We start from the raw sequence: 144,179 nt of genomic DNA on the forward strand, positions 1-144,179 counted from the left end.
TTGAGTACTATCTTGCATCTGGTCCCTTCTCTCTTCTCCTGTTTCTCTAGAGTGTTTCTGCTGATCCCTGACTTTCCCCGAAGTTCCCCAGGGTGTGTGTCTCTGTGTGTCTGTGTGTGCATGTAAAGCCAGGTGTCTGCTCTTTGGGCTGTGTCTGTCATTGGTGTCGGGGTTTGGGGGGGGGGTCTGAGTGTGGGTGTATCTGCGTGTGTGAGTAGGAGCTGCCGGGGCACTGTGACCAGGAGCATCTGGGAGAAATTCCCGAAATTCTCAAGGATCTGCCTGGGATAAAAGCTCTACTGCACTGCCATGCACCTGGCTGAGAGAGGGAGACAGAGATATACAGGCATAGCCCAAACCCTGACACAAACACATGCATATAAGCACACATACACACACACACACACACACACACACACACACACACACACACACACACACACACAAAGGCATCATCTCTGCACCAATTAACCTGAAATGTAAAACTACACCATCAAGTTCAAAGGTCAAATAGAAAAACTGAACCTGAGGACTACCCCTTCTCTCTTTTCCTGACAGAGTAAAACAGATATTTTACTCTTTCATTCTGTTTCTTACCTAATAAATGCCATTTTAAAAAGCTATCTTGTGTACTGAAACAAAAATACAAACAGATTCTGAGACAGAGGGGGTTCTTACTAAATAAAACATGTCCAATCCTCAAGATCCAAGCCTCCCTCTTGATACATTTTTGTATAACCTTCATCTTCTTTCCTTCTGTGGGAGTGCGAGTCAAGCTGAGTGTATAAAAGCGGGTGTAACAGTCAGTGAAAGTGTGCTGGTGAAGCTGTTTGTGTGATCAGAGGCCCTTGACAGTCTGTCGTCTGTCAACACTAGCCATCAAGAGCACTGAGAAAACAACCGCAGACATAGACAGGCTCAGTGTGAGGAGGAAGGACCTGTTATAGCAGACAAAACTCTGGTTAAACATTGTGTTTATATGGTGATATAATTTATGGCTATATACAGTACATGGACACAGCAGATCTGTACTTAAAAAGAAAAAACTGACTTCCACATACTGCATGTCAAGTGAATATTTCAGTTTTTTACTTAAATTATTTGGTCCAAACTTAACATTAGATGTGGAAAGTATCTAGGTACATTTACTCAAAAACTATACTCATGTACAATTTTGAGGTATTTGTTTTGAGCGTTTCCATTTGTTGCTACTTTATTTTTCTATTTTACAAAGTTTCAACAAATAATTGTTGACATGTTGTGCTTTTTACTCCACTCCATTTATTTGACTTTCCTAGTTACTTTGCAAATTATGATTAGCTCATCCTGGACCAGCTACAACGTTAAAATGCTGCTCAGTAATTAATATATCAGAAATAATAACCATGGAATATAATAATGTACTCTCCTCTGCATAATAAGTACTTTTACATTTATTACATTATGCTGATATTACTGATCTCCTTTAATTAAAGTATTCATAACTTTTACGAGTAATTGAGTATTTTTACAGTAGTATTACAACTTTTACTTCAAGAGATAGCTCAACATTTTGTAAAATACATTTGCTTTCTTACCAAGAGTTAGATGAGAAGATCAGTACCTGTCTGTAAAAATATGAATTTAAAGCCGGGAGTAGCATTGGGAAACAGCTTGCTTGGTTATTACATCACAACTTTTTAGGTTTACAATTTGTTTTTGGTATGGGTTAAACAAACAAGATATAACATGTTAATAAGTGAGCTTTAGAGGTGTTGGTATGAAGATTTTTATTATTTTTAAACACAGCTAGTCTAGCTGTTTCCCGCTGCTTCCTGCTGCTTTGTGTTAAGCTAACTAAGCTAAGCGACTGCTGGCTCTAGCTTCATACTTAACAGACAAATACGAGAAATTTACTCGTCTAACTCTTGGAAGGAAATTAAATAACTGTATTTACCATAATGTTAAATGATTTATTTGTGTAAAAGATGTTAATACTTCTTCCACCACCTGTCAGTGTTTCTAATCAAGTTGAGGTTTTTTTCTATAACCTGTGAATAATTGCTCAAGATTATTCAAGTTTATGTCACTAATGTTTTTTTTATTTATTTCATATCGCTAGTTGACGTGGCGCTGTTAGTTCCATAATTCATATACAGTTGGACAAAAGCAAAAACAGATACCGTCATTTCTCCAGATTATTACAAAATAATGTGTGCAACATTCCTGCAAACTGTAGTGATTAAAAGGAATAATACAGGATGTGACCATTCCACTGACGTTACTATTGACCAACTGATGGCTTGCTCTCCACAGCAGACTTGGTTTTAGCTCAGTTTTAAGGCTGTTTCTTTGATAAGATCAATTGTTTACTTGTATTTCACTCCCCTGCTCTTCTTTTGTTATTTCTCCCTTCCCCTCTCCCTTTGCTCTCTTCATCCCCTCCCTCTGTTCTATGTGTATGTATGTTGCAGCACAGGCTTCTTTATGTATGTGTGTGTACATGCAGGTGTGTTTTTGTATGTGTGTGTGTGTGAGTGTGTGTGTGTGTGTGTGTGTTGTGTGGCTGCTGGAATGTTGACCCACACAGAAAGAGGGTGAAAGACTTCCCAGACATCAAAGGGCAGGTAGCTGACAGGGAGAAGAGGGGGCGATAAGTCCAGTTGGATGACAATAGACCCCAATGCACACCTGGACTGTATGGAAAGGCAGTGACGTGGAGAGAACTACATACACACACACACTCATATGTGGCACACTTGCCGCTCAACACATTCTCATTCATTTCCCTCTCTAGTTATGCTTCAAACACACACACATCCTCTTAAACGCCTTCGAGCACTTAGCTCGGTTACCATGCATGTCTCCGTAACATTTATACGCTGCTCTTGGCCTGCTTGCAATCCACCCATTCAGGCCCCCACCCCATCCTCATCCCTGACCTCTGCACCCACAGGTGTTGGGGTCTTTGTCCTTGGACATGTGTGAGCAGCTTGGTGTTGTGACGAGCCCTCAGACCCTCAACCACCCTGATGTCTCTCTTCTCTCAGGTGCAGCAGGGTCTCATTTGAGCTTGTGGGGGGTTGGGGAGGAGGGTGAAGATTAAGTATGAACTTAACACGTTGCAAGTCAAAGCATTTCACTTGGACTCACAGGGTTTTTTTTTTTTTCTAATGTCAGAATCAGAATTATATATATATTTTCTGATCATTTCATTGAGATGGGGATTTGTTAAAATAGAAACGTTTGTTTATGTCTCTACAGCTACACAGTGGTATTGTACAGTCTATGTGAAATTCAATATACAAGGCCCTGTTTCTGCTGCAAACAGATGTTCAAATTGTGAGAATACACACCACACACACACCATTGCAATTATCACCCAGAGTTCCCAGCTGATTTAAAAAAAATCCGCCTTATGTCTCTATTTATATATTAACAATGGATCACATGACTGTTTATATGTGAAAGGAATCACTCGTAATGATGAACCCTCAGAGAGTTATCACCTGACTGTGCAGTTCCCCTTCAACTTTACTGAGCTTTATAATGACTTTCAGCTCCTTGTTTTGGTTGTACGGCCCATAATGTTGTTTTTTCGGTTCACGCTCACTGCACTTAGTATCAAAAGCTGTGATAAACTGACTGTACGCTACCTGCCCAGCACCAATCGACAGTCAGACAAATTTAGGAACAAGCTAGTGAACATAGTAGAGTATTTAGCAGCTAAAGAGCCAGATATTTCCCCAAGAATTTAGTTGAGACCAAAAGAGAGCTAAAAGGAAGAGTTAATATTGGACTTACATTCATGATGTTGTCTGAAAAACAACTGCAAATAAATGCTAATTTTGGTGAGAATATGTCAGTGTTGCTTGTTCCTGTCCTGTTATTGCATATTTAAGGTAACTAAAAAGGAAATGTGTTGATTTTGTTAATTGAGTAATTTTTTTGCCCGGCAGGATAATTGGAAAAAAAAATTGTCACTTCACACTTCCAGCATATGCATCAACCTTAGCATTCATTTGAAGTTGTGTGTCTGGCCACCTAATGACTGTAAGTCCAATATTCACCCTCTTTTTATTTTATAGTTTTCTTGTTTGTTTGTTTTATTTTGTCTCCAGAAATATCTGACTTTTTAGCTGCTAATTGCTACAAAATGTTCAATAGCTATCCACTAATTTTGTCTGTCTGCAGGTAGCATAAGTTTTTAGAGCTTTTTTTTTCTTTGCTGGGAACAATGATGATGAGAACAACACCAGGATACGACACCGATGAGACTTGTGAGACTGAATCAAAAATGCAGCCTAAAGTTGTGAGCTGCAAAACCAAAACAGTGAGCTGAGAGACATTAAAACTCTCTGTAAAGCTTAGGGCAGGTGTAGAATTGGATGAAAGAGTTGGATGATAATTCTTTATGGGTTCGTCGTAACGAGCAACACCTTTCATAATACACATAGTCATTTGAGCCATAGTTCATATAAAATATGAATCAATGCAGCTCGAACTAAACAATGCAAAGATTGGTTAAAAGGTAAAATGCATCTAACTATGTCAGTACCAATGCATGGACAAATATGTTTATATACCTAAAGTATAATGTGTGTTTATTGTATATTGTATATTGTATATTGTACTCAAAGTTTAAATGTCACACCACTGTGTTCACAGGCTGATTCTGGAGGGATCCTGTCTGACTTCCTCAAGGAAAAAAATACCAAACATATTATATATGTCAAAACACAGTGTCCTTTATACACCCATCAGGCTACAACTTCAGAGGAGGTGGAGACCAATGGCTAAGCTTCTAAGAAAAAGGATTTGACATTTATCTTCATAAAAACTTTGTTTCTCTTTCAGAGGGTCAAGCTGGGTTACAATGATCTCAAAGAGGCTGCGAGGTCTACAAGTCTAAATGGATCAGACTGATTTTGTTTGACCAAAAGTAAATTAAGCCATTACCAAATAGGTAAATATGAATACTTTGTATAATATAAAGGATAAATGTTCATCTTGGGCACTATTTTGCATATACAGCCCTCTCATTGTTTGGATTCTGTAAACTTGAACCTGAAAACTTGCCTTCTGGGTAGACAAGCAGGTGTTTTGTCTGCTAGCTGGCCCAAGGACTTGGTAGGGAGGAAGAGAGGGAGATAACACAGAGAATAGATTGGATTAACAATGACCTTTTGCAGGTTTATACCCTATCACTGAGTGGCAATACGGCGGTTTGGATGGAGGCAAGAGGTGGCAAGGAGACACTGAGAAAGAAAAACATAAATTTTATTGATGATTGTGAAATATGTGTTTGTGTTTATGTGAATATATAGGTTTCATATGTGCCATGAGATACTAAGTCATTCATATGGCCAAATCATGTCCATATAGTTGCCATGTTTATTTCAAGTGACACAATCCCATTAATGTTCATACCACAAATAAAAGAGGGGAAAGGGGTGTGGCTGCCTCTAGCCACTCAGTGCCTTTCTTATCTGACTACACACGAACGAGGAGGGGTCCAATCAGAGTAACTCCTTACCCTCACTTCCTGTTTTTCCTGCTGGGATGTCACGTCACCTTGGCAACCAAATAGCACATGCAGCCTCTCAGTACCACCCACACACCCCTACCCCCCACCTCCCCCTTCTTCAAAGGAGTCAGTTGGCCTCAGGAAATTAGTTTAAGGTCTCTGAGAGGGAATCAGTCCATTTCCCAATGGGCACTCATTAGAACAATGGGCAACTGCCAAGTCACACTGGCTTCAATATGACATTTTCTTTCTTCATGTTGACTGTGTTTGAATCTCCACCTATTGCATGTTATTTCTTTTTTTTTTCCAACAGCATCCTTCTTGATACACTCTAATTTTCTAGTTAACCTCTTGTGGGATTAGTAATGCTCTTATTTAGAGTGTAAAGTTTCAGTCTGTTTTTACAATCTGGAATCAAGAACCTACTAATCATGCCTGCATTGCCCCAACACTACTTTGAGAAAAGAAAGTCAATATTGGGCAATTCTTCCAAACCCAGGATTAGCCAATTTTTATAAATTTTTGCTTTCTCCAATATCTGCCAATGGCATCTACAGTATGGTTAGGGAAAGATCGTGGTTATGTCAAATACACTGTGGTTAAAATTAGGTAACTAAAACACTTGGTTAAGATTAGGGAAAGATTGGGGTTAAAGTTAATAAAAAGGCAGTAAATTGCAGGTCCGTGACTGGACACAATCTTTGGTGTACTGCATGAAAATCAGATGCACTACACGTTCACCACCCAGACTCCTAAACCCTAACTTTCCAACTTTTTACATATAGGGCATACCACTTTTTTCCATCTCCACTGGATGTAAATCATGAGGTGTGACATTGTCTAATAATTCTTAAGGATGCTGGACAGGAAGAGTGTTGATGCCCTTGGGCCCTAGAAAAAGCATCAGTTTCACATCTAGATAATGTTGTTATATCTTCAGAATGTGACAGTTTTTATGTGGAATTAAAATTAAGGAACCCATACATTACATAAAAACAGGATCGGGAAACCACCTTACATTACTAATGGAGCTTTGAGCAGTGTGTTGTTCACATGAAAGGCACATCATGCACTGTACTCACTGAGGGCTTGGGCAGGTTGGATGTGGTTGCATAATGTACAGTGTGCATACTGATTGCTGCCAACAATTAAGTTGGCATATGTCTGGTTTGAGTCTATTGCAAACAAAGTAAAGCTGTCGATTAATCCTACCATGCCAGGTTAGCCATGCTATGCTTGCTCTAGGAATGGCATAGTCAGTCAGTTTCACACATTCATGCACCCCTCAGGATTAATTGTAATAACTTTGGTGATTCCCTGACTTTTCATCTAACAGCACATTAAGTCAAAATTTTGATCGTCTTATACTTTGGTTTATGATCAAATATCTGCAAATGTAAAGATGTTGAACATGACAAGCATTATACTTGTTGAACACCAGCATTTTAGCATTGTCAGAGTGAGCATGTTAGTGTGCCCATATTCTCATTTAGCTCTAAGCACTGCTCTGCATAAGTGCAGCCAATCTTTATAGACAGTCTATGGTCCAGCCTCACAGAGCCATTGGCATGACTTTAGACACTTTGTCTTGTTTTATGATGACCTACAATAATATGAATCGTGTGTATGGTTTAATGTGATAATAATTATTCAGAGTCAGCTTCAGTTTTGTCTGCCAGGACTTGTGAAGTGCAACAGTCTGTAAACATATTAGCATTGGAAACATGAGCACAGATTGTCAGAACAGTGGCCTGTCTGATCTGTCATTACATATTGTGGCCATATGCTCTGTTTCTCTTTGTTGGAACCAGGTATGATTGGCCTGACATATAATATCTGTCAGTGACTTGGTCTGGCTGAGCTTACTGTTGATGTAGCTGGTAAAGTATTAGGCTAAACTGACATGTGCCGGCCACAAGGTGTTGGTCCCAAGACTTCTTCCATGGTACTTTGAGTTTCTTTAAGCTCTTTAAATACATTAGTGCACACTATGGAAATTAAGGCAAACCCAAGAGAGATTAAGATTATTTTGTTTATACTGATTTGGAGTTGTGATGAGAGATTTCTCTACTGGGACAGTATAAAAGATTGCACATGCATACTTGCTGGTGCACGAACATGCATATCTGCATGTGTGTTCTCCATCAGGTTGTGTTAAAGGTCAAGCCCAAACCTCAGGGAGACGTCCAGGCACACGTTCACCTCACACCCTTCTGCACCCCTGTACCGCTTTCCCCCTTTCATTCATAATAGGGTTAATGAGATCTGTCACCACCTCGCCTTGCGTTTATTATGAGTGGGCTCTTTCCTGTGTCAGGTAAAAATAATCAAGCAGTTCCACTGATACATTTGGCCACTGGGGTCCTCGGGCGTCCTAGATGGCTGATTTGGTTTTATTGCACTTTCTCCGGGGGGAATATGTTGGATCAAGGAGAGAACAGAGAGGAAGTGACTTTAGCTTTTAGGTTTGTAGTCAGGAATGTTGCCATCACCTCCTCAGGATTCTCATCTTACCTGCTAAAATTCACACTGAGAAATATATGGGTATTTTTGGCTCATGTGTTTTTAAAAACACAAAACCTTGCCACTCTAAATGGCAGTGAGAGGTAACTGTTTAAAACATTTGAATAACAGCATCAAAGATATGATTTTAGTAACTTGCACATAGCATTCTCAAGAATAGCAATCTAGCTGATGGGTGGTGGTTAATACCAAATTTTTGTCTCCACCCCAATACAATGGAACTTTTGTTTGGTGTTCTCAGTTCAAAGCTTTTAAAAATGACATCAGAAAAACTCAAAAGGAGTGTGTCTTTCCAAGAACAATGTCTCCATTACTCTGGAGGATCCACAGAACTCAAAGGTTTTTCTGGACCTACTTTTAAATGGAAGAATCACTTTCTATGAAAATGATTTCCTTCAAGGTCTGTCGACTATTAAGAGTAAGAAAGACACTCTTTCTTAAAATGACAAATTGCTGTTATGTTTTTAAAAGCGATCTGTCAGTGTTCACAAAAAAATCCATTCACCCATGCATTGTTTTGGGGTTGTGCTAGAAGTTTTCAGAGACATATGTATCAAAATCTCAGCACATAAAACTAAAACTATGTGTGGGAAAGACAGTATATCCATACCTGACATCATCATTTAATGTGGGTAAATTAGGTGAATCTTCAGTATCATCAGGGGGGTCAGATGCTAGTTTGGTGTCTATCATTGAAACTGTCTTTTCTTGTTCTGCTTTGACTTTTACGGCAGCTACTTTTGACCAACCACTTTAGTTTGTTTGGATTTGATTTGATTTCCCCTTCTATTATTTCACTCTTTGCCAGTCCTTCTGACTTCAGGACAAATATTCATCGTGCTGAGATAGCAACCTATACCTTTCAACTCTCTTCACTCTTCTCTTCTCTTCACTGCGCCCTCTGCCCCCATTTCACATCCTAAACCGACTGTAAGCCTCCTTGACCAAACATGCACACACACATATTACCATACACACACACCACTGTGAAATCAAGAATGCCTAAGCTGATTATTTAATGCACCTGTCAGCAAATGTGCACACCCACAAACATTCACACCCGCCCACACACACACTACACAGGAGCTGTTTATCCCAACGGGGGTAGAGATGTAGGTTCATGTAGGCCAATGTCAGTGTTAGGAGAAGCAAAATATTTTCATTGCAAGGGTATCTGTTCGTGTCAACAATCTGATAGGGTGCTCGGTTGAGATAGGCGGTTCCCATGAGGCCTGTGGCCTCGGCTGCAGCGGTGAAGGGGGGTGGGGGGTTGGGGTGTGGGAAGTAACCAGGGTGAGGAGGGGGTTGTGGGATTGGTTGTTCCCAGATATCAGGAACATGGTGAGTGTCAACACTTCCAGAGGGACAGATATTGTGAGGTCAGGATGTGACAAGTGATAGCCACTATGATATAAGTGATTCTACAAGACATACTTTAAACTCTTTTCTACTGTAACTGCCGTGCAACAACACTAATTTTGATAGAATCCTTTTCCTTAGAACTATTCATTTTCCTGAAACAAACTTGAGGGCTTTTAAAGGGCCAATTTAAAGAAAAAAACAGACAAACAACATATTTTTGCACTTAACCTCTACTGGTACATATCCATACAGTTCTGCTTGAGATATACCCCTGCGAAATCTTTTGCCACCCCAGCACAAGGTAAATAGAATTTTGTTTACGGTGCTAAAAGCATTGAAAAAAAGCATTTAAAAAATCAGCGGTAATATCGCTTGCCATAAATAACGACTATGTTAGTCCGGATAAAACATGCTGTCAACAGCTTTCATAGGGATTACTTCTTTGGAAAGGAGACGTACGAATGAAACTGCTAAGGCAAGGCTCATATCACAAAGCCAGGGAGAATACTGTAAATCCAAATTTATCTGCTCGGTTAGGTCTAAAACTACCACCCCAGTGCCCAGACACAGCCAAGTTTCATGAAACCTCCTAAATCTGAACTACGAATAAAGGGCCTCCCTTTGCTCTCAAAACAGTCACAGTTCTTCATGGCCTGGATTCCACAAGATGATGGAAAATTTCCTTTGAGGCTCTGGTTCATGTTGACATGATCACATCATATCATTTCTGCAGACTTGTCAGCTGCACATTCATGCCGCCAATCTCCTGTTCTACTACATCCTAAAGAGGTACTGGATTCATATCTGGTGACTGGGGAGGCTACTGAAGTTCACTAGACTCACTGTCATGTTCAAAAAACATCTTTTGCTTTGTGACATGGTGCATTATCATGCTGGAAGTGGCCATTAGAAGATGGTAAACTGTGGCCATAAATGGATGCATATGATCAGCAACAACACTCAGATGGGCTTTGGCATTCAAATGATGATTGATTGTTATTAAGGGGCCCAAAGTCTGCCAAGAAAACATTCCCCAGACCATTACACCACCACCACCAGCCTGGATTGTTGATACAAGGCAGGTTGGGTTCATGGATTCATGCTGTTGATGCCAAAGTCTGACCCTACCATCTGTGTGCCTCAGCAGAAATCCAGATTCATCAGAGCAGGGTACGTTTTTCCAGTCTTCACTTGTCCAGTTTTGGAGAGCCTGTGCCCACTGCAGCCTCAGATTCTGTTCTTGGCTGACAGGAGTGGAACCTGACGTCTTCTGCTGTTGCAGTCCATTTGCCTCAAGGCTGGACATGTTGTTCATTCCGAGATGCTTTTCTACTCACCACAGCTGTAGAGAGTTGCTATCTGAGTTGCCGTATCCTTTCTGTCAGCTCCAACGACTCTGGCCATTCTCGCCTGACCTCTCCTGTCAACAAGGTGTTTCCATCCAAAGAACTGCCGCTCACTGGATGTGTTGGTGCCCATTCAGCACCAACAATCATGTCACGGTCAAAGTCACCAAAATCCCATTTTTTTTCCCCATTCTGATGTTTGATGTGAACATTAACTGAGGCTCCTGACCTTTCTGGAGGCTTTAGGAACTGTGGTGGCATGGGGGAGTAAGTAGGGGGGGCTGGGGTTGTTTGGTCGGGGTAGGTTGGGAAAATTTGATGTTATATCACTAAAAACTATGCATTTTCATTTCACTTTGGACCATTACCATGACAATGTTAGTAAAAAAAAAAAAAAGAAGAAAAACATCACAGATTTTTTTTTTTTCACAGCACACTGAGACACATTCAGCTTCAGAGTGAATACAGTTGAAATTTATTGTTTAAACAAAACATAAGTACGTCATTCGAGTTCTCTGCACAAGATGTAATTGCGAGAAGCCCCAGATCCTCAGGTTGTTTGTAGGGCAGTTACTTTGTAGTAATTTGTTTGGTAATATACACCACTACATCACACTTAAAAAGGGCCCTAAAGTGGTTCCTTCTTTTATGTATATATATATATATATATATATATATATATATATATATATATATATATATATAATGGGGACCATTGTCAAAGTTTAGTATTTGATCATTCCTGTGTTTGTATTTGATTATAATCATCAATCAAATAATATCCCATAACTTAATATCTCTGTAAAGCACTTTGGTCAACATTTGTTGCTTTTAAATGTGTATAAATAAAATAACATAATAACATTTCTCTCATCCTGAAGTGTTGCTTTCTGCACATCTGGTTTGCTTCCTATGTTTTTCCGCCTTGTCTCTATTTGTGTTTTGCTGCATATTGCTATTTATTTACTGTTATTCAGCATCACTATCTATTTGTGTCCTTCACTGCTGAATGTTTTTTTTCTTCTGCCCAGATTCTTCTACAGTTCCACTCTCGTTAAAGAGGCGATCTCCGTTTTTCCGTGCTTGTGCATAAAAACGCGTTCCTAAGTGACCTGGCTGCCGAAGTGAAGGACAACTGAAATTGCACAATCGTAAGTCTGAGTGTGTGTGATTGTGTGAATGAACTAAGAGCAGTGGTGTTTTCATAACACTCTCTACAACACCGCCCAGCAGTGTGTCAGAGGGAATACACTCTCCAACCATACAACAAACTCATCTCTACTCATCTGCACATGAAGGCCGACACAATGAAAATTGATTGGAATTTCAAATTTATCTTCTTTATCTTTTGACGTCTGAAATGTCTTTGAAACACTCCACAGTGCTGTCATAATATTGGTGTTACATCTGTCATAACATGCAGCGGCGTATTATGCCTATGGTGGATTTGAAAAAAAAGCACAGATTACCCTGGCAATCATTCCTTCATTTATGTGCCTGAAAAAAATATAAGCTTTATTACTCACTAAGTAAAGCTTCAAGCAATACATTAAAAGTATGTACTTAATAAAATAAAGAACAATAAGTACTGTCAGATGTAGATATTGTAAATTATGAAATGAAACATAAGTTTTGAGTTACAGAAACAATTATAGAAAATTACTGGTTATATAATAAGAAGAGTTGGTATTTGTTTTATATACTTTTTTTTACAAGTTATAACTTATATAAATAAAGTAAGATTTTAACTTATTAATGAGATAACATTTAAGTTATTGCAAAAAAGTCTAACTATTATTTAGCTGGAAATTAAATTTAGCTTCTTGCTTTACACTTCTGACACATCTGTGAATTATCTATATTTCTAGCAACTAAAATATACTAAAATAACTAAAATAATAATTAATTGCTGCATCTTATAATAATATATAATTATCTAATATGTTCAATTTACAGAACAGACAGTAGCAGCAGACCAAGGCTTTACGCATAAGGAACATTTGGAGAACAGTCAGTTCCTTTTTGACCTGATGTCTGTGACAGTCTCCGTTACACTACGGCTACTCTCCCTGTCGTAGGACACGCCGACAGGGCCAGCGATGGCCTTCGCTGCGGAATGTGTAGCCGTAACTCGGGAGCAACAACATCTAAAGAAAATATTTGTGACTTTAAAAATAGTTTTCGAAAAACATAACACAAATGGGAGCAAGGGCTAAAATCTAGAATTTGACGTACAAGTAGGGAGATATAAGCCAGACGATTAGGGACAGCCATTAGAATGTAATGGTAGAAAAGGGGCTCAGCTGAGAAGGTTTTGCTCAACAGTGACAGCTACAAGACTAGCCTAATAGTCGCATAAGTGAAAAGGAGTCATTAAAGCTCTTCTAATCAATATTTTTATTTTAACAATGGTTAAAATGACTACATGTAATTCGAAAGGGACTACCCACAGTGACAATTTAATGAGAATTGTATTGGTTTTACAGCCCACAACAGTTAAAAGGCCTTGATAAACCAATATTAGCTACCTGTGTAGCACGAAACAGCAGACAGGCAAAATTAGCAACCGTATGGTGAACATAACAGAGTATTTAGCAGGTAAAGATCCAGATACCTTCCCCCCGAGCTGGAGAAAAAAAGAAAAAGAAGAGTGAGTATTGTACTTAAATTCAGGAGATGGCCAGAAACACGATTCCAAATGAATGAAGGTTTAAATCCGCAACCAGTTAACGCATTTGCTATATCAACTTTATAAGCTAATAGAATATAAGTGTTGTGTTTACCGCTTGCACTGTAGACCCATGTGGCCAAAAAAATGCAACTAATGCATTAATTATCAGTTATATAGCAGTATTTGTATCTGTATCAGTATATAAAGTTTGCTAACATCAGCTAGCAGTAGCCACCATAAGCTAATAGTCATACCAAGTAGGAACAAAACCCCTGAGAGTATTGTATTTAGCAAGGCTGCATTTTATTGCTTGAATCCAGCTTTTCATTTGTAAGAGGGAGAATAATTTTGCTTCTTTCAAAAGGTACATCGTCTCAATTTCAATCAGGTTGCATTAGCAACTAATTCCTGCAATTGGATAGTGCGGCAGCACTCGAACTTCAGGTGCTACCCCCAAAATGCTAATTATAAATGCCTGTGACATTGTACGTCTTTAATGACCCTAAATGCCCTAAGCAGCTGCAGAGGCAGACTGATGTATAAGTTTCACAAAAAGGTTTACAGTCGGATGCATTTTTCCTCTACAGGTTTTCTAAATTAGATGAATAGGACTTGAGACAGACGTTCCGTGTCACTGAGACTTTTGTACACTCAAACAGCAAGTCCTACTACTCAAACGCCCAAGCTTCTTTCTACTGAAATTCTTTGATAAAGTGTCAGTGCCGATGTGCATGTGTGCCTGCTTGTCCATAATTGTCAGCGGACAGCCTTTCATGAGTATGTGTGTTTGGACAAAAATGCATGTTAAGAATTTTAAGTCATATATGTTTATCTATTGCATTTTGCATGGGTTTCATTTCTTCCAACATAATACATTTCCAAAGGGAGAGGTGAAGAAAAAAGAAATAGTGTGAGAAAACATTTGTGTATTTGAAGCATGTCGGCTACTATCCGTGCATGAATAGCTTCACGTGGCCGTAACTTTTTTCTTTGCCTTCCTTTTTTATTTTCATGATATCTTGAACTGGACTATAGAAACGGGGGTGTATCAAGGGGAGGAAAAAAATAGACTGACAAAGAGGAAAAGAAAGGAAAGGGTAAAGGAGAGGTTAGCTGGGAGGCAGACATAGGAAGGAGGAAGTTCATCCACCTGTGTCTGATTTACAGCAGTCGGATATAATCTCCCTGACCAGAGAGAGATACAACTCTTTTTTCAGATCGATATGCTCAAACAGGACTACATGAGGCCTGTTCTTGATATCCGACTACAGATATGAGACAAAGGAGGTAATAGCGTTGCAGTATAGGAAACGTATGGCTGTACCGTTTAGAGATCAAAGACAAGGGAATTCACGTGTTTTTGAGATTTGTTTTGTTTTTAAAAGATAAAATGTATAGCTGGATAATGTAGGTGAAGAAAAAATTGCACAATAATCTAAACCGTCAACATGCCTTAGGCCTATAATTTCATAACATCAAAAATATAATTTAGTATAAATCCAGTATAAACTAGACAATGAAAATATTGATAAATGCAGGTTGAAGACTTGTGTTATTTATCAAAAAAGCCCTCACACCTGGAACTGCAGAGTTCCTTCCATCTGAGGCTTCACCTAGAATGTATGAAATACAGTACAAAGAGTACCTGCACACGATATTCACAGCCCCCTTTTGTTACCATTGTTTTGACCAACATCTACAACACTATTATACAACATGTCTTACTCAGGCAAATAATATTTGCCTCAGGATTATTATATATTTGCTAAATAATATTTGCCTGGGGTAGACCTGTTGGTCGAAACGTTAAATCTGCGTGCGGGTACGCTCTCGATTGTACAGATTTATCTTTATCCGGCACCCATCCCACTGAGGTTTGGTGGATGCGCACATGACCAGCTATAATTGTTTCATCTAGAATGTATTCAGTATGCTCCTATCTCATGTTTAAAAAAGGAGACATTGCAAATGACAGGAGATATTCGCTTTAATACAATTCGCAGGGGTCGGTTTTACAAAGAAAACTGTCGACCTCTACTTATACAAATTTGCACAGTTACGTTAAAGGGAGATTCTCATAGTGACAGAATCCGTAGAAAACTCCTTGACAGCAGACATATGGGCACCATGCAAATGTACAGAGGAACTGCACCAATCTCATTTTTAAAAATCAAAACAGTGCATAAATCAGTAATAGATGATCGTAACATACAGTACTGTAGTCTGCATTTGGCTGCAGTTACCTCTGGATACTAAGTAGACATCAGCGCTCTTCGACCTGCTGCGGTATGAGCAGCTGCTGAGATGGTTGCCGTCCTGGCTGCATTGGCTCCTGCAGTAATCTGCCGCCAGTTGTTTTTGTGTTCAGCTTTCTCTTTTGTACAAAATTCCACTTATTTTCCTTTCTTTCAGAGGTTTTCTGTAGTTCAGCGTATTAATTTGCTGTTTATTATATCTCGTTTTATATCCTTACCTTGATAATCATGCTTTTCATTTTTTCTTCTTTTGGTGGTGACGCCGTTATTTCTGAAAAAAATTCCACCAGTGAACTACGTCCTTTCAGCATTCATCAAATCAGAAGATGATCATTTCAAACCAAGATTGTAATCCTAGATTGCATGCAACTGACAGTGCAATTTGCATCTACATAGATCTGGCTGTGTTTAGATCATCAAACGTACAGTATAATCGGTAATGAGCTCCATGTATCTCCAAGATGAATCAGTGAAAGAGTAGTAAACAGACATTCTCATATAAATGTCACATACTAATACTTTTTACGCTTGGAGTTATGTTATTGCAAAGGAAATGGAAAACCATTTTCCAGCTGTATTTTTAAAGGCCTCCTGACTCCAGCAGCCACACTCCATCTCCAGCAGCTATCTCTATGCACGGAAGGGCTAATCAGCAATTACTGATTAGCTATGTCGTGCCATCATCGTAACCCCACCACAGTGACATTTCCTGGCGGCCGGGGCTCCGCTGACTGACACCCTCCGGTTCCTTCACTGTTACAGATCCCACTCAAAGAATCTGATGAAGCAAATATGGCCACTCATTACGTCATCTGCACACTCGCGGCCTCCTCTTCCCTCGCTCTGTTCTCTAATCATGGGTGAAAGAGACCTCGGCTCTCAGAACAAAGGGCAGTGTTTGTTTTTTTGCAGGCCTTTTATTTCAGGCGTGTTCCTCCATGTGCGTGTGCTGGCCTTTGATGTATAAAACACCAACGTTCGCCTTCGACGCCCCACTTACTGAATGAACCGGGCCCTTGGCCGGACAGAAGGGAAGAAGGGAGGAATACAAAGGAGAGGAGGAGTGTTTTCTTCCTTCTCAATCACTAATAAACTTTTTTACAGTTGAAGGTTTTACCCAGGAGCCTTCCATTCAGCACCGCTCTGATCTGAGCTCCATGTAATCAGCTGATGTGACAATGAACTTTTCAACTTTAGCACTCAGAGCAGGCCTGATCTGGGCCGCTGCTAAGTTTAGCTCAGACTTGTCAGACTTGTAATGACAATCATATTTTTTTCCCCGCCCCAGCTGTTGATCACAAGGAAACTGTACTCTGTGAAGCTTTTTTGGACTTGTTTAACTCAGATGTTGTGACATCTCTACAGATTCCTTCTCGTATCAATCATTGACAATGATAGGGGAAGTAACTAATAAAAACGGATCCAAGTTGAATTGTAGTGAAATAGAGGTTAGCACAATAGCATCAGCAAAGTGTTGTTTGTTTATTTTCCCTACATAAATCATATTCATTGAAATTAGTCCCCCCTCCCCAAAAGCAGTGGCTCTGTGCCACCCAGTTTGAGAACTGCTGGTCTAGACAGACTCTGAATCACACAACAGTAAAAACCTAGCTTTGGCAAATTTTGCTAGGACTTGATTGAAAGATAGGAGGGAGTCTCCTCTCTACGAGCTTGAGACAAACAGACAGATGATGAACAGACAGAAGCCGATAAGGTGGTGTGACATGATGAGTCCTTCCAAAAACGCACATACACACAAACACACACACAGACACATACACATACACACACTTCTCCATCGTCTGCTGGATATTACGCTTGAGCTGACACGGAGAATGCCTGCATTTCATGTGTGTGTGTCTGCGCAAAGCGGACAAGGTGTGAAGAGTCTGACTTCTAATTCACCTCCCTCTGCATAGGGGTTAATTCTTCCCTTCCATCCGGCTTACTTGTGATTTAAGAAAAGGGGGTCTGAAGCGGCAGCAGATGCATAAATGTGCCTGTGTGTGTGTGTGTGTGTGTGTGTGTGTGTGTGTGTGTGTGTGTGTGTGTGTGCCTGTGTGTGTGTGTGTGTGTGTGTGTGTGTGTGTGTGTGTGTGTGTGTGTGTGTGTGTGTGTGTGTGTGTGTGTGTGTGTGTGTGTGTGTGTTATTGGGGGCAGGACCTTTCTCAGAACCAAATGTCTTACTTCTGGTGGATCTGGTCATCCACCCGCAACCTAAAGTCTGGTAATTATTTAATAATTTTTACTCAAACCCTATATCCTCACGTGCAATAAAAATGAACACACAGAGAGGACAATAATTTCTGCCTGTAGCTTGTTAAACTCCCAGTGTTTCTAAAGTCTCTCTGAACAGTTCTTGTTTGGAATAACATATAAGACTAACAAAGAGCCTGTTATCAGACTGGGATCAGTCAGTCAGACAGACCATCAGTAGTAGCTCTTTGTAAAGATGTTTATTCTCTGTACTGGTCCACAAGGGGGCAACGTTTGTAGGCCAAATGTGTGACATAATCATGAGCTGTGCCCCAAATCAATAGTACATACTAATTCTAAGCAGTTCAAGTTTTCACATTTGAAAACTTAAATAGACATGAAAAACATCAGTATTCATACTAAAAAACATTCTGGATTTTTGAGAGCAATGTTGGTGTACACTACTGTCCCATAATGCACAGAAGTATTGGAGGAGCTGCTCACAGCTCCCCAAAAATTCGAATAAAGCAAAGATGGCGGTGAGATCTAGGAAAACAAAAAATAACAATTAAAACTTTAATAAAACATTTTGCTCTGTAATAGGCAGTGGCAATTTGATTGACATCCATGGGTGTACAAGCACATGTTGTAAAGTACATTGTTTGTGTGTATACTAACCGGAAAACCAAGTATACTGTGACATACTATGAAAATCATGTATCCCCAAAACATCAACTTTTCATGAACTATGATTGTGATAATGCATTTTTCAGATAATCCAAGTGTTTAGTTTTTTTTTTAATTATTATTATTTAGCCTAAGAAGTGTGGAGAATTGTCTTATCCCATAACATTTCATCCTTCACTTTTTCTGAAATTTGGAGACACATGGTTTTCGCTCTATATACAGTGTAGAATGACTATTTATGAAATTGGGACATCATCATCATAAAGCAAGCAGAGTTAGTCTTCATAGAGACATGTTTGAGTGTAACTAATTGTATCACTTTTCCAGGGTGAAAGCAGAACATACTCAGTTAAAATTAGTGTGTATTGTAATTCTGGGTACTATTTAAACAGCTCTATTACAACTATTTTAAGGGGACACACTAACGGCTTCTTCACTCCAACATGTTCAGCTTTAGTGACAGCCACAAAACTCACAGCAACAGGCTGTAACAGTTACAGGCATGTGCTCAGTGTTACGTAATTCCCAACAAAACACAAAAATTTGTACATTTTAAACTCTGCCACGTGGGTTCTCTCTATATTAGGTCCATCTTCACATTAAACATCAGTAAAAGAGGTTAATCCAAAAAAAAAAAAATGTCAACATAAATGTCTTGTCTTAGAGTAGTATGGAATTGTAACACAGCTTTGATGATAGTTTGGTTTGTACCGTACCTGACGCCGTAAAGAGTCTCCCAGTGACTAAACAGGCCAGAAGAAGAAAAAGACGAGGAGGAAAAAGAAGAAGACAAATTCTGGTTCTATCAACCTTCTTGGGTATTTACAGTATAACGTCTCCATGTGCTCATTTGAGGTGCTTTATTGTTCTCTCTGTTCCACGAAAAAGTCTCTACCTGCAGTCTGACTTTATAGCGAGCTCCCTCCGTCCCTCCTCACTGGTAGCCAGCTCTGGTAATACCATACATGCCCTGAAAAGGCTCATAATTGCCAAGTGCTATTAGATGGCCAAACGGGATTATTTCTTCAAAAGAAACATTAGCTGCCTTTAGGAAGGAGTATGAGGGATTGGGCCTTGCTGCTCCCCCCTAATCTGGCAGGAGACCCCCACAGTCACACTCCTCCACATGGCTCCCATTACCCGTCCACAAATCCCTAATCCCTCCGTTTGTTTTCCCGGATAGAGACCAAGAAGAATGGAAGAGAGAGCAGGCGGAGGAGGAAAGGGAAGGCAGGATTTGGGGTCATTGGTGATCGTGATAATAGCGATTCGACAGCTCTTTGCCAGTGCTGATTTATCGCTGCTTAGTCTTTGTCTTAATAAAACATAAATTTTGCTCCCATTTATATTAAGAGAAAAGAAATGTGTGCTTCTCTCTCCCAGTGTGTGTGTGTGTGTGTGTGTGTGTGTGTGTGTGTGTGTGTGTGTGTGTGTGTGTGTGTGTGGGTGTGTGTGGGTGTGTTTGTGTCTGTGTGTGTGTGTGCGGATGGCCTCAGCGGTCTCCTCTCTTTAATAAAAGTATTGTTTGTGTTTCTCCTGATTGGGAACACATTGGGCCTGGGTCGGACCCTGCCGGGGCTGGGGTCCGGGGTCTGGGGCAGACCGGGGGTCCTGTTCTCCGGGGGTCTCTCCTCTGGTCCTTCCTCTTCTCTCCTCAGAAGTCCCGTCTGCTCGGGGGGCCGCTAAGGGTGATGGGGTCGCCCCTGAGAAGTGTCCCGCCGCGGGATGACCCCGCGCTGCCTCGATCAGGGGGTAACCTTAGTCCCTTGCTAACGGACCCCCCCACCCTCCCCACCAGCCATCCCCAACCCCCACCACCACCACCAAGGGGACGCAATACACACACACACACACAAGCCAATCACCAAACAGGCGCAGGGTGATGAAATACACGTGTGCATACAAAAATCACATACCCAGCTATTGTTCTCTCTGTACCAGACTGTGAAACACATACACATTTGCACCCTTTTGCTCACCCAGTCCCTTACTATACAACTTACACACACACACACACACACGAGCATTACCAAAGAGACCATCATGCAGGTCGGGCGCAACTCTGCCTGTGTGGCTTCAGCTTTGTTGTCTTGACAACGCCCTGTGTTTGAGATCTCCACGTCTGATAGTGTTAACATGATCAAATTCAAGCTGTTCGAGAGACATACGGAAAGAGAGCAAGAAAAAAAGAGATAAAAAAGACGGGGGAACATAGCCAAAATCATCAAAATTAAGTGGTGGGATGGCAAATAATAAAGGATAGGAAGAGAAATGATAGGAAACTGAAGTCGGAGTTGAAGAAAGAAACCACGACCCACCACAACTCCACACAGCATAACCAACAAACACATGGACTCTATATTAGCTCATGGAGTTAACAGGCAGCAGCAGCCCTCTGACATGAGCTCATGTGTTTGGACAGATCTGCTGAAGGTTTAAGACCAGTACCACAGCCTTATCTGATGCAGAGATAAAGTCTCACACTAAGAATGAGAGGAAAACACACACACAGAGGCAGCCAGTGTGAATGAATAGTCAGAGGAGAGCGGAGGAGAGCAATGTGGCTCATGGACGAAGGAGAGAGAGAAAGGAGGAAGAGAGGGCCTGGCTCGGGATGGAGACTCAAAGAGCATAAGTGGGTCCTTGGAGACTCTGCAGAGCCTACACTGGGTGTGTATTGGTGATTATGTCAGTGTGAATCACAGAAGTGTGGATGGATATGGGAACAAAAGTCACCACAGCCCTCAGTGTATATATGTCTGTGTGCATATTTGTATGTAATTTGAAGTCGCCAAGTTTTATGAATGAATGTGACATCTTTACGAGTGTGTTTGGCACATGTATCATATGGATGAATACGTGCAAACTGTGTTTTATTCCACTATAAAACTGACATTTCTGGATATGAACTTGAACGTGTTTTAATTGGTAAATTAATTTAATTTATTTCTCTCATGACAAGTGTTGGATTCTCTTATTAGGGTGAAATAATCTCATTTGTTTCCAATGCATTTAGCCGTTTAGTGGTTACTCTTCAACTGGCAGTTCCATTGCTTTCATCTGCTCACAGCACTTAGAGTTTAATGGGAGTTCTTACTTTCAGAGATTACACTTCAGCCAACACTTTCTGCTCAATTTATCACAATTTGGCAACTGCAATTTTTCTCAGCGTTTACACTCAAATTAACATTTCCGCTTCATTCAGTGCTTACACCAAAACTTCAGCTTCTTTTAGCATTTCCGTTTTAATTACCATTGCAACTTCTTTCACTTATTGTGTTTCATTCCTGCTTCAACTTCTTTCAGCATTTCAACTATTTTAACATTTTTAACAGCAGATTTTCAGCCTTGAGCACGCTTAATTCACACTTCAACTCCATTCAGTGCTTACACTAGTACTGAAACTTCAGCTTCTCTCAGCACTTCCACGGCAACGGCCAGTTCATCTTCTTTCACTAATCACTAAAATTCGGCTTCTTTCAGTGTTTCATCTACGTCACACTTAAATTTTCTTGAGACATTTTTGCTTTTTTTTTTACATGTCTCATATGTTTACAATGCATTTTTCCCTGTCTTTGGACATTTCTAGGATGTTTTGAAGTCAATATTTAGAGCAAAGAATTTTCTCTCACTTGTTTTGCCGAAATGGTTTGCAACAATGATGTCATCTTGTCATTTTGAAAAACACGTGCAGTATAACATGAAATTCCGTGTCTACCGCACTGTATGTTTCAGCGGCATATGCAGATTCTCCTGGCACTTCATCTTGAAGAAGAGTTTCTTCAAAGTGACATGTTATAAAATTAAACTATTCATAAATACAGTGGCTCGACCACATGCAATACTTCTTCTGCATCTCACATCAATTACATTTGACTTTTTGCACATCTGCATTTCTATCCATTATTGTTCCATTGTACATCTGTAGAAGCACACATCAGAACCAGATATGAATGGCCAGAGCTTGCCAAGGCTTTGGTGCCCAGCGTGATGTTACTTCCTGCAGGAAGAGGGAGAGCAGAGGAAAAGCAAAACAGGACATCTTCAGATCTGTCAGGGGAGCAGCCCCTCTCCTACTCTCTGCCCTCGGGGGAAAATGCACCAAAGGAAGCTCTCTCTCCCTCCTTTTATCCCCCCTTTTCTGGCCTTGCCCTGCTCTGCCCTCTCTTCTCCCTTCTAGTACTCCTCTTTTCCTCCGCAACTCTGAATCAAACAGTGATGGATGCCACCTTGCATGATCTGCAATTCTGACAGCCACCTGTTTCCCACAAACTAACCGTAATTCATCACCGTAGTAATACTTGGTTTGGAAGCAGTAGTTAATTATAACAAGAATCATGTTCCACACCAAAATGATTAGCACTTTTGCTCATTTAAAGATGCAATATGTAGCACTTTTAACACCAACACATTACCGTCACAGTGATAGTTATGACAAGACCTACTTATATGAATATTCTGTTTTTAAAACATTTAAAAATTAAATGACTGTTTTTTCTAAAATCTTTAATAAATATTAGAAGTAAAGATTAATTAAAAGTAATTGATCCCTTAGAAACCCCTTTCTCACTTTTTTTTTTTTTTTTACTTTTTCCATTATAGATTCTGAAAATCAGAATATTTCTATAGAACTTTTATGAATTAGGAAAAGTTAAATTGACACTCAGACCCAAGTACAACAAACAGCAGAGTATACAACAAGAAAAATATGGTGTCTCCAGGGGGTTAAATATGTTGGAATAACTAACTGTGATCGATCAATATTCCTTTTACTCACATTTCACCTTTCTTTTTGGACTTGTAGCTTTTTTCCACATTTTCCAGCAGTAAATAGGTGATTATGATTTGCCCAAGTGGAGCCAGAGGGGATTCTGCTGTGTTCCAGTTGGAAACAGTAACTCCAATCCCCCCTCTCCTCCTCTGCTCCCTGCTAGCCCACTCTTTAACATTAGTCAAGGTTACCACAGCCACTTTATGTGCAGTTTTCTGTCCAAGTATGTGTGTGTGTGTTCATGTTTTTTTTTTTTTAATGTGAGTGATTTTGTCTCGTGCGTGTGTTCCATTGCCTGGTTTTCCTGTTTGTTATTGAGGTCATGACGGAAGCAGGAGAGCTGGAATTGGGGAGGTTTGTGTGGTGTGCTGTGTGCAAGCGGATCCTACAGAGAATGACACACTGTTGGCCGAGCACAGTGTGTTTTAGTGGTGCGTGTGGTTTCAAGATCTCATCTTCAAACTATAGTCACTGGATTTGTTTGAAGTCAGCAGCTGTGGCCCAAAACGTCATCTCTCAGTGTCTGCAAAATCTTATGTTCAAAGAAAATGATGGCCAAATCCAAAAAGAAGAATCTCTGATTTATTCAAATTCCCTTTTTTGCTATTCAGTTGCCAAATTGTTTGGTTTTGCTTGTGGTCATTTCTTATAGTCAACGACTTATTTCTTGCCTGATTTTCACTTTTCTACTAGGAAATCATTGGGTCAAAACTATATACTTTGTCAACATACTCAAATCTTAGATCATAAAATATATTTTCCATTGTTTCATTATGTCTTTAATACTGCATTCTGTCTCGTCTCAGTCCACGTTTTACCTCTTCTGTTCCCTTTTCTGTTTTAGGACTATAGTGTACATGTTGCAGCACATTAAGCTGTAATGCACGAAAGCCATCCCTTACAGCAGCTTCTGTTCCACCAATCAATGAGACTGTCATTAGCAAAGTAGCATAGCATGGACCCCAAGCTATAAATATGCTTAATTAATAAGTAATAGAGAGATAAAGGAGCAACCAAAGAACAATATAGAGCCCTGAGGAGAGAGAAAGAGAAAACAGGTAGAAATACCATAATGGACAGCTGGTGTTCAGAGTGCCTGGTTTCCCATTGCTCTTTTTCCATGTGGCGATCAGATAACATCTCTTACTTTATTCACTGCAACCCACATGCACGGTGCTCGATTGTACACGGGTAGGCTGGCATGTTAGAGAAGGGAGGAATAACCTTGCCTGGTTTCCCTAACAACACTTGGGTTTAAAGGGAGCTGCACAGTGTGCTAGAAAGAGAACACACACGTATGGAATATTCCTTGCAATTTTGCAACAGTTATATTCAAGAATGGGCCTGAATTGGGATTTTAAAAGCCTTATTTATCTGTGTTTTAGTATTTATGACATAAAAAGTTGCATTTTTGATCAAGTGCAGGTGCAAAAAAAAGATTGTGGTACCTTAAAGAATTCCAAAGGTTGAAAAAGCTAAGATGACAAGAAATTAGGAGTAAGTGGAACAAGGCTTAAACATGGCTATCATAATGCACCTGTCATAGAAAAGAGCCACATTGACAGGTAACATATCCACCATGTCCGATATCATTCCTCACAGGGCTAACACACAGACCACCAAAGCAGAGTACCACCCTTAGCACAGTATGTGCAGTACATCTCTGCTGTTCTGCACCATTAACACACACTGTTCTCACATGCAGCTCAACTGTAAAGGTCACCCTTTTCACCTCTGATTCCTCTCCATCTTTCAACTGCAGAATTCCCTGCCTATAAAAAAGGAAGTGTGTGAAGAAGACAGTGCGAGATGTGTACACACACTCCCGTAAACACGTTCCTGCAGCTAGTCATGCACATGTAAGTGAAGATGAGAGTATGTGAGCGGTTAACAAGCCAATGTTTGAATGTTCTCCTCCCCATTCCCTGTCAGGCCACACTTTGATCTGTCTTCAGGGTGTCAGCTGGCAGCCATGTTTGTTTGCCCTGTGAGGTAGGCTACCTGTGTAATTACCTCTAACGAAGTGACTTGTTTTGATTTGGCTTGAAATCTAATCCCTGGCAGGGATGAAGATGTGGAAATAAGTTTGAAGTTGTTTGGGGATTTTGAAGTGTGAGTCTGGCCGTGGCTGTGAGTTGTTGAGCTGTTTCTGGGGGTGAAAAGGTTCAGCCGGCGAATGTTGAGGAAGTTTATATTGTGAGGAGGAAAATTTTGGCTTAGTGGGAGTTTGGATTGTTACTGTTCTTCTAGTCACATCCACCTAGACCTTTGAAAATCACCAGCTTACCTTCTTTTTCTCTTTCCCTCCCCTTATCTCACTCTACCTCTCGCGTAAATATACAGTATATGCACAAACACACAAAAAAAGTCTACGTGTTGGCTCAAAAGTTCTCCCTCGGCTTGAACACACATACAGTACACACGTACGTCTGCTCCTGTGAATCATTTAAGCTCTGGCAGCAGTTCAAGAAAACCTCAAAGAGAATCTTGTTGGCAGGAGGCTGCAGCACTTCACTTCTCAGTAAAGGTTAGCAAGAACACAATGTGGCTCTCCTCTGCTCTGCCCTCTATTTTCACCTCTCGCCTCACCCTCTTTACTTTGACTTATCCTTTTCAGTCAGTCTGCACTCTTTTCTTCTACTTTTATCTTATCTGTTACTTTCTGCAGTCCTTTCAGATTTTCTGTTATTGCACTTGCAGAAAAATGACTGTCCATCATTGATTTCTGCTTTTGACATCTATTCTGGCATTTACCCACATACCCACATATATCCACGTGGAACTTCATTTCCATTTTTCACTCATTAAAAAAAAAAGTGTTCAGGCATTTTTGTCTAATAGCAAGCCTTTAACATATTTTTTACTAAACTGAGCGATAAACCTGCCAACAAAGTGAAATTAGCAAATTAAAGTGTTATATTTTGTTTGTTTTTTGCTTGTTTGTTTTGATGTGTGAAAATAATGATATAATGAATAATAGTTACGAAACCAAATTCAGGGCCTCTTTGCTTTTCAGTGGATTATGTCTATATCACCAGGCTTACTGTAGAAGGCCATAGAGCTTCCCATTGGGTTTCTGCAGGCGATAAGAAAAGGAAACAAACTGGGCCACCAGAAAAACACATCACCCTCCGCAGTGGAGCTGATGAAGGGGGATGATTTGGGAGATGTGGGGTAGACCTGGGGATGGTGTGTGTTCTCACACAAAGATCTGAGTGTTTGAAAGAGAGGGGATGGACTGTAAAAGGTAAGGAATAGTCCCTCACACGGCACCCGCTGAGCATACCACTTAATACATCTTTTAATATAGGCATTTGTTCCTATGGCAGCACATGCATATTACCACAATACCTCAAAAGTGAGACCATGTGTGCATATGTGTTTACGTCTGTGTGTATCCCCCCATCCTCATCCCTCCCCGAACCTTAATCCATGCGGCTGGGGATGTAAAGAGAGATCGGGGGAGTCTGGTGGTCAGTGTTTATTTGCTCTATCTCTCTCTCTTCTTTCTAAGAGGAACAAGAGCAATGTTGGAGACGCTGCATGAGGGCTGAGGGTACATCCTTCTTCTTCCTCTTCACCTATTCCCTCCATCCCCCATCGCCCATCTCTTTCCTAATAAGGATTCCATTGAGAAGAGGCAACGTCTTGTTGATGTTTAATCATGCAAGGCAAGCCAGATGCAAATGAACCAGAGGCCGACCCAGCAAGATCAAGCTGGGACAAACAGTGAGAGATGTCTCTTCCTGCCGCCTGTCCGGGACAGATGGATCAATGCTTGTGGACCACAGGGCCCTATTCTCTTGTCACTCAAGATGAAACAAGAAAATATATTCTATATGATATATACTTAATACAATTATTTGAATGTTGGAATTCACAAACATTAACTCAGACACTATACCCCACAGGTATTTTTATGGGTACCATATATACATATAAGGACAGAAATCTGTGAAAGAGCAAAGGGATTACAAAGTCTCCGGCAGGCTGGCTAACTCTACTGTTAAATTAAACCATTTATGTACTAATTTTGTCTTTCAAATTCATTCCAATTTACTCTTAAATTAATTTCACATCGATAATTTTATTATCCACAATAATAAAATTGTCAAGACTTCATGTCAATGTAACTTTCTCCCACTTATAAGAGATATATTCAGATGATAAATTGTCGGATCTTATTGAGAACTGGAAAAAATAAAAAAAATAAAGTGTATCCCTTTATTGTCTTTACACAGCAGTGGTTCTTTGCAAAAAATAAACCAGTGTAGGCTCATCAGGTTAAGAAAACACGGGAGAAAAAAGATAAGTCTGGCATTAAAAAACCACGATGATCTTCAATAATAATTGTAGTTGGAATGAAGTATTATAGTTGAATAAAACAGCAGTTAAAATACTGCTGCTATACTATTAGCACTACCAACAATAGGCCTGTTATTATTGTAATTATTATCATAATAATTATTATTAATTTGTTTATTTATTAATTTATTAATTTATTCATGTATTTATTTAGTCATTCATTCATTTATTCATTTACATATCTTGTTGCTTGCTAATATAATATATATTACGAACATAATTATCACCATACAACAATTATATTCTACATATACACACTTTGTTACGTAATAATAAGAATAAATTACAACTAGAAATTGCAACGCTCTCATCAGTTTTCCCTCTGCCTGCTCCTACCTTGTCGCCAGAGGCTGGCTGACGCCTCCCCAGCCCGGGTGGTTGCTCTCCGGTCCCGAACTGACCCCGGTGGATCCGTCCGCCGCATTCCACCCGCACGCGCTATCATAAACATCCTAGTCCCAGACCTGCGAGGGCAGGAAGCGCGCGAGGACAGGAATTCCACTCTTTCAAATTACATTACGGCCCGTTACAATGACGGCTCTTCAGTTTACTGTAGACCTACCACACGCATATAAAAAAAAAAAAAAGGACTAGTGGATCTATGTCAAGTCAAAGCTACAGTAGAGGCCTTGCAGGAGGCAAATAACACAGCAAATAGGCTGTTTAATACAGAACATTTAGGACTAGAAGACTGACATATACAGTAAGTCGCCTATACCGTAAGATGCTACAATAAGCTCGTTTAAAACGAACTGCTGAGAAGCTATATAGAACATACTCATACCCGACTGGGTCTTACTGAGTTCTTGGGATTTTTTTTTTTACAAGTCATTTGTTGCTCATTGCCGCTCTTTGGGGAGGTTCGGAGGAACTGCTATGCTGTAGCCTATCACCGAAATAGATATTATTGCACCTAGGCCTGTCACACATGCAATATGAATGCGCATGCATTTCCAGATACGTTTCCAGAGTTGTGTGTCCGAGTGTGCGGTGAGACGTGTCGGAATCTTTTTATAGGATTTGTTTTTATTTATTCGAGGGGGATCGAGCGATAACTTGAGAAAGACTTTTGGAGGATGTATATTTATCTAAGAGGCAAACACGGACTCTTCTCCGTCTGCGATAGCCTTCTCAGTAACTGGAGTGCATGCCGCAGTCTCACACATCTCGTGCAGCCCAGGAAAATCCACTTTATACATGACTAACAGTTCCTTTTGACAGGATAGACTACACCGTGGCATGTATTCCCGGTTATAATTAAATCAAGTCAGATTCATTTTTTTTTTTTTTAAAGAAACAAAAAAAAAACAAAACGGAATTTCACTTTTTCTCAGTGTGTGCTTTTCTCAGAGATCCCTTGTATGTGGCTCAGAACAACATTTTCACAGCAACATAGTACAATAAAATAATAAAACAAATAATAATACGATAAATAAATCAGAAATGAGAAACCTTGTCTCAAAACGAACTTTAGGTCCAGAGCAAATATCCGTCTATGGGCCCATATCACGCTGCATGAATTAGCATGTGTTAGCTAATGTCATTTTTTTTGCACTGTGGCCATAGGTCCCTTCTTTACCGTTAATTATTTCTGTTGCATGTATTAATTTATTTGTTTATTTATCGCCCATCAAAATCCTTGCAAACGAAAACAGGCTCTCCAATCAACATTCCTCGGCGCCTCGCCGAAGCCTGCAAACCAGTTCGGGTTTCAGGCTCCGTGTTTGGTTTACGGATTGTCGACATGCTAGTTTACGGCTTTGTTGTGACGTGACGCGCGTGACTGCGGCAGCTCCGACCCGCGAAGGCTACAGGTGATGGAGGAGGGGGGGACAATAAAACATCCCGAGACCGTTAGCTGTACCTGGAGAGACAAGTGGCCCAAGGGTCCGTTTGCAATACAGGCAAAGAAACAAATGAACTTTTGGCCAAATTATGTCAAATTTACGGTGTTGCTCGAGTGGCGATATAAATGTTGGGCTAATTAGTCAGGTTTGAGAGGACCACTGTCATGAAACGTTATCACCGGTGGTAACAGGAGTATTTTCCAGCCACTGTAAAACTACTTTGACGGCCTAGACTTTGAGAGAAACCTCACCCACAAGGCAGTGTCTCCCCTGGCGTTAGCGTTCTCAAGGACATTTCTGTCTGCGTCTTAGCTTTTAACATTTTAGCCAAAAAAAAAAAAATTAAAATTTTTTTTTTAAAAGTTGGCTAGCCTAACAGTGTTATTTAGGGAGATGTACGGGGACCACCAGGGGGTCTTTGAAGGGGTTGGGGGGGGGCCCTCCGCAAAATGAGACATAGCATTATTACATTGTCTTATGGCGCTCAAATCAACCTCTGCATTTCATTTTTCATACTCACGCTTTTTTTTTTAATTTCTCTGCAAGACTTCATGAGTCCAATGCGAATGCTAAAACAATCGTGTAAACAGACCAGTTTTAAACAAAAATGTTACTTTGACAGGTCTTTCCTCAAAAGTTTGCTGGGTGATTGTTTGAGTGCCGAACCAGAGCAGACGAGAAGACCAGAGACTTTCTCTGGAACAATAAAAGAAGACTAAACAACTCCCAAAATCATGAGGTACAGTAAACCTAGACACATAGCGGGCTAGGACAAAGGGGTCTATTTTGTGGTTTTTTATTTTATTTTGACAAACAAACCACTGCAAAATACTTCTGTTGATTCGTGTGTTTCATGTAAATGGACAGTAAATGCCTTTATCTGTAACCGAGATTAATGACAACAAAAATAAAACTGTTTAATCAAGTTAAACTATTCTTTACAGGATACTAGTCATTTTTTCACACCGATGTCCTCTTTCACAAACAAGCAGAATCAATGCAATTAATTTACATTTTATATTTATAAAAATGTTATCTATATATATATATATATATATTAATGTTTTTTATTTTTCTTGACCCCCAAAATAATAACTGGAACTATCTCGTCTTGCGAATCAATTAATACACCGAATGGTGTAATGTTTTAACCAAGCCAAATACTTACAGAGCAATGGCATAATGGTGTTGTTGAGATTATCTGGAAATGCTCTCCGCCTTAAACATGTGAAAAAGCGACTGAAACAAGAAACATCGCGTTGTAACGCTTGAAACTGTGAGTCTGTGGTAATTGCACGTTGAGAGATGGTTGGCTCTCAGCGCTGTTCAGCTGCTGCGGCCAGGCTGCAGACTGGGTGCAGGGTGATGACACACATGCCAATGCTGTTCCACCTGCACGGGCTCCCAGAGCACGGAAATACACTCCCAGAGAAAGCCGAGGGGACCCTCATGGGTGGCCGAGGAAATGTATACCCCTCCGTGCACTTCCCTCTCATTGTGAGCTAATTAAGCCGCACTATCTATCCCGAATTTCTTAGAGCTGTGGACATGCAGCCCTTTGCAAATGTGCATGTCTTTGGACTAAGGTTAGGATGTGAGAGCCTCCATCTGGCAGAGCTTAGTCAAATATAATTTTTGGCTATAGTTTGACTGAAGGTGTTTGGCGCTAATTTTGTTGAAACAACTGTTCGTCCAGACTAGAAAATGCATGTATAAAGATCCACATCTCACATAAATGTGTAGAGCGACTATTCAGATATCATTAGAATTATTAGATTATTAAGTATTTCATTTTTGGACTGCATTGTGAATGAAAATATCACACGTTTATTTGATAAATCACGTCTTTCTTTCGGTCTCTCTTTATGTTATGCTTGCTTGCTTTATAATCCAAAAAAGCAGAACAGAAGAAAATGTTTAATAGCCCTTTATGCCATTGCATTTAATGTCTGTGAGTATAATACACAGCATAAAGAAGGGGACGCTAGCTTTGACAAGCTCCGGCAATGTATTTGAATGGTACATTGGTATCCACAGTGTTCTCAGTAATTGTCTCCTTTTTGATTGGAAATAGTTGTTTAATGTCTATATTGTGCTCATTTGACCCGTGTCTGATAAACACGAATTTCAACATGTTAAAGGAAGCTGATTATTTTTTTCATACACTGTGACCACCGGAGGCGGAACTCAAATGCGCACAAATCACGGAGCACTACGTCGCTCCACGGAGAGCATTGGAGCAAAAACAGCCTGTCAGCGGACCTGAAAAAAGAGGAAAGGGCTGGGCTTACTGACTCGCAAACCACAACTTCGGTTGCGCCTGCATCAGAAACCAGTTTAGAAAAATCCCCGTTGAAGAGAGAAGGAGGTCTGGTGCATGTCGCCCACTGAGCTGCAAAATAAAGATTTCCCTGTGCGCAGTCCGAGAGACAGCTTTCAGTTCGCGGTGCATCCTGAGGTTCTGCAGTACATCATTTCGCGGATCGAGGTTGCAAGCGCCGTTAAAGGTTCTGCTTGTCGGCACCTGGACTGGACTTGTTTTGTTTTGGTGTGAGCAATGATGGCCACTTACCAAAACTCAGAGGATGACGCAATGGCCTTAATGATCCACGACACCAACGCGAGCAAGGAGAAAGAGCGGCCCAAAGAGGAACCGGTCCAGGACAAAGTCTCGGAGAAGCCCGATCCGTCCCAGAAGCCGCCCTACTCCTATGTCGCTCTCATTGCCATGGCCATTCGGGAGAGCTCAGAGAAGCGGCTCACTCTGTCTGGTATTTACCAGTATATCATCAGCAAATTCCCCTTCTACGAGAAAAATAAAAAAGGTTGGCAGAACAGCATCAGACACAACCTGAGTCTCAACGAATGCTTCATCAAGGTTCCGCGGGAGGGCGGCGGGGAGAGAAAAGGGAATTACTGGACTCTCGACCCGGCCTGCGAGGACATGTTTGAGAAGGGGAACTACAGGAGACGCCGCAGGATGAAGCGGCCGTTCAGACCTCCGCCGACGCACTTCCAGCCTGGGAAGTCCTTGTTCGGAGGAGACGGCTATGGCTACCTTTCCCCGCCCAAGTACCTGCAGTCTAGCTTCATGAACAACTCTTGGTCACTAGGCCAGCCGCCCACTCCGATGTCCTACACGTCCTGTCAGATGGCCAGTGGCAACGTGAGTCCAGTGAACGTGAAGGGGCTCTCACCCCCCTCATCTTATAACCCCTATTCCAGGGTGCAGAGCATGGCGCTCCCCAGCATGGTGAACTCTTACAACGGCATGAGTCACCATCACCATCCGGCGCATCCCCACCATGCCCAGCAGCTGAGCCCGGCCACCGCGGCACCGCCGCCGGTCTCCTCCAGCAACGGAGCGGGTCTTCAGTTCGCCTGCTCCCGCCAGCCCGCGGAGCTCTCCATGATGCACTGCTCTTACTGGGAACACGAGACCAAACACTCGGCGTTACACACGAGGATTGATATTTAAAGTTTACCCAATGGTCTGTGTAAAATGAGGACTCTGAGAGAGAGAGAGAGAGAGTAAATTCCTGTGATTTCATAACAGAACCAAGAGTACTTTGAAGAGACCATTCTGACGAGCTGTTTGGGTCCAGCTGACATCCGTAAATGCCGATGAGGAGGTATGCGCGAGTTGATGTTGAGAAAGTTTTACAAAATGGAAACGGGGGGTAAAGAAGTCATCAGGACACATCAGGTAGCACAACCTCTGGGAGCCATTTCGTGCGCCTGTGTTACACTTGGACTCACGGTCATAACTTGTCGTCAAAATTCGCCTATGAAAAACTTTCACGGGGATAGACATTGCTGACATTGCCTCGGCTGTGTGTTATTGGTATGCGTAATGATTTCTCTCAACCTTACGCACGGCTTTTCCTAGCTATTGCCAAATGAAACGTGAACAAAAGATGCCCTAATGAAGTCGGTGATTCAGAGCGGTTTGGCCTTCTAAGTAACACGCACCGAGCAAAGGTCTGCATGGTGAAATTCCACCTCCTGTCACGGTTTGTGAATCTTGTTCAGTTAAGAAGGTGAAACTGTGGGTAGAGATCCACCAGACTACCAAAAATACTATTCAGGGTTTTCCATATTTCTTGATCCCATATGTATGTATGATATGATTTCCAATATGACGCCAGCCAGTGCCAGGTTTTGTTAATCTTTCTAATTATTATTTTTTTATAAACGTGATTAGATATATTGTCTCCTTCATGTTGGGGCCATGTTTCATTTTAATTAGCACTTTTCGCTCTTTTTCTAGATTTGTGAATTTCTTAATAAACTTGTATTTCTTAAAGTTATACAGTGGTCATGAACTAATCTGTTTTATGCTTTAGGCTGTAATAACCACTGTTGCCACTAGACAAACAGCAATCAACAGTAAACAGCTCTGTGAAGGTAACGCAGTATAAAAGTACTATATTGTTAACATACAGTCGTTTTTTACAGTTCATAAAAGTCAAGGATATAATAATCTTAAACCCTTGTGCAGGATTGCGTGGGGTTTGGCTCTGCACTTATTCCACTGTTCGTAAAGTATCTGAAATTCAGGCATAGTGCCTCCCTGGAAAATGAATATATATTTAATCAGCTGCTCACTATTTATCTTAATTTATGCTAATCTATTAAAGGCCAATTTATCCTACTAGTGTGAATAGATAAAATAGAGAACTTCTCATCTAGAGGAATAATAATAATAATAATAATAATAATCACAATCATAATTTGCATTTACAGTGTAATTGATCATTTGTGTCCCACGGTGACTGATGTCTGTTTAATATTTTTGTGTAATATGTCAGTAACACCCTAAGTGTTACTGCACAATAGCTCTGCAACAAATATGCATACTGCCTCATCCTTAAGGATTTTGTGTTCCCTTACTGAGGACATCACACGATAAATACGATTTTTTGTAATTTCATATGTAATGTAATTTGTATTTAATATAGTTCACAAATGATCCCATGTTAGTAGAAAATGGCGATGCACGTAGGCTGTGACTGCTCTGCAGTATGACTTTCCATTATATTTTTGATGGCTCATTTCCAAGCACGGCAAAAGAAGAAACAAATCACAAAGATCTGATCAAATGCAAAGTCAGTTTGATATGTCTTTTGCGCCGGATATGTGACCACGAACACGCACTTACAGTTGGAGACTACCACCATTTATTTTACTTTTAGTAAAATAAATGTCTTACTCTAAATAAAACCAGTAAACCAGCAGCAGCAGCACAAACAACAACCTTAACAACAACTATAATATAATACTGGCAACTTCTGCATAAAGTAAGGTTATTTACTTTCTGCAGAAGTTGCCAGTATTATATATCAGCAGTGTTTGTGTTTTTCTCTCTGTCACTTGTAAATGCTGCCTGTCAGGGCTGCCATCAAGAAAGGCAACGATGCTAATGCAGTTAACTGAGTCGACTAGGTAATACGGAATCATTTAGGAAATAAGCCCCCCCCCCCAAAAAAAAAAGACAGAAAAGTGTCATTAAAAATCAGCAACGCAAAGTAGTCCTACAACGTGCTTCTACAGTTACAACATGTGACCTCACACTCGAAGATGAAATCATCCATGCCAGGCTGTCCTATCAGAAACACACTTGTTGAAATACTGATGTATGCTGACAGGGAGTCTTCTCCGGAGGATTAAAGTCTAAAAAACAGGCCGGCAGCTCCTCCTTCTCGGTTGGGTCGCAGGCTGACTGTTGAATTACGTAGGCGCTTTCCTGTCAGCCCCAAAGGCCCTTCCCCCGGCCCCGAGGACCAGCAAGCCTCTTCATAAAAGAGACATGTTGACGCGTGAAGCGCGTAAATACGCCGACCGATCTCAGCCCCGTCCCTCCTGCTATCACTATCGCATTAGCGGATACACAGCGGATCGATCCATTAGTTCCATCTGGTTTCGGACTGTTTTGACAACACATCACAGCTCTCATGCACATTGAATTATAATGTTAAAAGCTGACCAATTACAGAATATTACTTCTCAACATCTAATAGCCCGTTGTCAATTAGATTGTGAAATCACCCTTCAAAGATCACATGTATTTGGTGCCGGAGTTCACGGTAAAGCCCAACGTCTCCCAGTATGACTCCAGGGCGCCTGGAGGTGTATCCACACATCCACCTTGATCCACCCTCTCGGCTCCCAAGCGCCTGTCAAACACAGGCGCTACCCCCACCACCAGACCCCCCCCCCCCTCCCAAAAAAACAACACACACCCTAACACCGTAGCAGTGGTAATGGCGCATTAATGACGTTTGCAGGATGTTTTCATATGGTTGTTTTCCCAATGCCAGTAAGTCTTGTAATAGCAGTTGTTATCATAAGACATCATTGTGGTTTAATTAATTATTGTAAGGCGATGTTCGAATTAGTGACGGGTTGTTTGGACATGAAACAACATTCGGAAGGTTTCTCTATCTGTGACAGTGGCCCATTTATAAAATTGCGGATTTAAAGAAATTCGAAGTCTACTAAATCTTTTAAACACCTCGACGTTAATTCAAGGGAGCAGCATAAATGCAACGAGTGCAAAAAGACTAACGCAAAACAATAAACGTTATTATATAGGACTTTATGCTACGGAGACAGAGAAAAAAAAGCTCATACGGTTATTTAAATTGCAAATTAAAAGTGCATTAATTAACAAAGCGGTTTTTTTTTGTTTTGTTTTTTTACTAAAACAAGGATGTTTGAAGTTGGCTACATTATCTGTGTGCAGCCGAGCCTATAATTTTGTTGACCCGCTTTTATGTAGGCAAACTAAAATTTTAAAAAGCAGTTCAACAACGAAAATGCCTAAAACTTACACAGTCCAAAATTTCTGCAAAAATAAATACTAGCAACTCATTACATACCTTTGAATGGCTCGTTGAGTTTTGTTTTTTTTAACAAAATAAAATAAACCCTGCATTTTTTCCCTTCATAGATTATTTATTGTTGATGAAGTCCACACAATGCACTTTATATTTCTACGCTCAGACGTGTGAGTGAGGCGCATGATCCTTCACTGACTGGTTTTGAAAGGACGTTTATTTTAAACTTTAAACAAGAGATGCATTACAGGAACTCAATGGGAGAACATTTTCAGTGCAAATTCAGCATAAAACCCATCGTCGCCCCGCTAAAGTGGGAAGTCTGGATACCTCTGCTACGGGCTGCGTGGTCGACGCGCTGCTGCAAACCAAGCGGCTTCTTCTTCAGCGCTAAACAAACACAGCAACGAACCGCCGGGATCAGCGAGCACAAGCGAGATCCTTCCGTCGTTTGCTTCAATAAAACCAGCATGAAGGCGCAGAGATAGAAACCAAGAAATGCAGATGCCACCAGCAACGGGACGGATCGACCAGCCGTGGTCCCAGTCCGAGCAACTCTGACACTTGGCCATCCTCCTGTGTGCAGAGGGGACCGTCGAGGCGAGCCTGAAATGTAGCTGTGTACGTTCTCTGCTTCCTCACATTAATGTTTTGTAAACAATAAGGAGATAAGGGCACGTTTGAAAGGCAAGTGTATTCTAAACACCCTTATAAAATAATAAATACAAGTGTTTTATAAAAACTAATGTTTCGAAGAGCGTAACTAACCTCTACAGCAACTATAAGCAGAGATGGATATAATGGGTTTAAAGCTCTTGATTTAAAGTTACAAGTCCTTATACATCACTTAATACATTTTTGGACAACAAGACAGAAAAAAAACGCTACGTCGAATTTATCGATTATTATTTATTGATTATTAGTATAGGCCTAATTTCATATTACAGTGGCTGTCAAGTCTACATAGGCAGTATACATTCATACATAGGTGGTATATTTTGCAGTTTATTTATTTCATCTAGCTTTTAGTCCTATGTTTTTCGGGAAATGGACCGTGGAAGCCTATTTATTACCTAGTCCCCATTACACTCTACTCACTCCTACCCCTACCGCACAGACGCAGGCAGGCGAGTAACACAAATAAACTTATACACACGTACAAATGTGTTGGCAAACCTCGAGCCCCAAATTTCCTCCGTAGAGGCTACAAACTGACTCTGTCTGCGTGGAGCGGCAGGTGTGCATTTGAGCGGAGAGGCTGACAGCTAGCCGGGCAGCCGGGAACAATGGGCCTGCATACAGGATGTCTCAGGGGCTGAGAGAGATAAGGCTCGCCGGGGTTCATGGCTCCAACACAGGCCCGCTTTAATATATAGGCTTCTTTTAGACTGATTATAAAGTCAGTGGCTTCAAGTTTGCGTCAGCCTGGATAGGGATGTTGTTTCGTTTATGGAAAAAAGGCTGCAGACTGTACCTTGGGCAGTGTACTTAGGAAGTACCTAAGTACATTTACTCAGGTGCTGTACTCAAATACAGTTTGGAAGCACTTGTACTTGACTTGAGTATTTCCATTTTCTGCTACTTTATACTTCCGCTCTTCTATATTTCAGAGGCAAATATTGTCTCTCTACTCCACTACATTAATTCAACACTTTTAGTTACTAGTTAGTTTTAAGATGCAAGTCTTACACAGTGAATAATATAACACACTTTTAAAATACAACGCAATGTTAAACATTAAACCAGTGGTTTCCAACCTTTTTGGCCTCCTGCGTCTTATAAAAATCAATGTGGAGTTGGGGTCACATTTCAGTTGTCTATGAGTTGTTAACAGCTTCACCAAATATTGATTTTTCCCTCTAAACTTATCGCATGGTTACATTTCCATTAATTGTCAAATGATCCAATATCTCACCCAAAACCCAAGATTAGAGAAATAGACCAAAAAGCGAAAACGGATTTGTGCATCAGACCTTTGTTTTTTCTTCATTCCTCTCCCATTAATCATCTCACGACCCCTCAGATTTATCTGGTGTCCCTGCATATTAAACTGTATATAAAGGAGTTCCAGCAGCTCCAACAGTAACGTGCTGCTACGCACTGACGCTTCAGTATTAATCATCTAATGATGTCATATATGATAATAGATCTGTCAGAGAGACCGAACCAGTGCTTTTACTTAATGCTCTAACTGCTGATACTTTTGTACTTTTAGCAAAGTAGGATTTTTCGCGCAGGACTTGTACTTGTAATGGAGTATTTCTACATTGCTGTGTTGCTACTTTTACTTAAGTAAACGATCTGGATACGTCTTCCACCACTGACTTGGGTGTTAAGAGTATTTTACTACTGACAAAATTAATCAACTGACTAGTATCATTAAATTAAATTTAAATTCAATTCAATTAGACCACCCTTAGAAATAGGAGTTGATTCGGCTGGCGCGTACATTTAGAGAATTTATCGAGACATTATTGAGAGTTATACTGGAGCCGAAACAGAGATTTAACAATAGAGGCCAATTGTGGGCTATTTTTCATAACAATAACATAATAACAATAACTAATAATTAATAATAACAACTGCAGGCTACACACTTACATAAATGTCTATTCCGTAATGGCGCGAGTCTATTAGCTGGGGATGGTGCTGAATAAGGCGTAGATATGTCCATATCGCTGTAGTTGATGAATAGTTGTTTGTATTAATCCCCAATTATTGTTGCGCGAGGTGAAAAGGTTTAGCTCAATGTGCGGCTTTGTTTTCACGCGTCTTTTCCGCCGAGCGCGTACTGAGTGACCACGATTGTATCCTTTTCTGTGCTCACAGAGATGACAGATTATAATCAACAAGACGAACGGGGTCAACTCACTGTAGAAGCAACACATTTGACCCTCGCTTCTTCATCGTCACAGAGACACACACACACACACACACACACGCGCGCGCGCAGGGGAGCGCACCTGGACTCGTTCCGGGTATGACAGTTCGCATGCTCGACGGGGCACCGGCCATGCGACCCTGCCGGCCAAGTCACACGCAGGTTGCAGGTTTCCCAATGCCTGCACACAATTGAATTCCTGGCATTCTCGCTCATGTTTGAGATTGAGGAGCAACAGTTTCCACTAAGAAGCGGGGCACATCACCCCAAACCCATTGAAAAGGAGAGTGGGGGTCACCACTGTTTGGTATACATCTGGTCCAAACAGGAAAATATGCAAAGATTTGATTCGCAGAAAATCCGGCAATTGTTCGAATCAGCATGAGTTTTTCTTTCTCTCTTGTTGGAGCAGAAGTACTAGAAGTTTCATTCTGTGCGCCGCATATGTGTCATTACTCAATATAGAGCTGTTTATTTTCTGAACGCGTCCTCTGGTGAATCTCCAGTGTAAGCAACTTGTCACGGTGATCTACGTGATGTTTTCGTAGCCTGCCGATTCCTATCTTAATGAAAACCCTGCGAAACAATAGATTACATGCAATAATTCTTTAATAAGTCAAAATAATTACAATAGAGTGTGTTGATACACTGCCTCAGTTTATAAATAGGAATCGTGCGTTTGTTAACTGGACCTCTGGTCAACAGAGGTTCATCAAATGTCTAGAAATACCATGTCTATAAATACACCCTAGTGTCATCTATTCATGGAAAAGATGGACTGCCATCTATTCACAGAGACAAAAATCATCACGCACTGACCTCTTTTTACCCTCCAGCCACCAAGGGGCCACTCAAATGTCACATACGCGCCATCACTAGACAGTCTGTCCACATGACAGGGGTCACGACTCTGGCCATCAGAAGAGAGTGGGACGCTGATAAAGAGGGTTTGTGGATACGTAAAATGGTGGCGATTGCAGATTTTTTTCAAATGAAAACACTGATTCATTTTCTTACAATAACTGCAATAATCACATTTATGCTAAATTGTCCAGATCAGGAGAATAAGGTCATCCAGACACTCGATTCACCAAACAAACAGATTCCCATAATGAGATAATGACCTCCGAGCGATAGCTACCTGGTTATGTGCCAACGGACCTGTCTGAACAGACAAACATACAAGCCAGCATTTACCAGCATTTGTCTGATGTTAATTTCTGCCGTGGATGTGGCGGAACTGGCCAGCTTATACTGCAAAGGGAAATGCGATAAAGTGTTTCCGTTTTCTTGATTATGAGCTGCAAATTGCTTTGTCGGGATTTAAATGGCAGGTCTTTTCCCATCGTGCACTGATGGAGTCTATTTTTAAACTCCTTTCCTTTCTCGCCCCCCTAAAAACTTCCGCTGGGTTGGCAACAAGAAGCTATTAGGATAACTCTTCTCCTGTTAACATTCCAATTAATCAAAGATGAAACCAAATTCCCACCGGGATCATTAAGGGCCAGCACCTGTTCTTCTCATACTGTAGGCTGCATAATAAACCAGTACAACTTCATGGTCAGACTTTGGCTGACCTCCGGGGACATGTGAGACATATAATCACTGCAAACCAGTTAAACATCAGCCAACTATCAGTAAAAGAAATATGACCTCATTCAGATATGAATTCTAACCACTGAGCTTATTTCACAACCAAAACTATTCAAAAAGACCCTCTTATTTATACTACCAGATTTCCTTAAATTTCATAACAGTACAGTGCATGAGAGGTCCTTCACAAATTTAATGGAACATTCTTCAGTTAAATTAAGTGATGAGTCAGTCCGTTATCAGGCTGTGACTGAATAGTTATAAATCACATGTGATACAGTGCTGTATTCTAATGCTGAATTGTCTTTAAATGATAAAGTTTTGTGCAGTAAGTCTCTGTCTATTGGTTATAATATACACATGCAAAATAGAAAGTTGGCCCTAGGCCTGACCATCACCCCGCCTTTATGTACATGCCAAACCTAGTCCCGGGTCAGATTTCAGATACTGCATTCCAATTTCAGCCATATTTCTTTCAAGCAATTACATACCTCTTGGCAAGGCCTCACAATTAAACAAATGATTATATTTTGATATCCATAATTATACGCATTCACATAAGGTACCCTTTCAAGTTAAATATGCTTTTTATTACACGCTTATCCTCTGTGATGAGATTATGCACAGTGTGGGTTTGGACTGAGTTAGAGCACATTTAATCAAATAAGAGGACCAGTAATGGAAGCATGCTGGACCCGGGATTACACTGCATAGGCTGCTCCCTTTGAGCCCAGCTTATGTTTAGCAAATTTCAGACAATGAGAACATTATGAGGGGAACTCTGAGGGACAGCCTTTAACCCCTGCCCGCTTGGAGGCCAAGCACATGACACATTACGTAGCCTCTTTATCATTGATGAGGTGCACCACACATACTTGTGGCCTGAGGAGATTGTCTATGTGTACATATCTTTGATAAAACCCATTATAAATGCCAATATGATTCTGACCATTGTGTGATCTGGTCATCCTGTCGAAGGTCTCAAAGCCAGCGTCATACATCGCACGAGCTGCCAACCAAGCAATGTGCAGCAATAACACTGAATACCATCACACAAGTTTCATTGAAAACAGTCACATTGGGAACTTTTTTTTTTGTTTTTTTAATAGAACTCACCAAATGTGCTTGGTTTGACTGGGGAATAGTTGGTTCTCCCTTGAAAGTGACTCACTGTTAATCAAAACGGTGCTGTGTGGGTCTTTGCTGCCCCCATGTGGCACAAGAAACATTATCACTTTGTAATGGGACAGTTGTAAGTATGTGTATGTTATGCTCACAAGCAAAGACACCATAAAAAGAGTATAGAACACAGTCTACGTCAAATTAGGCTCAAACTACCAAATGCAAAATACACCATGAATAGATATAGATGCCTAACAGTCACCAGAGGCATTCATTTCTATCAAGATAAGGAACTGAACTCACATTGCATCCTGTGTCTAAAGGTGAGTGAGTTAAAAAAAACAACTGCGTTTCCAACAACCATACACCACAAGCTGGGTCATAACTTGCAGATATTACTCTTGGTGTGATAATACCCTACACAGTTACATCCTAATCATGCCAGTGGCCTACAGCGCAATGTAGGTCAGACAGGAAAAAATGTTCCTGAGGGATATACCTCTGAAAATAAATAAAAGGAGTTATACAGCAAAAGGCCAATGTGTAAATCGCTGCCATAAGAAGAAAATAGGCCCATTTCACAGAAGACATTTTGACATGTCACAGCAGGAAAAGCACAGGTGTACATAATAAAATGAATGATGGCTGAATTCTGTTTAGCTGCTTCAGTTTCAGGGCCCTGGTAATGACGGCGTACTGTCACTGTCATGGCCTCTACCGGGACGCTTGAATAGAACCGAGCCACTGTTAATGTTATTACTAAGCACCTGTGCTTTCCCTGCCACTGACAAGTCCAGATGCCTGTTGTGAAACGGCCTATTGGTAATTTTGGTTTTAATATTCTTATTAAAGGAAGATGATCTTAGTATAGTTATAGAAACAAGATATATTTTAAAACAAGTTCCCTAAGTCCGGTCAAATTAAAGATTCAGAGCCAAGGAGTCTCATAGGAAAGAGAAAGTCAAAATTACATAAAATACTGGACCAACGTGTTCAAAATGCTGTTGGTCTTACACATCAGTGTGAATGCAATTTATTTTGAGATGAATTCTAGTAACCCGTTTGATCACTAGAGGGCAGCAAAGCTCGTCATTTACTGCCAAAGCATCGGCTTCGCTCTTACAGTTTTGTTTATATTTCATAAAGATAAAACGTCCCGTCAATCAAAGGGCGCATTACTGGATAAAGGTATTTCAAGGGTCAACCTCGTGGTTAAGGGCTAAATAAAAGATTCATAACGGCTAAAGAGTCGTACATTCATTCATGTCTGAGTCGGCTGCCATTTGAATGTGGTCCTTGCCCAATACATTCACTCCGGTCTTTCTGAGAAGGATGTTGAAATATTCCGTTTTACATTTCCAAGGGAAATCACTGCTCACAAGTTTTACGCTGGTGGTGCGTGGCTTTCGGAGGAAAACTCGCATGCCTCTACTGGAGAGCTGCATCAAGTCAGCTTCAGGTAAGACGGAATGAAACCAGAGGGAAAGGAGATGTGGCCTTCACAATAAAAGTCACTCAGGAAAGGCAGGAAGACTATGGTTTCAGTCAGGTGTTTTCAAGTGTTATGTTGCAAAAGATTATGGATTCATAGAAATGTGTGTATACAGGTAAAGCACTCAAACAGATAAAAGAAAATACAGGCGTTTGCTACTGCTGTTTGATATTGAACTGCTCCGTTTTGATTTTTGATGTGAACAATGTGCACAGCATACTGACGGGCTGAAGGGTAGTGGTGATTTAATCTGGAAATAAATCCTGGAGCTGAATGCAGTATGTTTCTCGAGAATAATCAATGGTAGACCCCCCCCCCCACATTTCTTGCTATAATGTATGAGATGCATTGATAAAGTGGATTGATATGGGTTTTATACTCTATGCTGAAATATTCGTCGTAATGTACAGGAGCTGTGGAACGCAGCTGTCACCTACAAGAAATACGGTCAGGCAAAATAAAATAAATTCTGGTCTCTTTTTGGCAAAGAGAGCACAAAGGCCTTCAACCATGTTTTACTTTTCCACCATGTCTTACTCTATCAATTTGTGCTTAATATTTCTATGTAATCTAGATGATTATTTGGGAGCTCGGGGTTGTGTTTGTTTGTATGCGTAGGCTATTTGTATTGTCTAAGCAGCAAGAAATGCAATTGGACAACCCAGGGAGAAGGTCACTAACCCCTTTACAATCAACCATCTCCAAAACAGTGTAGTCTGACGACATTATCGTTTCATGTCCTCAGGCTCTTATATCCATACAGAATCTTACGACTATTCTAGATACAGGCTTTATCGTCCAACATCTCTGGACGGGACATCAGGTTGGCCTTCCTCTTTAACCTGCAGACTGAGACTCAAACAGACTGCTGTCTGTAGTCAGCGCGGGCTCTTATCTTGAAAACGGTGACCGGAGGTCCCGCTTGCCTGTCGCCCGCTCACGCTTGACGGTGGCGGCGGAGGGAGAGCTGGCGGAGGAAAAAGCAGCAGCGGCGGCGGCGGCGGCGGTGGTTCACCCTCTGAAACAAACAGGAAGCAAGACCGCGCTCCCTTCCACCTGCGAGGTCTGTCCTGTCCGCACAGAGAGCCCTGCCGTGGGTCGACTGCCCCACGGACTTTTCGTGTGCGAGAAATTACTCTGGCCCGAGGACCCACCAGCGGTATTGACTTTCAGCTGTTTGTTCGCCCGGTACATTCTCCAACGATCTAACACCAGAGAGTGACTAAAGGTAGGTCCCCACTTACCCGTTTCATGCGATTGATTTTAGTCCCGTACTTTTCGCCTCCCGAGCGATACCGTTCATCAATATATCCGTTGAATGTCGCGTGGCTTCGGTTTCCCTTCCTCGGGGAACACAACTTTAAAAAAAAAAAAAGCCTTCAGCGAATCCATAGCGTCCGCACGTCGATTCGACATTTAACCGGCAGCCAGTACTTAGATCAAATGAACGTCAGAATTTGATCAGTTACTGCTATAGAGCTCGTGAAAACGTCCCCTCGAGGGACCGTGGTGGTCAGGGGACAGCGACCAGTGTTTCCAAGTTGCAGGTTTGTGAATACCAGGTGTTGTTCCCGGGTATAACTGTGGGCTGAGTACGCCAGGAGGACCCTTCGATTTGTTGAGGACTCGGAATTCGTCTGGGGAGTCGTAGACTTCGGCCGACGACCACGACGACGACAACAACAACAACAACAACCGCATTAGACTTCTCAACTGAGTTTGTTCAGTGCTCCCTCGGTACGGGGACGGAATGTAGTATTCCGGAGTGATCAAGGCTCAAACGAGGTGACTCTGATACTTGCTTGTATTGTTACTGCAGGGTTGCGTTTCTTGGGCGAGGACAGCATGTGTTAAATTTTTCCCATTTCGAGAGTAATGACAAGCAGTTTTAGCTATTTCTACTTGTTTAGTCACAGGTCCGAGCCTGCCAACGTGGACTAGTTTTTGTTATATAACTAATCGAGGAAGTGTGATTTCATAATATATGTCCTCTTAAAAGTTGCCATTTGACAGACTCCTACATACAGCTAGGCAGCCTGCATTCTCTCTGTGGATCATTTAGTTTGGATTGCAGTGAGATCAGCCTTTTCAGCTAGGCCCATTACTTGTCTCATTTAGCTAGAGCGGCTCTTGATCTTTTACACTGACCCCTGGTCCCCGGTTTCCCCCACTTCAGGAAACAGTGGTCTACATCGGGGCGCACTTCTCACTCTAACCCGTGTCACCGGTGACAGTTGTGTCTGTTTTATTGTTGGGAAATGGACAGACAACAGAGCCAAATAAAGAGGATGTGAAACATTGGAGACTAATTCATGTAGTCCAACCTATCTGTCATGATCACGTTAATCCTTTGGTTTTTTATTTCACACAGAGACAGAAGTCAGCTGAGGCTCAGTGTCTTTGGTGAAATTCAGCGGCTTGGTTAGGTTATATTGTCTTCCTGATGTAGTGGAACTCATTCAACTCATTCGAATCATAAACAGCTTTATAAATCAACAGTGTGGACTAATGTTACTTCGTTTGGGCACAGTGCCTGTCCAAACCAGTCATGTTACCATTAAATGCTGTAGTTGAGCTTGAAATCAGCAATAATACATACCTGTAAGACATGTAGTATAAGGAGCCTATTTTTAGGTATTGTATTTTACAAATAATGGCTGACTTGACAGTTGGGCTACATCCTCAGAATTGTCATAATTTGGATTCAGGTTTTGGGATGTCAACGAAGTAAGTCGTCCTCTTTCGCAGTAAACGTACAGGGTCAATGCCAGCTGTACTGTAATTTTCATACCTGTATACGAGAAAATCATGACTGTGACTAATTCTGTGTGCTCTCGCGTGTCTGTGTTTGGCCTGTGTTTTCGTACAAGTGCCCCTCTGCTCTTCATTCACAATCATTCGGAAGACATGGATTTGTGAATTAGAGTTTAGTTTGAGCTCACTCTGTGTCAACAGAAGTAGTCAGTAGGTCTGTGGTGATAATGTCACTGTCTACTAGCGACAGGAGGAGGATGTAACAAATGCAGCTCCACGGATAGGCGTCCGTGTATTCATGGGCACTTACAGTGTGTAATCAGCGCCTAGCCTTAGGGTTGAGCATTATTGCGTTGTGTGAGGTTAGAGATTTATCAGCCAGGAGAAATTTTGCTACACCCTTTTTCCAGGGGCCACTATCCATTTAATATCCCTGGCTGTTTTAGGTCATTGTACGCAAAGCTGCAAATCCACGAGCAGCACTGCTTAAAGGTAGTATTGGATTTATATTAGAATTGTAGGACTTAATTCTCCAGATTAGCCAAAAACAGAAATTTAATATAATTATTCAACTATGAACACATTCTCAGTTTAATTTCTAGAAAATGTATGCACAATATATATCACATTACATATACAGCACCATTGAGGATTTTATCCTATCGCCCACCCCTAACCTAGCCTGAGGCACATGCTCCAAATGGGCAATATGGTAACAGTTATGGCTGCAGTGAGAGTATTTTCTGTCATATGAGACTCAATCTGACATTTCAGATTTTTTTTTGTTTTTTATGAACCTAAAACACACAGGCATGACCTTAAAGATTATTTCACCGTTCAGTTGTCTGGTTTCCAGAGCTCTCGTCTTTGTCACTAATGCGGTCATTTAAAAGCATCTCCATAACAGTCCCCACTCACATTTCCACTCTGATGTCCCTCACTGTCGATGATTACTGAAATCTTTGCAGTGAGAGAATCTTAGCACCATGTGTCATGTTACAAAAGGGTAGAAGAATTTACCGAGAGAATTATTTGCAACCATTTTAGTTGTGTGTTGGAATGGCACTACCACTTTGGGAAATATTGTTGCCCAGTGGATGTGTTTGATGATGTTTTTTCAATCAGGCATTGGCCCGGGAAGCCCTGTGTTGGGTGGGGTCTGCTGTCAGGCCTCCTCTGAGGTAAAGTTAGAGAACACTGATAAGGCTAACTGACGTCACTCTACAGACATCAGCTAACAATGTAGCTATTTATTCCAAGCCAGATTTAGTCCCAAAGCTGGCCGAGAAACTGGGCACAAATGAAAGCAGAATTCTAAATAAGTGTTCCACTAAAAAAGAAAAGTTTTGCGACTGTGGTGATGTCCATGTCCTGCATCAGGGGCTTAAAAACTTGAACAGTACTGTTCAGTGAGGTGATTATCTGTGGGGAGGGGTTTCTTTTATGTATTGTGGTTTAGGATTGAGTTACCTGAATGATGCAGGGTGTTTGGGCCTGATATGGGGGCAGAGAAAGTTGGACTTCAATGGGAGAAAAGTGTTTCTGGTCTCAGTGACCAACAGGATGGTGAAATTCTGAGGTAAAGATGAGAGCAAGGAGCCATGTGGCTAATACAGCCAGACTCACTTTACATACCAGCAGTGTGTCCGGTGTCAGTTATCACAAAAATAATGCAATTTATCGGTGTAGCATTTTTCAGTGTGCTTAATGACTCTTCGAGTCTTAGAGCAAAGCACATCAAAACATCAAGGTGTAATGGCATATTGCTGAATGGTTAAACCAAACATACAGTGCAGTCAGTGAGTATTTGGACAGTGATATTTTTCATTGTTTTGGCTCTACTCCACCATGTTGGATTTCAAATAAAACAATGACTATGAAGTGAAAATGCTGACTTTCAGCTTTGAGGGTGTTCCCATCCATACTGGGTTAACAGTGTGGGAAAGCTCCAAAAGCTCTTAGACGTTGTTTCACTCCAGTGTGCTGAATACATAGTCTTAATACTTATAGACTGTACATGTATATTAAACTAGAGATTTAAAGGGACTCCAGAAAAAATATCAGTAGCAAGACTAGGTATAAATCCAAGTACAGAAAAATTATGGAAAAACAAATTAGAAAAGGTGAATTTTGAAGGCTTAATATGGAGAATAATTATTAGCAGTGTGTTTGTGTGCATTGTGAGACAGGCTCTCTGTGAATTGAGGCAGTGGTCCTTGACCAGCTGATTTCTTTGCCTGACATGTATGTTCCCTACCTTTGAGCTTCTGTCTCACTAATTGCCCGCTGCATTTGAGTGCTGAGACTGATAGCAGATTTGTATATTCTATTTTCTGAGTACTTGTTTGGAGTGAAACACCTGTGTGTGTTTCAGCTGTCACTTAGTATTTCCACTCTTCCCCATTATCTTCCTTCTTTCGCTCCCTGCCCCTGTATGTCTCTCCACTCTCCCTCTCTCTCACTCATTCACATTTCCTGCTGCTATACCTTTAAAGTTATCACCCCTCATTATAGTGAAAGGCTTGCGTAACATCATCTCAAAGAGTGGTATGAAAGGGAGATGATAAATGTCTTTTTGTGTGTGTGTGTGTGTGTGCGTGTGCGTGTGCGTGTGCGCGTGTGTGTGTGTGTGTGTCCAAGCTGTCTTTCACAATGTCTGCTAGCTTGCATGATCACTATTGTCTTTTTTTTAAGCCCCACAGTGTCATTTACTACTTGTATGACCAAGGAAATGGAATTTTCAGTATTCACTTCAACTAAGTGGAAACTATACCTTACTTATTATAAAACTATACATAGAATGGAAATTGCCATAGCAAGAAATTTGACTAACTGTGAAATGAGCAGAGCCTGTAGGAATTCTCCACTTTGCTGCACAGCACGCCGGGACCTGCCAAGGAATGCAGGGAAGACAGCAGGAGAAGGACAGAGGGAGATGTAATGAACAGAGAGGCAAATGCCAGAGAAGCTACAGTGAAATATATTAGAGATAAATCTTAAATAAGATGTCCAGAGTGATATTAAGAGGTCTCCATAGGAAGATCATGAAGTCATAGCTCCTTTAATTCATAATTAGTGATTAAGTTGCACACAAATAGAGCGGAAACACAATAAACTTGAGTAACAAAACAACTCAAATGCGCCCAATACAGATGTGGTCAGAGTCACATTTAGCCACATTTACTCTTAAGTGTAAATGCCGCAAACCAACTCAGGGCTTGACAGCATCCTTCCACTCACCTGTGGCAAGGGAATATTTGTGTTGTACCAGTGAACATACTCTTGGTTTCTTAAGTCAGGTGAATTGTAAATCAAATTCTAAGCAGTGTTAATTTTGTTAATGAAACTGTGATGAAAAATATTTGTTGACGACCTATTTTTCATGATGAAAAAAAAACTAAAACTAAATAAAAAGTAACCTTTGAAAATGAGAACTATGACAAAATCGATTACATTTTTTGTCAATGACTAAAAACTAAATATGTCAAAGATGGACAAATAGACATAATTTAATGCAAAGTCCCATTCAACAACCTGCTTGCATCTGTGGGAGCACACACTGTAGCTCCTGATTAGTAAAATAGTTTCCTCTGCTGTCCAAAATATCTTTTGGTCAGAGGATGATTTAGCCAAATGACCTGGTGCACTACTATTAAAAAGAAACACTTTGCAAAGTTATGTGTCTGTCAGTAATGTTATCTGACGTTACCTATTCTTCGAAGAAACAGATTTATGAACTAAATTCATCCACAATCCACTGAGAATTAGACAATGAGTGGCAACAAAACAGCCGAGACAAACTATGAATACATAAAGGCAGAACACTGACATTTATAAAAAGGTAAGCTAATGGAACTATCAAGTGCTGTGGATGTGGAGATAACATTAACATTAGTTTCAGTCAGCTTTCTTTAGTGTTGCTATCAGGAGGAATAAATTCCAGGATTAATGTCGGCCGTCCTTCTAAATCGTCCTATAGATGTTGGGTAGACAAAGGTCACAGTATTGATGTTATCCGACTATACAGTGTCTCCTCCCAAGTTAAAGCCAGAAAATGAAAAAAGTATTTTAGTGAACAGGTAAGTGAATCCAGCTTCACAATGACTCACTGCTCTGCGGTTAACAGCACAGGTAGCTGCAGTAATGCTAGGTTAGCAGGAACAACTGTACTAGATTAGATTAGGGAGAGCGGTTCTGTTCAAGCAGAAATGCTTTTGGAAATGCTAACTGGATTTACTGAGGTGAGTCAGTCTGTACTACTGCAGAGTGACACGGACCACTTTGGAAAGACACCTGTAACCATGGTAACTGTACACAAAGATTTACAAGCTATAGCCGCAAAATGCTTTGAAGACAAAAATTAAAAATATATGATGAAAATGAGACCGACATGTCACTGACGTAATCTAGACTGAAATGTCTTTAGTTTTTGTTGACTAAAACTAGACTAAAACTAACAAACATCAAATTACTAAAATTTGACTAAAATTAATAAACATTTTTGTCAAAAGACTGAAGACTAAAACTAAATCAATCCAGCTGCCAAAATTAACATTAGTTTGAAGAAAATAGACTTTTTAATTAACACTGAACCACCATCATAGCATCTTCAGTCAGTTATGCATGCATGAAATGAGGATGCCCTCAGCATGAGACCTGCTATAGGCTGCTCTGTGTGACAAAGACTTCTGTTGTTGCATTGTGGGTGGGTATTAGTGTTAAGATGTGATATCTTTCGATTCGAAAATTGGCTTATAAACACCATTGGATTTTGGTAGCTCTTCTCTCCGAAACTGTTGTTAGGAATGTTGAGAAAACAATAGTGTACATTTGGTTGTAAAAAGGTTGCTGTTCAACTGTCATCTCCCAGCAATGAAAAATATCCAGCCAAATATCAACATTACAAATATCAGAGAAGAGTGTTTTACAGCATAAAATATCCAGTTAAAATACTTTCCTAGCTTCCCTGGAAAAACAAGAAACAAGAGATAAATTGTGGAGCACATTTTTGGTGAGACACTGCCCCATATGACAACATTGATTGCTCAACCAAATTTAATTTTAAAAACGAAAGTTTTCTAGCCATCTGTGATAGCAGAAATAAAATATGGGAAATCCATTTCATACACAGAATTCACTTGCTGTTTATTATCATGATCTATATTTGCAGCTCATTTAATGAGAGTATCTGTTACCGCAGTTCATATTGCAATCTATAGTTGGGACATTGATTATAAGATTGATTTTTAGATATAAGACTATATATTGTCTGGGATTTTGGTCATGAAAAAAAAGCTGAAATGTTGTCCGGTCCAAGGTCCTAAATTTTTAACATATCAAATAAAAAACTGTAATAAACAATACATAAAGAACCAAGCATCTGTAGTACTACATCTGTGGTTGCCATGGTTTTTCATTGTCTCCTGGCAGGTAGCTTGATGCAGTAACGACGGGGGCCCTAGATGCATGGATAGCTTTGGGTTATGCCTCTACCCTAGGGGGTTCAGCCTACACTCTCTAACCTGAGAGGGCAAAACCTCAGCTTCACATCTCTATTGCAACACTTCCTCCCAGTACAGGTCCCTGTCTGCAACTGCTGATGACACATGCATAGTCTGTCCCAAACACAGTCTGCTGTGAGCACCCGTTGAGCCTTGTAACATCTTAATATGCGTATAGTTTTTTGTTTGAAAATGAATGTTACATACTGAGGTGTGATAACAGCTTCCGTCTTACCAACGTTCCTCCACCCAGGTATTAGATAGGTAGATATTTAGATAGACATTTGAAAACAGCTTGGATTTTTAAGCATAAAACATGTGAATGTGTCTGTTTATAGACTCTACAAGATGACTGCGATGAGATACAGTATAATGAGTATTTGGAACTACTTCTTAAAATTACCTCCTTAAATCCAAGAAGGGTTGAATCGAGGGCAGCTGGACATGGTTGTAGATCTTGAAGACTTTTCACTTCTCATCCAAGGGGTTTCTTCATTTCCAACTGACTGATGTGGACTCCCAGGTATATAACCTCTGTGGGGTTTTTATCAATGACATTGATGTCACTTGGTTCATTAGTGCTTCTGGCTGTTGTTAACAACAGTCTTTAGAGTCATTGGAGTCACCTGAGGCCAAGTGTGAATGGTTGTTTAATCTCCTGGGAAGGGATGAAAGGAGAGCATTGTAGGTGAGGGATAAATGGTGTCGTAGGCCTCCTCCTATGTTGAGGGATGGTTTCTCTACTTTAACGTAGATAGTCTCCTTTAATCCTCTTTCAAACCACCTGTTCTCCCTAACCAAAATACAGTATGAACATTGTTTTACTCGAAGGATTCCCCTTACCCTTTAGGTGTAGCTAAACTGCTGAGCCTTGACCTGAATAGTCATCCCTACTGTACTGAGCCATGTGTTTGTTTAAGGGTTTTTTGCCTGTAGTTTACCTACACCTGGGGTTTAAGTAAGGACAACTCTAACAACTGTCGGTACAACAGCCAGGAGCACTAATGAACCAAGTAAAAGCAATGGCCTTAATAATGACCTTACAGTGAATACCTGGGACCCCCCACCATTCAGTCAGAACTGAAAAAGTCAATTTGATGTGAGGTGAAATGTCTTCAGGTATCTACAACCACCTCCAGTTGCCCCCAATTCAACCCTTCTTGGATAACCATGATATGGATGACTGAGAATCTTCATAGACATACTTCTTTAAACTTTGTCTCTGCAAATTGAAACTTTGGAGATAATGGGAAACTGAGGACAGGTGTCGATTTGTCCTCACAAGAACCTGGACAATGTACAGTATTTACAAGGTTTAGCACTCTCTTTCACATATTTCTGGTTTGGTGCAGAATAACGTTTGAGAAATAGAGGATCACATTTATCTTAAACTGCATTAAATTGCAAAGCGGTGTCATCTAAATTTCTGCTGTCCTCATTATGTCCATAGGTCTGGACAGTGTTAAGATTTTATCTTTCTGTAACACTGTCTCACTTCTGTTTGACAAAAAACTGATCTCAGCCAGCTACCTCATTGTGTGTGTGTCTGTCTGTATTATAATTATAGTGTGACAGTTTTGTTTTCCGTTGCACCATTTTGTGTGTTTGTGTGTGTGTGTGTTTGTGTGTGTGTGTGTGTGTGTGTGTGTGTGTGTGTGTGTGTGTGTGTATTTGTCTTCTGAGTGATCAGCAGGACTATACCACTGTCCGAGATAGACCTTTGCTCAGTCAGGCAGCCAGAAGGTAACTGATTTACAGAATCTGAGAGGAACTTTTGAGAATACACACACACGCTCACACTCCATCCACCCACCTAAGGGCAGCCTCACAAGAGCAGCTATAAATAGCGATTGAAGCAAGTAGCTAAATGAAGGGAGACGGGGTGAAGAAGTGGGTAAAGGCCCTGGGTAGACACACATAGCTCAAATAGATGCAGTGATTGAAAGACTTCATATACTTTATCCAGCTCTTAACTTTACTTTGATGACAGGGAAGCTAATCTGTGCACGTGTTTCTCATGTTCCTCTGTGATGGAGGGTTATAAACAACACACTGTGCTAATGAGTGGGGTTGTATTGTATTAAGAAATGGACGGACAGTGCTCTTTTGTTTACGGTCAGGCAATGATGACGCATGGTCAAATGTAATGGCCCTTCAAAACCACACTTGGTTTTGGGAGTGCATGACATGTGTGTACTGGTGCATTCATCCTGCATTCCTTTCGCATGGTTTGAGGTCATTAACTGAATCGTCTTTACTAGACATGATTTCTGAACATTCTCCAGACCATAGCATAAGGTTTTAAGTTGATATCTAACTGCTCCAGGCAGCCTTTATTGATGTCAATATGGAATAAAAACCAATCAAAATTTATTTGGGATAAGTTATCCATCACAGTGAAGGTAAGTCTGTTGACATGTTACACTGTGTTTATTTATGTGTAGGCCCTAAGTCCTAAGTCATTGCCAGGTACAGTAAGAAAAAAATGGTTTAGAGTCAGGACAGGGAGTGCCCTCCAGGAAATTGGTTTTATTATGCAACCCTTCGAGGCCTGAAAAACCACCTGTTTACAAAAGGAACTTTCACTGCCCTTTATGGACTGAAGGTGATAATGAAGTTAACAATATTTATGAGAATGGTAAAGAGTAGAAGCACGCTCCCCCAGTGACTGACCCACAGACAGGGTGTGTATGAGAGTGTGTATTGATATATCCCAAGGTGAGCGAGATTGAGAGACCTGGCTGCTGATGAGGCCCGCAGTTATTTTAGGATTGTGCATTCCTCTCATTCTTGTAACAGAGGATGGGTGGAGGAGTGTGTTTGTGTGTGTGTTTGTTTGTGTCTGTGTTTGTGTGTGTGTGTGTGTGTGTGTGTGTGTGTGTGTGTGTGTGTGTGTGTGTGTATTTGTGTGTGTTTGTGTGTTTGTGTGTGGAGAGATAGAAAGTCATATGAAAGTTAGACTGTACAATGATAAGATTTACAACAATTTGGGGGAGGCTCTGAAGATGAGGAAATCTGTTTTTCTGTATTTGTTTGTGTTAGTCCCTCAGAACAGAGCAGAGCAGAGTTTTTTGCAGTAGCCTATTTCCTTTTGTGTAAGAACATTAGATACATATAAGACTTTAAGCTAAAGTCACTAACCACTACTCTGTGCACTGTGCTGGAAAATATTTTCCTAGTGTTGTTATCCCTCAGAAATAACTTCCTGAACTTCAGGCTTTAAAATCAATGTCACTGACTTTACGGCCATGATTTTTACAATCCGTGACTAAACAGATTATTTTCGGCATCAGCCCAGAAACGACCTCAAAAAGTCATTGACGTTGCAGTGAAGTTGTTTCCAGAGAACTGTGGAAAAGCTAGCTTTGGGGTTGGCCCTCCAGCAAAAACGTCATCACTTAACCACTGTATACTGAGCCCTCTGTCTTTCTTCTTCTCTCAATTTCTTCTAAAACCACTGTAACACACACTCACACTGGTGTGGATCATGTGATGCTTTGAGCTGAATTCAGTTGGGGGGGTTAAACATTTACTGTATCTGGCCCGTGATTTTATCGTTGTGTTAAACAGCATACTTCCTGGAACTGGTCATCCCATGTGTGGTTTTACTGTAATTGTGTGTGGAGACTACCACAAAATAATTTTCATTGCCCATTTTTTGTGAAAACCAAGACTGTCACCTCTTCCTACGAATTTGTCCTTGACCCTGCTTTAAATGTATAATCATTGTTTCTGTACATAAAACATCTCAGACTCAAACTCACTTACCACAGTTGTTTTTTTTAACCTCTCTGTGTCACACCCTGGTAAACAAGATAGACCATCTTAAACACTGGGGAAAAACAGGAAGTTTGCTGGCCTCAATCAGAGTGTGTGCATTGCGTGTATGGCCTCACTGTGTGTTCTTTGCCTGTGTTATATTTGTTTACCATAACGCCCATTTCGCATCTTGGTTTCCATAGTTGCAGCTCTTTGAACTGTAGGCAGATGGTACTGATGGAGATGCCCATGGACCGCGTTAGGAACTTTGTCTGCACATACAGAGGTCATGTCCTGGGCTTTCTGTTTCATCTTGATGTTTCAAGCAACCACACTGAGTTTGTGCTCTCTTATGTACAGATACTATATACAACAGAAAAATTACGTTTTCATTGACTTTTCAAACTTTATTCAACAATGAATAATTTCCTAACAGTGGTGCTAGAATTTTGTAGAATAAACAATAATCTATAATATTGCTGGTACTAGGGCTGCAACTAAAGATTATTTTGGTTATCGATTAATCTGCCTATTATTTTTTCAATTAATGGAAAACTCATTTTGTCTATTAAATGTCAGAAAACAGTGAAAAATGCCTCTTATAGCTAGCTTTCTCTGACAATCAGTCCAAAACTCAAAGATGTTCAGTTTGCTGTCACATGACCCACAAAAAGCAGCAAATCCTCACATTTGAGATGCTGAAATCGGAGGATGTTTGGCAATTTTACTTGAAAAATTATGAAAAGATTATCAAAATGTGTGCCTATCAATGTTCGGTTGATCATCTAATCGGTAAATTGACTAATCGCTTTATAACCATAAAGTACCATTTGCTATTAAAGGTGAAAAACAAAGCAGCTGCAAGCAAAAAGTTAAACTTCTTTCATGAGTTTAACCTTGCGTTCATTTCATCTATACATCTAATATCAAGTGAAATATGAAAACAGGCATATACACAGTGACAGGCAATAATAATAATAATAATAATAATAATAATAATAATAATAATAATAATAATAATAATAATAATAATAATAAATTCTTCTCATATACTTTTTTTTTTTTTCCTCTGGTTAAAGTTAATACATAAACATAAGTTATGCTGGCTGCCCAGAGTAGTTTGGGTCCTAGATTTGTTAGGAGAGGTCCTCCACTTGAATGCAACATTAACTGCATAGAAATCATTTTGCCACTCCGGACTGTGAGTCAAGGACTGCTATTTTGGATGCTAAAAGGATTCAACACTGAGACTTTTTTTCTAGGTGTGATGCATGTGGTTTGTTTTTGTTTTTTTTTCCACCACAAATCCCTTTGTTTCCACACTCACTGAAAAATAGCATTTCTTCACTTGGTTTTTCAATCACTTAGGGCTACAGGGAATATACCAATCAGCAGTTGTTACATGCAATCATTTTCCTTGTGAGAACTGTCAAACATGACTAAAAATTGAAAAGATTAATCAAACATTGCTGTTTTTCAATATTTCAAATTATGCTGCTCGGATACATCTGCTTTTTGCTAAAAGACCAATAGTCTTGTGCAGGCAATATGCCTTCTCAGTGATTTTTAATATCATGTCCACCATGACCTTGAGTGAAATGGAAATGGTCAGGTATCATAGAAAAAGGAGGCAGAGGGAAGAGATGGTAAGAAAAGAGGGAGAGTGACGAGGGGTCAAAGGGGGCACTTTCCTTTGAGTTCTCTGTACATTCTGTTGACTTATCTCGAATAACGGGGCAGCTCGGGCCCCTTTGAGTATGTGGGAGATTACATCAGGTGATGTAGACTTTCAAACAAAGGCTCAGTGCATATTGTCTCACTTATGGAGCAAACCACATCTTGTTTACGTTACCATTCACTTTTTGCAAACCTAACATTTATTTACTGTCTCTTAAAACTTGTTCTAAAACTTTCTCATCTTTGTCTTTCATACAGTATGAACACACACACTTGAAGAAACATTTCCGAGACATCTACCACATTTTGTAGTTTCCCCCTCCCCTAACAGTCAGTTTGTGTTGTCCTCTCACCCATCAGATGCAGTGTCCTAGAAGCTATCCAGACACCCCCAGTGAGGAGCGGAGGCACAGGAAATAAGAGACTTTAGGAAACAGTAGGTAAAATGCTTGTGATGCTTTTGTGTGTGTGTGTGTGTGTGTGTGTGTGTGTGTGTGTGTGTGTGTGTGTGTGTGTGTGTGAGAGAGAGACTGTGTGTGTGTGAGACTGTGTGTGTGTGTAAGTGACAGTGTGTGAGTGAGAGCATGCTGGATCTTGTAATTATCTTGACCTAGTTTACCTGTGATGCTGCCGTGTCGGTGTGGGATTCTCTGTGTGATTCTCTGAGAAAGTGGGAGAGGAGGAATGGAGCACTGACTTGGCTGGAATCTGGGAGAGTAGGCCTGGTCCTGACAGGAGGGGAATGTGTGGAAGGCAGCCAGCATGCTTTACTTTCATGTCAGAAATCAGTGTCACACCATCACAGTACACTGTATCATTTTTAATATATTACTATATATCCACCTACTTGGCTGAGTTACTGTGGAACTTGCCCAACAAAATAGGTCCTGATTTTGTTTTTGATTTTTTTGTTTTTTCACTACAGGTAGTCGTTTTATGAAAATCTTTTTTGCTTAATTGCTTCATCAAGTTTGAGCCTTTGCTGCGCTTCGCAGTCATTTTCTTGTCACAAGTATTGTACGGTGCCATCTTTAGCCAGACTTTTGGACTCTTTGTGTGTGTGTGTGTGTGTGTGTGTGTGTGTGTGTGTGTGTGTGTGTGTGTGTGTGTGTGTGTGTGTGTGTGTGTGTGTGTGTGTGTGTGTATACATATGTGTGTGTGTGTGTATGTGTGTTTGTACATACATTTTACAGGTATATGCACTCATTTGCCACTGTACACAGATGCAACTTGATCCAATCCAATAGTACAACAGCCCTGCCACAACATCTGTCTTTGCAAAACTCATAATAAAGTGGCCTCCGACTGTCTATACAGACCCTTTTTTTTTTTTCTCCTTCGCTGTGATTAAGCAGTTGCCCAGTGAGCTGATCAGCAGGCCCTTTTTAGAACAGATGTGGTGATTGGAGGGATGGCAATGTAAAATTAACCATTACAAAACTGAACTGTGGCACTCTCAGTGCTACTGACCCACTTTGTCGATCCAGCTCTGGTTGTCACTGAGTACGGTGTTTTTGGGCTTTGGGAAATTGTGATGGCAATTTTTAATAATATTCTGACACTTTATAAGCAAATTGATTAATCAGAAGGAAATAAATTAATGAATATTGAAAGTAGTCATTAGTCAAACCCCTAAGGCATACAGTACATACCTAGGCATATGCACAAAGAGATCAGGCTTTGGTTTGCAGTTTTATTACTTCCTCTTCTTCAACATGATGACATGTGTGCCAGCATTTGCAGCTGGCACACGTGAAGGCAGAATATACACCGTCTTAACTTCCTCCTCTTGTCAGATGTAATGCCTTATAGATGTGGTAGGGCAGGTGCAGCTTTGACATCTATCAGCATAATAACCACATTTCCTGCTATCAATCGGCGCTGGTGGCCAATAACCACCAATGATGGATACAGATGCCTCCCACCTGTGCCCCCCCCCTCACTCCTACTCAATTGTTGAAAAATAGCTTGATCCAATTACTCATGCCATGTTCTGTCTCCGGTGATCCTCCCACCAACACTGCTATGTTAAGCAAGGAAGTTTTGATGGCACAACAAGATCCTCACATAGCTTCTCATAAGACAAATGAGTAATGTCTGCTTTGTGTTTCTCCCAGAAATGATCTCTTCTTGTTCCTTCTTGCTTTTTTTATTAACATCAAGCACTGTGTGGAAACCCTTTTTACCCTTGGGTGCCTTCTTAGGAGTATGGTTGGGTGGCATCATCCTTATGGCACTGACCTTGCTACCCAAGGTATCACAGAGGTTGTGTAAAATGAGACTAGCCCAGGTTAGCCTACAGTTAGCTAATTATAGATGGAAAGTAAAGAGAGGCAGTTTACATGCATGCATTATATTTCCTGTCTGCAAAAACAACGGATGTATTTGTCTGTTTGTATGACAGTGATTGTTGTGGATAACATTGGCTTGTGTGTGCTATATTAATAATTAAACAGAATGGGGCACTGTGGCAAGGCAGTGTTTATAGAGTTGAGCAACGTAGAAAGAGGGAGGATGGATGGATGGATGGATGGATGCTTAAGCTGGAGAGGTGGACATTAGCGAGTAATTTTCCTCAGCCAAGTGTTTCCAGCAACACAGTCACCTCTATAGGGAGATGACGGCCAGAGCCAAGAAATAACTCTTATTTCCAAGCTTGTGTGCGTGTGTCATTCAGTACCAATGTGTGGCCCTTTGTTTATAAGGGAGATAAATGGTGGTTTGGCAAGATGCTGCGAGCCAAATACTGAAAAATCAGCAATGTGTGTGGGAGCCATCCCCGCTACATTCACGGCAGCTCTGTGTTATTTTTGTTCATTTCTTTCCAAATCTTTCCACTGTTTCACGATATAATCAGTGGCTGCGGTCCTGTGGAGGCTGTATGACTGTGTGTGACAGGCTGGGATTTTCTTAAAATCTATTTTCAAACTTCCCAATTTTGAAGAATCTCATGGCAGAGAGTTGTGCTTCTCTCAGTGACCTTTAAAAAACATCTCAAATGAGCTCTGTTGTTTCTTTCCTGAACTTGTTTTTCACTCAGGGGTATTCAAAATCCACGCTGTGGTTAAAATAATACCAAAATTGAAAATAGTACATTCTACTTATCACAAATAAGGCTGAAACAATTAGTCCAGGGGTACTAAACTGTAAGGCACAAGTTGCAGGGGGTGCGTGGTGGGAGAGATGTGGGACAAAGATACTGTGTGAGATTAAAGAGACAGGTTCATGCTCGTGTTATAAAAACAACAGGAAGTTAGTAATTATAGTTTTGCCCATTTTTTTTGGCCCATTTATCAACACAGTCAGCAGTTTCAGAAGCATTGGCTTTGACAAACACCTTTTTATGGGGGCAATTAAGATACTTTTGGGTCCATTTAAGCCACTTATTAACCCAGTTTGCATCAAAAATCATACAACAGTTAGTTCCGACCAAGTAATTTGATTGGACGAGGTATTCCATGACTGCTGATAGAGGAAAAACATCACCCGGACTTTTAACTACACGTATCACTCTGCTTTACTGGTGTTCTAATAACCATTAATTACCTTAACAGATTATTTGTCTTAGATTTTAACAAACTTTGCATTGCAAAAGTGAACATATTTCCACAAATAACATTTGAGTTAAATTATGAATAGTCATCAGAAGAGAATGAAGGGAAGGAAAGAAGCCTGGATACTTTAGTGCAAACCACAAGGTGTGCTCATGACATCAGATGACCTAGACAAATTAGAGAAGAGCAAAAATTAAGCTAACACTGTAAGGCAAACCACTTGGGGAAGATTTCAGGATCCATCCGGACAATTAAAGTGGGGCGCTACAGAAACAGCAGCTACCTTGGGCTTCAGGCTTTTTTAAACTGTTATATCAACAGGCCTCCGGTTATCCAACAAAATCACCCCCCGATTTCACCGGAAGACCAGTGCCTCTTAAAATATTCTGCAACACTATGTCCAGACAATCCAAGAGTTTTACTGAACAAGGTCGGGTACGGTATTCAGTTGCACTTTGGAAGCAGGAGCAAAGAGGGTAATCAGGATCTCAAACCTGACTCGAATGGAGCAGAGTAATTCAACATGGCATTCAACGAAGAAACAAAAAATCATCAAGACCTACTGGAGAGAGAGAGAGAAAATCGAGGGGGTGCTATGGTTGAGGAGCCAGGAAATCCCTCTGCCCAGTAGCATCACTCAAAAAATACCTGAGCAAAATTCCATCCAGTGAAAAAAGCCCCCTGTCTGCAGCTCAGGAGGGCAACAGCTGCAACAGACAGCCTCTGGTATACCGTGGTTCCCCTTTTAGTAAACCAGCTGTCACAGATGTTACCCAGGATGTGCAAAGAGGCAAGGACACTTAAGTCTTACACCAAACACAGCCTGAGAGCCACTTCCATACAGAAACTGTATGAATGCTGGACTCTGCGAGGGAGATCATGGCAGTGAGTCGGTATAGGTGAGATGTTTTATATAAACATACAGAGACTACAGTTTGAATTGTGATTTATAATGAGTCGCTGGACGTACAAAATAAACAAAAAACTTGTTAGTCCTGCAGGTCTGAAAGCTCGCTAAAAACTTACTGGAGACCGACCATGGAGAGCAGGAAATGATGGAGCAACATACTGTCTGATCAAGCTCTTGACTCATTGGAATCACACGTGCCTCCAAAGCAACCGTCAGCAGACTCTTATTTCACTGGTTGCACATTAAATGGAAACATACAGATAAATGTACATGATACAAAGTAGCTGGCCTGCGGTAACATGTAGACTTACACAAAGTAACCAGCAAGCTAGTGTACAGGACAATGTTTATGTGTAGCTTGACAGCGGTCCAGTTTCAGCACTATTTGTATTAAATAATCAAACAAATCATAATCTGTTGTCGCTTATTACTTTTAAAAAATAAAAGGTGCTTGTAGAACTTCTGTATAAAAGCAATATCACACTTGAGGTCGTGCTGTTGTCCTGAATATCAGCACGGCTGTGAGTCGGTAGTAGGCACGGGCCTGCAGCACTCTCTCTCATGTGATATTGCTGAATTGTACTTTTCAGCGTAATATCTCAGTCAAATCTGAACTCAGAGGCATCATACGCATATTTTTAGATTCAGTGTGACTTACACTTTCCAAGGATCGTGATCTATGATCTGAATCAAATAAAACGCCCATAAATCTGCTTAGAAAAAAAAAAAGTCCTTATAACTCCAGAATTAGCCCAAGAACTATGATGATTTTCAGTTTTCCTCAGTGTCAAAGTAATCCGGTGATGGGTGTCTGTTCATCCATGGGTACATTGTAAAGATGAACTGCTAATATCTTATTTGGCATTCCTTTAATGGTGCTACTTTGCCAAAATATAAACAAATATATACTAAAAATATGAGGTTCAGCCTACAGAGTAACTAAATGAATCGATAGCAACATACTGCAAGGCATTATGGGAGCTGTAGTTCCAAAACTTAGCGCATGATTATCAACCACTTGACATCGAAAAATAATAGGAGTGAAAAATCCATTAATATTTAACTTTTTACATGTTGCACTGTCAAAATTTTTTTGACATTACTGAGGCTGTTAATGTTCCATCCACATGGGGGGATGGCTGAACATTTTGGGGGGGTGCACAGTTGTCTCGATTTTTGTCTGAGGGTGGCTCCACAGTGCCAGACTTTGACAACTCATGGATTAAGCTAATGAATTAGTTGATCATAAGAAAATGAATCTGCAGTTATAAATGATAATAAATTAATTACTTGGAATAATTTTTTAAAATGAAAAATTCCAAATAAATTCACTTGTTTCAGGTTCTCACACGTGAAAATTTTCAGTTTTTTTTTTTTTTTTTTTAAGTCTTTTATGATAGTAAGATAAATATCTTTGGGTTTTGGATTGTTTGCCAGAGGGAGGAGAGATGGTGAGAGAAAGTTTGCTCTGTAAGTAAGTTTTTATCCTCGGTTTTGCAATACAAATAAAGATTTCCCCCCTGATTTACTGATTTACAGACCAGGTAGATTTAACAACATGCTGTTTTTCCGTTAATAAATCAGGCGCTAGGAGCTATTAAAGTGGTAAAGTGTTATTATAAGACGGGATGGTCTTGGGCCAGACAGGACTGCCTGGGGCTAGTTGGTTAGCATGCTAACTTCAGTAGATGTCTACATATAGTGTTGCCGAGATGTCTTTGAAGTAATATCCAAACTGTTATTTCTTCACATTCTGTAGATAAACTTAGTTAAGTTTTGTATGTGTTGAACTAAAACACCTTTTTAGGACTGAAATATTTATTTATTTATAAGGAAAATAATCATTAGTTGCAGTCATAATGATAAATATTTACTGTGCTTTTACCAGTTTTTCAGTGTTGGAGACATTGTTTGATATTATGGGATTGAAGTGGTAACAGTGATAAAGCAACAAGTTTCGTTTACAGTAATCAAATACATACAGTGGTAAGAAAGGTTAATGTTGTCTTCAGTGGAAAAATATCGATCTCAAGAGAGAAAAAGTGTGTCTGCAACATGTTGACTCCCTAATGATAGCTGTTCGTTGTTCCCTCTTTATCAGCGTTTCCAAGGAAAGCTTCCCCTGTCCTTTTCAAAAAATGAAGCTGCTGTGTCAAGTGGAACAAAGGCCTATCCTTATGTCACCCTCATAGAGCAGCTGTTGGTACACAATCCTACTTGACATCAAAACAGGAAGAACCATACCGGCCACCTCCACTCAGCCTGCACATCATCTGCTATCATTGGATTCTGAGGCAAAGAAGGGAGGAAGTCAGAAGCAGCCCTTAGTATAGTTTTCAAAATAGAGCAGTTCTTGTTTTGATGACATCAAGTGTATTTATAGAAGAGTAGGATTAATTTTTGTAAAAAATCTTCCAAGAAACTGCCTTAACTGTGTTTGATTCATTGTCAAGAGCGGACAATGCAGCGAAGAAGAAATTAGTAGTCTGTGTGTGGATATGCCTGCATTGAATTTCTTCATATCCTGTTTCACAGAATCAGATTACATGGCAAACTTTGCGTATATGTAGACTTCCTTGTGTCTGTGGTGTGGGTGTATCAGAGCTTGCTTTGAATAATGATATGTGGTTGTGGTAGGAGTTTGCATAGTCTTTAGCTTTTCAGTAAAGGTATGGTAAACAGCTATGTTTGGGTGCTGAAGATGTCTCTTTGCTTGCATGTCTGTTAGAATAGCTCGTGTATGTTTACAGTAGTATGGACTTTAATCAGACTAAAAAAGCTGCTTATTTACATGTTCTCAGGCACTGCCTGTTGTAGTCTTATGTGTCAGTGTATCGAAGCTACACTGTGTGATTAAGCCACCTCAAGCTACAGATCCAACACTGCAAAATACCTGTTCAATAAATCATGCAAATGTACTTGTTTACTGTGGGGGGGGGGCTTTGTGACCAGCACCATGTGACCCTATTGCTCCCTCCAGCCTGTGTTTTTACTAAAGCTCAGTGTTTTTTGAGGCCAAGCTGATAGGGCTTTGTGTGTGTCTGTGAGAGAGAGAGAAATGTTTTAAGGAGGAGGGGGGTTGGTTGTGAGGGTTGATGGGGGCAAGGGCAGCACAAGGGCAGTGTTTGTGCAGGGCACGGGACTGTCCTCACTGGCACGCACATACACATTTGCCAAAAACAGAGGCTTATTGTGGACACCCAGCCCAGTTGGGTCCACCCACTACAGTCACACATTGTATCACACTTTGCCTTTCCATCTCTCGCCTTCTCTTATCTCTCTCTCTCTCTCTCTCTCTCTCACTATCTATCACACATTACCCTGTTGTCCCTCTTCTTCTGATGTTATCATGAACTCCCATTCATACTTCACCTGTAGGATTATGACATCATTGTCTCATTTGTTTCCCTTGTTCTCGTTTTGAAGGCTGTCAACGTCTTTCCTTCTTCATGACAGACTTCCTCTCCACTAATCTTGAATCCCCCCCCCCCCCCCGTTTTCTTTCTCATCTCTGCGGGAAGTGTGAAAAGTCTGACAGTTGAGTCATGGATAGAGATCTACATTAGTCCTGCTTGTGTTTGTCTCTCGTTTGTAGCCTGTGTGCTTCTCCCCACTTGTCTTGCGTCTGTGTGGTGAAGTTCTGTGGAAAATCACACTTACACAAGTGATTTGCTTCCCGAGCACCACCCTTTCATCCCACTCCTCCCATACACAGAGATGGAAGCTAATAAGATGAACATACACAGTTCATATCATATCATATTACTCTTGAAATATCAACAAAGGTGATCACAAGTTCATAATACTAATCGTTTTACTTGCCCATTGCATTTTGCAGTATATATATTAATAATGTATTTTAACTGCCCTCCGGCAATACAGCATCTGCCAATTTATTGCCTGATGACTGTTGGTTGATTGGCTCATATGTACATGTTGTTGCGTGTGTGAGAGAGAGCTATAAAGGCAGAGGAGCATGCATACAGTACATCAACAAGAGTGTTAGGAAAATTCAGCTGAAAGAAGTCTGAGTCAACACACCATATTCCATTCCCTTCTTTGTTGAATATCAAGTATGATTTTAAGCCATGATTGCTTTTCACCAGGTCAAATTTTGTCAAACAGTAGAGATTCTGCTTAACCTTTTCTATTAAGGTAATGATTCCTTTTAATGTTTCTGGTTGTAGTAGGCCATTGCCAGCAGACATACAAAAATAAACACTCAGTTGCCAGTTTATGAGGAACAGCTCTGCAATAGATTCTGCCTTCATGAAGGTTATAATGTTCAGTTTATGTTGAAACTGTTTTGGAGAGGTGTTATTTATCTCTCACTTTCAGTGAGGTAAATGGGGTGGACAAAATAATAGAAACACCTCTCAGTATAACACAATACAGTTCAACAGTACCAAATACATCCTCCAAAATGACCATTAAGTTGAATCAACGACTCTCTAAAACAGTTTCAACAAAACTGAAATTTATAACCATCATGAAGGTAGGATTTAGAGCAGAACTGTGGTATTAGACTGCATTAGTTTCAGTTAGGTTTACCTAATAAACTTGCAACTGAGTGTTTATACCATGATAGCAGATTTTTATCCTTATGACCCACCCCTAGTGGAAATGACATTATTCTGCTGTTACTACTACACACACTTGCTCGTGGTCTCATGCGCTCATGCATGACACAGTTCAGTGTAGGCAGGGCGTTATGGGCAGGACCGTGTGATACTGCCTGTAAGTGGAACTTGTGAGATCATGTTTTCAGCATGGGAAGTCTGGTGCGTAATATGCTTGGTGTTCAAGTGGTTTATCTCAAGAGAATATACCTTAGTTGCTAGGCAACTGATTTAAAAATTGAATGTGTCTTTGCTCTCTTTTCAAAAGTGGTGAATTATCGTGTTTTTTTTTTTTGCATTTCGGTGCACTGTTGAAGGCACTATCACAACCATGTTCTGTCCACAACCCAGTCTGTGATGACACTGCAGGTGCTTTCCGTCAGTTGTGAGAGGCACTACTACTAAAGCAAATACTATAGACAAATTTGTTTGATACATTAATGTGCAAAAACACTTCACGATAGATGTAAAAACACATTATTGCCTCAGTGGATTTGCCCTAGACCACATACAGACACTAAATACAATTTATATAGTAGTATATATGATGCTTTCAAAAATAATGTCATGAATGGTTTTTATATATCAGTTAACCTCGTACAAATTGCATTAAACAGAAAAAATCAATATTTGCTGTCACCACCCTTTGCCTTTGATTTGCACGCAGTTTCTCAAGGTATTTGGCAGGTAGGTTGTTCCAGCATCTTGGATAACTTTTCACAGTTCTTCTGTGGACTTGGATGGTCTCAGTGTCTTCTGTCCTATCATGTAATCCCAGACTGACTCAGTAATGTTGAGGTCAGGGTTCTGTGGGGGCCAGACCATCTGTTGCAGGACTCCGTGTTCTTCTTGTCTCTGAAGATAGTTCTTAATGACATTGGCTGTATGTTGGTTGGTCATCATCATGCTGCAGAATGAATTTGGGATGCCTCCCTGATGGTATTGTGTGATGGAATCTAAACAGCTTAAGTGCCTGAAACCCTTGCACAGCACTATATGTCCCAGCTGGCATTCAGTTGAATACAGTGCATTTCTAAAGTTTGTTCTATTTGTAGAATTACATGGCCCCATTGACACTTAAACAGGTTTATGGAAGCAGATATTCACTTGAATTAATACGATACGTGAGATAAGTTTTTGTAAATCTACAGTTGTGCAGCAGCAGCAATTTTAACTGAATTGATGTGTCGCTTAATATAATAATTTAAGACCACATTTGGGGAAAATGTGCCAGTTGTATGATTCTAGTAATGCATATTGGCTCTGTCTTGTCAGGACACAAAGGCGCTGAAGTTGTATAAATTATCAAGACCAAACATGAAAAATGATGATTTTGTCTTTAGTCTCACTATCTCAGGTCATTCACGTAAACTAAACACACTGTTACAATGTGTCTTTATTGCCATTAGTGTGTATTGTTCGGGGGATTATGCAATCTGCGGTGTGCAGGACAGCGATCTGTTCCCATTGCTCTTCCTCTCCCTACCCCCCTTCTGTCTGTCTTGCTCTATCCCTCCTCCACTCAGCTGATGACCTTTTCACCCTGATCCAGATGCAGAAATAGAAGGCAAGGAGCGCACATTAGACCCCCTAATGTATAAATTAAATAAATTCAAACTTGATATAGTCAAAATGCACACTTGCACTGTCAAAATCTATCTGGCAGAGTGAGTCATCATAATATCGCTGATAGAGGTACTCTGAATGGTTAGTGTACAATTGTCACATGATATTTTCAGACAAGGCTATTAAAGTAGAATGATGTAACTTTCATTCCATATGTTGTTTTCTTTTCTTGCTTATGATGTGATTATATACAATGGATTGGATATGATTAGTGTCACAGTAGCCATGTGACAAATGTCACTTTGATTGCAAGTGAATTATAACCTTCACTATAATGCTGTAGGAAGTTTATTCTTGCTCAGCACAAAATGCCTCAGTGAAAACACAATAATGCTGTAATCCATTATACAACACTAGTGCAGTGCCCTTCGAAATGTGCCTCTCGGTAGGTGCTGATTGCTAGGAATCCTTTCCAAGCTGCAGTGTGTGGTCAGATGGTCTCATTTGTAGCTGCCCTGCTTCGCTCTGATAGTGTCCGGGTGACGGCATGGAAGAAGGCGTCAGAGTTGAGTTTCTCCTGTGTTTGAAGCTTTCCAGGGAACTGCTCATCCAAAAAACTTCTGTCAATACTGCACTTCCTCGGGTCCTCAGCAATACACCCATGAAGTTTGCAGTCGATTGGATGACCAGTTTTCGAGAAAATCAAAATACAGACAGAGATTCCTCAATTTACGGTTAGATGTTCGTCCATGATGAAGTCATGATTGTCACATTGTCACATTGATGCCGTGGGAACTGACCTCGTCTGTCATCTACCGAATAACGGTAAGGTTGTTGGGAAGGCTGGCTGATTGAGTCATCCCTCTGCTGGAACTGGAGATTGCTGACATACTCGGGAAATGTGCTGCAGCAAAGACTTGAGCCCAGTCAGGAGAACAAAGAACATTCCTGAAGGAAAATGAAAGGTACCCATGAATGTAGATATGAAGGGGCATAGTAAGCATTCGAAGGCGAAGAGAGCTTTTTGCACCCTCATTCATATTCTACAAATTTTCACCTAGCGTTATTCGTTAAACGTTTTCCTGTACTTTAAAATTCCCTATATATTATCCCAGAACAGCCTATTTATTGACTCTACAGACATTAGATGTACCTAGATAGCAGCATACACACTGAATGTGCTCGGTACAGTAAGACTCTTTGTTTGTGTGTGAGACAGCTCCAACTGAACTCAAAACTCACAAGGAACTACAGTCATTGCTGTTATTTTCCTCCAGTTTCACTATTTTTACTCTTGTCTCTGTATTTTTATGAAGTTATAGAGTATAAGCACTAATTTAATTGCTCAGGTTGAAACATTTTCAATTTGTTCGATGCATCTTTGCATGATTATTTTCTACCCCAGGGCAAATTTGCATCTATGTCCACACACATCTCTGCATCTTTACTTTATGTGGAGTCACAATACCTCTAAATTTCACCGAGTTTCAGTCTGAACGTGCCTTTAGATGTGTTATGCTAGCACACATTCTTAACCTTTTTTCTGCCATAATAGACAAATTATGTTAAAAATCCATTACATCCCAGAGATACACGTTATGTGTGTGCCATGGATTCTGTTTAACTCTCTATACACATAAACAAACATTGTTCTGCGTACAAGCCATGCAAAGATATTTTATCTTCCTCTACACAAGATGATAAGATTATGTTCATTTGACTAGAGCATAGTAAACACCATCAAAAATAACTCTTCAAGAATAAGAATAGCAGCTCAGGCTCTGATTCACTGTTGATCAGCTTTTTATGAATGACTGGTGGGGACTTTTGCTCCGGTTGTTTGTCACTCACTTCCTGTCTGCTGTCATTGCTTCCTCTCTGAGAAGTGAGTGTTTGCCACTGTGTCACTGGAGGTGGCTAGTGTGATGGAGCACTGTTAGCTATCTTGATGCGGTTGGTTCACACACACAAACCTTACCAGCACAGAAATACACACCCACACACCCGCTTCCACTCATATGCGCTCCCACTCAGTCACTTCGTTCACATTTCCTCTCAGATACAGTATGTATTGAGATAATTTGGTGGCTGTGAGAATATTTTACAGGGGATTTGGTTTCAAGGCCATTCCTCATTTCTGTTTCCAAACATGATGCTTCTTTGTTATCTGTAGGAAACAGCACTAAGGTGATGATTTTATTTGTAACATTAGATGAAATTGATCCCTGTGGAGGAACTGGGGCACTGAAGCAATAAATAGTTGTAGGACACAGCAAAGATGTAAAAATCAAAGCATCACAAGGTGGATTTCATAAGAGATGAAATTAAGAAATAGCTCTAGCAGCAGAAGAACGAGGCAAAAAATGCTATGAGTACAAGAAAGGTTCATATTTCTCAAAGTGAATGCAACTCGTAAGTACTAATGTAAGCGTCCTGCAGTCATCTTGCACAACCACACATTCATACATGCACACGCAAACATGTCTAGTCACCGACCCAGCCACCTACATCCACTCCTCAACAGAGTAGGTGCTAGTACCGCTCGAATGGTGACTCACATACACAAGAACTCAAGCCACAGTAGACAGACATATACCCCAGCTGACCGCTTATGCGCACATCTGCCAGACAAACGCATACTGTTGAGTTTGACAGCTTTTCTGTTAACCTACAGGCCAACACACATTAATATTCAGCCCTATTTTAACACAGTAGGTGTATTGTTCCCTAAGCTACAAGCACTGTTCTTTCATCTCTACCACTCTGACAAGTTACATTGTTCTGTGTGAGTTACCTGAGCTAATCTACGAGTTGTGTTTGTAGTAATATTTGGATTCAGAGAAAAAGCATTACTCTTAATGAATGGACTGTTGGCTGTAGTTGGGATAAATTTCAGTGTGTGTTCTTGATTCTTGTTAGTCAAAGGTTTAGTCTGCAGCATCTAGCTTTGTTGTATCACAGCTTCAAAAGCTCTGTTTCATTCTGTGTCTTTGTGGTTAGTGGCTGAAAGTGAAACAAGATATGTGGCGGTGCCACTATTATGCCAGAGGAAGTGAATTGTGATTTTTAATATCATTAAATAATGAAATTAGGGCTGTAATTAATGATTGTTTTCATTACTGATTAATCTGTTCTTTTTTCTTTTTTTTCATAATTAATCCCTTATCATTTTGTTATATAATGTCCAAAAAGTATCAAAAATACCCATCAAATATCCCAGAGCCCAAAGTAATTTCCTTAAATTGCTTTTGTTTGGTCCAGCCAACAGTCCAAAACCCAAAAATATTCAATTTACAATAAATATAAAATATAAAGCAAAGAAAAGTAGTAAATCCTAACAATTTTAGAAGCTGTAACCAAAGTATCTCTTGGCATTTCTGCTTGTTAAACGACCTTCTGTCCATCGACTTATCAGTTAATTGACAAAAAAATTCAGCACTAATGAATATATAAGCACTTCTGGTTGGGTGTTTTTATTCAGAAAGATGTGCTGGATGAAGCCATGAGAGATGTCTCTTATTTTAATTTTGCATATACACCATCCCACCTACACTGACACGCACAGACTGACACAAACACACACACTCACTCACTCACTCTGCTTGCCCAGAGTTGGAAACGCTGACTCAGGCAGTATCAGTATTGCTTGCGTGTATGTCTCCATACTCATTTACAGGAGTACAGTGGTTGTAGTGGAGAGGTGAAGAGGTCTTAGATCCTCTTTGTCAACTTTATTTTTAGCACAGTGGGGAGGAAAATGTGTCACAGGACTCTTAATCACCAGGCATGGCCTTTTTCTCACACACACACGCACACACACACACATACCATTTACATTATGTTAGCTGTTCTTTTTCAATCAGTCACACACACAGACACGTGGACACACACTCCATTGTAAAGAGCCTCACAGGCCTCTTACTGTCAGACAGAGAGAGCTTTAGAAAGAGAGTGCTGAGTAACACCAGTGTTTAAATAACCATCAATGCATCTGGGCATGAAAGCCTTAACAACATGTCACTGTCATTGGTTCAGAGAAACTACTTCCACTACAAGCAACCATTTGCTTCATCTGTATTATTTGAGGTACGATTTTTGTGGCTGGTTTAGTTATAGTAGACTAGTTTGTCTCTGTCATGCTTTCCTCTGATCTACCAGCTCTCCTTTGATTTACGCACACACCCCTATCTAGTGCATTTGCACGTATTTGATCAAACAAGATTAAAAGATGTGAACAGAGATAGTTCTCTTTTCAACCCCGGCAGCTTTATTTGAGTTCGTGACACTCAAATTCTCAGATTCACTCAGCAGTGAGTCTCCTGCATAAAGAACATTAAAAACACAAAATTGCAGTTATTGCATTGAAACCGGTTGTTTTGTAACTGTTACATAACGCAGAATCTGCCCTGGTTTGCAAAAAAAAAAAAAAAAATAGACAATGCACATATAAGTAGGATCGTATCTCTGCAATTTGAAACACAAACGGTCATCAAAGCGTGCCTGGGGAGCTGTGGAACAGAGGCTACATAGTTATACATCGTTTACTTCTACTAATGTTGGCTAACTGGACAGATCCCTTCAGGCTCGGCTGTTTGTTGTCACATGAAACTCTCTCTCTCTCCCCCCTGATCTTGCAAACCCACTTGTTCTCCTCTGATCCTTCCGCTGAAACCTGACCTCCCGGCAGACCTTTGGCTGTCTGCCACCGCAACCTCAATAACCCTGCTCACCTGTGTGTGTGTATATGCAGTATGCGTGTGCAAGCGCGTGTAAGTGACACAGCGAGAGAGAGAGGCCGAGTGTGTCGGCATCACGGCAGAATGAGACACTGTTCAAGCTGTCTGGCGTGAAGACACATTCTTGAAGCCTATAATTATTGAGACTAGTGTTCATATGCGTAGACGTGCATGCACATGTATTTGTTCATCCATCCCTGACCACCCAGTGTTGTCACTGCATCAGACAGACATGAGGGGTGTCATGTTGCTTTTCATGTGTGTAACTGTGCACCTTTGTGACATTAGAAACTCACTATTGTCTGACCTTTAACTGTTTATTTGAATGGCTGTGTTGTTGTGTATGCCCTCTTTGCTGTCAGGAAGTGTGTGTGTGTCTGTGTCAGTGAGTAAAACATTGTCCTGTGTATGTAGGCATTATTTCATATATAAACATTCCTTTTTGGTATAATGTGTTTAACTGATTTTGTGTGCATCATCCTTTTATCGCATTTAGTAACTTCAAAGTCCTTTTAAAAGATGTTCAGACAGCAATGTACAGTTTGAACAACACACAGGAACACAGAAGATTGTTTTCCATTTGCATGGCTGATAATGTTGAGTGGCTGAGATCGTGGCTCGAAATGCACTGCGGATATTGCACCATCAGGCACGGGACATAACAGCGGCTCATCTGCTGGTAGCTCAAGCACTTAACTTAAAGGGGAAAGACCATTAGAGGCAATCAGGTCTGTCATTTTTTAATGGGTGGATCAGCACCAAATGGAAATGGACCTGTGGCCTAGTGGAAGAGTTAATGTACTAGTCCACTTAAGAACTAGGTAAAGAGAAAAAAAGCAGGTGGAAGTGGTGTGACTGTACAGCTGTGGTTCAGGCACAAGCCCAAATGGAAACCAGGCTGTGGGCTGTTTACACCAACAGCTGGGAAGCCACTTACTGCAGCTCAGTGGAATTCCCTGCAGTCAACATGCATGTGTTTATTTGTCCACGTGTGTTTGCGTTCTGGCTGTTTGAAATCGTCGGTTGCTTGAATTTTGTGTTTTCAGTGTTTTCAGTGCATGCACTTAACCTTTTTTTTATTTTTTTATTTCGGGCTTCTGCTTTTCTCACTGACAGAAATTGCCTTTCTCAGCCAGTGTTTTTGAACACAGAGAGAGGAACTTTGTAAGTAAGGCCGGAGGCTAACTCCCTCCTGCCTTTCTTGATAATTACCTTAGCACTACTATGTGTTTCCGTGAGGGGCCTGTACGTGTGTTCAGGGACGACGTGCATGGTGCATATGTATTTCCGTGAACTTTTATGCATGTATTATTCATCTATAAGTGTGACTGTTTTCATTGTGTGTGTGTGTGTTCTGTGCCAGGGGGGACCAGATTGTCAGATGAGGGGAGGGCCGCCTGACCTTTTGTTCTGTTTGCTTAGTGGGCATTCTTCTGAGCACTGGCCCTCATCCAAGTTAAAGCCAGCGGCCTCCCACTGGACTCAGCACAGTGCTGCCCCCACGGGGACACAGTGACACTGAATCATCTGTCGTCAGCTTGTTGTTAATGAAAAGGATTATAGGAAAAGGCACAATGGCGGTTTTAATATAGCTTGAAAGGTTAAGATGCATATTCATATTACGGGATTGTTTGAACAGCATCAAAAGGTGAAACTTTACAAGATGAACCCAGTGTTTTTTGAGCTTTGTGAAATGATCCGTTTTTACTCTTTTGACTAGTTACTGATAAGGTTTATAGTGGTTGTAGACCGAGGTATGCATAGTCATAATTTTATTTGTCTTTAATTCGTGGAAAAGCCTTTAATATGTCTGCTTTTTAAACGACTTCCTTCTGTCCCGCTATGAATTGATGTGCACTGTGTTTGACGTCTCAGGTCTGTGACTTAAACTTGTGCATGCGCAGATATCTTCAATGTTTAAATCAGGCTCAAATGATCCTTAATAAGTGTGTTAGCTTTGACAAATGGGCTAATGCCTTTCTGGAATACCACCCTGAGTTGCAAGGTTTCCAGGAAAGTGTTGTCAGTCATGAGAACATGGGATTCTAACATGTTCACATGAGGCATGTTTGCCTTTATGTCGGTTGGGTCCATTGTATGTTAAGAAGATGGACGACTCTTAATATAATCTGTTTTCTGTTAGTTCTGAAGTTTTGCCAGCTCTCTAACCTCAGCTATCATTTTCTCCTCTGTGATTATGTTTTTAAAGGCTGATTTGTATTTGTCCCACTACTGCAACCTTCATTTAACAGAATGACCTGTTGAGAACAAATATATCTGAATAAATGGAAAATAAAGTATCTTTCAATAAACTTGTTCATCTTAAAATTTTACAGTTTTAAACTCATTAAAACCATGAAGCTCAGTCTAAAATTGTCTCTCTCCTCTATCCCTCCAGGTCCTTATGGTTGAGGTGGTGTGTGGTGCCCCTTGCCATGCCTCCTGCCATGACAGACCTCCTGGACATATGGGCAGCCCACTCGCCCCTGGCCGGACACGCTCCGGACCAGATCACTGTGGACTTTCTGCTGCCCACCGGTATCTACATCCAGATGGATGTTCCGCGCGAGGCCACCATTCAGCACATCAAACTGGTGAGTGGCACTGGGTGGATGAGAGCGCGAGTCTGGGCTAAAATGGGATTTCCAAGTATTAAAGAAATATGTTGCTGCTGAGAGGGCTAGCTTAATGAGCTAAATTTCAGCTGTGTTGTGCAAAACAACAGAATAGATTCTAATAAATTCAACTTTTCAACACACTTCAAGGAGTTTAAATGAATTTATTGTTGCTTGTTTTGTGTCCTTAAGTTACATTATTGTCCTTACATGCGTCTAGGCCTATTGTTCTAATAAGGAAAAACAGTCTAGAGCCCACATACACACATAGTCACACAGCCAGTCCGTTAGACATTATCTAATGCCTGTTTTGACAGAGGTGGCTCTTGTGGCTGGCTGGGTGTTTTTTGTTTGCGAGTAGCTTTTGCTGTCAGCAAGCAAATAGCTCATGACATCATGCATGACTGCTGCGAATAATAATATTGTGAAGTGGAGGTCAGAAGTCACAGACTTGATGGGTCTTTCTCAGAAGTTGAGAAAATTACTTGTATTGTTTACAAAGTGTCACAAAGTGTGTGTTAGTCTGAAGGCTTCTGACTTAATCATTTTACTCTTTATGTGTGTGGAGGGAAACAGCAGCCCCCATGATGTGATTTTAAGTATTTGTTTCAACTACAGAGTAACCAGAACAACAGAAACACCTGTATGATTCACAGTGATAACAACTGCCTTACTTGAGGCTTACTTTGAGGCTGACCTTCATGGTGGTGGGGTTTATAATTGCATTGTATTTACATTACATAAATTACAGTATTTACATATATTTACATAGACAGACAAACACAAATATTAGAATCAAATTTACAATATAATGTGATGCAATACAACATCACCTCGCAAAAAGCCTCAAAAAGCCTCAAAACTTGGTCCTGAGCTGAATACACAACAACTTTCACTATCCAAGGCTGTTTGTATTGGATTGCGTTACAATGTAGAGCATTTCTATTTTTCTGGTTACTCAGCGTATGATATTCGCACGCAATCTCAAAAAAGACTTCCCCAGGCAGCACTCTTAAAGGAGGAGGTCGCTCTGAATAGGTCTTGTATATAAGGTGATGTCTGGTATTTTCTCAAAATCACTTCTGACTTCATCAGCCCTGTAATGTGACCAAAGATACAGGCTGGTTTCACTTTGTCTGACATTCACAAATATTGGCTTTTAGCGATAATGTTTTTGTTTATTTTTCATGGAATTATATAGTGAGAGAGGTTTATGCCCCAAGTCTAGGTCTTTTAAGTTCATTGGACTAAATGTATACGTGGGTGTGCATGCATAAATGATGTCTGTGGGCATGGACACGTGAGAGATCTTCATTCCCTGAGGGAAGCATGAGCAGAAACAGCGGAAAGCCCTGACAAATTATATGTCACTGAAGCAAGAAAGAGAGAGAAGACAGGGAGTCTCTTCTGAGCCTTTTCTAGTAAATGATAGAGAGGACAAATATGAGGAAGCCAGGAAAGGTATTAGTTTAGGCAAAGAATCTTTATCAGTGATCAAACAGACAAAAAGATCTTATGAATGGCCGAGTTTCATTCATACTAATAAAGACATGATCCGATTTTCAAGAAAGCAAACTGTTTTAAAATGTTTTGTGGAACTAAAAGTTATCATTTGAAGATCATTGTTTTCCATTTGTGAACTGTTGTGCCTGCTGGCTTGTGAAGTTTTAAAAAATGGCAATAATTTTGTTAGAGTATTAAAGTAATTAATTTCTGAGAACATTGCACAATCAAATAATTAAATCTTCTATGCATTTTGCATGTGGTTTGTGGAGAGATGTGATCAACATTTTTAAAAAAAAATCATGAGTGTTCCTGAAGAGAAAGAGATCCATTGCAAGGGCAAATGTGTCCTGTTCCAGTATGCTACAGCAAAGCTCCATAACCTCAGACAACCACACATACGACTTGACACCCAACCCTGTGATTATGCTGGGGGGGCACAGTGACATGAATCACACCACGATTGGCTGGTGGACATATTATTCACATCCTGATTGGCTCACCCAGAAGCTATGTCATGTTGCTATGAGTAATGTTTGTTCTTGACCATGAAACATACACTTTTCGTCAATATATTACATTGCATGACATGTTATTCTTGTTAGTTTTAGGGCATCATTTAAAAATCAATGAACAAATGCCCCGGAGAATTTGTGTCAAGAGGATGCTGTAAGCCTTGCTTTATGAAATCCTGTCAAAAACCGTCAGAAAGCTTCATATATATATATATATATATATATAGCATGGCCATCTAGCCAAAAATAGGGATGCTGTTTATTCTGGTTGCGCATATTCTAAATTTGATTTATTTACTTGGTCTCATGGAGATGATAAAAACATTCCCTTAGGTTTGTAGTGCAAAAGCACTATAGTGAAACCCCAGTTCTTCTTTTTCCTTCCAGCTCTTATGGAAGCAGGCTCAAACGTTGCCACTGTTTCCCGCCCTGGGCGAGATGGAGAGCCACATGTTCGAGTGTGTCAACCAGGCTGCCGTGCACGAAGAACTGGAGGACGAAACTCGTCGGCTATGCGACGTTCGCCCTTTCCTGCCAGTCCTCAAGCTGGTGACGCGCAACTGTGGCCGAGCAGAGCGTCTGCTGGACTCCAAAATCGGCGTGCTCATTGGCAAGGGTGAGGCACCATCACTTTTAAGACTTTTCCTCCATTGGAAGTGGCAGGTTATCATGTAAGCTCTCACAAACATTACTCCTGCCCTGATTAGTTAATTTACTGTCCCTGCTGACATTTAAAATAAAGAAAAGCACTTAAGAGTTGGTAAGTGGGACAGTAAATCTTTCCTGCACACAACAAACCGGAAGCACCTCCACCAGTATACTAAGTAGCCCTGCTACTCAGCGCATTCACCCCAGCCATAAGACCTGAGGCCCATTTGCAGCTGGCTTCTATCAGTGGCCCTGCTGTCTGATAAAGAAGCGTGAGGATTGACTGGACATGTTTCTGACATGTCTTCCATCACCTGTCACTTTGTATTATCTCTGGTGGAGGTTAGGTCTTTTAGAAGAGAAGAGATCGATCGATCACTACTGTGGTCTGTGAAAAGCCCAGTCCTCTGAGGTGATTAAACATTCGTTGAAGCTCATATTCACTGACAGAATATTCATTAATGCACAAAAGGATAAAGAAACATCGTATGTGAGTATCATCCCAGCAATGCAGTAGCTATTACAGCTGCAACAAATAGGTGATTAGCCAATTAGTCGATCGATAGATCGATCAACTGTTTTGATAATTGCTAAATCATTTTAATCCCTTTTTCAAGCAAAAATGCTAAACGTGTTGTGTCCAGCTTCTCAAATGTGAACAGTTGTTGTTGCTTTTCTTTGTCAGCAATTTAAATACATCTCCTTGAGCCGTGGGACGTTTTAAGGAGAAAATGATTCATTGACTTATCAACAGAATAACCTGCAGATTGATCAATAATGAAAATAATGGTGTGTGGCAGCCCTACTAGCTATTGTTGAATGAAGTGTGATGCATGCACACTGAATTAATTTTTATAGTGTGTGGAGTTACAAATACATAAAAACACACACTTGTAAAGAACCAACTACTTCCCCTTGCTGACTATCACCATGTCTACACAGAAGGTGTAGCGTGAGCAGCACATTAGCGGAGCAGCAGCAGCAGCAGCTCCTGGGCTCCATGTGCGTCTACACAGGAGGTGTTCAGGTTCACAGTATTGAGGTCACCCACGTTTGGGAAGCATTCGGAGTAGAAATACACAATCATTGTAGTTACGTGTGTAAAGCGCAGGAAATAGACTTGGGGCACTGGTTCAACCCTCCTCTGACAGACAAATCCAGGATTATGGAAGTCCTTCGGTTACAGCAGACCTCTTCAGAGGAAGAAAGGCAAAGAGGGAGAGAAAGGTCTCTGAGTTTAATTGAAGGAGACTCAGACGATATTGATATTCTTCCCTCCTGGCTCCACTTTGGCCTGACATGATCTTTTAAAGGCTTTGTCAAAGTAAAGTGGTGTTTCAAAAGGAACCCCACAGGCACGTCTGGATAGTCCCACCGACCTCGTGCAGTGCACAGTAACAAACTATTACACACTCACAAGGCCAACCATGTTTTTTATCCCCTCCAGAAATACAGTCACACAAACCGGGTTGCACACTCACACAATGCAGCTAATGTGGTCCAGAGCCCCTCTTTGAATGCTGAGGGTCATATGAATGTTAAATGGCTCTAAATGTCAACATGTTGTTTTCGATACCAAGAGAGTATTGTGCAGCACCCCTTTGATAAAAATACCGAGGCAAAAGCTCAACAGGGAGCAGAGAGATAAAGGATGATCAGCCAAACAGCAGTTCATACCTCTGGCATTTGGTACTAGTGCCAATGCTTTAATCCCAAGAGAGACTGCAGTTATAGATCCTACCAACACATTCGTTACTACTAGGTGTAAATGTCTTGTATCAAGTGTTGCAGAGGTGTTTGTGCACTTTACATGAGTGTTAAAGCCTGCGCATGTTATTCTAGAATATGCAGTGTCAACGTGCTTAAAGTGCTCTTTGAGCTTCCTGCTGAGTTCACATAAAAAACACAGATTAATTAGGGTCCGTACCTGTTTCATAAGGCATAATTACTATTATTTTATTAGACTGAGTTCTCATAGCACATTATTAGAGAAATTGTTACAAAATATTGCTGTAATCTTTATAACAATAGTGTGACAAAGTCCTTTACCAACCTGCCCTAGGTCTCCATGAACTCGATGCCATCAATGACCAGGAGGTGAAGGACTTTCGCAGTAAGATGTTTCGTATGAGTGAAGAAAGGATGCAGCAAGTCCAGATGATGACATGTACGGAGTGGCTGCAGGCCTGCTTCTCCCCACAGCTGGAGCCCGCGGCTGGGACAGCCATCACCGATGGAGTCACTGACCGGTTGGCTGACCTGAAAGTCATTATCCACTTTGATCAGTCTCAGGTGAGAATCTGTAACCCACGGCTGAAAATGCTGACAGTTTTTAGCGGTAGTAGAGTGAGTGGAGACCAAGATAAACTGGATCTGTGTTTGTATCTAGGATTTAGACAAAAACCTTTTTATTTATTCATTTATTTATTTTATTTTATTTTATTTTTCGGTAATGCAGTGAGCAAATTGTGGACTGGTGAACCTGCTTCTTCTTATACTTCTCTACCCCCAGTATGAATAAACAGCTCAGTTTGCTGTGTCCACAACAATTTTATTACATTTTGTACCATAAATAATCAAGCTGTTACCATTTGACAATAGACGACAAAGTTAATATTACTTACATAACCAGTGTACGCTATTCAAACACAAAGTCTTTCTCCTTTGTTTTTTAATTTAATCATGGATAGCTAGTGGCTTGACCCTTTCTTTTCTTTTATTTCTATCAATACATTTGTTCTTGGCTGTAATCAAAGGAAGTAGGACAATAACGGTGGCCTGCACAAAAGTTCAGCATCATAAAATAATGATAATCTAGTAAAAATATTGTCTCTCTTCTTACTTGTAGCAATCATACCAGTTGTCAGTTCTCTGAGAACTTATCTCAATGGAATAATCATTATTTTATCAATACACACATCAAAACAAAATCATGTAGACATGAAGTTTGATTGGTTAGTTTTAATATTACCACAGACTGGGTACGATGTAGTGTATTTGGAAGGCCATCTGAAAAGTACTGGCCTACTGACTATTACAGACATCCAGGACTTTGAGTTTTAAGGGAATTAGACAGGAATATTTCTCTCTTTTATAGCCTTGATTTTATTTTAGCTTGCAATATACATTTCTACAGGATATAATATAGTATACAGTAAATAAATATATAATGAGAACTAATAAATTTCACAACATTTGATTTTGAATTACCTTATACCTTCTTTGACGGTTAAGGGGTGCTGAGGTCATATCTATTTTCTTTACAGTAAATTGTACAAACATCATGTTTAATATTATAGTAAGGGGCACTTAGATTTCATCTAGCTGGATTGGGTAGTTCTTGATAGATAGATATGAGCTACAAACAATACAATGGCTAATTGATGTACTTGTTCATTTTTGTAATGATTTTTCTAATGTAACTAGAGGAGACAAAACAATCATTATTATAATTACCCTCCTCACTAAGGCATAATTGTTTGAAATGCTATGCAGCTGGTATAGTAACAAACCCATTACCCAAACCCATAGAGTGGTGCCTGTACAACATCTTTGCATACATAATGAGCGTGGCTTCCTGCACCACTACAGCAGACAAGACCATCTTGTTAGAGTAGCAAAAGTAGCCATGTGACTCCGACAGTGCAGGCACATGTACCATAGCTCAGCCTCTTTTTCTGCTCACAGTTGGCAGCTCCACAAAAGTCACGTGACTGAGCCCAAATAGCAAGTCATGTGACAAAACGAAGTGGGTCAAAACCATCAGGGAAATTATGCCATTCTCCCGGACACACACACACACACATGCATTAGTATGACAGCTCAAGGGACCAAAATGCTGATTAAAATGAGCCTCTCTTTTCCTCTCCTTCTCTGAACGCTCCTTCCCTCTGTCTTTGTTTCTTCGCTTCGGCTTTAGAAATAATATTATTTAATCATAAAACAGATGGCCGTGTCCTTCCAGACTCTTGTATATCAGCTTTGATCAACATCACAGACACACAAATGCACATAGACAAAAACAGGCCATCTGTGCCACTGCGCTCAGGTGGACCTTAGCAGGAAGTCTTATTTGCAAGGCCAGACACAATAAGCCGCATTACAGACAGGAAGTGTGGTGGTGTCGTTTATTGTTGTAAAGTGAATATGACGAAGGTTCAGTGTGAACCTGACTTTTAGTGATATCATTAGGTCTATTTAGGGGCTACCTCGGTCTTGTTCTCATATACCCTCACTTCATTAAAATCCAAATCTTATCTAACTTCAACTTTAAAATAATGTTCCCACAGTTAAGAGAAATGTTGTAAATGCTAAAGCACTTTCAGGATAGCGCAGTGCTTTTGGTTTTGTAGTTCCACCATAATGTAACCATGACTTTTTTTTTTTTTTTTTTTTTTTTTTTGGTTAATTATTAATGGACGACATTTTTTATCAAACGTCCAGGAAATGTATAACTCCGTCTCACGTATCAGGTCAGTGCTGTGCTATAAATAGGATGAAGCAGCCAGCCCCAGTGTGGCACTCATGGCATATTAGCCCGGCTTTGCTAATTACTGGAGGACTCGCATACATTTTCACGTATTTAGTACACAGTCTGTTGCAGTAGGACTTCATTCAGCCGTGAACATTCGCGTGTCCAAGTGATCATGTGTATATGAACTCAGTGACTGTGTACCGCTTGCACACATGTCTAATCGGAGAGGGGGTTTTGAGATGTATGAGGTGTGAGTATCATGGGATTGTATGTTAAGCCCTGTCTGTTCATGTCAATCAATCTCTTATTTTCTCTTTCCTTTTCTCCATTTATCTCATCTTTTATGTGTATAAACAATTGTGTACGTCTGTATGCAAAAAGTGGTGGAGAACATCACTATCTTAACATTCTTCCTCACTACCTTATATGATCCAGCAGCAAGGCCTCCAGCAGGTCAGGAGTCTGTACATTCTTATGTTTCTTGTGCTGTTTTAACATCTTTTAGTCATGATTTGACAAAAAAAATACCCATAAAAACTCATTTTTAGAAACACTTCTCTGCTTAGCTATTAATTCACAAAGGTTACGGTCTGAGTTTAAACACTTGAAAAAAAATAAAAATTAAACACTTGACTCAGTCTCTGTGTCTCTGTTTTCGTTTCTCGTCTTGCAGGACTCAGCCAGTCTAAAGGTGCCATCATCCTGCACCCCAGCAGAGCTGATGGAGCTGGCCGTGAGGAAGTGGCTGACCACCCATGGACCCGAGGAGGAGGCGTGGAGGGGTCAATACATACTGAGGCTCAGCCAGTGTCTGGAGTTCCTCTGTGGAGACCACCCCCTCATTCAGTACAAGGTCAGTGGCGACACGGTGGACTAGTGTCTTATCAGTGACTGGTGGACTCAAATCTTGAGTTAGATGTGTCACCGCGTGTATCAATATCGTGTCCTGTACCAGATATAGTAGAGAGAGACCTCTTCAAAGGCAATGTGCTTTTTCAAAAAAAACATTATGACTACATGTACACCAGGCACATAAAAACAACTTTGCTGGTTCAGCTTGTGCCCAATCGTTGCTCTTACTTTATTATTTTTTTAAAATAGTCTTTGCAATTTAATTGACCACAGTAAGTCCATCATTGTTCTTGCCATATCAACATTAATTGATTTTTATTTTCTTTCATTGTTTTAGAAAATCAAAACGTGTATCTCAAAAACTATAAATGTAAAAGTAGGAGTTATCTGGCTAGTTTTCAGTTGCATCCCCGTGATGGAGTGATGGAAAGAGCTGTTGAAAAAAACAATTTAAAGAGGCTTAAGAATAACCATACAAGGCAGAGCTCAAACTCAAGTTATATGTACAAGTTAACATTGGCATACAGAAAAGGAAGACATTCAGTGGCAACCGTTACTGTGACAAATCTGATGGTTTTTTTAAGCCCAGATTCTGATCGAGGGGAGGAAGAATGATAAGCGAGAAGAATAATGTATTTCATAGTGTGGTCTTTCCGTAAGATGCCCTCACTGTTTGCTTCACCAATACTGCCTCTCATTTGTGGGTGAATGTCTTATCTCACGGTAGGTATAGGAGTCCCTGTTGCTCTTGGATTTCTGTGAAATTAAAATGGCGACGATTATCATGTCATTTGAGATTTTCACAACTCAAAGCCCAATAACTTGAGAGTGTGTTTGTCCGTGGATTCAATAGGCTTGATAGTTGTATCTATACAAACGCAGCGTTATGTGTGGAGCCTCAATAGGTAAATCTTTCTGTGTCTGAATTTTGACTTGCTAAGTTTGGTTGGTTACATGACTTTCTTTTAAGAGTGATTTAAATTATAAACATAATACCAAGGTATTGGAAACCGGATCAGTTTTTGTCCATGTGCAGCCTTGCATCTTAATTGATCAAGTCTGCTGACAAACTGTGCATAACTTTTATTTGTTATGGTTTGTTTATTTCTCTGTCCTAAATGTACTTAGCTGATTCTTCTTGAAAGCAGTTCTACTTTTATTTCTAATACAACAATTCATATGCCCACTTTACTGTGAATGTTTGTTCCTCACATTTCAGACACTTGTTTTAAGTGGAAAAAAATGTAAGTTCAACTTAAACATACAGCACAACTACAAACAGGGCATTTAGCTTTTTTTTGTGTTAGAAAGGGCTAAAATATGCACATAGCTAAAAAGCATTCCTGTCCTGTCTTGTTTGCAGTATATCCGCACATGCATGCAAGCCAAGGAGTCTCCACACCTCACCCTGGTCCACACCAGCACCGTCAAAGCCCTGTTTGACAAGGAAATCTCTACCATTGGAGCTGTGGTTAGCCGCAAGTCCTCCAACCCACCTTTACCACTACCTCCCAAGCGAAGGGTCCCCACGGTTAGTCCAGTAACATGTGTGTGGCTGCATGAATTAATGTGCATCTCAATTCTGTGTTGTGGTGGGTTTTTTCTGTTCAGCATCATCTCAACTGACTGTTTTGTGTCTTATGCGGCTCAAGTCAAATCAGACAAATGTATCCATTTCCACTTCCTGGAATTCTCTACACATACTGTTTTTAGCATGTTCTAATCATTGTCGGTCACTGATATATCTGAACTCGAGTGTGCAAATTTGGCCAGTGATTGTTTCACATCACTAGGATTAAAACTGAGGGTGGGATGCACATATCAAAATGTTCTCAAGTACTCTAGAGAACAGTCACTTAATATCTACCAGTGTTTACTCAACAGTGTTCTTGTTTCGCTGAAATAGTAAAAGCTTCACAGTTTGATTGATCTGTACTGAATGAGGCAGGTGTGGAGGTTTACCAAGTAAACATGTACTTGGCAGCTGCCACCTGTCTTTTATGAGGCAGTGTTCAGAGTTCACCGGGGCAAGCCTGAACTGTCCTGCCAGCATTTGCCACGTTGTCAGGAAAACATAGCCATCCTTGGCCTTCATTAGAGAGTCACCTGGGGTTCTAATTTACCGATGACATGCTGACTGTCGATGCCCCGGTGATGTGTGGTCTGGATAGTCGGTAAATATTACAGGTGTGAGTCGCCATATGAAAAATAACCATCTTGTATTTATTACATATAATCACAACAGGGTTAGAACAAATATATCATAACTTGTTCTCACTGTCCCCAACCTTATTATTGAATATTTGTGTTGGTTTAAAGTAAAAAACTGCCACCAATTTTACCTCAGTTCCACATTTTTTTGATGACTACATATGTACTCACCGGACAATATAACTAAAGCAATTACAAAGTGTCACAATCATTGTGCATCATGATTTATTTATCATAAATCATGATTCAGGGTTCTTAGGGCTGAAACTGATCATTATTTTTCATTATTGATTTGTCTGCTGATTATTTTCTCAATTAATTGCGTAGTTCCTTTATCTTCAATATGTCCAAAAATTGTGAAAAATAACCAATCACAATTTCCCAAGGTCATTTATTATAGTGTTGGACCTACAGTCCAAAAGGCAAACTTATTCAATTTTTTTCTATACTAGCAGAGTAAGAAAACCAGCAAATACTGACCTTTCAAGAAGATGGATTCAGGATAAGATAATTTTTTGTTTGTTGTTTTTGCCTTTATTTGAAAGTCAGAGTGTAGAGGGAGACAGGAAATGTGGGTAGAGAGAGGGATGTGACATGCAATGCCGGTCCGTAGCCAGGAATCAAACCATGGATGCAGTTATGTGGTATGCGCTGTACCCATTAGCAGCGGGGATGCTGTGCGGTTTTATTGCTTTTGACTGAAAACCATTATCATATTATCAAAATTGTTGGCAGGTAATTTTCTTTTGATTGACTAATCGGTTACTTTTTGTAAGCCCCTCTTGCAATCTTGTTTTCATCAACACAGAAATATTTCAGAGGACACCTTTTTCTGTCCACATCCTGACTAGACAACTGTAATACCCCGCTTTTTCTGATGAGTATCTCCTGTGTTTACAGCTCTCTCAAAATCACCTGTCAGAGAGTTAACTGAAATTAAGAAACAAGATCATGTGTCACCGGTTGTGGCATCATGGGAATGACTTTCCTATCGATCATAGAACCGTTTAGAACATTTTACTGATAACCTTTCAGCCAAGATAGGCCTTGCTCTAAGTTATATCGCTAACTTTCTGTTGCCTTCTATTTCTGAGATGCTCTGATGGTTTTGTGCCAAGATCTCTCTGTAGACACAAGGATGAAAGAGCCTCTGCTGTTAAAATTCCTAGACCCCTCTATAAATAACCCGAGGAGACCAGGGCCACATACATGTATGGTATTTTTTTTCTTCAAAATCCCCATTTTCAAGAAGCTTTTCTATCATTTTTTTTTGCCTATTTTGGCATCTTGACCATCCTAATCTTATCTGATTTTCTTATTGATCTGTACTTGATAATTGTGTTTTTGAAAAGTGCTATTTAAATAAACCAGTGGTGAAAGTTGAAAGAGAGGATTCTGCTCAGACACTACTAAGCGCCTGTAGAAGTATGGTTGTCTGTGACAGGAAGAGAGATTTATTTTCAGGAAAATAACCTGTTATTGGATGCTCTGCTGTTGTGCTGTAGGGAACCTGACTGATAGTTGGTCTAAACAAAGCAAGAGAAGGGAACAGAAGGACGAGGTCTTTTTGTGATGATACAGTATATGGAGCTCTTGTTTCTGCCTCCTATAACAGTTGAGGAAGACACAAATATAGTGTCATGTCAGACAAGAGGCAAATTACACACACTCACATGAGTATTTAAACACATTAGCACACATATCCACACACAAAGAGAGAGGCAGCAAACCACAGGAAGTGTGCTAGTTAGTCATGTTCATAGTCTCTAGGTGTCATGTGATGCTGTTTGTCCTGCTGACTGCTGACCCTCGCAAATCCACTTGGCTTGACATCACAATGACCTGCCTGACCTCCCACATTGTTGTGTGTGTGTGTGTGTGTGTGTGTGTGTGTGTGTGTGTGTGTGTGTGTGTGTGTGTGTGTGGGGCTGGTGGGTGTGAAGAAGCGGCGCGTTGGAGTACATATTTTTACTCTACATTATGCTAATACTGCCCACTCATTGCAAGTGTCTTTTTTTCCTCTCTCTTTCTCTCTTCAGCAAGTACAGACGTGTGTGTGGGACGTGTCTAGCCCGTTTAAGATAGTCCTAGTGAATGCCAGCAAGGTGAATGCAGAGGAGACTGCCAAGGTATACTCCTCTTCTGTCCACATTCATGATACAGTAATTTATGTTCCTGTTAATATGTCTCTGCACACACAAAGCCTGCAAGCACAGTTTTGCCGTGTCTCCCACAAGTTTCACACTGACAGCAGTAACTCACTGACATTGTCAGTCAGTTAGGTAATGTAAAGATGTCATGAAAGATTTCTGAACTGCATGTTGTGTTTTATGATGCTCAGACTCAAAGCGAGTTGGACTTCATTTCTGGTACCCAAACGTATTTCTCAATAAAGAGTTCTGTCTGAAAAGTTGAAGCAGGCTACCTTGTGAATGAATATCAGATTTAACACCATATAAATGGTGCTATACCACTGCTACCCATCCTACTCACTCAGGTCCAGGTGAGGGCGGGGCTCTTCCACGGCACAGAGCTGTTGTGCAAGCCGGCGGTGAGCAATGAGAGCAGTGGACGTTCGGACCACACGTGGAAAGAAAGCACGCTGGAGTTTGACATGTCCGTGTCTGACCTGCCACGCATGACCCGCCTCTGCTTCGCCATCTACGCCGTCATGGATAAGGTCAAGAAGCAGAAGTCCACCAAAAATCCTCACATCAACAAGTACCAGACCATCCGCAAAGCAGGGAAAGTGGTAAGAGACAGGCTCATACACTAACCTACACCGTCTGCAGTTTGAAGTTGGTAAAGTAAGGGCCCTGAAAAGTAATACAGTTGCTTCAGTTTCCAAATTTACACCTTCTTCACAGTATCATTGATTAATAATTAATTTTGCAATTTTTCTCTCTCTGTGATCTAGCACTACCCTATAGCTTGGGTCAATACCATGGTGTTTGACTACAAAGGCCAACTGAAGACCGGAGATATTAACCTGCACTGCTGGTCTTCCTTTCCTGGTACACACACACAATCACACTCATGCTTGTTTTATGTCGACAGATATATTTAAACTTGAATGAGCTTCTCCAGTGATTGCATCAATGCAGTAAATTCAAAACAACTGTGTGTGTATCTGTGTGTGTCCTCCCCAGATGAACTTGAAGAGATGCTGAACCCCATAGGAACCATTCAGACCAACCCATACACTGAGAACGCTACAGCACTGTACATCCACTTCCCAGAATACTCGTCACACCCTATTATCTTCCCTCTGTTCGACAAGGTCAGACAGCTATCAGTCATTGTACTCAGTTATGGTCGCATTCATAGAAGCGTGCCTTTTTGCCAGCATTTGGACATCCCAACAAGCCTAAATATTTAATACACATGAATTCATTCTGCGTGACTGTACCATACTGAACTTAAACAATTGAATTGGACCTTTATGGCCTTTTTTTTTTTTTTTTTTTAAAGCCTTGACTGCACTTGAATTTGCCATCCCGTTGGCTTAGTGCTCTTCATAATGGTACCTAGTGATTATGATGAAGTGGTGTCTGTTAGCATTAGTGGATCAGGACGTGCTCAGCCTACTTAATGCGCTCAAACTGGCAGTGATGTATCTGTATATATGTGTGTGTGTGTGTGTGTGTGTGTGTGTGTGTGGGTGTGTGTGTGTGTTCACTCATGCAGGACTCACTTTTTTGCAGATACTGGAAAAAGCTGCAGAGATCGCCGGAGCAAGTGACTGTGCACCCATGGTGAGTTGATGTGCAGAAGGGGATAATAGTGTGGGCATGTCCAACCATTTTCATGCATCCAGAAAACATTCAAGGGCAAACCAGGTGAAAATAAGGTTGAAAAGTGTCGGCCTGCAACAAATAGCCCCCCCCACACACACTCCTTACACACACTCTGAACAGACACACACTGCAAGTATAAACTCTCAAACAGGGCACACACTGCTAGTTTCTTAGGAAGCCCATTGTTATCATTTTGGCAGGGTGTAGCAGCAAAACTATTTCAATCCCCATCAAAACTAGAGACTCAAATCAGATTACTTGTGTGTTTTCCTGTCTCACTGCCCCTCAACTAAAAAAAACCCACTCCTGGGCGTGTTACAGCCAGTTACACAATCCTGTGTTATGTAGGGGGCATGCCTGAACGCAACACTTTAATGTGAAGTGTATGCGTGAAACTAGGATGATCACCGACTACAAGTTATTGTTAATTTTTTACTGTATGTCACCTTGTGTATTAGTGTACAGATTCACACAGATCCACTAATGTTATTCCTGTATAAAGAAAGTATGCCTATCAGGACCCAATTTACATTTATATTATCGGCTCATGTGTTCCTTTTGAATCAGGCAACGTACAGCTTGTTTTAAACAGAGACAATTGAATGTTAGTCCTTGATTCGAGGATTGCGTGGAATTGCATTCAAGGCCCTTAATGAGAAATTGCCAGATACTTGATACACTCCTGCCATCTTGTGGTCACTGCTGCTACTCATCTTCTTCCCCTCATTTCCTTTCACGTGCTGGTTTCTCTTCCAATTTATCTGAAACTTCTTTCCTTTCGCCTTGTCTCTCCTCTACATCTTTGTCATCCTCTCCTTGTCAAACTCCCCAACCCCACCGACCATTCTTCCTTCCTCGTCATTTCTATCAGGGTCGTGGGGGTAAGAAGTTCCACATAGAGCTGAAGGAGATCATGGAGCGTGACCCGCTCTCTCAGCTGTGTGAGAACGAGAAGGATTTAATCTGGACACTACGCTATGACTGTCGAGAGAATTTCCCTCAGTCATTGCCCAAGCTGCTACTCTCCGTCAAGTGGAGCAAACATGAGGACATGGCCCAGGTTAGACACCCCATCTACTGTTCATGTGTTTTAGAAGAACAATGTCAGCTCTTTTCCCTCTACAATTTGGTGACTCCCAAGTTTCATTGTTTCTATTTTTGTTTCAAAAAACAAGTTTAGCTCACATCTTTGTACTTCTTGATGTTATCTACATGAGGTCATTACTTGTGAGTTTCATAGTTAAGTCCCTCTGCTCCATGCAATTCACTGAGCTCTTCAAGTCAGAAATGATCGTAATGGGACAGATGTGAGAACAGTATGGAAACCCTTTGAAATGACCTGGTTTTCTGCATTAATTGGTCGTAAAATGTGATTCGATCTTCATCTACAGCACAAGTATAAACACACAATGTGCTTAAGACAATAACACATAAGCATTTATAATCTTTCATGTATTAATGGAACACACCAATCAAACATTCACATGCTAGTGGGAAAAAGTAAGTCAACCCTTGGATTTACTTACTTGCCAAACCTCCTTCGGTAGCAATAACCTCAAACAAGCGCTTCCTGTAGCTGTGGATCAGACCTGCACAATGTTCAGGAGGAATTTTGGACCAGTCTTCCTACAGAACTGCTTCGGCTCAGCAATATTGTCACTATATCTGGTGTGAACAGCAATCTGAGCTTATTCCACAGTATCTCTATTGGGATGAGGTCTGGGCTCTGACTCCAAAAGGTTCTGTAGAGATAACCTGGGAAATCATTGATGATACTCCCTCCGCCGTACTTCACCGTTGGGGTAATGTTGTCCTATTGGTATGCAGTGACGTTTTTACACCAGACGTAGTGCTGCATGTTCTTCCCAAGAAATTGAACCTTGGTTTCATCAAGCCCCAAAACATTTTCCCAGCAGCGTTGTGAAGTGCCAAGGTGCTCTTTGGTAAACTTGAGGAGCACAGGGATGGTTTTTGAAAGCAGCGGCTTCCTCTATGGTGTCCCAACATGGGGACACACTCCATGCAACCATGCACCATGATTTACGTATGGTAGACTCATGAACACATGTTAACCAGCACCAGTGATTCTTTTGAGCCTTTAGCTGTTACTCTGGGCCTCTTTTTTACCTCAGTAAGCATCTGTGTTGTACCTTTGGAGTCATCAGCCCAGTTCGTTCTGTAGCTACCAGGGAGAGTAGGTATAGAACGAAATTCTAGTCTCCATTCATAGACAGTTTGTCTAACTTGGGTATGATGAATATATAAACTCTTTGAGATGACTTTGTAACCCTTTGCATGTTTATGCATCAGTAATTCTTGATGGTAAGTCTTCTGCGATCTTTTTTTGTGAGGCGTGGTCCATACTAGCAGATGCTTTTTTTATAAGTCAAAGTAGCTCTAACCCACGCCTGCAATCTCGCTTCATTGATTGGACTCCAGTTTTGCGAACTCCTGACTCCAGTTAGCTTCTGTTGATGTCGTTAGCTGAGGCTTCAAATAATTTTACCTGCCTACATTGTGAATGTTTCAATGATGTATTTGATATGGACAAAAAACAATACAGTGATCCGTGTCATTAGTTTATATAGATTGTGTTTGTGCATAATTGTAACTTACATGAAGATCTGACCATATTTGAACACAAATTTATACATAAATGCAGATAAGTTTTCACTTACTTTTTCTTGCCACTGTAAGCAGGTGATTTGCTTTATATTCAGTGAATTCTAAAAGAAAAAAAAGTTCATATTTGATACTGTTCTGAAAGTATTTTTAATCCTTCAAATACTTTCAGTCAAACTTATAAATATAAACATTTTTTACATGTAAAATGACAACTTATAACATAGCCTGGACATCAAATTCAATGTAATATTATCTCAATATATACTAGTTTGAGGTCTACAAATCATATTTTGTATTGGTTGGTGCTACACTTTTGGCAAAAAAGACGACTTTTGTTCTGTTCAGTATTAGCCTGATGGTTTTACATCCACCTTTGAAAACGGAACAGTGTTACTGCATTTAAACATCTTAAACTGACAGAAAACTACCACAATCAGATTTTTTGAAATCAGCCTTAAAATTAAAAAAAACAAAACAAATATGTGTTTCAGCTGCAGGCACTGCTTCAGATCTGGCCCAAGCTGAGTCCCAGAGATGCTCTGGAGCTTCTGGACTTCAACTACCCTGACCAGTATGTCAGAGAATATGCTGTGCGCTGTCTGCGTGATATGAGGTAAACGTGTATCCACCCACACACAGATATTATATCATACAGTGTTTTTTCCTCCCCTCATAAACAAGCTTCTTCTGTAATTCAGAGGCACCTTGCTACAATTCTCCTTCTTCTTGGTGTATTATTTTACTAAAAATGACTATATGCATGAATTTATTGTCAGGTGATAATGCCTAGTGTTGTCTCTTTTCCTGAGGAGCGCAGAGGCACATAATCATTTAAAATCCAACTTAAAATTTTAAAATGAAAAAAAAGGATCAAAGCTAGAAAACAGCCTTTCAGAAAACCCCTTCACATGTTTCTGTCTCTGACCCTGCCTTCTCTCTCTACGCACCAGTGATGAGGAGCTGTCGCAGTACCTGCTACAGTTGGTGCAGGTGTTGCGTTATGAGCCTTACTATGACTGCGCCCTCACCCACTTCCTGCTTGAGCGTGCCCAGGGGAACCGCAAGATAGGACACTTCCTCTTCTGGCACCTACGGTGTGTAAAGACTCCTGTGTCTGAGGTGTATCCATGCACTTGTATGCACATGGCAATAGTATTTGTACATTAGAAGAAATTAAAAGAAATGGCATGTTAGTGAACAGCAGCAGTTGAGTCTTGAGAGGTTACACCTCTGAGCGCGGCTGCTTTCTGCTACTTTCTACAGGTCAGAAATCCACATGCCAGCTGTTTCAGTCCAGTTTGCCCTCATCCTGGAAGCCTACTGCAGAGGCAGCATCCCTCATATTGAGGTTCTAAAGAAACAGGTACAACTCACACACAGATCCCTGTTTATTTCCTGTCTCATGTTTCACAGGTTGTTTCCTTTTCATTTTTGCTCCCAGAGATTATGTCTCATTCCTCAATTCCATAGCTAGGCTGCAGACTTTTACACTACTAGTCCCTGCTATGAGATGGGAATAGCTGTGGTCTATTGTTAACCCTGGCAGGGTTAGATTAATGGTATTTTTAGCCTGTCACAGCGACACCAGTGTCATCCTTTGCCCTCTACAGTATTGGCTTTGACAGTCGCTCCTCTGGATGCTTCCTCCTACTTCCTCTTCAGCACAGTCATTTATCTGACCACTTCCTGTTTTGAAGAGCATGCACACTCGGTTGGGATCGCAATGCTGACATAGTCCATTTAAGGAGAATGATCTCAGTTAGTTGTCAGTAACAGGGGTGAATAATTCAAATGGCGAAATATTGTTCCAACATTAACGCCGTCCATCTTTTGACTTTACCAGGTGGAAGCCCTGAGTAAGCTAAAGTCAGTCAATGAGCTAATTAAGCTGGGAACCACCAAAAATGCTCGGAGTAAGACCAAGGAGGCAATGTTGACCAAGGAGGCCATGATGACTTGTCTAAGGCAGAGTGGCTACTCGGAGACTCTGTCAGACCTGTACTCCCCTCTAAACCCCAATGTCCTGCTATCTGGCATCAAGTAAGACAACACTAATCCCCATATGAAACTGTATGAGAATCTCTGTTCCGATCATAGCCTAAGTTTCAGATAATTTGTTTTCCTATGCTTTGCTGTGTCTCACTCCTTGTCTCTCTCTCATTCCTCCATCAGTGTGGAGAGGTGTCGGTACATGGACTCTAAGATGAAGCCACTCTGGATTGTTTACAACAATAAGCTGATGGGGGGGGACACCCTGGGAATCATCTTCAAGAATGGAGACGGTATGAGGGACTGCAAGGTCATGATGAAGAGGGAATGAAATCACTTTCCATTTGCTAAGTAAAGAAAAGTTTCCTTTTGAAATTCAGACAATTTTTCTCTTTTATTCTTCCTCACTCACTTTCTTTCTCAGACCTAAGGCAAGACATGTTGACCCTCCAGATTTTGAGGTTGATGGATTTACTATGGAAGGAGGCAAATCTGGACCTCAGGTGAGATTTTTTTTTTTTTTTTTGTGCGGGCATCTGTGTGTGTATGTGTGTTTAACGGACAGACTTTTCTCAAGCTGTTTGTTCCTGCTCTCTGTAGGGAAGGGGAAGCTGTGGTGGGGTGCAGCAGAGGAAGGGAGACACTAAATTACCCCATGCTAGTTTGACCTCCAACCTTTTTACACCCTAGACATCTACATGTACACACACAGGCACGCACACACACAGTATCTGCATTACATCCTAATTAAATCCACACTTTTGCACTGTTACAAACACTTTTTCTCCCTTCGTCATACACTGACACATCTGGAGCTGAGCAGTAGAGGGGTTTGTTTTGACAGTTGAGCTTGAGGACGGTGTTTCAAATTACAGGGACATTGGTTCAGAGTTCGAAAACAGTGCGGGGACACTAAGATTTAAAGGTAGGGACAATGTAACAAAATCATGCAAGTTTGGTGATTTCTCGCTGATGTATTTTACCTCACGCATCAGTACTTGTCGGCCATCTGTAGTCATTTTATTCAGTTCTTTAAACTCAGAACCACCATCATGTCACATCAAGCTGAGTAAGAAATACCTTCAAGGCATTTGGTCTCCATTAAACCTCTGTCAGACTGCAAATGAAATCTAGAAATTGAGTCTGCTTTGAGCATTGGAATCATGGCTGTCTGGTGTATAAGACTGGGGGGACTATGTCCGTAAATTATGACAGAAAAGGAAGTATTCTGAGTAAAGTTTTTTCAGGTCACATAACTCTGCGCTCTGCAAAAGAACAACGGGTGCCATCTTGTGGAAACGGTGAAAAAAAGTCAGTCAAAATGAGTAAAGAAAAAAATGCGTTATCTGGCTGGTCTGCATGCCATCACAGAATCCCCATGTGTTCTTCAGATCCTGCGTTTCTCCCACCTGTTATGTCTCAACGATACTGTATAATGTCTGACAGTGTGAGTTGCACCCAGAGGAGTGCTGTATGAATGAACGACCAAATAAACCACAGCCTAATATCTTAATCTCATGAATACATAACACTGGGACTGGATCTGCAGCAATACAAACAAAGCTACAATTACACCGCCTGGTCAAATGACCCAAATCAGGTTTTTGCCTTCATGTGGCGCAGATTTCTGGGTCTTGTTTGGGTCATGTTTTTGTGGACAGATTTCATTAATATGTTCAAATAACTGACTAAAATTGATCAGTCACCACTACGTCCGATATTTATTACAATACATAAATGAGTGTTTCAAGTGTAAGCAAAATCGGATTTGTAATTAATTGTTGATTGATATTGCCTTACTGATATTTACCATATTTTCCCTCGGAAATGTACACAGTAGAAATTGTGGCAACAACGTTGAATGTGAAAAAGGGCTTGATGAAATCTTTGTGTTCTTTGTGTATCAGTAGGGGTTCCCAGGTGTCACCTTTGGGATTTTTTTTTTTTTTATCTCTACTCACCAAATACTCCAGGATGGCTATGTTTACACTCTTCCAATTGATATCATTAAACTCTTTGTTTCTCTTTCTGTACGTATGCAGAATCGTACCGTATGGTTGCCTAGCGACAGGTGACCGGGCAGGGCTGATCGAGGTCGTCTCATCGGCAGACACGATTGCCAACATCCAGCTGACCAGCAGCAACGTGGCAGCAGCTGCCGCCTTCAACAAGGACGCTTTGCTCAACTGGCTCAAAGAGAGAAACTCTGGGTAAGATGGTGCCTGGTGATTAATGAGCCTCTTGGAACCGTAGTGACCATTTTAGTTTGCTCAGAAGAGGTGTGAATTCAGTGAAAATTTGCTTACTTGTATGTTGTGTATTGACAGTGATGCTCTTGATCGGGCCATCGAGGAGTTCACTCTGTCATGTGCAGGCTACTGTGTAGCCACCTACGTCCTGGGTATTGGCGACCGCCACAGTGACAACATCATGGTCCGCAGCACTGGACAGGTTAGACAGACAATGTGTTTTATCTCTATAAATTATACAGCGACATTTTGTTTCTCCTGCTTCCACGGTGCTCACTGATCGGCCCTCTTGTCTTTCAGCTCTTCCACATAGACTTCGGCCACATCCTGGGCAACTTCAAGTCCAAGTTTGGCATCAAGAGGGAGCGTGTACCATTTATCCTCACACACGACTTCATCCACGTCATACAGCAGGGCAAGACGGGATACACAGAAAAATTTGGCAGGTTTGTTCCACTGTTTCTGTCTTTTTATTTTCAGTATGTGCCTAAAACTGATGCAGTCTTATACAACAGTCTTGCAGTAAATCACCCCGTCATGGAGGTTTCAATGTCCAGTTTGTGTTGAAACTGTGCTAAAGAGCTGTTGATTTAACTGTATGATCATTTTTGAGGGTGCAGTTTGTGATAGGTGTTCCTATTTTTTTGTCCACCCCTTTCAAATCAATGAGGGTAAGCTATATAACAGACAAATGTGTAATGCAGCACAGTTCAGCAGCACCACAACTTCAGGTTCGTCTGTCCGAGGACTATAACAGGCCTTTCGCAGAATTTAAAGCAAACCAGCACAAAAAACCTAAAATTATGAACAAGTGTTGTCAGTCAGCATCTCTAGTATTGAAATAAGCATTAGTTAGCTTTGCCCATGAGAGAGTAACATGGGGAGCTTTATTTTCACAGGCCTTAAATGTTTTACTTGGCTATAAAGGCTTAAAAACCTGAGTGAATCAAGAATTCTTTGTATTTTTATGTTATTCAGACACAAACAAAAGTATATGTGCAGTTTTTGAAAATATTAGAACTGACATTTTATCCATGTCATCGAAGGCAAAATTGAGCTCATACTGAAAATACAGTATGTTTATTTGTTTGGAGAGGGGGAGGAGAGTAAAGAAGAAGTTGTGGAATAAAAGGGGACAAAAATTAAAGGATGCTGGGCTGTCAGAAGATAGGTAACACAATCAGAGGCACAAAGCCAACGTGTGGACAAAGAGGGCATCACAATCGTACCACATGTTGTAGAAGTCTGTCGGTGCAGTACCCTCTCCCACCAGCAGCTGGCAGTCAAAGCTCAGGCACTGATGAGCAATGTCCCCGCAAGCTTCAGCTTTGAGAAATGTCTTTTTAAAATTCTCTATAACTGTTTGTTTAAGGAAAAGTGGGCTGTAGTTCACTTGACAGAAGGAACAGTTTACACACATGGATCAATTATTTAAGCATTTAGAGTTCAGTCAAACAAGATCAGCAGTGGGACAACTTACACACCCATACAGATAAAATCATAAGGAGATTGTAAACAATGTATTCATATATCCTGAAGGATCAAAAGGAAAGGATCAGGATCAGATCGCTTTGTGATGTTTCTCTTTGTTGTAACTCCATTTTAACAAATTGTTTAACCCCCCAGTGCTTCGAACACACTGAGTGTCTGCAAAATGTAATGGCTACAAATCTAAAACATAAAACTCATTAGCACCAACCTTTTCTATTGTCATACAAATGCACATCAAAAGATTCAAGTGCCAAGCTGTCATAAATAATGTAAGCTTACATGGGTTATTTACTTGTGAAACTAAAGATACACCATGCATAATTTTGATATTGGTCTTTATACTACATTTCTGAGTAATTGTTCGTCTGACAAAGATGACTGAGCTCAAATCTATCATCTCTGATAAGCTCACGTACATTCAAACCTCAAAAAAACATGTTTTTGTGTAGCGCTGCATGTGAAAGTATGGCATGCATAGGCTTCATCAAGCAGTACTGCTGAAGGGTACATTGTTTACTAAGCAGAGAGAAGTGACGGAACAAGTAGTCAAATCATTTTGTAAAAGTGGAAATACCTGTGTGTAATTTGTTATCATGATCTACTGCACATTCGTAACTGTATCGCAGGAGATTGAGAGTCTGCAGGCAAGTCCTGTGTAACGTCAACCGTTTCTGCAGTCGAAGTTACTACAGCGCAAGAATCGTCTAAATAAAGCCATAACTCACTGTTGTGTTGTAAAGAAGCACAGACCCATTGCGAAATGGTGTGCCCGTATTGTCTTAACATTGCCCAAGCTATGTCACACTCAACTTGAGATGGAAAATGCTGGCTTGTTAACGCTGGAAAACCTATGATGGTGAAATATCATCACTAAATTTTTAATCGCCCTGGCTTGATGGCTTTATGGATATTACGCAGTGTGCTCATTTGACATTTAAACTGCCTAGTTATCCAACAACTCAGCTTCACAGCAGGGTGCTGTTGAAGAGCAGCCTATAAGTGCTTTATCTTAAATATATCCTACCAGACACGAGAGCATGAGTTGGAAAATAACCTTATCCTGAAAATGGTTTATCTGTAAAAAAAAAAAAAAAAAAAGAGAAGTACAGTGGTGTTACATTGCACTGCAGCAAATGTGGTATGTGGGGGTTAAAAAAAATACTAGATTGTGTACCATGCAGTAAACACGTACACACATGATTTGGTGAAATCAGAAATACCCTGGTGGAAACGTATCCTCTGATACGATGACCTACATTACATTCGAAACACCACCAGAGTGGAAGTTTTGACGGGTTTCCTTTATACCTGGCCATAAAAGTTACGGTCATTTGATTTTCAGTGTCCCCTAAGATTACTTACATTGTAAAATAGAGGTTTGAATTACTTCTTGAAAAAGAACCACGCAGATTCTAAAACGTATGAAACTGTTTGTTATTAAGTTACAAGAGGTCGGCCGTTTATAGAAGAACTACTTAACAGGCTTTTAATGAACCCAGGGGAAAAACAATAAGCAAACATACACATTGTGATAATGTAGGTCTGGGAGCTCCTTGCAAGAAAAGATCACATCTTAAATGTCCGAGTCTGTAAGGGAGTCAGGGACCGGTGAGTCCCTGAAACGTAAAGGAAGTGTTTGTCACCTGAGTGCGGGCAACCTCATTCCACTCTAAACAAAAGTGAGAACATGTTCACCACTAGCTAGTCACCTTCGACCCCGCCCCACTGTTATAGAGTCGCAGTCAACACCGGCGGTTGGGAACTGATCTATTTTACCGCATGCATGTTCCCAAACCAAATTAGGTTTGGATTACTATAATCCTATGCAAACAGTAAACGGTTTGATTTCACTGATTGTTAGTTTTCCTTACCTTATTGTGGAGTTATGATTTCTTACATTTGCAAAGATGGTACAACCTTACATGCCTCTCTCATGCCTCTGTGATAAAAAACACATCTGTTGGTGGTATTTTGTCAGGAATTTGAATTCTTTGCTGGTGGTAGCCATATTAGTTCATGGTTTCCAGAAGAACAAAACAGCAAAATGCTTTACAACAAAAAAAGGACACACTGAAGATATAAGTGCTGTATATTTTATATAAAAGGAAGCGTCGTCTATGATGTTCCGTTATTGGGGAAAAAAAGTTAAAATGGTTAACAAGGTTGAGAATTCAATTAAGTGTGGACACTGTACTGTACATGACAAAAATACGCGCTTGTGTATGTGTGTCTGTTGTAGTTTCCGTCAGTACTGTGAGGAGGCATATCTAATCTTGAGGAAGAACGGGAACCTCTTCATCACACTGTTTGCCCTCATGCTGACTGCTGGACTGCCTGAGCTCACGTCAGTCAAAGACATCCAGTACTTAAAGGTATTAAACACACAAACGCACACACACACACAATCACACACTAGTTTCATACATATAAAATATGTAGGTGAGTCAGTTGAACGACAGTCTATTCAGTACCTCCTGTACAATATGCACCTTACAGACCGGTAAGGTGGTGTTTTCCAAGGAACAACAGTTAGAATTTACCTCAGAGGTATCTGAAACCGCCAGCCAACCTTATCACAAGACATCTTTAGTTTGGCGGTTTTTTTACATCTCCTCAGATTCTTCCCTTTTCTGCAAAGACAAAAAGATGTAGGCGAGAAGAAACACTAAGTATAGTCACTAAAAGCAATGAAGGGCACTTGTGAGGTTACATACCAGGCAGACGTATGAACAAAGCTGCATGTCATGTCAACTGATGGACTAGCTGAGAGGGGATTCAGTAGAACTTTGTGCAAAGTCTAAATTAATACTTTAGGTCAGTTTAGTATCATCACCATTTCTTCTTTTTGTTTTTTCTTTTTGGCATCACTGCCTTTAATCTTCTTAGCCAACAGTAGAGAAGTGACGGTAATTTAGGGGACGGAGAGGAAGGATGACCATGAACACCCTTAAATCAGTTTAGAGAAAAAGTTGTCTTATAATTCCAGGACTTGCTTCAGAATGATCGCATTTTTAAGATTTCTTCAGTATCAAAGTAATCCAGTGACAGCTGTCTGCACATCGTTTAGAACAGGAGAAACGGGAACTGCTAATAGCTCATTTAACAAGCTTTTAATGGTGCCAGTTTGCCAAAATGTAAACAAAGCAGAACTCAAGTTGTAGCCCACGGTTAACACTGACCCCATCACCTCCATAACAAGAATATATTCTTGTATACAAGGCCACCCCGACTTTCCTTCGCCAACCAGCCTGACCAAATTACCTATTACCAATTACCTTGTCACCAGCCAAAGTCATATATACATGACGTACCTGTCAAATGATGGTGTCAGGATGTTGTCAAACCCTGTGCAGATTCACTAAATTAATACTGTAGGTCAGTTTAGTAACTTGAGCCATTCTCGAACCATTCCAGTAGTCCATCAGTAAGCGGGGACATGAAAAGTTGATCCCCCACTCATGGTCTGGTGTTAAAATGATGTCCTTTATACAACCAAAAATGTCGCCTGGAAATTATGTGGAATAATGGGTTCGAGAGCAAATGATGCCCAGGTATTCATACAAACACACTTTTGAATGTGCAACATATTAAATAACTGGTTTTTACAACATGTTGCTTGGGAAATGCTGTAAAAATGAATTTAAAATGAAGTTGTTCGTTTTTTTTGTTTTTTTTGTTTTTTTTACAGTTAGCTGCTGTTTAACACTATGTGCCCATTTTATTAACTTACTCTTTGCCTCTGCGTCCTCCTGCCCTCGTGATTAATCCTCCTCCTCTCCTACACTCCCTCCCTCCTCAGGATTCTCTGGCTCTGGGTAAAACAGACGAAGAGGCACTGAAGCAGTTCCGGCAGAAGTTTGATGAAGCCCTGAGAGAGAGCTGGACAACCAAAGTCAACTGGATGGCCCACAATGTGGCCAAAGACAACCGCTCCTAGAGCAGCTACAGCCCCTGAAAGGTCAGGGGCCAAGAGGACACGATGAAGAAGTGTGGGAGTGTGGGGCAGAGGAAGTGTGACAAGGGAGACAGGGTCACATCCACCTTTATTTAAAGAAGGGAATCTAGCAGAATATCCCAAACATGAGTAGATTCGCCCCCATATACTGTATATACAGAATAAACCTACTCTCCGAGACAGTTCAGTTACCCTGCACCCTTACTCACTGTATCCCTCCTCACCTTGCATCACTCTGGAATGGTGCCTCCTGAAAATCCAAATTATTGGTCTTGTGACATTTCCGTGGAATCATGGTGGGTAACGTCGTTGCAAGTTTTGCACAGGCACAACAGCTGATGGAGCACACAGCCAAAGGAAGGGAACAGAAGCACCCATTCTGCCCACACTAAAGATGAACCTGTCCCTACGGAGTGGGCATGTTTCGGAGTGGTTGAATTTTGTCAGATGGACTTGAAACTCTGCTTGCATGGACTCTGAATAGGCACATGATTTGACAAGGCCCCCTGAACTGTTTTAAGTACAGTGGAGATAACAGATGTTTGCGGAGAGGGCAGAACGGCAAGGAAAAAATAACCCCCATGTCTTAAAACAATGTGCACAAAGCCCACAGGACATGCATTTTAATGGTCTCACTGCCTCAAAGTGTGCCTCAAACTGCGGGAAGATTGTATTCTTTTTTTAATGAGTTTTTCTTTTTCTTTTGCCATTTAAGAATTTATCACGAGACTTCTATGTGCCAGACTACTTCACTAGTCCACAAAAAAAACTTGTGTGAGGGAAATAATGAAAAAAGAGAAGGATCAATTAGACAAAAAGACGCCCTGAGCCTTTTGGTCCACTGTTTGAATCTCAGTTCATTTGGACCATTGAACACTGGAATGTTTTTAGAAAGATATATATGAGAAATTTCCAATAGTCTTTTAATGAACTAAATATTTTATTTTTAGTTTCTTTTATTTTGAAATGACAATGTGCATTGTTTCTTTCAAATTTTTCAAATCAAAAGCATTATTGGACAAACGTGATCACCTGTGAGTTATCTCTACCCCACTTGTCTTAAAGTCTAAAAGGATATCAGCCTTTTAAAGCGCCACCACACTCATGCTATCAACCATGACCAATAAACTCATTGAGAAATAACCGATGCTTTTAACATGTTAGGACCAAAACAAAAAGCAAATGTTTAGCAACTGTATTGTTTATACTGTGTTTTTAATGATCTGCTTCTGAATTGAATGTGCAAATATGTGCCGCTCTCTTTTTAAGTGTATTTGTTTTTATACAAGCAGGTGTGGGCGGAGTCTGTGGGTGGGGTTTCTCAGTAGGGACATTACACTGCAATGCAAAGCCACCTCCCCGTTTTGACGTACGGTGCTCCTCCACTATCTGCGTCTGTGTTTGATTTTTGTGCAATATCCGAGTATATGAACCATATCTTATTATATTAAACCTTGGGCAAAGGCCTAAGCCTATAACGGTTTTGTCTGTCGGTTTCCGTGTGATGCAGCTGTGTTTCGCACTACTAGCCTTCAAATGTCTCAGACACTGGATATTGTCAAATGTACAGGCTTTTATTGTTTTGCTGGATTTTGTTTTCATAGGAGTTTTATTAAAGTTATTTTCCACCGCGCTGCGTTTCCACCTGTGGTCCGTTTACTGCTGGACATGTGGGTTGTGTGACCATGTGCCCACTCAGGGCAGCACCATGGATTTTGTCTCTGATTTGACAGCTGTCATGAATATTTATTGATTCCAGACCAGAAATATTTTCAGACCTATTTTTGTCTGCTTTATGCACAAGAGAGAATAAGTGAAGAAAGTGGTTTCTTCGCCAAATTGGGGGTAGTCATACCTGTCCATATGCTCCTCTTGTCATGTAAACTGGCTGAGTGCTATAAAGTTTTCCTCCTCTTTTTTTCTGTGAAGCTGAATTATATTAAAGCTTAGAGTATCAAATTGTGCATTCAAAAGTTTTAGTCATTCCCTGCATCAAGGCTAAAATGATGACAAGACACAAGTTATAGCGGAGGTAGCAATGAGGTAACCTGAGGTTGCATTTTATTTTGGTGTCATAGGACCTTTTGTATAGTATTGTCAGATCACACAGTCTCAGTTAGCATCAGTGGCTCAGTTACAGGATGCGCAGTTCCACAGAACAGACTTAATTCGAAGATTTTCTATTTGAGCAAGAGCATAAAATAACGATTCTCTCGCGGACACACTTACAAGGACATGAAAACAGGCTCTCATCAGTGGCTGGAAGAGCTGCTTATCTCCTCCACCCACACCAAACTGACTGAAGCAAAACAATAAGCAAAAGTAATCACATATTCTTAGAATCTGAGGAAAATGTAACTTGATAAACAAAAGACTTAGTCATTCTTCTATTTGCTTTTTCTGCTACTTGCAGTATTGCGTAACTTTACTCCCAAAAAGGACAATTCAACCAAAAAAGAACAGTAGTAGAGTCAGATACTTTACTGAAATGAAAGGTGTGATACCACACTGTAAAAAATGCAAATAAAATTGCAAATAAAAGTCCTGCATTAAAATATTTACTCAATTAAAAGTATGAAAGTATTAGCAAATTGTACCTAAGTATATAAGGTTTATATTAATACAGATGCATTATGTGTAAGTAGCATTTTACTGTCAAATTGGAGCTAATTTTAGCTATTTTATATGCTGTAAGGCATAAACTATAACAATTCATCATATTTTATATGTTCATCAAGTGTCTATCACTGTCAAAGAAATGTGGAATAGAAAGTACAATATTTCCCTCTGAAATGTTGTGAAGTTGAAATATAAAGTAGCATGAGATGGAAATACACAAGTAAAGTACAAGTACCTCAAACTTGTAGTTAAGTTCAATATTTGAGTAAATATATTTGGTTGCTTCCCAGCACTGAGAAGATGAATTGTCACATTATCCTCTAAGACATTGTGATTTGATTATTTTGTACTTCTTGTACTCTTTGACATTCGTTATAATGATATGGCATGAGGCCATTTTCACAGCAGACATTTTGACTTGTCATAATAGAGAAAGCACACGTGTTCATAAGAACATTAACTATGACTCCATTCTGTTCAAATTTCCCAGTGAGCCAGCATTAGCAATACCAGGACATTGATACTGAAGCAGCTGAATGGAGCTCAGTGATCATTAACTTTTAAGTTTTGTTTTGCTCGGTGCCGTGATATAAGATTGTGCCCTGAGGAATATGGTACAAGGTTACTTCTCCTTGCCTATGCACAGTGTGTGCTGTGTTTAGTGGTGCAAATTTTTCTGGTCAGTTTAGTTTATGGGAACTGAAGCTCGTGTGTGTGTGTGTGTGTGTGTGTGTGTGTGTGTGTGTGTGTGTGTGTGTGTGTGTTCCCATGCTCGCATGTGTGTCAGCACTTCCTCTGGTGACCTCCTATCTCAGGTTAGAATTAAAGGTTATTAAGGGAATCTTCACAAATACCAACCTCCTCATCATGGCCCTCCTTTGTGTGCATGCTGTTAATTGTCTGCAGGGCACAAAAGTGCTGTGTTATTGCTGTGTGTATGACTCAGGACATGTATTTCTTTTCACTCTGTGGGAAATGTAAACAAAGTCTCGACCTTCAGCGATCATCATTTATTGATTCTCTTTTACTTGAAGCCACAATCATTGCTCAGTGTGAATCATCTGCTGTATGTGTGCTGTTGTTCACTGCAGTTATGTAATACAGTAACCTGGTCGAAGGGTTGTTCATAGGGAGTGAAGACACAGTGGCAGATGTCCTTCCTGGAAGGTGTAAACAAGGGATAAAAAAATCTTAAAATGAAAAATCATCTGAAAATAAAGAACAAATCCAAGGCCAGTGAAGAACGGATATATATCTACATTCACCAAGCCCTTTATTAGGAACACCATACTGTACTGGGTAGGGCCTCCCTTTGCTCCCAAAACAGCCACAGTTCTTCATGGCCTGGATTCCACAAGATGTTGAAAACTTTCTTCTGAGATTCTGTTCCATGTTGACATCATTGCATCACATCATTTCTGCAGCTTTATCAGCTGCACATTCATGCCGCCAATCTCCCGCTCTACCACATCCCAAAGGTGTTCTACTGGGATCCAGATCTGGTGACCGGGGAGGTCACTGAAGTTCACTGAACTCACTGTCATGTTCGCGAAAACCAGACGACGTTTGCTTTGTGACGTGGTGCATTATCATGCTGGAAGTGGCCATTAGAAGATGGTAAACTGTGGCCATAAATGGATGCACATGGTCAGCAGCAACATTCAGATAGGCTGTGGCACTCAAATGATGATTGATCCGTATAACGGGGCCATAAGTCTGCCAAGACGACATTGCCCAGACCATTACAGCACCACCACCATCCTGGACTCTTGACACAAGGCAGATTGGGTCCGTGGATTCCTGCTACTGTATCAGAACAGACTGTTCAGACCAGGTTATGTGTTTCCAGTCTTCAGCTGTCCAGTTTTGGAGAGCATGTGCCCACTGCAGCTTCAGATTTCTGCTCTTGGCTGACAGGAGTGGAACCCCACGTGTTTCAAAAATCTAAAGTTGTCACTAAATGTCACCGGCCGCCTCTGCTCTGAAACTCACTGTATGAGGATCTAAGACAGGCAAAGTCAGTATCCTCTTTTCAATCTCTTCTTAAAACCACTTTTATCTTATCAGCTTTTTTTTTTTAACTGATGGTATTTGTTGTAATTGTTTAATTATTTATCTTGTTTTAGTTCACATTTTTTGATGTATTACTTTTCTTCTATGTCTTTACTATAAAGTCCTTTGTAACTGTGTTTTGAAAGGTGATCTATAAATGGTATTATTATCATTAGGATTATCAGTCTGCTGTTGTAGCCTATTCGCCTCAAGGCTGGACATGTTGTTCATTCCGAGATGCTTTTCTACTCACCACAGCTGTAGAGAGTTGCTATCTGAGTTGCCGTAGCCTTTCTGTCAGCTCCAACGACTCTGGCCATTCTCGCCTGACCTCTCCTGTCAACAAGGTGTTTCTGTTCATGGAACCGCTGCTCACTGGAGGTTTTTTGTTTTTCGCACCATTCTGACAAAAAACTCTAGAGGCTGCTGCGTGTGAAAATCCCAGGAGATCAGCAGTTCCAGAAACACTCAAACTAGCCCATCTGGCACCAACAATCCTACCACGGTCAAAGTCACTGAGATCACATTTTGTCCCCATTCTGATGTCAGATGTGAACATTAACTGAAGCTCCTGACCTTTATCTGCAGGATATTATTATTACACTGCTGCCACATGACTGGCTGATTGGACAATCGCATGAAAAAGGAGGTGTACAGGTGTTCCTAATAAAGCGCTCGGTGAGTGTATATACCCTTTAAATGTAGAGGATTTCTGGTTAGATAATCATGGTAGTCATGACTGCCAGTCAAAGCAGATGTCACCCACATCATGACTCACACATGCTTAGGGAATTCCACCCACCTGCAGGATCTCCCAGTTTACCGCTGACACCAGTAAATGAAATGTGTTTATGATTAAAAGAGAGGGCGGTGAAGGGAGTGACCTGGGAATCAATCTCATCTGACTGTCAAAGTCAGATCCACCTACACTCAGACCTACAACTGAATGGAGCAAGTTTGCACCTCTTCTCTAAAGGTTGTCGTAAGGCTTCCTGGGAAACGTAGGACACCGCAAAGCAAACATGCCAAGAAAGGGAAAGCCAACAATAGAGCCCCGTAGAGTATAAAGCTCTCAGTGTGATATCATACGACTTGGTTGGTGAGTGGACAATGAGCATCATAAGGCAGACAGCAGGGTGTGTTGTTGACTAGAGTGCCACCTCAGTGGGGGTGGGTGGCCCTGAAAATGGCACTCAGTACTCAGCACTAAGTCCAGATTTCTGCACTGAGCGATTCTACGGAGAATCTTGGCTTGAGAAGAGGAAAACATGGTGGATGCCTTACCAGCATGTGAAAAACGCATACAGCGTGTGCTCTCCAGTGTCAGCCAGTCATGATGAACTGTGATGGGCAGGCTTGGCCCAAAGCAGAGTCCCATTCATTGTAACAGGATGCTGAACAAAGCTCTCAGTCTGGAACAAGGAGAGGATGTAAAACCCTCACCCCACTCATATGTTTCACCTGATGATGCAAGCGAGAGAGATGGAGAGATTAGAGCCTGGATTGTGTTTTCAAGTACTTCCAAGTACCTTCTAGTACCTACCATATGACAACATAGCAGTTATGACTGTGTTCTTTTGTACAACTATACCTTTATGAATACATGTACAGTGGCATATGTACTTTTCTCTATTAAATAACAATTTCAAAAGACATTTTATCCGTTCTTCTTTCCGGAAGAAAAAAAAAGAGAAAAAAAAGACGTCTTATTAAAGAAGTCCAGTCGGTTGTCGAATTAAATTTAGCCCGTGTGTTTATTATGGGACACTTCAACTAACTCGCTAGTAGTTTTTTTTTTTTTACAATGGGCAACAACCGTGTGCTGCTTACATCAGAGCCGAGCCGAAATCAAATGCTCTTATCTCTAATATTTAGTGTGGTTCATCGTTTTCCTGGTTGTTTCACCCTCGTACTTTTTTTTTTCTGCATTTATGTAATTTCATCACTGGATACGTTGTTTTGGATTCGGCGTAGTCGTAACTACCCCTGTCTCCCGCCGCACGATACACATAACATGGTATTCCACGTGCAGTGGATGACTTGTTTATATAAAGCGACGGACAGGGCTCTGGACCAATGACCTCCCACTGCTGCAGTTCCGTCACGTTCTCCATGGAAACCCGTAGCTTCCAGCCAATCGGGAAATGCTGGGGGAGGAGTCTGAATTGAGGTCGCGCGCCGAGCTCGCCGATTCGCCAGTGGGCCAGAGCCGGAGAGAGCCGGGGAGGAACCGTCGGCCACTGTGTCAAACCGTCTAAAGCGGCTCCCAGTGAGGAATGCTAGATGCTCTAACTGAATGTGTTGTTCACTGGTCGGTTTTTTGCTTTTACTTGAAACCTAGGACGAACGGACAGGTGATTTTTACTCCAGCAGCACAGGTTGGTTTTCTTTAATTTTTACCCTTTGGTTTTAGTTAGAATGAAAAACCGAGTTCAAAAAATAAGTTGCATAACCCAATCCAATGTGCGCATGCGCAAAAATTCTGATTGCTCTACTTTTTGTACTTTTATAACCAAAAATGCCGTTTTGCGGTTTCTCTGTTCACTCGTAGGGAAAGAAAAATGTTGTCGTATGTGAAATGGCTCCTCTGCGGCCAAGTGGCTGTTGTTTTATTGCGTGTTTTTCAGGATATTGTTACTTTTACATAACTGTGTCAGTGTACCGTGCAGTGGATTGCAGGTCAACGTGTGTGTGGATTTTGAATAGCAGGTCAATGGGAGTAAGATGGGGGAAGGGATGCTTGTTCCCATTACAAAAATGTTTTATTAAATTATATTAGGTGGATTTGTGTCAACTGTAATTGGGCGGATGTTATGTGAAAAAAAAAAAAAAAAAAAAACGGGATTTCATTTATGTAGTAAGTAGGTTTATTTCTAGCTTACTATTTGAGGTCCTATGTAGAAAGCTGCTGTCCGCACACTCACACAGAAAACTGTCTCTCTGCCACAAAGCACCTGTGGATATTAAGTCGACATGATAGGCACATTACTTTTGCAACGCTGTGATGTTCAATATGATCTGCTCGTTGGTGCTAGCCCCTTATTAGATAACCACAGGTAGACCTTGAGCTGATTTTGACCCCTGATTATGGCAAATGCGGTGTCTCCATATGACCCCGCAGAGAGCAACCGGGAATGTTCCTGTAGGACAAGAAGAATGAGTGACTCTTGGCAACGTTTTTTGAGCTGCAAAGAAGAGACATTGTGTCACACCAGCAGTAGAAAGGCTTAGGGGCATTCTAGTAGAAGTTGTTTTTTTAGTTGTATTAGTATGGCCCTTACCATTTCCACGAATCTAGGCTATAAGTAAAATGGGACAATGTAGTAAGTTTTGTAGTATAATGGCAGATACTGTGATGTCATTTTAATGAAATGCTGGAGTAGACCTCAAAAAGAGTGATTAGGAGTCATAAATTATACAGCACCTTTGCAGCCCTCCTATCCTCTTCTAATTACACTTGACTGATGTGTTTTAACTGGGTTGTATAAATATTTGTCTCCGGCATTTTTCTAGCTTATCCTCAACTATGCTCATGTCGTTTCTGTCTCAGATGTCATCAAGGACTGCGCTTGAGCGTAGTCGGATACGAGTAAGCATGTGGTTTTATGAAACAGGGCTACCACTGCTTTGTGCTGCACTGTAGCCAAATCCATGTGACTGGAGCAGCGTTGTATAATGCCTGAGATCTGTGCTAGTGTGTTGGGTGTATCAGTGCTCTGGCTGAGGCTGGAGTTCATTGTCATTATGTCATTCTTCTGCTCTGTCTTGGGAGTTGCATGGTCGTGTGCACATATCTCAGCGCTGTGAAGATTTGGTGGAAAAGTTGTCATTGATTACCTGCAAAAGCCTGCCTGCTGTTCTGAGGAGATGGGGTCTCTGTTAAGCTCACGCCAATATTGAGTGTTCTGTTTAGAGTTTAAAACAAACATCGATCCGGGAAATCCATCACGTTTGGTTGAGCTGATAGTGATTTTGGCCAATGTCATGACTGTTTGGGCAGGTTTTGGACCGCAAAGTGTTGAATATCTTCATGATAGCACAGTATTTATATGTGAAAAATTATGGCAATATGAAGATAATCCTCTTTATGCTGCAGTTTGATGTATTTTGCATTTGGCAACTGTTTTAACCTAGTTTTTAAATATTTTGTAGCATTTATTGTTGGCTGTTCAAGGCTTTAATACCCTGCTGCATACAGTTAACACTGCTTCCAACTGACTAAAAACAAATAGTTTGCTGATAAATTGTTAACAATCAATTTTATGATTTAATGTGCTGTGTCATAAACTTAAACATACTATTCTTGGAGTTTTGATCTCTTTTCTTTTTGCAAAATTATATAATAGGTCTTTATATCTGACATTATCATAACTTGTGGTCAAACCCTAACCCTTGATTGGCTGACATCATTCTAACCTGTTGTTGCTCCTTCCTCTCTCCCAATTGGTCACCTGCAGCAACCAATAGAAAGTCCCCGACAAGCACTTGGCTCCTTGCTCAGTTAAACTGGAGAGTGGGTCATTTCCGAAGGTGACAGTGAATGTGTGGGTGTTTGGAAAGTCGGCTTGGTTTTTTGTAGATCTTTAGAACATGCACAACTTTCCCTAAAACTCTGAAAACTCCTTATCTAAAGACTGAAGAATAGACATGTTGCTGAATGTGAATACTTATATAAATAGCTGCAACTTGATCATGGGTAGCAAGAAAACAGTGATATATTTTGGATTTTGCTGCGGTGCCTGTTGCCAGTATTTCCTATTAGGGCTTTAACAGACATACACTACCGGTCAAAAGTAATAGAACACCGCAGTTTTTCCAGATGTTAATTCAGTTTACATAATTCAGTGTCGTAGTATTTCTGAAATTAGAGCATGAAGCAAATAAACAATTCAAGATTTTAAAAACAACGAATCATGGAATCTTCTTGTTGAAGTAAATTTAATATAAATTTTGACTCGTTCAACAGCCGAACACAATCGTGCTGTTCTTACTAAAACGGAAATCAAACATTGCTCAGAAAGTTTGATCCAACACCGGTGCTGAAGTTAAGTTCCCACAAACGTGTTGCACTTGAAGGTTGCTTTGCTTTCACCTTCTGTCCAGTTCATCCCAAACCAGCTCCATGGGGTTTAAGTGTGGAGACTCTGCTGGTCTTCCATCATTTGAAGCCACAGTCTAGTTCTTTTCCAGTCTTTCTTCCTTTTGTTACTTGTCTCTTTCTCACCATTGTGATAGCAACATACAGTCCTACTTCCTGCAGTACAGTGTCCTAATAATGCATCAGAGGGTGGTGTAGTAACAAAGTCTGTTCCAACACTGCTGTTGTACAGACAGAGGGCACCAGTCGGAGATGCTTGAATTAACTTATGATGCATTCATTCATTTACTTCCATTGCTGCAGAAAAGCTGTGAGGTAACCAGTTTCCTAATTCTTGAAAAAGGCCTTTCCCATGAAATTTACATGACTTTCAAGTCTTTGGCGACCTAACTTTTTTTTTTTTAAACCTTTGGCAGTTTACTGCTGACCTTTGTACCACTTAAGGTTATTCACTGGACTCCATGATTAAATATCAACAGAAACTGGAAAATGGGGATCCTTTAAAACCTATGACTGGTAGTGTAAATAGCCTGTTGTTCTGTTGTCAAACTGTTACTCTTGTATTTGTAGAGAATATAATTTATTTATAATTTGTGAAACTCAACCTGTATTTACACTGTTGGTGCTCATTCTACTAACAGAGTTGTTAGAAATTATCTAAAGTAACTAGTGTAAATACTGAAAATAATGTTATGACACAAGATAAATGTTACTTTAGGGACTGTTACATCTTTTTTATATTGTTTGTTGAATCAGGGGCACTGCACTGTGTTACATAAGGCTACGTTTATTTGATTTAGTCTAAAGTGAACATGGACAATGCATCAACACATCTGCTCATCATCTGTATCTGTGGGTTCTGCACTCTTGGCATTAATGATAATACAGTTTATTTGTGACGCAGAGCTATTCTCTCCCCAGAGATAGATTTTCTCCTACCTGTTTATTAGTTAGTTTGTGATGAGACGAGAGCCATCAGCTGCAGGGAGAGGAGACATCTTGAATAGTACAGATGATTTCAAAGCATTTTGTTTTTCCAACATCCATATTAATCATAATTGTTAGTGCAAGGTGAAGGTTTTTTTTTTGTGTTGTGTCTTCTGAGCTGTGTTTTCATCTCTGCAGACTCGCCTTTCTTGTGAAAGAGCTCTTTTGAAAAATTGAACTGGATCACACTGGTCTGGGGCTTAAATCCAGCCAGAAAGGGCAAATGATGGACTATTTACTGTGCAAACCTTTTGAAGGATGGATCCCAGCAGCCTGTGTGTGTGTGTGTGTGTGTGTGTGTGTGTGTGTGTGTGTGTGTGTGTGTGTGTGTGTGTGTGTGTGTGTGTGTGTGTGTGTGTGTGTGTGTGTGTGTGTGTGTGTGTGTGTGTGTGTGTGTGTGTGTGTGTGTGTGTGTATACACACAACTGCAAAATCGTTTTATCTGTGTCCTGTGTCCTCTTCTTTATGATTGACTTTTAAAAACGCTGAGATCCAAAGGTGCACTGGCTGATCAGATCAAAGTGATGGCCACTGTATTTTTGATGGAGATCAGTGGGGATTTCTTTCAAACACCATTGACTGCATATAATATTAGGACCATATTATATTTCTTTAATCTATAAAAGTGCACTGTATTGTAAATGGTTGGTCTGAGTAATTTCACCTGTGTTTTATTTTCCTCCTTTAGACTACATCTTGCCTCCCGTGGCATCAACTTCATTTACCAGTTCCAGTGCCATGCACTTCATGGCATTGCCATGTGTAAAGTAACTTAATCGCCCGTCTTCTGCATTTTGGCCCGTCCCATGTCTGAGGACAGTGATCCAAAGCACTACCCGTACTCAACCCTGGACAGGCCTAAACGGAACCGGGAAAGGGTCGACTTCCAAGTGGAGGAAGAGGAGGGATCTCCCTGCGGTTCCATTAGCCAACTTCGCCGCATGGCCAGCAGTTACAGCGAGGGTTGTGGTGGTCGGGACGGGGTTGAACTGGAACCAGAGTTAGGATTGGCCTCCGAGGGGAGCGACAGCAGCCATGAGCACCCGGCCTCGCCGGGCTCCCCGCATGACGACAGGAAGAGGCCACGCCCACCCTTGCACGAGGACGTAGAGATGGGTGGCAGTGGCTCAAGTGGGAGCGGAACAGAATCCCATGGCAACGAGTCGCATGGCAATGAGTCCCATGGCAATGAATCAGTGGGCAGCTCTAATGGCAATGGCAAGGATTCCGCTCTCTTGGAGTCTTCAGGGAGCAACAAGAGGTGAGGACACATTAAATGCACCAACTTGTAGTAAATGAAGTATTTACCCAACACCATGGGGGAGCAGACCATCTAGGTCACTGAAGTAAGGTTCACGAAATGTAACAGAAGGACTGTTTTCTCCTGTATGAGTAATTGTTTCTCTGAGTCACCGTTGTAGTCCTGTAGTGACTGTCTCAGACTGAGAAGAGCAGTGGGTATTTTTATTTCAAATGAAGCAGACTACAAAAAGACAATGACTGTTGGCATAGTTTCAGTAAGAAACTAATTATTGCCATCAAAAAAAAAAAAACTTCTATATGTAGGAAAAATGAACATGATTCAGGCCCATCAATTAAGCAGGCTGACTTCCTACAAATTGTCAATTCTATCATGGCATGACAAGATTAATCATATGGTGTGAGATACTCAAATAAAAGTATGTTAGCTCCCTGGAGATAATTATTACCCGATTTTGATAAGAATTCTGGATTCCAGTTGTAATTTGTTGTAATATTCTTGGGCCTAGTCGTTGCTGACACACCTTATGTGATTCAGGGATGTTAGGCTATAAAGAACATGTCTCCCTGCATCTGTTTGACTGTTATTTACATCTTTTGTCTGAAGAAAAGAACGTACCTACTGAAGATTGGCTATTACATAACCAAGCACTAAATTTTTCGCCACCTCCAGTTACTGTACATCCATGACGTGGAGAAAAAACTGTACAGTACAACATAGACACAAACTTTAGGCTCAAAAATTAGTATAGAATCAACACCTCATCAAAAGTATAAACAATAAATTTAAGATCTATTGTGTGACATTCTGTCTGATTGTAGGTCTATTTAATAACCTGAAAACTAAATCTGTTAATAGAAAATGATAATGGATGGACCTTAAGTCTTACATAATTTTTGGTGGTGCTGCATCATCATACCTTATTGTAGCACCATCCTTCAACAAAATCCGTTGTTGAATGCATATTTTCATGCTATTTTCATTCTATATACATGGCACAAAATATGTTGGTTTAAAATATTTAAATAACTGATTACAATTACTTGATTGCACCATAACACGCAAGGATTTTGCATAAACCCTACATATACTATCTTAAGTAGAACAACATGTTAGAAATACTGTAACATTGTTTTTTGAACAATTAAACACTCCCCTCTGATGTCACTGTTAGGTCCATATTCATCCGTACTTAATGAATGAAATTCTACACAGAAAATCCACCAGTGAGCCAGAGTTTTCCTCTGCAGACTCTGCTCAATAATACTGTGCCAATGTATTACTTTCTCAATGCTACATATGGGAATGTGCTGACAGAATGAGTTCAGGACTTTAACACACACCTGATGAATTTGGAAAACTTGCTGCCCATTTTGAGATTCCAAACTAAGACAGCAGCCAGCAGCTTCAGTTTGATGGCTACAGACTGTGTGCTGCTTGATTGTAATGTAGTGGCCAAATGTCGTCTTAAAAGTTAAGCCTTGTATAGGTTTATTTGTAGTTAAGCCCATTTCCATTGATATCCTACAAGAATATTGGTCCCAATGTTATTTCTCTAACTTCATTAGATTTTTTGTCTAACGCCAACATTTCTGCACACAGCGTGTAAAGAAGCTGAAGGCAGTTAGCTTAAGTAGAAATAGACACCTGGTGAACACTTTACCTCAAGTACAGCCAGACCAGTACAAGAAACATACTGGACAGCACCTTTTACGTGGGTTACACACTCCGCCTCTAAACTGTTTGCGTCACCCACCAGCACCACCGAACCAGCATAAGTAAATTCTCAACCGGTCGGAAACACTGAAACTACCAACTTATTACCTGTAAATCATCTACCGGCCATAAGATAATATTGCAGATGGATTTAAACTTATGTATCAATGTGCATTACAGTCAATTCAATTCAGTTTTATTTATACAGCGCCAAATCATAACACATGTTATCTCAAGGCACTTTACAGAGAGAGGTCAAGCCCTTACAATATTACAGAGAGTCCCATCATAGATGCCCTCAGAAAAAGTATCAATGCTCAGAATAGATCAGTGTCAGTTCAGTGTTAAATTACTCAGATTGTTTGTCTGTATGACCAGTAAATATGGACTCCTGGACTGGACTGGGCTGGTTGGTTTGTTGAACTTCTGGTTAAATGTTAGTGGTTGGTGTAGCTGTTTTCAGATTAATTACATGGGATTCAGACGATTTCTCAAGTGAAATTTGCAATATGAGTCAATTTATGTTGTTGTCAAGAGATCCATAATGTTGATAATTTGAAAAATTAGTTATTAGCAGAACTTTTATTCAGAAAGCATCAAACGCATAAGAAATATGCCGCAAATACTTGCACATTAATTAATTGCTGCCAGTAGAGATGGCTTACTTTGGCAAAGCATGAAAACATCAAGACAATGATGTTGTCTTGATGATGTGGGGGGACATCAATTAAATCAGTATAGCACCAGCAGTGCTAAGTCTGAAGGCTTATTATTTGTATTTTGTACAAGTGATGCACTGTCAAAATACTAACTCCAGCGCAACAAAGGGCACTACAAAGCAGTTAAAGTCAGGTCACAGCTGATCCAGCTTTGCAGCTGCCATCAGAAACTAACATTGTGTCAGATGATGTCTTATTTTACTTAATATATGTTTGTTTGATTTTTTTATTTTTTATTTTTTATTTTTTTTCTTTCCATGCGTCTCCTCCTTGAATCTCGAGTGGGAGAAAAGATGGAATTAGTTAGTTAGATACCGTCAGACTGAATGGAATCGATAGACAAGAACCACTGTAACCAGCCCTCTTATCTGCTGACAGTTGTATTCATCGTCCTTCCACTCTTTCCTCTGGTCTCCTTTTACAAAGGCTGAATTGTATTCGGTGATCTAATACTGTCTTTGTGGTTTACCGCTCCAATTAGAGTTTAAGGCTATGCTAACCTTTTAACCCCTAGGTTCACTCCAAAAACTACCACTTGGAGATTTTTAGCTAGCAAGTTTTTACAAGTGGGGAAAATTGGAGAAAATGACCTGGTTGTTAAATCACCACTCTGAAATTTCCATTGCGATTTTCAGTGTTTAAGAAGCTTCTTCACTTTCCATTTCCAAATTGGCAGTTCATGGTTTCCTTTTTTTTTTCCCTTGTCTTTTTTAAGGGCTAATTATGACCTTATAATCCCAAATAATAGAGTAGAAGAATTCTTACAACTTTATCTTAAAATGTTCTTTTGGAGTTGAATTATTCCCTATAACGAAAGGCATATTTAGAGATAATGGGTTGTTTACATTAAGTGGTGTAATCACTTGTTCCCTGTCCTGAGCTGTTGCCCTTCCTTTTTAGATTTCATATCCAGGAAAAGAAATGTTTGACCCGCCTGTTTGCTGTGTGTTATATTTGTATAGACTTATTAATACCGAGAATACAGGTGGTACGTTTATGGCCTTCTGGGTACAGTCTATACCACTACGTCCTTGACACACTTTAATATGTTTGGTCTGAGCTGTTGTTTTGGCACACTAACTGTTCTGTCACGATTCTCCATTTTGTGGTCTTTCTTTAAACCTTCTTCAATAACATGACATGTTGTTTATGGTTCCAGCTCAAACTCTCACAGCCCCTCGCCGCCAAGCAGCTCCAATGCCTTCAGTCTGGTGAGCTCTGAGCAGGACAACCCGTCAACCAGCGGCTGCAGGTTCGTACACTTCCGAATTTGCCCACCCAAGCGTACACATACACTTTGTCAGTGGGGGCTTTTACTGGCACACGGCAGTAGAAAGTTCTGGAAGTCAGACCCACAGGAGATGAAAAATCCTCTCATGCCCCATCCCCTTGCATACTGGTAGCTCACCCTCTCTTGTTCTGCTCTGCATGCTGGAAAGCTGTGCTTCTCAGAGTGTGACAGTGCTGTTGAGACCTTTTTGGTGTTTTGACGCGCATGCATCTGTCTCCTTCACACCCTGCAGCAGCGAACAGTCTGCCAAAGCTAAGACTCAGAAGGAGCTCTTCAAGACCCTGAAGGAGCTCAAGATGCACTTGCCGTCAGAAAAAAGGAGCAAGGGCAAGTCCAGCACCGTCAACACGCTCAAATATGCGCTACGGTGTGTCAAACAGGTGAAAGGTAAGAGTCGCTTCTGTTAGCCCTTTTTTCATGCCCATGCTAACACATGTATTCACATCATGTCAATGTGCTGACGACTGTTACATTGGCATATAAACTTTTTTATTATCTTTTTCTTAGATAAATAAACATTTTGTGTAATTTTTTTTACCAATCTGGGCTATAACCATAAAAATCTCCTATGGTTATGAGATAAAGCATGATGCCTAGAAAAGTATCTTTCTCACTCACCAAATACCTCGTGAAATTATGGTTGCATTGATCCATGATCACTTTTGTTTTGCAGCCAATGAGGAATACTACCAGATGCTGATGATTAATGACAGTCAGCCACCAGGGTTTGATGTATCGTCCTACACCATTGAGGAAATCAACCGCATTACATCTGAATACACCCTCAAAAACACTGCAAGTACCTCTAATCTTCACCTAACAATAAAGAGGGAACACCAAGAAGCACCTAAAAAGTCTAAGGCCATAGCATAGATTTGTTTTTAGATGCAAAAACAAATAACTGCAGTTAAAGGAGGATTTATCTTTGGGGTTTTGGACATTACAATTAACTAATCCGACTGTTACCTCTTTTTAGGATATATTTGCTGTAGCCGTCTCACTCATCACAGGGAAGATTGTTTACATCTCGGACCAGGCGGCAACCATCTTAAACTGCAAGCGGGAAGTTTTCAACAATGCCAAGTTTGTGGAGTTCCTAACGCCGCAGGACGTCAGTGTATTCTACAGCTTCACCACACCCTACCGGCTGCCCTCATGGAGCATGTGCACCGGAGCAGGTACTAGCCTCAGAATAAAAAAATCTTGATCTCTTTTTCTGATTTTTGATTTTTTTTTTTTTTTTTCTTTGTTTAAATTAAAATTAGAATTCTGTTACAGATTTAAAACATTAGTCTCATTGAAATAAAGTGACTAACTGGGCCAACATGGTACTGGACATTCTGGATATCGGTAGTAGATTTCCATCTCCCACAAAGGTCACATGCAACACGACCCCTACCACCTACACACATACAAGCACCAATTCCCTTCATGTAACACACACACACACACACACATACAGTTGCATAATTGTAGAAAACTCTCACAATGCCTCTTTTGCAGTTGTATGTCCTCCCTTTTTCTGTGAGTGATGAACTTTTCAGTTCCTGTCAATAGTGCTTTGAATATCTATGACTAACACTTGAAATATTCATCCCACCTTGTCCCTGTCTCTTATTCAGAGTCGTCTCCCACGGAGTGCATGCAGGAGAAATCCTTTTTTTGCCGCATCAGGTGAGTGACAGCAGCTTTTCTGATCCACAGTTTCCTGCTCAAACAAGCTCTGAGTCAGCACAGGGCTGGTGAGCGGGAGAGAGGCTGACTGAGAGCAGAGGAAGTCAGCAGCTGTGTGCTTTTGAACTGTATCTCCATCTAGTGGCCAGATTGGGTGTTACAACTACAAATTAAAATTAGAGGCTAGGTGGTTGTTTTAAAAAATCCCTGTTATCTCTGTATGATGTATTCCTTAGATAGAGATTTAGAAGTTAGTCTGTAGGTTTGATATATCAAGAAATCAACTTATGCATATTATTTAGGCATCAAAATAAAGCATTTACAACAAGAGTTTATCCTAAGTGCAACATTTTTCTGCATCATTTTCTTGGACTTGGACAATATCTTTCCATGAAAATGAATAGAAAAATAAGAGACTAAAAGTAGAGTTCATTAGCCTTGATTACATAATTACTCTAGCAAAAAAAGTTGATGTGTCAGACTATTAATAGTCAATACATATCCATTTACCTCTTCATCAATATGTTAAATATGAGTCACGATTATGTAATAAGTCAAATTCATAATAGTACCTAATGAGCTAACTCTATTCAGAATGCTAAACATAAATTCATTTTTTGCTTTAGTTCATATCTAAAACAAAAGCCAAGTGGCCGTTTTTATGCAGAATGGTACAAATTCTGGCAAGTTGTGAATTTTATTCTGAGAGCTCCAGTACTCAAAATTGGTATTATAAAGGTGTGGTTATTACATATGTGTTGCAGTGGTGGTAAGGAACGTGAAGGGGACCTCCAGTACTATCCTTTCCGTATGACTCCTTACCTGATGAAGGTCCAGGATGCTGAGCTGGCTGAGGAACAGTTCTGCTGCCTCCTGCTGGCTGAAAGGGTGCACTCTGGATATGAAGGTGAGTCCTGTGACCACCACCACATGCTCTCACACACATTTTTAGTGTACATTTTACTGCATACTGACATAATGAACAATATAAGAGACATCATCCCACATCATTAAAAGCTAACCTTAATATTTGAACTGTCCAAAAATGGGGTAAAATGTGAAAGAACTTAATTAATCCTGAAGGAGAAAACACTCTTAGAAGAAGGGATGCATGGTACAGACTCAGCAGCGAAGAGAGTGGCGTGTTCATAATTAACAGAACAAGATTCTCTACATGAGAAAGATTTTCATTGTTTCACTGATTTTTTTTTTTTTTTGGTCAAAGACGAGTGAAATCTACAAAAACTTACACATTGTCAAAGGAAAATAGAAAACAGTACACAATGGCTGTGGTTCCCCCTCTATTCAACTAACCTATTGACAATACCCACAGAAGTGTTTCCATGTGTATTATATAAAATGATTAGATAAGGTTTCCTGTTAACATGCTTCACAGTTTTTGAAAAAGATGGACTTGTTTCAAGTGCTTAGCTCTTTTATCTGTTTACTGCTTTTCTCCTGCACTAAAGCCAAAGTTTTATCCAGATACACTACCCCTGGAGTTATTGAATAGATGGTGAGCCTTCTGGTAATCTCCCCAAAACTAGTAAATAATATAAATAATAATATTCCTGTTAAACATGCATCATTCAGACAAGTTCTATAGAGCACTCTTAAGTAACAAATGATGGTGGAAACAAACATTTTTGATGTAATTCAAATGGATAAGCATTTGCAGCAAGAGTATAGTAACTAGAAAGGACGTTTACATCCACCCCTTACAAACAGAATGATGTATAGTAGCTTTTAAAATTAGCTAGTTTAATTTTATTAGGGTGCTTATGTAACACTTTGCTATTCTGATTGAGCTCCTAGGGTAATTCATGGGATAAAGGGGCCAGTGACGGTTCACCTAATCTTGATTTACAAGTAATTAAAAGTTCAGTCATTATAAAATCATCCCATCAACAAGTTCTTAGTGCCACACATTTTAACATGTAGATAAAAATGGCCAAGCAATTTTTTTTTATGCATGCATTGGAACTCATTTAGTAAGAGATTAAATTAATCTTTCTCATAAGTATAATTACAGCGTAAACCATTTATAGTGATCACATCAGTCCAGGTCAAGTTGATTACTATAAGCAGATGATGATTATTATAACTGAACTTTTGTCTTTTTCTTTATTTCTCATGCAGATTAACATTTGTATATTTACATTGACATTTTTATATTTATTCCAAGCAGACAGATTGGCTATTTACTGATATAAAGATAAAATAACATAAACTGTACTGTGGCCCTCTCCCTCTCCAAGCCTAGTCTGAACGGTCAGGTTGAAAGCCTTAAACTCCAGGGGGACGATAATTAAGCACTGTAAAAGTCCCAAAACACGAGCAGCGCAGGAACTGGAGGGCAAACTAGATCACTAAGCCATGGCTGTGTGAGTAGAGGAAGATATAACATGGCACCCAAGTGTTCACAGCAAGCACACACACACAGACAGTAAACTCATGTTGGGAGAGCAGGTATGGACTGTTGTTACACACTGTGGCAGCCCCAAAACCTTGTACAAATAAGTGAGAGGAGAGCCTGAGCATATGACAGCCTGCTGTAGTAGGCTACAACAGTTTTAAGTTCTTTTGCAATATGTTGTCATGTATGATAAGGCCCAAAATGAACACTGTAAGCAGACTACGTGATTATGAACAGCATAGGCGAATGATTCTGTCCAAAGCTTTTTGATCCATATAAGTGGTTTCCTCTGTATTTAAATAAATCATTTCCTTTTTTATTAACTGGCTAATTAATTTGTTCTTCTTCTCTCTCCACAGCACCCAGAATCCCTCCTGACAAACGTATCTTCACCACCACACACACACCTAACTGTGTTTTCCAGGATGTGGATGAGAGGTGAGTGGGCTGAGCACCCTATAATTCATAAAGAAGTATACGTATCATGTCATGTGTGAACCCGTGCTGTTGTGCAATTTCCTGCTTAGTTAGAAAAAGTAATTGTTGCTGTGTTTCTCAGGGCTGTTCCTCTGTTGGGTTACCTGCCTCAGGACCTGATTGGGACCCCTGTATTACTCAATTTGCACCCAAGTGACCGACCCCTAATGCTGGCTGTGCATCGCAAGAGTAAGAACTGCTTTCATTCACTTGATCTTCTTACTAGACTGGCAGTCAGTGCTGAATTATTTTTTTATTTTTATTTTTTAAATCCACATTCCAGAATTGAGTTGCCATGTACACTATTTGAAAGTTGATGTTTATGACACTCAGCTCTCTGACCCTCGCACACCCCTTCTCTTAACAGTCTTGCAGTATGCTGGTCAGCCATTCGACCACTCCTCGATCCGTTTCTGTGCAAGAAATGGCGAGTACATCACCATTGACACCAGCTGGTCCAGCTTCGTAAACCCCTGGAGCCGCAAGGTCTCCTTCGTCATTGGCAGGCACAAAGTCCGCATGTGAGTATGCCCAATGCGATCTTTTAGTGAGAGTTTATTGGCATCAGCAGTGGTATGCTGGAATGTATTTCAGTTTAAACATGCCAGATGACAGTGGTGTGTACGTGTGTGTGTGTCTGTGTTTTAGGGGTCCTGTGAACGAAGATGTTTTTGCAGCACCAGCTTTCCACGGAGGGAAGATCATGGACTCAGACATCCAGGAAATCAGTGAACAGATCCACAGGCTTCTACTCCAAGTACACACACACACACACACACACACACACTCGACCCCCATTTAAATACACATCTTCATTCAAACATCTTTAAGTTTCTGTAACGATCTTCTCTTTTTCAGCCGGTCCACAACATGGGCTCCAGCGGTTATGGTAGCCATGGCAGCAATGGTTCGCATGAGCAACTTTTGAGCATTAGCTCATCCAGCGAGAGCAACGGGAACGTGACACCGGGGGTCACAGCAGAGGAGACGAGTAAGGCCAAGCCTCCCAGGACATTCCAAGAGATTTGCAAGGGGGTCCACATGCAGAAGAACCAGGACTCCCAGGTCTGCCTGCCTTCACCATTGCCCTCCAAACCTGAGCAGAAGAAGACTACTGACAGTGAGTTCAATTCAGTATCATCAGACTCGTTCCATTCTGTGTTCACTCTGGCTTAGAGCTCATTACAGGGAGCACATTTATTGCTATCATGGGTGACCTCCTTAACCTTGGGCAATGCACAGACATAATGTAAACGCAAGGGCTGGACACACAGACAAGTCATCTGCCAGTGCAAATAATCACATTCCATTTTTGAAGAATTTGTGATCATGTGAGCCACAATGCTTAAGTGTTGATCATATTGATAGAAAAAAAAATTTTTCTTGCACATTTCCCTCGTTTCAACAAAGTCATTTAAAAATGTAACTTGACTTTTAGTCAGCATTAAAACATTGTACCCCAGAATCCTTTAAAATTTTCATAGATCCCTGTGCTGTCATTTCATTCTTTAGAACAAAACAGTCAGAGTGAAAGCCACTAATTGTGTCTTTTTTTTTAAATATAAATTTCAGTGCATCATGTGCATAAAACAAAACACAAAATAGTAACAAATGCACATTATGTACTTCAATGTGCCATAAGAATCAAAAATTATTTTTGTGGCAGTCAAATATGATTAACTGAATTAAAAATCAGACAAAAAGAGTGAAAATGAGTTCTGTTTGTGTTCAGCTCTGTGTTTGCCTGTCTTCCTGAGTGTGTTTCTGACATTTTCTCATCCCTCTCTGTCTCTCTCTCTCCATCAGCAGCCACTCAGAAAAGTCCAACTGTGCGTGTGAAGGACTCTGCACCTCCTCTGCAGGTCAGAGACAGTAATGCAGCCACCATGGAAGACTTCACCTGCAAAGACCAGACTGTGTGCTCCTACCAGCAGATCAGCTGCCTCGACAGTGTCATCAGGTAAGACCTGTTTTTGACCCTGAAAGATGATGAGTTTGAAGAACTCCCGTGTGAAAAACGTGCGTTCTCTGACTCAATCCATTTATGTTCACCAGGTACCTGGAGAGTTGTAACATCCCCATCACAGTGAAGAGGAAGTACCAGTTCTCCTCAAACACCACCTCCTCCAACTCAGATGATGGCAAGAAGGGCTTAGAGGATGGCATGCATGTGTCTCAGGATTCAAACACAGGCATGTGGACATCATGCACACTCACGTGTCACACACCATCTAGGATATTAGATCCAATTTCTCAGTACCCTTGTGTTGTTCATTTTTGTTTTTGCCTACATTACCTTGCGTTCACCTTATGTAATGATAGTAATTAGACCGTAATCATCTTTGGCTTGGGGCTAGCAGATGATCTTTCTCTACCCATTCAGATCCTTTGATGCTAGACGCCCAGTCAGGCCTGTCAAACATGAAAGCACTTAAGAAGCCGTCATCTGGGGCTGCTGCTGTGGTAGGTGGCCCCCTGACACCCCTCACTTTGCCCAGCAAGGCTGAGAGCGTGGTGTCTATCACCTCACAGTGCACAGCCAGCCAGCCCCATGAGACAGAGAGCAAGCCTCAAGCAGAGTCTGAGTGAGTGTCTGTGTCTGTGTTTTTTAAAAAAAAAGCCGAACACAACACAGCACACCAGACGCCAAGACGCACACACACCCAGAAACAAACCTGGAACAGCATTAGGTGTGTTTTCATGCATTTTTTATAAAAAGGTCTGTTTGACTGAAGTTTATGGCTCTGATTCGTTCTATAGAGATAATTGAGGATGTGGCAGAGAGCCCAGCGCCTCCAGCTCTGCCCGTCAGCATGGTGTCTCCACCTAGTCAGGAGAAGGAGGCCTACAAGAGGCTGGGACTGACCAAACAGGTGCTGGCAGCACACACCCAGAAGGAAGAGCAGGCCTTCCTCAACCGCTGCCGAGAGCTCCGCAACGCCAGGAGCTTCCAGAAGGACTGTTCCAAATATCTGCACAAGCAGAGAGGTCCGGCCAATGCTGAAGGTACAGAAGGTCTCATAGTAACCACACATGGTTAAAATGGTTATTGTCATTATTTTGCTCGGTACTGAAGTGACAGTTTTGAGTATTCATTCTTCTTTAAATTGCCCCTAAAACTACCTTTACTTTCACATTATATGTCAGACTCACATTAGCCCTATTATGAGACACTTCACTGAGATACTTGTCACTAGCTAGCCATGTAGCCATCTGCGTTGAGCGTGGCTACCAATGTGTTTTATGCCCTGCACAGACGTTTCCGTTTCGGCTGCTCACTACTCAGTGACTGTATTGAACTAGCACTGACGCTAGCTAACATCACCTTTTACTGTAGCTGACTGTCTAATGTCGAGTGCTGTGAGCGGTAAAAAAAAAAATTGTTAATTTCATTGTTTGGCTGCCGGGCCAGTGAAAATATACAAGGGGCCAGTAAAACTCCTATATAATGCTTAAGTGGGGGAAAAGTGTTACGTAAGATACTGTGTGACTTAATAACTCATAACTATAACTCATATACAGATGTAATGAAAAGGTACTGTCCACAGTATACAGCAAAATTGAAATAACTGAAACGATTTAAAGTATAGAAATGCAGTTTTTTCAGGTAGTTTAACGTTAATTAGAACTTATTTTCACATGAGGACATGCATTGTTTCTGGTGTAACGGGTGCGGCCACCAGTAAGATAAAATTTACTTAAAGACAGAAACTTTTAAACTCCTTTTATTATCTCATAACACAGTATATGATACTATATTTGAATGTTATTAACAGTAAATGTACTGCAAATGAATTAGTTGTCATTTAAAAATAATCCCAGCCAGATCCCAGCTCTTTGCTGGTGAGCCAAGCTAACCTTTAACAGTGGCCTCCAGTTCACACACAGCTGTAAACAGTCAACAAACAACCATCTGACTTCTCCATGTATCATCTCAGAATCATCTGGACCACGAGGTGTCGCCAAACAGGGCACCACCAGGCCCGAGACTACTGCCAAGAAGGGCAACCGCAACAGGAAGTCCAAGAAGCCACGAATGAAGCATCCCGATTCGTCAGACAGCGCCGTGTCTAACCGCAAACCCCGGCCCCCTCTCCAGGGTCTCAACCAGACCTCGTGGTCCCCGTCAGAAGCCTCACAGTCAGCATTTAACGTCTCCTACCCTGCCATGGTGCCTGCATACCCACTTTACCCCCAAGCACCTGCTGCCCAAGCTCAGGCCACCCGCCTTGACCCCTCCCTTTCCACAGGCTTTGGAGAGGGGCAGAGCACTCAACCGCCGTCCACGGCCACTCCATTCCCCTCCCCTATTGTTACACCGGTGGTGGCTCTGGTGCTGCCAAATTACCTCTTCCCACAAATAGGACAGTTGGGGCAGATAGGGCAGATAGGGCAGCTGGGAGCTGCTCCTAGTCCAGTGTTTTTTCTTGAGCAGACCCAGACGCAACCTGCATACACTACCCAGCAGCCCTTTCAGCCCCCGCAGCCAGCGTACACCATGCAAACACAACCCCCCTTCACCAACCAACACCCATTCCCTGTGCAGACAGCCTTTAACCCCCAGCAACCATTCCAAGCCACTCAGACCACTTACACGACCCAGCAGCCCTTTGCTGCCCAGCCTTCTTTTCCAGTGCAGTCTCAGTTTGTTGCTCAAGCCCCTTATCCAGCTCAGCCTTTCCCCTACAACCTAGCACCGGAGCCCCCCAAAGCCCCAGCCGTGGAGCCCCGAGAGGGGGCGGCATCACGCTCCTCCACCCCAATCTCTGGGACACGGGAGCCGACAACATCACCACCGCTGTTTGAGTCGCGGTGCAGCTCTCCACTGCAGCTCAATCTGCTGAGCATGGAGGAGGGGCAGCGCTCAGTGGAACGTCAGGACAGCACATTGCCTTATGCTGGAGGCCAGGGCAGCGGCACAGGAGCAGCGTCAGGAGGAGCGGGTGGAGTCGGGGAGAAGAATGGAGGCACAGCCAAGAGCGAAAACCACCAACAGGTAAGAGACACAGTGAACCGAGTGACAGTATCTTTGATTTAGTCTTGTATAGGTTTCAGTCATTCATATACACACCAATACTTTCACATAAAGCCTGTCGCAGTACGTCAGTGAAGTTCCCTGAAGTGATGTGTTGCTGATGGTTTTCCTCTTTGTGTTTCAGGTGGAGTCTCAAGGAGATGGGGCTCACAGTGACGGTCACTCCTCATCCTGCGACCTGCTGGAAATCCTTCTGCAGGAGCAGGAAGACTCCCACTCTGGCACTGGATCAGCCACCTCTGGCTCCATGGGATCAGGATCAGGCTCTGGATCAGGTTCAGGATCGGGCTCTGGCTGCAACGGCTGTGGTACCTCAGCTAGTGGAGTTTCTGGAAGCAGAACAGGTCAGTGGAGGAATATGGAGCCTTGACAAGATCATTTCTAACCACTGAAAAAAAAAATGTATTTATGCAACTTCATGATATTACTAGTTTTCTGAATGGTTGGTATAAACATTCAACATTTTCTATAATAATTACATGTTTCTATTTTTGACTGTTTCCTTGTCCCCCTAAAACTGTGTATAGGGAGCAGCAACACCAGCAAATACTTTGGCAGTGTTGACTCCCTGGAACACGACCCCAAGGCGAAGGCCAAAGCTAAGACGAGGGGCAAAGGAGGCTCTGAAGGTGGCCAGTCACAGGCCAAAGTCTCAGCTGAAGGGAAGGGAGAGCATTTCATCAAATACGTTCTCCAGGAGCCTCTGTGGCTGCTGATGGCCAATGCTGACGACAAGGTCATGATGACATATCAAATGCCATCCAGGTGAGCCCCTGACTGGACTTAAGTATGATTTTAGGAAACAGAATTCCAGGCAAAGGCCTGTTTGGCAACAAAAGCAAAAAAGGGTGTTTTAAACACGTAATGAATGTGTCTAAATAGTCATTTGTGTGTTTTCTGACAAACAGGGACATTCAGAAGGTTCTGCGGGAAGACAAGGAGAGGCTGAGGCAGATGCAGAAGAGCCAGCCCCACTTCTCCTCAGACCAGCGACGAGAGCTAGTGGAGGAACACCCCTGGATGAGGAGGGGTGGTCTACCTGCTGCTATCAATGTGAAGGTCAGGGCCGCACACATCAACTCCATCACAGTTCTCACCCAGTCTCAAATTTCTCATCGAGTTCGCTGAAACCCTGGATACATTTGGCATGAAAATGTTCAAAGCTGAAAATATTAGGTAGATAAAATAAGATCTCTAGATAAAATGTAAGCATGGTTAAAACATCAACAACTGACGACAACCTCATTCTTAAAGTATTGGTTTCTGTATTTGCCTTCAAATCTGTATGTTCCTAAGCACTGTGATTTTAAATTATTAGGGTAGGTTCTGTGTTCAAGCAGTCTACATGAAGGCTCTCATAACCACAACATGACATTTACACAAATAAAAGTTTTAAAAGTGGTTTTGACTACTACTTGCTATCGCTACATAGCCAACCTTAGCATGTACAGGTGTTTACTTACTTGAAACGAAACATTGCGAGTTCCTGCATTAGAACTTCATTCCTTTACTCACCATGAGCTGTCTCCAGTGGCGGAAAGCACCATCAAATTTAACGCTCGTTTTGCTGCTATTTCTATCACTTATTTTCTTATACTGAAGTTAGCACGCTAACCAGCTAGCTATGACCCGTCCCATCTCATAATGCCACTTTGCGATAGTGAGTCAGTGTAGCATCCAGACTGCCCTCAGTCCTACACGCGACGCTGCTCAGAGGGCATATTCTAACCTCTTGTCCTGTAAATGCAACAATGGCTAAAGCTCTTGGCAAGCGACCGATATATCCACCACCTGCTCCTGGCAAGAAACCAACTTATGGACTTTTTAAAGGAATAGTTAAACATTTTGGAAATGTACTGTGCTACTTTTTTGCTGGGAGTTAAATGAGTGGATCAGTATCACTCACATGTCTGTCTGTTAATATGAAGCCAGCAGTTAGCTTAGCTTAGCATAAGACTGGAAAAGGGGAAAGACCTGGACTGGCTCTTTCCAAGATAGAATTCGAGATATCAGCTCACTAATTCTATCTTGTTTGGTTAATCCGTACAGAAACCAAAGTGTCAAACCCCATGAAAGTTTCTTGAACTATTTCTTGGCTGGACGCAGTTACTTCCTGGAGTCTTGTTGTCACCTTGAAGTTGCCAGGCAAGCAGCAGAGACTCCCAGAAGTCAGCGCTTTCAGCGAAGAAATACTCTGGCACATGAAAACACATTTTGTTAGTTTTACACTTTCGTTTTTGTACTGATTTGAACAAATGACATGTAACATTTGAATGTGTGAGCCAGAGATGCCGCCGACAGAGCTGTGCTAGCTGTTTACCTCTGTTTCCAGTCTTTGTGCTAAGCAAGCAATAACCAGCGGCTGGTATTAGCTTTATATTTACTGTACATTCATGAGAGTTGTGTTGATCTCCTCAGCAAGTCTTCTTTGAATACCCTCAGTGCACACATGTTGAGATGTAGGTTGAGACTGTTTTAACGCCAAACTTACAAGCATAACATTATACATTATCATTCTGTGCCGAGTGACATTAACAATTGAAAAACATACTCAAGTTTAGGTATTAGGACTGGTTAAAAAAAATTTTTTTTTTTTTTTTTTTTCTTTTTCTTTCTAATAGCAACTACTGAGTGATGATCTTTTGTCCCACTGAGTATTCTTTGTTATTTATTACACAAGTTGTATTTTTAAAATCCATCACCTGGTTCTCTTCAAAAAGATAGTGTGCATGCATCCTTATCATTAGGATCCTTTGTTTCTGTGGAGAGTTTCAGTGCCGTATTATGATGTAAGTTCTGACAAGGACTTTCTCAGTTAATTTTTAAAAAAGTCGTTGTATGTAAGATATTTAATATTGGGTTTGTGTACATGTTCAGGAGTGTGTGTACTGCGAGGACGCAGCAGGGGCACCTATCGAGGAGGACTTGCCAGACATGGACATGGGCGAGCTGGGCGAGGAGCTGAGCCAAGAGGGCCAGAACACCCAGAGCCAATCGGGGGATTTGCAGCTTCGACCGGACTCTGGCTCCTGAACGCACAGACACTGCCAGCAAGGGACACCCTTTTACTTGACCAGCCATGGACCCTCATGATGCACACACACATACACACACACACATTGTGGATGTGAGACAAACAGTTGTGTGCCTGACTATCCTCACAAACACACACATATACACAACAAGCAGAACTTATGAGGATCTATGCCGTTCATGTGTTCCTGTGTGTGTGTTGGATGTAGGACTGCTATTGGAGTGCAGTTCTCAATGTGCCCATACAGGGGGCAGCAGTGCTTCATGAGCGTTTTTGGAAGCGTTACCATCTTATAGTACTTTTGCCAGCTCACACAGGCATACACTCTAAAATTATCCAGCCTGTGTGGTTGGTGACCGTTGACCTCAGAGATATTTTTTATTTAATTGTTTCCCATCCTCTTTGTCAAAGGCAGAGCTTTAAAAGCAACATGACAAGATATTATTCAAAAAAAAAAAAAAAAGTCAATAGTAAATGGACATCTTTTAAATATAAAAATTATAAATTATAAATACATTTGATTTAAAATGTTATTTTGACAAAATTATTGTCACTAAGCGATTTAAAAATGTTATGAACAAGAAACTCAGCATTGCTCTTTTAATACTGCCGGACATTATGTTTGTGATTTCTTGTTTTGCCACATGGTCCTATTCAAGCCCTACAAACCCCAGGATCCCCTCTGTTTTCCCATCAGGAACTTTGTAGACTATTTGTGGTGCTCATTGGATGACATAGGCCAGGTCGAAGGGCAGCGACTCCTAATTTTTTTGTATCATGGGTGAGTTGTTTTTTCACTACTCTGCTCAGTTCTGAGTATTTGCAATTTGCAGGTACACAGCAGCAGTAGCACTTGACTTAACAGCTGGTTGTAACTCTCCTCAACAATGACAATCTCACACACGGTGCAAGCTGTTCATTTAACTGTGTATCTTATTTATTATCTACTAGACAATGTATCTGAATAGGTTTTTTATTTTGTTTGTTTGTTTGTTTTTTTTTAAGCTAAAGCCAAATCCATTCATCTAAAAGACAGTAACCATATTAACAGTTTACAGATGTTGACAGGTAACATTAGATGCTATTTAAAGTCACTTTAGTCTGTACCTAAATACAGGTGCTAGTTTGTCCATTTCACACCATAACCCCCAAGTGTTATGGGCCACTGCAGACCTTAAAACAGCGTGGGTGCTATGAAGAAGAGGGCATCACCACAGATTAAGAATCTACTGAAATATTTTTGTCGTATAAAAAAACAACAAGCAGCAAAATATTGATGTGTTTATTTCATTCTAACTAAAAAGATCCTTTGGATGGGAAATTCCTTATCACCTCCAGTTTGTATCTTAAAGTGATACATTTTGTTTACTTTTTATAAATAGAAATCTATATCCATGTAAATTGCAGAATCTTGTAACAAGTATGCAGTAATATTCTTTTTTTGTCAGTATGGTGCAGCTCTACTACAAAATGTCATTTTTGAACAAATCAGCTCTTGTTTAGGGATTTATACATTATGCAAAATACATTGCCTCCACTTGCACCCTCTTTCAGAGACATTTCATTTGTCTCATTTCCTCACACATCCATTTTTCTTGATTGAAAAAATAGAAACTAGCACTTCTTGAACTGCTTTTGCAGACGTAGATACTTGGTCTGATTGAGGTATGACACAGGTTAATATTGAGCACTGAAATCTGCAGTACGGTGGGAAAACAGCTTCACATTTGTAGCAAATAAGGGGACCACGTTGCGTCAGTAACCTCTTGTAGAAACGGGGGGTTACACAGGAAATGGTGATATACTGTATGTGCATCAGCAGCCATGCAGGTCCCTCATCATCTAACATGAAGTATTAAAGAAACTGTGATCCACATTGGCTCCATGAGGTTGATGGAAACACTATGAGAACTGGGAACAACTCTGGTGCTAAGGCAGAGAAGGTGTTGGGGCAGGGCTTGTGAATGTAAAACAGACTGGACCAAGAGCCATCTCACTGGGTTAGTTTGTTTTCATGATTTTCTTTTTTTTTTTTAATTCTTGCTCACATGTCAGAACTTTTTTTATTGTTCTATTTTTCTATTTTTTCTCTTGTGTGTTTTATTTTATTTGTTTATCGAAGGTAAGAGCTTTTTGTGTCATTGGGGACAAAGCCTACCTCTAATAAATCCCAGGTCATGTTACTGTAAGCAAAACATAGCATTTGTATGCATGTGGGCCAAGCACAGTGGACAGAGTGGTTGAATACTTAAGTGATTCAGGTGAGTGATGGACTTGTACAAAGTCTCTGCCTTGGACTGGCAGAGGTTTATGGACTCCTGTTTCTAGGAATGAATGGACAAACAAAGACAGGAACCTGTCACCACCTTTAGCAACTGCAGCCTATCTCTGTCTTTTGTCTCTTCTGTGCAAGATACATCAAGGGAGGCCTCCAACACTCACCGGTGTAAAAACCAGTTAGAATGCAAGAATGTCATTTATTCATGTCAAAATGAAATGTGCAAATAAGCTGTGGTGGAGTCATGAGAGGAAGCCAGATAATGATGCTGCACTCATGTTCAAGCCTTACCTTTCGCCTAAGGCCTCACAAAGAGGGAATGCATTTAAAATGAATTACACGCCGGTAGGCTGTTGGAAGCACCCTGACCTATAAATGCATACACACAGTTCTGGCACATGATGTTGTGTATGGTCATGTAAATTTGTTTCATTGTCACTGTGTGAGTCTGTTGTATGTTGATGTAGCACAGTTCTGTGCATTTTTGTAGTTATGTTGTTTGGGACATGGAACCAATGTTGTTATAAAACTACAGAAATACAACCAGTGTGACTCATCTGTTAACCATTTGTGACCCCAGCTGATTCAGCTGAACCCTAAACTGTGCTTGTGGAGACAAATGAAATGACTTGTTTTTCTTGCTTAATTCTTGACGCGACCTCCTCTTAAATAACAGCCCAGAATTACACCGAGAATAAGTTAAGAGTTAAGAGAAAGAAAGTAAGCAATCAGACACATTCATCAAGTAAATTACTCCCACTTGCAGCAAAGCATAAATGTAACCTTTAAGAACAACTCTTATTTGATTAGTCACACATAAGCATAGAGCATGAATAATCGATCAAACACAACTATTGACCCTACATCGGCCACAAAGTGGGGAAAAAGAATGAAAATAAATCTTAAAATCAAAAGAGGTGATTGTTTCCCCCTTTGCATATCAACATCATCACAGGGACACGTTCTATGCATGTGGAGATAACCGTCCCATTATATACCATTGTTGTTAAGCGAATGTACTGGATTGAAGGGAGCCCTTCAGTCCAATGTGCCCCTTCCACTCCGGGTTAAATCCTAGGGCATCAAAGGCGTGTCTCCATAACTCCATGAAGCTGCTCTCATTATTATTTTTTTTTTTTTTTGGCACTGAGTCTCATCATCGGACGAACCCTGTGACACCTTGTTTTTGTTAGCAATTAAAGGGGATACTCCAAACATTTAGTACTGCCCTCCTATAAAATAAGGGGACAGGGCCAAACACGGTCAAGTTGAAGCGGCAGATGCTGAGACATCCTGACTTTAGCCCCTCATATGACTCAAGGTCCCAAAACATCGAATACTACACTTTGCGTCATTCCCTATAACCTAAAGCAGAGACCAAACATTTGGACAAACATTAATACTGCAAATACGCTATGAGGATACACTTGTGAAAGGATAAAAATGGGCATCAAGTCAGCTTTAAATAAAAATGGTGGACTCCATCTGAGTGGAGCAGAAACATTTAACGGCCTTTTACCAAGCTCTTTCCATAAGGCAACCAAGAGCATCTTTTTGTCAGAGCTTCTCTGCCTGGTAAATACATGCCGCAATCTGTAGCCCCCCTGTTTGTGATCTGGGCTTTTTTGTTTTGAATTTGTAGTCTCTAGCTGAGGCCACTCATCAGGGTTAGTTTCTCGGACACAGAGAGATTGTACATGCATTTTCTTGCATGTGAGAAAAGAAGAAGTTAAATAAATCTTCCGAGTGTGATAACCATGTATTGTGTGTGTGTGTGTGCGTGTGGGGCACATGCTAGCATACTGCTGCTGCTGCCGCCGCCGAATACAAAGCGCTCGTTCTCTCTCACAGTCAAAGACAGTTGAGAAGTACCCGAGGATGGCAGGGATCCCCCGGGGATCTGCTTCAGCGCCATATGCTCGCCTCCGCCGTCGAATCTCTCTCACGCCAACTGTTGCATTTCACTGACCTTTAACCTCACAATTTGTGTGCACGGTCACAAACCCCGGAGCTAATGCATTTGGACGCACGTTTTTTTGTTCTCCCTGCTAAACCTAAATCTGGTAATGCGGTCGGCCTGTCATCTGTCATTTTCAGTTAGCAGATTGTGGTGACTTGCGGGACTTTGATGGAGGGAACTATTCCCACAGTCATTAACTCTGGCTTGCATATACAGTGTATACTGTATACTTCATATACTCTTTTTGGTATACACTAACCAAAAACACCCATCTTGTATATCACATGTGATTACATGTGATTGCTTTATTTCCCCACAGCAATGCTCTCATGTTTTGACTACATTTTTTAGATGTTTGTAAGGTTATATGAAGACTTTATTCAAGGTTTCAGTAAATAATCACTTTGTTGGGTTGGCGTGGCCAGACAGAAGAGGGTGTGACTGTAATTTACTTTGACCTGTGGTCCTTAAAAAAAACATCCCTGCCAATTCAACCACCTGCCTCCTGTCATATACCTAAACATCCACACCATGGAGATGGAAGCTACACAGCACTCAGAAATGGTGATGCATGCTGTGTTTGGGGACCAAGCATATATTTAAGGACAATGTATACAGTAATTTTAATTCAGTCTGTTTGAAAGAGGGTTTGGCAAAGAAATAAGTATAGAACTACTGAAAAAGTCATTGTTCCCGACAGCTGTGGTGTCACACGGATGTTAAACTCTGAACCACTGGTGAGACTTGGTGACAGCTGATAGGAAAAATCGCTGTGACGCGGCCAAAATCAGTATATACGGTAACTAAATGTGTAGGTGTGTGTGATTGTGGATCTTCGTGTCCAGTCGAAATAAATGTGCCCTGGGCCGAGGATGTATAAATTACACCTCTGGTGCCGGTATCTGGTTGGTTATGCAGTGTTAAAGATTCAACTCAACCGCATGCAACGCAGTTCAAATGAGCTCCAACTTCAGATAAGATTAAAAAGGTGGAAATAAGAAAGAAAACTTTATGAAGGGATTATTGGATTACGTACTGAATGGTGTGTTTAGGCATTCTAGATTAATCAAAGGCCAAAAAGGGGACAACTGCTGGGTTGCCAGGTTGTAAAACATACATTGAGTGGTGGGTAGCCAATATCCTCCTTTGTAAGGAGCCATCAGTTTTACTTTGGATGGGCATCCTACAGTTTTCTGATACTTTTACTTTGGGGTTTGAGTGCAGGACTTGTGGATGGAGAACTCCGATTCAGTGAAGGATCGAGTAGCCTGCAGTTTCCATCACTGGTCTTAGCCCCTAATTCCCCAAAGGCTGCACCCCTGGTGTCTTTGGGTGTCTTGATGATCAAGGGTCAGTCAAAAATCACTAGGACCCGCAGGATCCTGTGTGTGTGTGTGTGTGTGTGTGTGTGTGTGTGTGTGTGTGTGTGTGTGTGTGTGTGTGTGTGGCCGGTCTCTTTGAAGAATCCGAGCCTGCTTGTGTCCTTTGACGCTCCTCTGTCAAATGGCAAAAGCTTTGATCACCGTGTCCTGTCCGCTCCCATTTCAATGTGCCTCCTCCGACGTTCACACCCAGGTCCTCCACCTCCTCCTCCACCCGGGTCTGTTAATGACTCCTTCGGGACACCAGAATCTCCAGACAACAGACAATGAACAAGGTGCGAGTTTCACCAAATATTAGATGTAGCCTATTGGTCCCTCGTGTGAAAAACAAGAGGCAAGTGCGCTTCTCGCGGGTGGAAACCGTTCCGACCTATTCATCTTAGACCAGGTAGGAGGGGGGGGGCGCTGCGTTGCTCCCGGAGCCCCGCAGCCACCGCGTCGCTGTGGGTCGATGGCTGGTCCAGACAGGATCTAACAGGCCTTTGTTAAAAGGCTCCGCGTCTTTCTGAGGTGAGAGTCACGGTACTTGGAGAGGTGCGACTCTTTCATGTGCGCACACGCACCGCGCGTCCTCGTGCTTGGGGGGGGGGGGGCTGCAGTTCGGTCCCAGGAAGAAGCGAGCGTTGATGGGAAGAAGAGACTGGATCTCGCGGATGGGATGTAAATTTGCTGAGCGATTACTTATTTTGATGTTCAACAAGGCAGAAAGGAAAACGCGTAAAACAGACGCAGAATGTGTCATTTTATAGCCAAGAAAAGTCGTTTTCAGAGATAAATTAACATTCCCTGGGGCACTGAGTCACATCAGACAAAAGGCATTTCAGCTACATTATTTTATTTATCAAATTCAGACATTATACTGGCAAAGACATTTCTAAACAGCATTACAACATAAAGTGGTCGTTCTGGAGGAGGCTACTGGTCCAGTAAACTACAGGCCTTTATGACTTACTATAGAAATATTTATATTAATCAGAGGCATTGCCAATCTTCTAAAAGAGCTTTTCTCCTCATACAAAAATCCTATATACACAGAGTTATTGACAGAAGAAGTGGGAACGTCCTCAACTCTTCGTTTTCAGTCCTTTGTTGGGTTCTAAGTGTGTGTGTGTGTGTGTGTGTGTGTGTGTGTGTGTGTGTGTGTGTGTGTGTGTGTGTGTGTGTGTGTGTGTGTGTGTGTGTGTGTGTGTGTGTGTGTGTGTGTGTGTGTGTGTGTGTGTGTGTGTGTGTGTGTGTGTGTCTGTGTGTGTGTGTGTGTGTGTGTGTGTGTGTGTGTGTGTGTGTGTGTGTGTGTGTGTGTGTGTGTGTGTGTGTGTGTGTGTGTGTGTGTGTGTGTGTGTGTGTGTGTGTGTGTGTGTGTGTGTGTGTGTGTGTGTGTGTGTGTGTGTGTGTGTGTGTGTGTGTGTGTGTGTGTGTGTGTGTGTGTGTGTGTGTGTGTGTGTGTGTGTGTGTGTGTGTGTGTGTGTGTGTGTGTGTGTGTGTGTGTGTGTGTGTGTGTGTGTGTGTGTGTGTGTGTGTGTGTGTGTGTGTGTGTGTGTGTGTGTGTGTGTGTGTGTGTGTGTGTGTGTGTGTGTGTGTGTGTGTGTGTGTGTGTGTGTGTGTGTGTGTGTGTGTGTGTGTGTGTGTGTGTGTGTGTGTGTGTGTGTGTGTGTGTGTGTGTGTGTGTGTGTGTGTGTGTGTGTGTGTGTGTGTGTGTGTGTGTGTGTGTGTGTGTGTGTGTGTGTGTGTGTGTGTGTGTGTGTGTGTGTGTGTGTGTGTGTGTGTGTGAGAGAGTGTCTGTGTGTGTGTGTGTGTGTGTGTGTGTGTGTGTGTGTGTGTGTGTGTGTGTGTGTGTGTGTGTGTGTGTGTGTGTGTGTGTGTGTGTGTGTGTGTGTGTGTGTGTGTGTGTGTGTGTGTGTGTGTGTGTGTGTGTGTGTGTGTGTGTGTGTGTGTGTGTGTGTGTGTGTGTGTGTGTGTGTGTGTGTGTGTGTGTGTGTGTGTGTGTGTGTGTGTGTGTGTGTGTGTGTGTGTGTGTGTGTGTGTGTGTGTGTGTGTGTGTGTGTGTGTGTGTGTGTGTGTGTGTGTGTGTGTGTGTGTGTGTGTGTGTGTGTGTGTGTGTGTGTGTGTGTGTGTGTGTGTGTGTGTGTGTGTGTGTGTGTGTGTGTGTGTGTGTGTGTGTGTGTGTGTGTGTGTGTGTGTGTGTGTGTGTGTGTGTGTGTGTGTGTGTGTGTGTGTGTGTGTGTGTGTGTGTGTGTGTGTGTGTGTGTGTGTGTGTGTGTGTGTGTGTGTGTGTGTGTGTGTGTGTGTGTGTGTGTGTGTGTGTGTGTGTGTGTGTGTGTGTGTGTGTGTGTGTGTGTGTGTGTGTGTGTGTGTGTGTGTGTGTGTGTGTGTGTGTGTGTGTGTGTGTGTGTGTGTGTGTGTGTGTGTGTGTGTGTGTGTGTGTGTGTGTGTGTGTGTGTGTGTGTGTGTGTGTGTGTGTGTGTGTGTGTGTGTGTGTGTGTGTGTGTGTGTGTGTGTGTGTGTGTGTGTGTGTGTGTGGTCTCTTTGAAAGATCCGAGCCTGCTTGTGTCCTTTTGACGCCCTCTGTCAAATGGCAAAAGCTTTGATCACCGTGTCCTGTCCGCTCCCATTTCAATGTGCCTCCTCCGACGTTCACACCCAGGTCCTCCACCTCCTCCTCCACCCGGGTCTGTTAATGACTCCTTCGGGACACCAGAATCTCCAGACAACAGACAATGAACAAGGTGCGAGTTTCACCAAATATTAGATGTAGCCTATTGGTCCCTCGTGTGAAAAACAAGAGGCAAGTGCGCTTCTCGCGGGTGGAAACCGTTCCGACCTATTCATCTTAGACCAGGTAGGAGGGGGCGCTGCCGTTGCTCCCGGAAGTGTCTGCGATGAGATCCATCAGCGCGTCCTGGAGGTGGTCCTCGTTCAGGGGCATACACTCCAGCAGGTGGTTGAGGAGCTCCGCTGCCACCGTCGCATCTATCCCAGGACAGCTGGACACAAACATGTGGACCTCGTGCATGCACTGGATGTAGCCGGCTGCAAACCTCTCGCTGGCTTCTCGGTTGAGTGTGTCTGTTTCTGCGGGAGGAGGGAGAAAGTTGGGACATGACTATAGCTCACTATACCTGGTACTACTTCACAACGGACTTGTGGTCCAGAACAGCACAGTTCTGAAGAACTTGTACTCATTGTGTGCTACTGCTCCACTTTATTTCAGAAGGAAAGCATTGTACTTTTTCCTCCGTTACATTTATTTGACGGCTGAAGTTACCGGTTACTCCTCAGTTAGAGCATATACAAGATTTTCATATAAAAGATATCATCATCTTATAAACTAGGATGCCTTCTCGTAGTTGAAAATGCTCAACGCCTAGTCAGCATGAATAACAACAATCCACTGATACAACATATACATAAATCTCTGAAAGGGGCCGTTCTGCATTAGAATGTATGTTTACCTAACATTTTAAGTACATTTGCTGATTATACTTCTGTACTTTTACTCACAGAACATTTTAAATGCAGGCCTTCTCCTTGTGATGGAGTATATTTTGAAATTGTGGTATTGGTACTTTTACTTAAGATCTCACTGATCCCAGCTGAGTCATTATCCCTGTTCAGTGGCCGCTAGTGACGTTTAGGAGTGCTGTGATGCATTGGCCACAATTCTGGTAATCCGGGTGAGAGCACAGAGTAATCAGATTACACTTTTGAGAACGACAAACCACTGCTTGGCTTTCCCCATCCAAATTTCAGATTGCTCTACCCCAGATTCATACTGGTTAATACTCGGCCCCCATATTTCAAACTCGGATGAGTCAAGTTTTTCCCACGAGGTACATTTAGAGCAGGGTGATATATCATTGTAATATCGATACCATGATATCAGACTGGATATCAGGTATGGTTCTTTATTTTCCTTTTTCTAGGATGCTGATATAGCTCTCATATGGTAAAATTTCGACTTGTCTGGCTGCATTGGGCTGTTCTGTCTTACTTAAAACATCCGCTTGGCCATCATATGCATGTTTCTAATGGGTTACTTTTCACTTTGCCTATATATCTTTTGAAACCACAAAGTGTCACCACAAAAAATACAATGTGGCTGGAAGACTGAACATCAGCTGTTCGGCTGTTGTGATCGTACACAGGACACGTCCCTGAGGTCTGCAGGTTAAAGAGGGTGTAAACTCCAGTTGTCAGGGTTTGAATAAGAGCTAGTGCCGAGAATTCGTTTTACCAGTACAAACGTATGCATACACTGTTAAGATGAACTAGACCTCTGGGCTGGCCGAACTAAGACCGGAGTGTACAGGCTGAGCAAATTTCGTGCAGACCTTGGCTTCGGTTCTTCAGGACGTCCTCCACCTTCTTCACCGTCATCTCCAGCACCTCCGCGTTCTCCATTTTGGAATGGAACTGTGGGAACAACCAGCAGAGCTCCTTTAGAAAACCAAACCGAGCCGCACACCACGGGGCACAGGTGAACGCCGGCGCAGCGTGCGCTCCGTACTCACGTCTGTGTCCGCCAGCAGCGTCCGCAGCTCCTGCAGGCTCTCGTTGATGCGAGCTCGCCTCTTCTTCTCCACCAGAGGCTTCCTGGTCTGCGGGGACACAAAGATCACACCTCAGTAACTTTGCTTTGCCGTGACTACGGTCGCAACCATGTGTGGGCTGTGGTTAAGTGTTGCTTTCCCTCTCGAGCCCGAAACTAGTGGCGTACAACTCTGCGGCTTGCAGCGGCGCGAAATGCATCACGGACCGCCGCAGAGCAAAACCGGCGTGACAGGCGCGTCGTTGCCAGGTGTGCGCAGAGAGGGGCCCCGTTCCCCCCGCGTAGGTACCTTCCTGTCCGCCTTCTGAATCCCATAGTAGGACTCATCTTCTTCCAACCCGAGTCCGGTGTTGCTGGGCCGAGCCGAGGGGGCCATGTTGGTTGGATCGCCGCTTCTGTGGCTTCTCCCGCTGCTGATTCCTGCGTCTCGAGTCGTCTTCAGCGAGGGGGCAGCTGGCAAACGGAACCGGTTTCACTGGAAGAAAAAAAAAAAAAAAAAAAAAAATCAACAAACTCGCAGGCGAGGCGAGGCGAGGCGAGGCGCCCTGTGTTTATTGTGCAACCCTATTGAGACTTGCTGCTGGCGCTGAGTGGCTGTTGTTAGTATTTATAGGGGCTTATTAACATGTGAATGGGGGCTGAGCTGCTCTTGCTGGGGGACAACAGAGCGCACACGGCCGGAGCCAATGAGCGGCCGCCCCTTTTGTCTCCGGTCAGCCCCGGTCCGCGCCTCGCAGAGCTGGACTGGCTTTGCTCAGACAGTTTGTTGGGTTAGGGGGCCGACCGCTCTGTTTTCCCCCTCTGTTGGTACTCATGAACTGTATGTCCTTCCATTCAGCTGAGCAAAATTCCCCATCATGCAGAAGCAGAATTTGATGACGCCTGAGCTCGATTTTTTTTTTTTTTTATAAAACGCAGTGATTAATGTTCAAATAGTTGAGTGTTAGATGCAGCATGAAGAACACATTTTGAATGAGGAGAGTTTTCAGACACTTCTCTCTATTAAACATATCATCTTAAACAATATCCGAAGCAGAGCTTCATGTTTGTAGCTGTAACCTCTGGTTGTGCAGTTCGCTGAGCATTTACGCGCCGGAGCATCTCGGCATTACTACCTCAAGAATCTGTCCTGTCTGTTCTCTGCCCTACCCATTCTCCTTTCTGCCTGCCTTTGTGTCCGCTCCTCGGCAGATTTACCCGGCTGTTTGGCGGATGTAACGCGATGCCTTCAGTTGGCAGCTGCTGCTGGCGGCCCCTCGGCCCAAACTGAATCAGCCGGGGGAATTAAGGGCCCTTATCCAAAGAAAGCGACAGGTGTTGGCCTGCGCCTCGTTTGTTCTCCCCGTTGTTTTGTGACTTCTGATTTGTGTGCAACTGCATTCTCACGTCGCCTGCTCTGCCGCGACAGAGTTTATAATGTCTGGCTGCTTTGGCTGGGACAGCCTGTACCTGCACACGGTGCCTTTATTGCAACGCGGTGTGTGTACAAACATGCAAAATCTGAGGATGTCACCCTTGACATAACACTTTGACTGTTAAGAGTTAAATGATCCTGACCTGTGATGTCAGTATCAGTAGGAGCTGGATGTGCTGGTTTAGTCCTTTGCGCACACGGTCTATTTGTTTATGTCTAATAAGAGCGCTCAGCCCTCTGCCCTCGTTGTTCTACGTGTTTTGTACAAGGCATTATCATGCAAATGACTTTTACAATAGAGCAGCTCTGTCTGCTCGAAAAGTGACCGGGCAGGCATCTCTGCCACCCTCCAGGTAAATGTCGCCTAAAGGTTTATCATCAGGTGCTCTTTTACGCACGGCATTTCCACAATTGCGCAGCATTTCCGCAAAAAGCCCCCACTAAACTCTAGTGCCCCAAATGAAGGAAGAGTCGCAGACCTTTTGAAGTGGAGGGTTTTTGGCACCTCGCCAACCCCAGATCCCTGTTCCAGATCTTTAATGGTGTGGACTGTGGAGAGAGCAGCTGTCTCGGCTCGCTTTTGTTGGTGAGCTCGCCGAGGGACCAGCCCCCCCCCGACCCACCGCCTGGCGCCATGTGGTGGCTAATCATAACGGCAATAATAGCAGGGGAACTGGCCATATGCACGTTTTCTAACTTTCTAGTTTACAAAACCCGATGATGAATAACATCTTTAGTAAGACGCAGCCTAAACGTGCCACAACACTCGCTTTGACCAGAGCTGCATCTCGACGGTTTTGTGCGCACAGATGGAGATGACTGATGCTTTCAAACCTGACTGGGTTCCTTATCCGCTTAGCCAACTTACTTTTAATTCTCACAGTCTGCCAGAGGCCAAAATAAACGATTAATACCGAGAACAATCCGGGTCCCTTTACTCCTTGTTCATTTAGCTCAACCTTATGTGTCTGGTCCTTTTAATCTCAAAAGCATGACCATAAGTATGATTTATAAGAATAAATGTATTTATAAAATGAAGCTGCAGCTATAGATTCCGTTACCATCTGTCTTTTTGCAATCAATACAAGGATGAGTAATAATTTTCCTAAAGTTCAACGAGGACAAAACTGAAATCCTACTAGTTGGTCCTGAAACCAAAGAGCTGGGTCTGGAGTGTCGCTGTTATCTTAGATTCAGATTTAAGCTTCAGCTCACACATTTACAAGGTGATGAGAACATCCTTTTTTCGGGCTAGTACGAGAGTATTAAATCGTAGGAACTCAAAACAAAACAAAAAAGGAAAAGCGGATTCATACCTTTATTTCAAACCGACTGGATTGCACTGCAGTGCACTCTTTACCGGCCTCCTGGTGAAAACCACTGACAAGACTGACTTCAGCTCATTGAAAACTCTGCAGCTCGGCTATGAACCAGAACCAGGAGGAGAGAGCACATTGGTCCAGCTTAAGCTGCTCGGGCCTGGCTTCCTGTAACATTTAGAATTGTTGTTAAGGTCCTCCGCCTCATACACAAAGCCCTTAATGGGCCAGAACCAAGCTACATTGCTGTCCGCCTTGTGATCTATTTGCCTTCAGGAACGAGGGAAGGCAGCTCACTAAATATCTTTAAAAGAAAGCTCAAAACGTGTCTCTTCACTGCAGCCTTTAACTAGCTGTGACTCTCCTGTTACAGTCCTGAAGTTCTTTTTTGCACTTGGCTTCGTATTTCTGCACTGCTGCACTTCTTTTAAAATGTTGTATTTTACTTCATGTTATGCAATTTATGTATTCTATTCTATTTTTAACTTTATTTGTATTTTATTTTATTTAATTATTATTCAGTGGGCTTTATTTCCCATCTTATGTTATTATGGCATTCTATCCTGGGTTTATGTTCATTCTAGGTCCATTTTCATGTGAAGCACTGGGTGCATGTCATTTCTTTATTGTAAAGCACTTTGAGCTGCATTTCTTGTATGAAAGGTTCTATAAAAATAAGGTTTCTTCTTCTTGTTATTATTATAATTATCAATACCCCCATCCTGAAACATGTCGTAAAGGGTCAGTTAACCCAAATAACTTGTTAAACATATTTTCTGTCATATTTTTTGTCCAGGTTTTGAGGTACAATTTAAGTCACCACCCTGATACAACGGAGGTGTGTGGAATTCCTTTTAGTGCTAAAACGCCAAAAAAAAAAAAAAAAAAAAAAAAAAAAGACACTTAGAGGCATCACCAAAAGTTAATCCACAAACCCCACTGTGAGCAGTTTTCTGGTCCCTATGGAAATTGTAATAGTAGAAAAAGCGAAGGTGTCCCAAACAAATATAAACAATGGCTCTGTTCTATTCAAGTGTCCCAGTAAGCGGTAACAGTGTGGGATTCAGCCATTTTTTATTTTATTATTTCAACCTGTGTTTTTCCCACTGTGACAGGTCAAAATGTCTTATGTGGCAATGGCTTTGAGCACCACAGCTGTATTCCTTCCACCTTCCACTGTCTTAAATGTGCAGCAGAAAACCCCCGCAAATAAAACTGAAACCAACTGCCTTGCTAGGTACCACGAGGTAATTCAAAAAACACGATTTAAAGCGGCAGTTTTGGTCTGAACTCATAAAACCATGACATAATTATGAAGCTGTTGTGCCTAACAAGTTAGCTAGCAACCAGACATGAAATAATGTGTTTCTGGCCACCTGACAAATGTAAATCCAATAGGCCTTTTTTCACGGAAGACATTTTTGAGCTGTCACAGCAGGAGAAGC

General features: G+C 41.2%; 4 protein-coding genes across 5 annotated transcripts; 3 read left to right on the plus strand and 1 right to left on the minus strand.

Annotated features, from left to right (window-relative positions):
* Positions 1 to 31,811: 31,811 nt before the first annotated feature.
* foxl2a (forkhead box L2a) lies at positions 31,812 to 34,311 on the plus strand. Its single transcript, XM_040131645.1, has one exon. The coding sequence runs from the start codon at positions 32,087 to 32,089 to the stop codon at positions 33,005 to 33,007; it is 921 nt and encodes a 306-aa protein (XP_039987579.1). The 5' UTR covers positions 31,812 to 32,086; the 3' UTR covers positions 33,008 to 34,311.
* Positions 34,312 to 44,418: 10,107 nt separating this feature from the next.
* pik3cb (phosphatidylinositol-4,5-bisphosphate 3-kinase, catalytic subunit beta) lies at positions 44,419 to 103,404 on the plus strand. 2 transcript variants are annotated; one of them, XM_040130757.1, is made up of 24 exons: positions 44,419 to 44,684; positions 57,508 to 57,587; positions 74,931 to 75,126; positions 77,553 to 77,781; positions 79,876 to 80,105; positions 82,961 to 83,140; positions 84,503 to 84,670; positions 87,390 to 87,479; positions 87,848 to 88,102; positions 88,268 to 88,364; positions 88,500 to 88,630; positions 89,055 to 89,105; positions 90,019 to 90,207; positions 92,264 to 92,385; positions 92,723 to 92,866; positions 93,036 to 93,135; positions 93,616 to 93,812; positions 93,945 to 94,054; positions 94,186 to 94,264; positions 95,804 to 95,971; positions 96,089 to 96,212; positions 96,311 to 96,456; positions 99,741 to 99,873; positions 101,301 to 103,404. In XM_040130757.1, the coding sequence occupies exons 3-24, from the start codon at positions 74,968 to 74,970 to the stop codon at positions 101,436 to 101,438; spliced, it is 3,240 nt and encodes a 1,079-aa protein (XP_039986691.1). In that variant the 5' UTR covers positions 44,419 to 44,684; positions 57,508 to 57,587; positions 74,931 to 74,967; the 3' UTR covers positions 101,439 to 103,404. The 2 variants fall into 2 exon arrangements, with proteins under 2 accessions (XP_039986691.1, XP_039986690.1); XM_040130756.1 differs by having other exon boundaries at positions 57,508 to 57,583.
* A 4,946-nt stretch (positions 103,405 to 108,350) lies between these two features.
* Positions 108,351 to 130,298, plus strand: LOC120791715 (period circadian protein homolog 2-like). Its single transcript, XM_040130313.1, is given in 22 exon segments — positions 108,351 to 108,505; positions 112,901 to 113,473; positions 117,068 to 117,160; positions 117,432 to 117,586; positions 117,873 to 117,994; positions 118,176 to 118,377; positions 118,822 to 118,873; positions 119,638 to 119,780; positions 121,649 to 121,727; positions 121,849 to 121,955; positions 122,134 to 122,287; positions 122,415 to 122,523; positions 122,625 to 122,886; positions 123,573 to 123,726; positions 123,822 to 123,958; positions 124,150 to 124,355; positions 124,529 to 124,772; positions 125,705 to 126,762; positions 126,926 to 127,145; positions 127,329 to 127,566; positions 127,710 to 127,860; positions 129,679 to 130,298. Coding segments are annotated over 21 exon segments (4,497 nt in total). The 5' UTR covers positions 108,351 to 108,505; positions 112,901 to 113,018; the 3' UTR covers positions 129,835 to 130,298.
* A 7,984-nt stretch (positions 130,299 to 138,282) lies between these two features.
* Positions 138,283 to 141,216, minus strand: her13 (hairy-related 13). Its single transcript, XM_040131223.1, has 5 exons — positions 141,199 to 141,216; positions 140,291 to 140,476; positions 139,964 to 140,050; positions 139,784 to 139,865; positions 138,283 to 138,524 (listed from the first exon to the last, which is right to left on the minus strand). The coding sequence occupies exons 2-5, from the start codon at positions 140,375 to 140,377 to the stop codon at positions 138,283 to 138,285; spliced, it is 498 nt and encodes a 165-aa protein (XP_039987157.1). The 5' UTR covers positions 140,378 to 140,476; positions 141,199 to 141,216.
* Between the last annotated feature and the right edge of the window lie 2,963 nt (positions 141,217 to 144,179).

The sequence above is a fragment of the Xiphias gladius genome, chromosome 7 (assembly GCF_016859285.1).
Source record: "Xiphias gladius isolate SHS-SW01 ecotype Sanya breed wild chromosome 7, ASM1685928v1, whole genome shotgun sequence".
Taxonomy (NCBI): Eukaryota; Metazoa; Chordata; class Actinopteri; order Istiophoriformes; family Xiphiidae; genus Xiphias; species Xiphias gladius.

Excerpts from the sequence above, each read along its gene's own strand:
- pik3cb (XM_040130757.1), top strand. The coding sequence starts at position 74,968 with ATGCCTCCTGCCATGACAGACCTCCTGGACATATGGGCAGCCCACTCG. Across the intron at positions 89,106-90,018 it reads CAAGTGACTGTGCACCCATG|GGTCGTGGGGGTAAGAAGTT; the intron begins GTGAGTTGATGT and ends CATTTCTATCAG. Across the intron at positions 94,055-94,185 it reads CATCTTCAAGAATGGAGACG|ACCTAAGGCAAGACATGTTG; the intron begins GTATGAGGGACT and ends TTTCTTTCTCAG.
- her13 (XM_040131223.1), bottom strand. The coding sequence starts at position 140,377 with ATGGCCCCCTCGGCTCGGCCCAGCAACACCGGACTCGGGTTGGAAGAA. Across the intron at positions 140,051-140,290 it reads TTCAGAAGGCGGACAGGAAG|ACCAGGAAGCCTCTGGTGGA; the intron begins GTACCTACGCGG and ends GTGTCCCCGCAG. Across the intron at positions 138,525-139,783 it reads CCTGAAGAACCGAAGCCAAG|AAACAGACACACTCAACCGA; the intron begins GTCTGCACGAAA and ends CTCCTCCCGCAG.
- foxl2a (XM_040131645.1), top strand. The coding sequence starts at position 32,087 with ATGATGGCCACTTACCAAAACTCAGAGGATGACGCAATGGCCTTAATG.